The sequence below is a fragment of the Garra rufa genome, chromosome 14 (genome assembly GCF_049309525.1).
Source record: "Garra rufa chromosome 14, GarRuf1.0, whole genome shotgun sequence".
Lineage (NCBI taxonomy): Eukaryota > Metazoa > Chordata > Actinopteri > Cypriniformes > Cyprinidae > Garra > Garra rufa.
This window is the reverse complement of record NC_133374.1, coordinates 34,030,582-34,155,419: the sequence shown is the minus strand read 5'-3', so window position 1 is coordinate 34,155,419 and position 124,838 is coordinate 34,030,582. Positions and strand designations below refer to the sequence as shown.

Here is a 124,838-nt window from a genome sequence, read left to right as displayed (position 1 = left end):
GGTGATTTGCCAATGTTTATTGATATATCAAACTTTTCCAAGACAAATATATGAAAAAAATGAAAACAAAAGAGCAGTTGATTATAAAAATGTATCTGCATAGAGGCAATCAATTAAAGTGAAACAACAACTTACAACAATGACTAATTAATAAAGCAATTAATGGGTACACAGAAACAAATATTTAACTAACAAATATGCAATAGAAAAACCCTTAAAAACATTGTATAATATTCAAAAATAAAACAAAATACATTTTTACAGAAAAAGTTATAAGATGCCAAATAATATTTTACAAACTGGGAGTTTCGAGGCTCCAGTTAAACATATATTTTCTTCCCTTTAACAAACAAATAGGCAAAAATGATTAAGAACTATATTTCAATATTTTACAATTATTACCTTTGAAAATATATCTCTTGCAATCATTGTTTACTTCTATTGTGACTTAATGCGAGACCAATTAAAATGGTTAAATAGCAAAAGAGAAATGCTGAGAGTGGAAGTTGGCAGTAAAGGACTGACAGCAGATGTGCCACAGGAGAGAGAACGATGTGGAAGGGTTGTGGAGAGCTGATGGAGAAGGACTAAGTAATCTGTGTAAAATTCTGCAAGACAGGAGAAGAAAGAGAATTTATCACATGATGAACAATAAAAACATTGACAACAACAAATGGTAGACAACAACATAACTGCAGCATGTATAACAGTCAACAGAATGTTACTGTCTGTTGGTGTGAAAAATAAACAGCTAAAATAATTCTCATTACAGTTCTTTCTCTTGGTGCGAACAGCTTTAAGTGATCTGATTTGGCCAAATTAATTGCAGATCTGATTTGTCACGTGACAAGTTGAACTAGCATTTCCAGACTCTTGCTTCTTAGATGTGTTCAATAGAAAATTATCATGGAAAGAAAGCCAGACTGACATGTAGACAGATATCACATACTGGTGGAACGGGAAGATGCTGCGCCAATTTGTAAAGGTTAATAAAGAATACAATGGACTTAAATTCAACTTTATGATACAAACACTCTGACTACTTACAATGAGAGTTGAGGCAATGGCCAATATCAGCAGTAGGAGTAAAAGTCATAGAATTTTGTATGAATATGCTTGTACAATATCATATGAATTTGCTGACTTGGTAAATTGTATGAATTATTACTACTTTGACAAGAGACTTTTCTGGGGGTTCTTCCTGATAGGGCCGTGGTGTATGTAAACCAAAGTTTAAAAAAATATCACATGCTGTGCAAAATGTAAATGCAATAAAGTTTGGTCAAGGTGATTAGACCAACACAGACGTACCATTGGAAGTATTTGCCTTAGCAGCTTTTGGTCTTCTCCATAAATGCACAAGATGGTCGAATTCAAATCCCATGACAGGCTTTCCTTTGGACTTCCTTTTCAGCTGAAACAAAGATAAATATATACATGCTAAGACAGTGTGTTAAAAATGATCTGTGACAAAAATATTTGAGAGGAAGGACTCTAAGGAAAAATATTAACAACACATAAAATAAGGATGCATTCATTAAAGCAAACTGGTTATAACTAAATGTGTTCAACATTACCTGTGAAGGGTTGAACCTTTGAAGGACTTGTTCAGCCTCATTGGCAGCTTCTTCAAGATCAGCATTGGGAGCTTCAAGTTTCAAGTTCAAGTTCAGAATTGGTCAGAATTTAATTTTGAGTTTTAAAAATTTATGATGAACCACAAAGAGAGAGAGAGCAAAACTATGTGTAAATGAATCATGGGAGAGAGAGAGAGAGAGAGAGAGAAACAGGACTTTTACAAGAGATGGCTTCGTAAGAGAGCTTTTGGATTATTGTTTTGGTTGTTGTGGAGTATGTGATCTGATGTAACTGCAAGACAGAAAAAAAATGGAATTACAATCACTTCACAAAAAGGTATTAAAAGTGTAGCAAGCATTGTGGTTACTGTGCTTTACAAATAGTATACAATAAAACACAGTTACTGTGGTAAAAACATAGTAATTGTTGTTGTTAAATTGCTTTAACTACAAATACCACAGTAAAACTACGCTTACTGAGGTAAACCCATACTAAATGTTGTGGTTATGTGCTTTAACTAGAAATACGACAATAAAACTACATTTAAAATGTGAGAAGCATGGTATATATTGTGGTTACTGAGCATCCCTTACAAAAATTACTCACATAAAAAAATACTATAGTAATTTGTAGTAAATACTATAGTTTTTGAACCATGTATTATATTGTATTACAGTATTATGTTTCTTTTTACATGTGGGTAACCATGGTAATACTACAAATTAAACCAAAATAAAAAAACATGGTTACTGTAGTAAAACCATGGTAACAACAAATTAATTTTGCTACACTAACCATAGTTTAACCATGGCATTTGTAGTAAAACTGTGGTTATACAAATAGCAATCAATACTTTCTTACTACAATAAAACATGGTCATTTTCGTAATTTGTTATGTGCTGAAACGCTGTTTTCTGACATATCAGGCTCTAACTTCAAAAATCATGCAAAACACTTCTTACACCTTAAGACATGTTTCTCTGTGTTGCAAAATAGGTTTTATTCATGCACAGACTGCAATTTTAATTTTGGACCGAGTTTCAGCTTGCATTGCCAGAACCAAGTTTGTTCTGCGCTGAAACGCTGTTTTTTGACATTTCAGGCTCTAACTTCAAAAATCATGCAAAACACTTCTAACACCTTCAGATATGTTTCTCTGTGTTGCAAAATAGGTTTTATTCATGCACAGACTGCAATTTTAAAGTGGGACCGAGATTCAGCTTGCATTACTTGAACCAAGTTTGTACTGCACTGAAACGCTGTTTTCTGACATTTCAGGCTCTAACTTCAAAAATCATGCAAAACACTTCTAACACCTTCAGATATGTTTCTCTGTGTTGCAAAATAGGTTTTATTCATGCACAGACTGCAATTTTAATTTGGGACCGAGTTTCAGCTTGCATTGCTTGAAACAAGTTTGTTCTGCACTGAAACGCTGTTTTCTGACATTTCAGGCTCTAACTTCAAAAATCATGCAAAACACTTCTAACACCTTCAGATATGTTTCTCTGTGTTGCAAAATAGGTTTTATTCATGCACAGACTGCAATTTTAAAGTGGGACCGAGATTCAGCTTGCATTACTTGAACCAAGTTTGTACTGCACTGAAACGCTGTTTTCTGACATTTCAGGCTCTAACTTCAAAAATCATGCAAAACACTTCTAACACCTTCAGATATGTTTCTCTGTGTTGCAAAATAGGTTTTATTCATGCACAGAATGCAATTTTAAAGTGGGACCGAGATTCAGCTTGCATTGCTTGAAACAAGTTTGTTCTGCACTGAAACGCTGTTTTCAGACATTTCAGGCTCTAACTTCAAAAATCATGCAAAACACTTCTAACACCTTCAGATATGTTTCTCTGTGTTGCAAAATAGGTTTTATTCATGCACAGACTGCAATTTTAAAGTGGGACCAAGATTCAGCTTGCATTGCTTGAACCAAGTTTGATCTGCACTGAAACGCCAACCTGTTAGTTTTGTTGGGAAACGCAAAGACCATTTCAGCCCGGTCTCTCGTAGAACTTTCGTGACTGAGCTGAAGGCACGTTGCCGTGCGGCTACCTCCGGAATATAGTCAGGGAAGATGTAAATCCGGTTTCCTTTATAATCCAGAGGAAACTTTTCCCGGCTCAGACAAAGGATTAAATCCTTGTCCCGATCATTGTAGATCCGTGCTATAATGGTGCGAGGTCTCTGGCCTTCAGATGGCTTGGGTAACAGTGTCCGGTGGGCACGATCAATTTTCACCGGTTTAGGGAAATTGTCTCGGCCGAAAAGCTTTGTAATCAGGCATGTTCTGAGTGCAGGTTAACCAGCATGGCGTCTAACGCATCCAAGCGGCCACTTAGAGCTGTCATCTTGTCCTCAATTAACTTCTTTAACTCATCTCCTTGGAAAGTGATTGCAGCAAGTATCGCATTCACATTACCCTGTGAAACAGAGTCACTTAAATGGGCGTCCTCCTTCATAGCTGCAACGGCTTTTGAAGATTTCTTCGATGCCATTTTCAGACACAGAATGAGTTAACGATACGACGAAAAAAGGTCCTCGAGGACCTTGTTTACCACAACGTATTCAAAACAACTAAAACAATGTAGCGTTCAGAGAGTCATTGGACATTAGAATGAGCTGATGGTACTTTAGTTGTGAAAAAATCCGAATTAAAGCGCCAACGGAGAGGAGCTCAAAAAAGACGACTACTCCATGATCTGCTCACGTGCGTCCCACAAATATCATTGTTTTAACATAATTTGCGTAGTATGTGTGTAAATGTGACTTTTAACCTGTCCGTGTTACAGTGTAGTTATACATTTAAGTAATTTTTATTAACTACATGTAAAATGTGTAACAAGGACACCTTAAAATAAAGTGCAACCAAAACATTTAGTAGTTGTCAGTATACTATTTTTGTAAGTCCATCTAAAATGAGGACTATTTATGCCTTGTAAAGCTTTTAGAAAGGAGATTTTAAGGCTCAATTAGCTTCTAAACAGAAAATGTTGATGGCGTGCAGCTAACATGAGAACCCGGCTGGGTCTTTGGCTATGTAGGCTCATATAAAGAAGGCTGCGATGAACTGTTTGCTGTAACACATTGCCCTGGTAACCACTGGTATAGCTGCTGTTGATTTGTTGCACTATGGCCCTACAGTCACTGTGAACAATGCATGACAGGCTCAGCTCCCACCTGGCATCAGTGAGCTGAGGACGACACATGGCTGCCTGACGATTTGTCCTTTGGCCATCCATGTATGATACATTTGATACATACTCAAGGAATGCAGTTTCTGAGATCAAAGTTCCAAGGCACTGTGACATCACAAAATCTCCTTTACCCTTTGTCAGACTCTGACATAACTTTTTCAAATTACAGATTTTGAAACTTTATTTTATAACAAAAGGTACTCCCTTTGGATCTGGGCCTGAAATATATACTAAAAATAATATATGAACTAATAATGTTATTTAATTATATTATAGACTTTTGCGCCTCATTTTGTTTTTCACCACTAGATGGCAGTATATAACATGTAAACACAGATCTCTTTTCACATGCATAGTAGTGTCTTCTTCAATTGACTTAAGTTGGGGAAAAGGATCTGCAGTTTCTATAAGCTGAAAAAATTCTAACAAAGTCTGGGAGGTCAGTGGGGCATAATAGATAATTCAAACTGTGTTAACTGTACCCACATTGGAATCCTTTAGAGCAATCCTTTAGATCTCTAAACACAGATCTCTTTTCACATACATAGTAGTGTCTTTTTCAATTGGGGGAAGTTGGGGAAAAGTACATGTAGTTTCTATAATGCAAAGATTCTAACAAAGTCTTTGGTGTTATCATGCAACTTAGAAAAATGTGCTGGGAGGTAAGTGGGGCATAATAGATAATACAAACTGTGTCAACTGTACCCGCAATGGAATCCTTTAGAGCATTGAAAATGAAGGTTTCAACTGTACTTGACATTACTACAACTGGCCCAAAGGTCTTGTCTTTATGAACTGTGAGAAAAACACCTTTAAGCTGTTTTGTACCTTTTTTCTACCACATCTTTTCCTTCCCTTCGCCTCTCTGTTAATGTGCTTGGACACAGAGCTCTGTGAACAGCCAGCCTCTTTTGCAATGACCTTTTGTGTCTTGCCCTCCTTGTGCAAGGTGTCAATGGTCGTCTTTTGGACAACTGTCAAATGAGCAGTCTTCCCCATGATTGTGTAGCCTACAGAACTAGACTGAGAGACCATTTAAAGGCCTTTGCAGGTGTTTTGAGTTAATTCTCGAATTATTAAAAAATACACATTATTTGAAATAATATATAAAAATATACATAAAACACAACAAAACCTTCATAATTGAAACAAAATGAAATAATCTAAATATTTAAAATAATAAAAACTGTAATCGTATCTCACTGATATTAAAATACTGCTTAGCACAAACAGTGTGGGGGCAAGATTTGTGCAAAGGTTTAATATTTAATTAATACTTTTTAATGTGCTTTCTTAGCAACACTATTGATTACGGTGGCCGAGAAGTGCAAAACACAACAACAAATCGCAACACAAAAAACAAATCTGAAAACCAAATAACAAATACAGAATCAAAATTAATAATTAGAAAACACAATATCAAATCTAAAAACAAAACGGCAAACCATTAAACACAATAACAACTCCGGAAACAAAATACCAAGTTGGAAATCACAACGACAAACAAAAAAAACAAAACGACAAATCAGAAAACACAACGACAAATCCGTCAAAACGGAAAAGGTACTCCTGTACTCCTGTAAATCAAGACAAAGCGCTCGATCGTCACGTGATTCACGAAGCCTCAAATAGTTCAAGGAAGTTCAGAGCGGAATACATTGAGTTAGAGAGACAGAACTGCGATTTTTTTGGTATTTAGTAACAATAAAATAATTTATTGACTTTATTTATAAAATAATGTATACACGTATACGTAATATACATATCTAGTTGTATAAGGGGCCGTTCACATGTCGCGCCTAAAAACGCGTGGAAAACGCTAGGCGCGCCGCTTTCTTCCTTGTCAACAAAGCGCTCAGGCGCTTGCGCTCCGGAAGCGTCTGCCGTTTCTAAGCAACCATCAGCTGCGCTCTAGCTCCAAGCTGCGGTGCGCTTGCGACATTCTGAAAAGTTGAGATGTTTTTATCTCGATGCGGCGCGGACGCGCCCGGAAAAAACGAGCGCGTCGCACCGCGTGCGCGTCGCGACCGCGTCGCGACCGCGTCGCTTCCAAAATGCGCGCGCAAGCCGCGCGTCTCCATTTGAAATAACGAACTTGCGCGCGCAAAAGACGCTTCATGTGAACGGCCCCTAAGTGTTGTTTTTAAAAGATAAAATCTGCTAATATTTGAGGATTAATGTGGTCAGCTATCCTCACCTGCCTTGTTAAAATATTTTAGGCTGAAGTTACCATGGTAAAAGTCCGCGTTTGCTATGTAAACGACATTGTGGTCTGTTACTATGGTAACTTTAGCCTCTCCATATAAATATAATTATATAAATATGATATAAATATATATGTGCGTGTGCGCGTGGGTGTTCTTACAACTTTTATGTTAGTCAAGTGCAATCACATCTTAATGTTCATTGTCGTTTTACTGATCTCTTGGTAAATGTTAAAGGTCCACTGAAGTGCCTTGAAACACGCAGCGTTATTCTATGTGGTGACGTACTTTTAACTGAAACAAAAACATATAGCCAAGCCCCGCCCACTAATTTTGAATAGCCAATAGCGTTCCATTAATATCTGCTCGGGCAAGAGCCGTTGAGCGCGGTAAAGCCGCATTTGTAAGCTTATGACAGCCACAGACTAATAAATTACCCCACAGATTTAATATGAAACTTGCTAAAACTAAATAGTGATCATAATCAAGCTGAGGCTGTGTAGTTTAATACATGCCGACCGCACATATGAGCGCATATGTTCTGCTCCGGCCGGGTTAACGCGTCTCTGTGTAGGGGGTGGGACATTACGGACTCTAGAGAGCATTTGATTGGACAGAACGTTTCATGAGAAACTGAAGTGCACAGTGATATCATCCAAATCCTTGATTCATATTGGCGGAAGTGACGAGACTGTAAGTTTTGAATGCCCATATCTTGTAAACACGAATTTTGTCTTTGTTTTGCAGCACACTAGCTTATAGATAATCTTAAGGCTAATATATTCATACTAAAAGCCAAAAAACTTTAATTTTGATTTCAGGGGGACTTTAAGTTTGTTGTCTTACAAGTATAAATATTTTAAGATTGAGTGAAAATGAATCTTGTTTAATGTTTTTAATCTTGTGCACCCCTCAATTATTAATATCTTAAATATATTATTGTGGTATATTTTAATTGAAAACAACTTAAAACATTTTTATACATTTTATCATATTTTTTATGTATGTTGACTTTTGTTATGAACTCATTTACAGCAATCAATTTAGACATTTATAATAAACTATAAGGAATGTTGTCCTTAAACAGTCTCCACTACAGTTTGCTGTGCTCCAGTCCCATAAAGCAGAGTTAATTCCCTACTGATCTGGAGAGGAGAAAAGATGAAAGATGCATCAAGTTTTGTTCAATTTACATTTATTTGTATGGAACTTTTTAGTATACACATTGTTTCTAGCAGCTAGCTTTACAGAAAATGAATGTATCTACATTACAAATAAGAGTTCTGTTAACAAGTGTATCGGTTTTAAATTATGTTAGTATGGCAGAAATTTTCTGAAATTAAGCTATACAAATCATGCAGTTAATTAACGTCATGTAATCAGAAACAATTAACAAATTAAAGCATGATGTGATCATGATGATTACAATGCAAGGAAAATGTATCAGTTTTGCATGTTTATTCAGAGTCAGCTTCATCTGAAGTCCTCTCAAGGGTTGGCGTCATCTCTTCACAGGTGCTGGTCATCTGAAGTCTTCATAGAAAAACTGGACATAGTCAGCAGGAGCAATCTATAGATTACATTAACAAAATGTGATGTAATCATACTTAGGAGCTGGCACTGTTTTACTTCAGGTGGATCTTGTTCTGAAAGCAGGATAGAGAAGGAGAATAACAGGAGAAATGGTTTAGTGATGCTTCATCACAATTCAGTCCTGTGGCATCACTGATCCTTCACACAAAAGTTCTTTAGTGGCTATAAAAATATAATAAATATAGTAATAATGTGTTTATAATGATTACTGCTATAATACAATATACACAGTATACATTTTTGGAAAAATTGGCCTACCATGATTCTGAATTGAAAACTGCTCGCCTATTTTAACATTTTCATTCTCACTTAGGTCAATCAATAAATCCAGATCTATTAAATAACTTGCTACCCGCAAAAAATCCCGTTTAAAAGCCTTAATAACACAACGATGGATAAAACGGCAGGAAGAGAATGCATAACATCCCGTAAATCTACTAATTAAGTGAGAAATAATCTATTAATAATCTGTTTTAATGCACAAGTTAAATTGATTAGCTGTGCTGATAGTATACAGTTCTGTTTTATAAATGACTTACCGTTTAAAAGTTGATCGCAGCGGTCTCTTCTGCTGCATCTCTTCTAGAACTGTACTTCCTGTATGTCTTGATTGACAGGAGTTCCGTCCAATCAGCACGCCGATCACACAAAATACCTACCTTTTCCGTTTTGACGGATTTGTCGTTGTGTTTTCTGACTTGTCGTTTTTTTTTTGTTTTGTTTGTCGTTGTGATTTCCGACTTGCTATTTTGTTTCCGGAGTTGTTATTGTGTTTTATGGTTTGCCGTTTTGTTTTTAGATTTGATATTGTGTTTTGTAATTTGTAATTTTGATTCTGGATTTTTTATTTGGTTTTCAGATTTGTTTTTTGTGTTGCGATTTGTTGTTGTGTTTTGCACTTCTCGGCCACCGTATGATTCAACTCAGAATTGATTTTGTTTGGTAAGCCTAACACAATATTGAAGACTTTTGTTTAAAACCCCTATAGAGAAAATTAATGGGAAAAATAATTACATAACTACTGTCATTGTTATGCTCTATTATTTAATCAAAGACCGGATTCCCACAATATAATATTTTGCATATTGTTGTTTCAAGTTAAGTGCAATGTGTCATAGGGTGTGGTGTATAATACAAAATCCTTTGCCAAACCCTGACAGAATGTCTCTAAACAGAAGTTTTTACTGAGGAAGCTGGTTGCACTTCATCTTTCTTAAGCATATAGTTTGCCAAAGGCACAGACCTGCAGTTTCTATATTAACTATTAATGTAATAAAATCACAGTTGACAGCTTTTTAATTCTTAAATTGTTTCTCTCATATAACTTTTGCACAGGTCTCTTGCATCTCAAATGTTTTTCGTGAAGGAAAAAGGTGCCATCAAGTGCCAGTGAGATAAATGGTAATGCTAACCAATAGCTTTCTGTTAGTTAGCCCTTCAAATCATCTCAGTGGCACTTGTTCAGCTGTTGCAGGACTCAGTGCTCAGTGCTCAGGGTGGCTCATGTGCACTCAGTTCTGCTGCTGTAAATAATATGTGACTAATGATGCTAGAGCTGCAGCAAACTGACAACTAACGGCATCACAAGAACGCACACAGTAGCAAGCCCTCCAGTGAGGTCAGGTTTTCTAAATATAGTTGTATAGGGGTTACATATGGTGGTATACCACTGAATATATAAATATATGTTTTATAGCCCTAATCACACAAATGTAGTCATATAGTCAGATTGAATGAATTACTCTTCTCAATGTTTTTTGCTCCTCTACCAGCAGGGGCTAACTGGACCATGCTAAAGGCAAATGGTGAATTGTAAAAACGCACTAATGTTCTCAAATGTATCTCCTAAGAGGAAATAAGAACTCTTTGCAAAGATACCAATATCTGTACAAGTCTGAGATTTCAATATTAACTACATTTTTACCGAAATCCTTCCAAAGCTCCACTAACTGAATTTTTCTACCCACATTTTATAGCTCCAGACTCTTAATTAAAAAAAAAAAAAAAAAAAAAAGTTGATACTTACAAGAAAAACAAATAAGAACTCCAATAGGAACTCAAAGCCCCTTGTACTTTTAAAACATAACCTCTTCATATAGTTTTCTTTTGGGTAAGGTTTAATTTTAAATAATACAATAACAAGAGCTGTTGAAAGAGACGTTTATGTTAAGTTGTTTAAAGGTCAGCTCTTGCTGTCTGGTTTTTCTGTCAGAGAGGGAGGGGTCTATCCAGGAGGTAGGAGGAGCCATGGTTAGTCAAATATGCTAGTCATGGTAACACCAGGCTGTAAAGTTCTCGACAGCGCAGCTGCCTCTCTCTCGCCCCTTCAATGCTCACAGCACAGAATGCCCCTGAGGCTACTGTTGACGGAGACAACAAGACAGAGCAGCAAGGAAGGGGGTGGGTCAGGAAACAGACCCTTGGATGAAGCAAGTCTTGCTCATATAGACTGTTACACTCAGAGAGCTGCATGCAGTCTACAGGTGCTCTACAATTACTGGACAATCTGTGGGACTGAGAACAAAGAGGCCTAATTCAAAGGATATTTCAAGACGAGTTGGAGAAGGACTTGGGAATGCTTTAATTACTATTTTGGACAAAGGTGTTTCTCTCTCTCTCTCTCTCTCTCTCTCTCTCTCTCTCAGTGGGATATACTAGGAGTGGATTCTAACAGGACTACTCCCTTTGGCTGCTTGTGGATGGTATTGCTCAAATCGAACCAGAGGAAAGGACTGTGTGAACTAAAACTTTGGAGTGAGTAGCTGCTAAGCTTGGGGCAACAATCTTGTGGGGTGCCTAGGGAAAGGACAGGAGGAAGGGGGAGGGGAAGAGGTAGTCGGGGTCTGGCTCCAGTCTCTGGGGTGAAATGCTTTTAACAAGAGACTTAGTTGAAGAATGCTACAGAGAAGTGTTTGATCGATTCAGTTTGAACTGCCAACAGAAAAAAAAAAACACATTAAAGAGATCTATGTGCCCTTGAAAGCAAGACCATCTTGCATTTGGAAGCAATCTGTCTGCTGCACATGCTTTGTTTTGCCCTGTTGAATTGTGGATTGAGGAAAATCCTCTTATTGTGTAGTCTCGCCTAACTGCCACCCCATAGTGCGCCTTTGTTTCTCATTGAGATGTACAACACCACTGTTCAGATGGAGGCTTTGACCCAGATATGGACTGGCAGTGCAAGCAACAAAAATTCCTCTCTGCAGCTATACAACATCACCCACTGCCCAAAGAATGACAACTTCAAATATCCACTCTACAGCATAGTATTTAGCATTGTCTTCATGGTGGGACTCATTACTAATGTTGCAGCCATGTACATTTTTACCTGTTCACTGAAACTGCGGAATGAGACCACCACATATATGATGAATCTTGTGGTTTCTGACTTATTATTTGTGCTCACACTCCCTTTGAGGGTCTTTTATTTTATCCAGCAGAACTGGCCATTTGGCAGCCTGCTCTGCCAGCTCTCTGTCTCACTCTTTTACACCAACATGTACGGGAGCATCCTGTTTCTAACATGCATCAGCGTAGACCGCTTCCTCGCCATCGTTCACCCATTCCGTTCAAGGGGACTCCGGACCAAGCGCAATGCCAAAATTGTGTGTGCTGCTGTTTGGGTTCTGGTGCTTTCTGGAAGTCTTCCGACAGGCTTCATGCTTAACAGTACTAACAAGCAAAAAAACAACACAATAGCCTGCTTTGAGAACTTCTCATCAAATCAGTGGAAAAGCCATCTCTCAAAGGTGGTGATCTTCATAGAGACAGTGGGGTTCCTTATCCCCTTGATACTGAATGTGGTTTGCTCCGCTATGGTGCTCCAAACTTTGAGGAGGCCGCAGACTGTTAGTCGGGGAGGGAAGCTAAACAAGAAAAAGATCTTGAGGATGATCATTGTGCATCTCTCCATCTTCTGCTTTTGTTTCATCCCCTACAACGTCAACCTGGTCTTCTACTCACTGGTGCGAACAAAAACATTGGAGGGCTGTGCAGTAGAATCAGTCGTTCGAACTATCTATCCAATCGCTCTGTGTATTGCTGTGTCCAACTGCTGTTTTGACCCTATCGTCTACTATTTCACCTCAGAGACAATACAAAACTCCATTAAAAGGAAGTCTCAAATGAACCGTTCCTTTGATGTCAAGTTCTCTGAGGCCTTACAATCGGAGACAAGCTCCTCTCTTCAGTTCAGTCTAAGATCCATAAAGAACAAGATGTTCCACAATGAGTCTAACGTATAAGGACAAGTATTGGACAAATGGATGTAACGAAACTGAATGCACAAAAAAGCACTCTACAGTGGATAAAAATGTGGCATAAAACATGTGAATACGCCCTAAATTGGTTTGTTAATATCTCTCAGGGCAGTAAATAAACTACGCCCTTTTAGAGGAATTTACCTCCCTATTAAAATCATCCTTCAAGCTTAGGGGGCACACCTGTTCTCAAAGGAATTATATCCAAACATTTGGAATACTTTACTGTGGAGTAAGAATAATACAAATATACTGTAAATCAACATGGAACTTGATTAAAATAGACCAGAACCTCTAACTATATGTGAATGTACTTACATTTCCTGAATGGTAAGTGAAAGTGAAAATAACATACTAGGATATAACCATTATTTAATTAAACCCACAAACAAAATAGAATTATACAATTTTTACAATGCCACTTGTAAACTCATTGACTGCCTGAAGTGTCATAGTATTAACAAGTTGAAAACATTTGTTGGCACTTTATATAATACTGTATATATGCACTGACATTGATAATGCACATTTTTTTTCTGTTACAAACTTTTGTTGGTAATAAAGTTGTACAGTTATAGGAAGAGGTGCTTTTTTCTATTGCAATAGATTATTAGCATTCCGTTTCCCTGTGTTATGTCCATTCAAAAAGTGCGATATAGTCTGCAATATTACAGTTGCAAAGTTTAAGTATCATCTTTAAATATTCAGCAGTTACTGTTTAAACTCTATCTGTATGCCTGAAGTTTGGAGTTAATGAGGTTGAAAAATATATTTGTATCTGCGTAATTTGTAACATGACAGCACAGAGCTAGATTTGGCAGAAATTTAACACACTCAATCCTGACCAAAATCCTCCCTTCTAAACATGCCTGTTAATGTCTGCATTAAGGTGTTGCTATATCTGTAAAGGGAGAACTATTGGCACAACTGATACGAAAAATCACCCGCACACATTGTGTTGCCATGCCATCCTGTTTAGCACGTGAAAAACTAAGAAAAGAGGGAAATGAAAAAGACCATCAGGGGAAAAAAAGTCTAAAGAGAAGTACTGACTTCACTCTAACTCACTTCAAATCCAACTGCTTGCACGTAGTCTTAGTGTTTTAGGTTCAACAGCAGTGAACATCATTGGACCACATTCTTTGTATTTTACTATGTAAGGAATAATTGACGACGGGCCGTAGAATTCTTAGAAAATAATGCACACCCGAGGTGGTGATGCGGTCACGACGCGAAGCGGAGTGGCCGTTACACCTCGGGTGTGCATTATTTTTGTAGAATTCTACGGCCCGAAGTCAATTATTCCGCTTATACTACAGTTACCACACCTCAAGACATCGATCAAATTATATATTTCAAGACATTCGTCCCGTTTTTATCCTTAAAACGCTATTGTGAGTAGGATTAATTTCTTACGCAGCTCAATCAACAGCTTCGTTGCTAGTTCCAAAACGTCATTTTAGAACTACGACGCTTGGGCTGTTAATAGCAAAATAATGCCGTTAATAATGAAGTTTAGACAGACCGACAGTCAAGCAGACAGTGAGGGAGAGTCACTATGTGTATGACTTTACCTCTCTCACGTCTGTGGCTCTCAAGGGTGACTGGCAGCATCGTCTCTACTAACAGTTAAACTTTAAGTTCATTTTCTTCAAGACCACGCTGTTGTTACCTCGCGTGTGAGAGCTGTCATGTCGTTTTTACGTTGTTAATCGTCAGAGCAGCGCTAACAACATTAGCGCGAATGCTAACGCGAGTGCAAACTGTAATGTTATGTGTGTGCGTCTGTGAGGTGAGTGAGAGAGGGCGAGAGAAATAGAGTTTGTGCTTTCCGTACATAATAAAACGTAATATATTGTGGCAAAAAACATGGAAATAATCTGTCGTTTTTATCCTGATGTTTACTGTATTTATTAGTTTGGCCAGTGTCATTGTGGGTTTTAGTTATTTTACTGTTTTGGGCTGTAAGGACCTTTGAAATAACTGAAATCGTATGGCGAAGTGATATAGACATGCACTGCGGTCTAAAGCTGCCTGAAACTACGTTCGCCGTGCGTTTCCCTGAATATAATGCACACCTCTAGAACGTTCGTCAGCCAATCAGATTCAAGCATTCAACGGCCCTGTAGTATAAGCATGTGTAATCCACAAAATTCAGAGCAGTGTTGAATTACTTTGAGTTTTTCAACTATAAATTCTTCAATATTATATTTGGTTACATTAGTATTTAAACTTAATTCATCCTCACAAAAAAGGTAGATATAGTCTGGAGTCTCTGAACCTGTAGTTGATCTACCAATTGCTAATTAAAATTGCATTTTGTATTTAAGATTATATCAGACAATTGAACATTTTGGTAAGAAAGTAGCCCATGCTACACTTTTTGAATGCATTTTAAAGTAAGTCTTTAGGTGATTACAAAAGCAAAAATCTAAATATTAAAAACATCCTCAATAAGCAGTGTGTTAGTTCCCAAATATCAAACTGAAATCCTGTTTTATTTTCACTTCCTTATGCTCCTCTTCATTTGGCACGCATGTAGGTGAAAAAAGCACATAAAAAAGCACACATTTTACATATGGTCTAATTACCATAATGTAATACATCATGGAAATACAAATAATACAAATAAAGTCTTGTTTTTTACTGAAAATAGTCAAATGAAAATAATGCCACAAAACAAGCTTAATTTTAAAATATGTTCTTGACAGCTGCTCTGAGACCCACCCATATGTATATTTGCATGGATGTGTACTGGTTTTACTTGATTTTGAATCTTTTTAATCTTCTCAGCAACTTTTCATTCTGCCAATTAGGATAGAGCTGGTGTTCTTTTGATAAATACTGGAATAGATCTCTAACTTTAAACAAGCGTTACACATCAACTTTTCCTCCCCACTGCTCAGCACTGCACAAACACAGCATCCGAAACCCAGCATGCCACCTCAAGCTCCACTTCAAAGCTTCAAAAACTTCAACACAGGCTTGTTTACTTTTTCTGCACCTTTGACTGGTTCATTTCCTGATGTTTTGAGTGGGAGGGGCACATGATACAGAAAACTAAAGAGAATCTTGACTAGATTAAGACTACAGATATTATTTAGCTGTTTAGTCAGTCTGTTGTAGTGTAAATGAATATGCCTTTTGGATTTTAAGAACAAGAATTATGATGTTTTTTTTGTCCTTTTTACCATGTTGCCTTCCTAGAACACAAGACTGCAAAGAAATTATAACAAAACAGAGGCTATGTATATTTGTGACTGACAAAATTACCTTTCAACACGTGAGCATGACATTACAAGAGATGCTGTGAAGCACAGCAATTGTCTAGAAAATTACTTAGCCATTATGTTCTCAAATCCTGGTGTTTTTATTCCCCTCTGTCTTTAAATGGGAGATTAGCATGTTTATTGACATGTACTCATGCTGAAACAGAACAGCTGAACAAGCAATGCAGGAATCTGCTAAAGTTATTGATAGAATCCTCAAGGCTGCAAGATTAGGTTTCTCTGTCACCCCTGACCCCATTTCGGCAGCACATGGGACAGGAACTGCTCTCAAAACCGACTCAGATATGGTAACCCAAAATTAAGCATGACTTTAAAACTTGTTTCCTGAGTTGAAGCGTTGTTTTTTTCTTATAAGGCTATTGCTTGTGCTGCAGAATTCTTGTGTTTCTGACACAGTCACTATTGCTAGCAGTATTCGTTGTTCAAGTTCATTAAGTAAAAAAGAAAGTTCAAGTGTATTTTTTTAGTATACATTATGAAGTAAGTATACTAACATCAATGTAATAGTAGTACACTTATATGTGTATTCTTTCAACACGTCTTGGTACTAAATTGTTCCACTTTTAGTTAATAAAAGTATGCTTTAAGTGTAACAGTAGTAAACTTTAAGTACACAACATGTTTACTTCTAACAGTACATGACAGAAGAAATAGGTTAGATTAACAGTACTCAAAAGAGTAGGCAAAAAGTGCCCAGATGACCTACTACTGTATGTGATAATGCCATGCCATAAACATGGCAAAAATAGTGTTCAGATTACATTCATACTATACAGAACTATAGCGGCCATTGACTAATTACTTATTCAAAATAAGTACCTACCCAAGAGAGTATGCTATTTCAGACACAGCGATGCATTAGGATGTATTGTGCCCCATTTTGAGTATAACAATTTATTTGGGTGCTACTTGGCATCATCCATTCATCCATCACCATAATTGTTGTTGTATTAATTTTCTATGATAAGGCTTTTTTTTTCTTTACTTTTTAGCAGCATAGTGAACTTCTTTGGTGCACTTTGGTGGAGCTTAACACACTTAAACTAGTACTAGCAAAACAATTTACAAAGCATCTAAGCATATTTTTAAATGTCATGTTATTTCACTTGAGACTAAAACACATAACATGTACATGTAACTCATGTACATGTCATGTACATGACACTAAAGAGTAATATAAGTGTGTGTATGTGTAGTATTGTTGATCCTGGTCATGCTGCTCCAAAGCCTATCTAAACTGCATCAGGACCCTTGCACGTAAACCACAGTGACTGCTTGGAGTACAGTCTTATCTTATCACGCTAACAGCTCTCCCCCTGAGGCTGGAATTGAGAATAGCCAGAGCATTCACACAAACACACATGCAAACACACACTCAGTGTGTTCAATACACAAATCTCAAGCCTCTACATTTTTGCATCTTTGTTTCATCAGTGGTGTGACTGAGAAGATCCTGATGCATGTCTATGTATTTACTGAAACCAACCAACTGCTAGATTGGTGGTTGCCAGGACATTGCTATGCAGTTGCTGAGTTCTGTCCATTGCTACGAGGTTGCTAGGGAATTATCTGTTGTTGCTTTGATGTTCTGGGTTCTTAATATGACCCCCTGCATATAACCAAAGACTGTATTTATACCAAGACAGTTCACTCATATTACTGTAAATGGGAGAAAGTGCAATGTGCAACATGGCATAATAAGTCTCACCTTAAATTACAAAGTCATCAAGTCATTGCAGCTGCCGTTAGAAGCTCCAGTTGCCACAGAAACAGTCAGTGATGAAATATGTTATTTAAACGAGTCCACCAAGCAGTTTTTGGTAGAGTACTATATACATAAATCATATTCTTTAAAAGTAAGTGCGAACTGAATGTACTTTTTTCAGACTATTATGCTAACGGCATTGAATGAAATAAACTTTAAAATTAAAATTTGCATACAATGCAACTGCCTGAACTTCAGAGTGCTTCTTGACTGGCTTAAGTAGGACTTAAGGATCTTTATTCGTAATTTCTTCAAACATTATTTACTTATAATATGGTTGAAGTGTACTGACAATTATACTGATAAATATACTGTACTGATAAATTTCTATTTATCTGCATTGTTAACTAGCTATGTAAGGTGTAGTGTGCTTATCACATGCTGATCAGAAAGCCACACAAATAAAACTATGCAGTTGTGGCTTTGCCAGTACGTGTCAAATGCTTAATATAAACTCCCATGACTAAGGGCATGGTTGCAGCTAAAAGTAAAAACCTCAGCACAGTGACGTGTCTGTATCTGTGTGGCCTGGGGATCAGCATTAGTAAATTCAGTCATGCATAGGCACAGACCTGTGTGATAAGTAGTAATTTAGGGGTCAGTTCTTGTCGTTCTTACATTCTCTTCTTTGTTATATGCTTCTCTTGTGTGAATCACAGCACAGATACACAAGTTAGCATAGCTTCAGATAGCTTAAAACAACAGATATGGCCCACAGGAAGACAGTCAAGGAAAGGAAATGAACATTATCACTTTGATATGAGAAAATTACAGCTGATTAGCTTCTTTATTGGTACATCAGAAGAATAACATTGTCTTTCTCACAATGGTTAGGCCAGAAACATATGCAATATGCAAATGTGAAAGCTTAGCTAATGTACGTACATGTACGTCTTGTTGTGCATGCTAAATGTGTATATTTGTATTTTTAGTACTCAAGGGACCAATAAAGTCAGCTTTAAATGTCACTAAGTTTATTAACATTAAACTGAACGTATTATTCAGGTAGGTAGTCTTAAATTTGCCAACAATTTAACTGTAAAAAATGTCTCTTCATATCTTTTTATTTTTTATTTTGATGTATTCATTAACATAAAAAAGCACATGTAAAGTACACAATTTTGTTTTAATTCTGTTTGGCGTGACAGAAATAAAATTAACTACAGCAGGGAGCCTTTTGGTCAGCAAAATGCATTTGACCTAAAATACTAGGTATTTGAAATACCTTCTATGGTTTGTTTGTTTGTTTGTTTGTTGTTGTTTTTCCAACACATTTAATTCACTGATGTTGGTTACATGACATGCAGGTTAACAAATAAAATTTGTTTTTATTTAATATTTATTTATGACTTAAAAGCAAATTATTTAATTATTTTAAATGATTAATTTTACATTTTATGTAATTTAATTAATAGCTTTTCATTAACTTGCAAACCCCTAGACATTCACTAAGCCCATTTTGGGAAACCCAGACCTACAGTTTAAACATGTCATGTAAAAGCAATGGAACACTGTTAGTTCCAGCCTTGGCTGTGAATGCTGCTTTACAAGCCACACTGTTAAAAAATGGTACATTGTTGTCACAGAGCCACTTGTGTGGTATTTTGACCAATACCACAGTATGTGCTCATTGTGCTCAGGGCTGAAGTCATGACAATGCACAAAGAATTCCTGAAACTGGAAGAAAGCACACATATTTTGTACATTATTAACATGTTTGTGATTACTGTCAATAAAAAAAAAAATTCACAGCATTGTTAAATGCTGATACTTTTAAACATTATCTACATCTTGGATTGCCTGAGGCTGAGTAAATTAACAGAAATGTTTCTTTTTTTGGGGGGTGGGGGTGAGCTACAGATTTCAGCCCAAAATTTACATTTTCTGTTAACTTACAGTCAGGCCATCCAAGATGTAGGTGACTTACTTTCTTTAGTAGATGATTTTAGTGGAGTAGAACAGTAAAGTAGAAGTATAAAGCATTATCAGGTTTGTTAATCACCTTACAGATGCTGATGTATATTGTGTAGCATAACAGTAAAATCAGTGTAACATTATTTTGACGTAATTACCCCTGTGAAAACAAGTACACTTTAGCATAGTTTCAGTAGTACTTATAACATAATTAATAGTTGTTAAAAATAATCAAAAAGTTTTTGTAAAGTTTAATTAAATTAAAATGTACTATAGTTTGATCATGCAATAAGACCAAAAAAGCCGTGGTTTACATTTTATAGCAACATGAAGTGGAGGGCCTAAAATCCCTTTAGCTGTTATAAATTCACTATAAACCACAGCTTCACCGGGCTTGTTGCTTTTATAAAACGGCTATTCCATATATGTAGTAAGGTTACACAAAATAAAACAGCAAATAAAGTGTAAGGAAATTAATAAAAACATTATTCTTCCGCCAAACAATGTAGTTCCTCAGAAATGGTTGTGGTTGCAACAAAATTGTTGCCAAGCAACACACAGACGTATAAAAAATGGGGAATGTTTGTAGAGTAATTTACAACAGCTTAGAACACGGCTCAACCAAACAGAATCAAGGACTGGAACTATCCGTTTTATAAATCTATATTAAATGTAATTAGTTGAGTTTAATAGCGCTTTCAGTGGTGTTTTGACCCACTTAAGTAAGAATTATTTATGGCATTTCTGTTGAAACTTTTATTTCATGTATGTAAATATATTTGCAATTATTTCTTTAATCGTTCTAATGATGCTCAGTTTTTACAGATCAAGTGAGAATGTGATGTTTTAATGTGCTGTGAAAGTAAAACACAACAATAATCTGAGGCCGTCTGCGATCTTTGCGTGTTAAGAGTTTAAATATTTACACATCTGTAAAAATGTAACATCAAATAACACACTGACATTTATACTCAAGTAACTCTCATGCGCTTTAGTATATTATTCAACACTTATTTATCACATTAAATCTAGAGAACTATATAGCCTATGAATATTTTCTTAAAGTGAAATTATAGAGGCTTCCCCTAAATCTGACAACATCTAATCAGGACATTTATTCCTTAGAACTCACAACTGCTCTTGTTATTTCCGCTCTGATAAATCAGTTGAAAAATAAGTGCAAGTAGAACTTTGTGTTTTAAGGTCTTGTTCGTACACGTCTTTGAGGAGCTTAAGACAAGGTGTCACTGCGTGAACTAACGTTACTCACTCTGTAACTGAAATAATTCCCATAAACCCTCACCCTGTAGTTACATGGAAATTTCCACTTTAAAATGACATCAACTTCACCTAGTTCAGAGCTGTTCATACCTTCTTAGATTTTGCATTTACAATTAAAATTAAAATATTATCAACTATATGCAATATCACTGGGTTATAATTTACTTACACTTCTAATCATGTCGCATGGTCTGATTACCAACGTTGTGAAACATTTACAGTTTAAGGGAAATGGCATGAGCTCTAGGGTTTCCCCAGAGGGTGGATTTATGTTCTGAACATTAATGAAGGACATAAGAGCGAGTATGGGCGGGTTAGTCAAAGTGAGGCACCTGAGAGCACATGGTGCCTTTTAGGTCTTGAGCAATCAATCATGTTTGGCAGAATGGCTTTAGGGTCTGAATCATCTCTCTTTAAGATCAATGATGGTGTTGGTAGCCAGTCAAAGTTTGTTTTTATTAATGTTGACCGTCTTTGTGGGGAATTTCTACAGTGCCTCAAGAGAATTACATGATTTTTGACATACTTTATGATGTACACTTAATAATTAAAACTGAACACTGCCCAAAGCTTTTAGGCAACACTATACCAAGGTTATAATAGTTTTGGATTTTTCATTAGTTTTAGTTTTTATTTCGTTTTGACTTTTTGTTTTCAAATTCAGTTAGTTTTAGAGTCAAGTCAAGTCACCTTTATTTATATAGCGCTTGTAACAATACAGATTGTGTCAAAGCAACTGCACAGTATTTAAACAGAACAATAGTGTGTAAGTAACGCATTATTGAAGATAATACATTTTATTTAAAGGCAGTTCATCAATGAATTCAGTGATATCATCGTCAGTTCAGTTCAAATAGTATACGATATCGCTGGAAAATGTCCCCAATGTTTTATTAGTTACAGTGTTAGTTTTATTTATTTATTTTTATTTTTTTTGGAAATTAGGATATTTGTCAGGTGCATGATTCGCGGACAGATTATTGACACGTGACGTCACAGACTACGTGGTGCCGTACGGGTAAAACACCTGGCATAAAACAGGCAATGTGAAGTAGCCTAAATAGATTTTTATTTCAACCCAAAAGGCTTATGTTGTAATAGTGGCGGCCCCCAAAGGTAAATTTAATCAACTTAGGGTTGTACTTAATAGTGCTGTTCGGGCACCAGACAAGGCAAAGATTCCAAATTTTGCCAAATAAAAAAAAATAATACACAACACAAACATCAGAAGGAAAGAATGAAGTGGAAAACAATATATTTACTTTTTTTTTTCCGTTTTCACAGCATTAAAAAAAAAAAAAAACATTAATTCATTGAGAAAAAGGATTTTCACTTGCTCAATTCAAAAAGTCCAATAGAAAGTGAAACCATAAAAAAGAAATGTCCTCCTACTAAAAAAGACAAAAAGTGTCTGTTTCGTTTTTAACTCAACTGGAAACTGTCTTAAAGTTCACCGTTTTCACACATCACAAGACAAAAATCAAAAATGAGAAAATAAATTTAGGTTCAATCAGTTTGCAGTGTGTGTTGTGTGAGCATCTGCTGCGTGAAGCAGGCAGCGTCTGGTCGGCCAACCAATTTACAGGCCGGGACACAAATCTTTGGAGCTTCAGCTGAGTTTTATCAGAAGAAGAGAAACTCTAGCACCTGCGGCAGGCGAACCAGGCTGGACTTAAGTTGCAACCGGTATTAATGCACCACCAATTTTTTCCGATGTTTTGGCGTTCACACTCGGTCTGCGCAAGCAAACAATCCAACACCTTTGGTCACAGTTTCTGTCAGGTACCGTTTCCTTCACGTTTTTTTCCTTCCGCTCACTCCCAGACTTCCGTTTTAATTAGTGGGCAAGGTGCAAACGCCGGTAAAGATTTGGATCCATATCGCCACAATGTATTTACAAAGACGAAAACGAAGGACGTTTTTGCTATAATATTAGTTAGTTTAAGTTCGTTTTGTATACACACAAAACAGTTTAAGTTAGTTTTCGTTTTTATTTTTATTTCAGTTAACGAAAATGCTTTTTCAATTCTAGTTTTATTTTTTTTCGTTAGTTTTCGTTAACTATAATAACCTTGCACTATACATCAGGTCAACAAACTGTACTATAGCTAAATAGTAATGCATGTATACTGTATAAGCCAGGATATTGTAACAAAGGGGTCTACGGGGTGAGGATCCAAATGCAGCTTTATTAATCTCAATATCCAGAGTTGTACAATCCAGGTCAATCAACAACATACAAAGCAACAAAGACAAAACAGAATCGTGGTCAGAGATTTCCATTAACTTGCAAACCCCCAGACATTCACTAAGCTCATTTTGGGAAACCCTGTCCTACAGTATCCTTCCTGTCCTTCCAGTTCTGTGAACAGGAAGTGATTAGCTGTGTGATGAGTGTCAGGTGGAGAATCATGGGAAATGGAGTCCAGAAAATGATAAACAGAGACCGGACTGGAGTGCTCTCTAAAGGAGCTCATGAGCACTCCAGCTGGTAATCGAGTCGGTTCCAGACGCTCCAAAAAACAGTATCACAGTCCGGGAGAAAGATGGAGCGGACATGGAACCGAGGCAGGAATGGAAGACCCGGACCATGTGCAGGTTGGGGCGGGGCCGACGGACATAGGAGCCATGGTGGAGGAAGGGTTGGAGAGTTGAGGATCCCAGGCGACACTGAGGATCCGGAGGGCCAAGGCGGAGCCCAAGGCTCTGGTGACCGAGGTGAAGACGGAGATCCGAAGGTCCGCAGCGAAGCCGGAGTGACCAAGGACGGAAGCGAAGCTGGAGGGAGGGAGGAGTCCAATGGAGCCAGAGGAGTAGAGTCCTGAGGCGATGGCGGAACGACGACTAACCGGAACGAAGCTGGAGAGGCGAGGGAGCCCGGTGAAGCTAGTGGGCCGATGGTTGAAGGAGGAGATGAGGGAGCTGAGAGCCGACGTGGAGCTGAGGCGGAGTCCAGGACTCTGAGACTGGAGGCAGAGATGAGGGATCCCCCAGCCACGACGCCGATGGGGAATGGCAGACCCGCGGTGAGCCTTCGGCACTGATGATGGGTTGAAGGTGATTGGAGGGACTGTTAGGAGACAGTGGTGGCAGGACTGAGGCAGTAGGGAGGGTGGGTGGGTAATTCAGGCAGGTAAACAGTTCAAATTCAGCCTCCATGGTTGTTTCAGGAGTGGCCTGAACAAGGCAAACAGACAGTCCATACATGGCCTCCGTGGCCTGAGCAGGGCAAACAAACAGTCCATAAGTGGCCGGGCGCTACCACCATGAGGAGAGCTGAATCTGATGTCCCCATTACCTGAGGTTCCACGGCCTTAACCGACACCTCTGGCGACACTTTGGTGGTGGTGTACGCAGAGTCGTACAATCCAGGTCAATCAATAGCATACAGAGCAACAAAGACAAAACAGAATCGTGGTCAGAGTTCAGGCAGAAAGTTGAGGCAGGCAAAACAGAGTAAATCCAATAATACAAGCGAGGGTCAAAAGGCAGGCGGCAGACAATCAAAAGACAGATCAGCAACGGGCAATCCAACAGTAAAAAACGTTTGGTAATGTTAGCAACAGCAAAATAAGACTTCGAAAGGTGTGTGTGTGTACAGGAAGTTTATATTGTCATGATCGGGGCTGTGGGTCTTCCCTCAGCCTTTCGAGGTTGCTGTTCCCCTTGCACTGCACTCCCCTGATCGTTCACGTTTGTCTTGTCATTTGCACTGATTACACGCACACCGGTTCACAATCACTATCTGGACTATAAGAGATCCCACTAATCACTCCGCATTCATGGTTGCATTGTCTTTTGTCTCGTGTGTTATTTTGTGTTTCTGAGATTCCTGACCGTGTTCTTGATTTTGTTATTTTGTGTTTCAGTTTATGATTAGTTCTGGCCCTGTTGGCTTTTTGTTGTGTTTGTTTGTGTTTATTAAATATATTCTTTTCTTACCCTGCATTTGGACCCAGACCCTTTTACTAAACGTGACAGAATGCAACCATCGTCGATGGGTCCAGCGGGGAGTAATTTTTTTTTTCTGAGGAGGCGGCGGCAGCCGCTCGGTTCGAGGAGGTCATTTACCTCCAACTGGCCGAGATGGAGGCCTGCAGGGCCGAGTCGGCGCGACGGCGTTCCCACTTTACGGTGGGGGTGGAGTGGCTCTTCCGTGGGAAGGCGGAAGTGTCCATGGTCTCTGTACCTGGCGCTGAGGCGGCTGCGCGTCCTGTTCCTGATGCTGAGGCGGCTGCGCGTCCTGTTCCTGGCGCTGAGGCGGCTGCGCGTCCTGTTCCTGGCGCTGAGGCGGCCGCGCGTCCTGTTCCTGGCGCTGAGGCGGCCGCGCGTCCTGTTCCTGGCGCTGAGGCGGCCGCGCGTCCTGTTCCTGACGCTGAGGCGGCCGCGCGTCCTGTTCCTGGCGCTGAGGCGGCCGCGCGTCCTGTTCCTGACGCTGAGGCGGCCGCGCGTCCTGTTCCTGGCGCTGAGGCGGCCGCGCGTCCTGTTCCTGGCGCTGATTTCTGTTGCTGGCGCGGCGGGGACTGCGCTGCACGGGCCTGGCCCGCCATCCCTCCCCCTGATGCACCTTCCACCGTTCCTCCTCCCTCAAGAATTTTTGTTTTTGTTTTGGGAACGTCTGGAAGCCGTTCCCTTGAGAGGGGGTACTGTCATGATCGGGGCTGTGGGTCTTCCCTCAGCCTCTCGAGGTCGCTGTTCCCCTTGCACTGCACTCCCCTGATCATTCACGTTTGTCTTGTCATTTGCACTGATTACACGCACACCGGTTCACAATCACTATCTGGACTATAAGAGATCCCACTAATCACTCCGCATTCATGGTTGCATTGTCTTTTGTCTCGTGTGTTATTTTGTGTTTCTGAGATTCCTGACCGTGTTCTTGATTTTGTTATTTTGTGTTTCAGCTTATGATTAGTTCTGGCCCTGTTGGCTTTTTGTTGTGTTTGTTTGTGTTTATTAAATATATTCTTTTCTTACCCTGCATTTGGACCCAGACCCTTTTACTAAACGTGACATATATAGTCTGTGAAAAGTAAGTGATTAGCTGTGTGATGAGTGTCAGGTGGAGGATCATGGGAAATGGAGTCCAGAAGATGATAAACAGAGTCCGGATTAGAGGGCTCTCTAAAGGAGTTCATGAGCACTCCAGCTGGTTATCGTGACAGATATAAAGACAACTTATACATAAATAAATGTAGCTAAAATAAAGCAATAAAAGGTGTTAAAAATATTGCTGTTGGACAGAAAAATGTGTATTAGGTAAAAATAAGATGAAGAATATTAAAAGGAGCACATTTCATCTAAATATGTAAGTCAATGAAAAATACAAATAAAATATTTTTGCAATATTTTGAATTCATACAGTCGTTTTGTGTGATCACAGGCTGAAATTTAAAACAGAAAATCATGAAATACGCTTTAGCAAGGAAATGTACCTATTTTGCTTATTCAACCCTTGTGAAAAAGAAGTACCCTTAATTGTATTGAATATGTAAGGGATAATCAACGGCTTGCCTTGCATTAAATGTTTTTTAATGCACAACGTGGAGGTAAAGAACCGCTCGACATGAAGCCTTTGCTAAGCGCATTTAAAATCCTTTAATGCACGGCAAGCTGTTGATTATCCAACTAATTCCATGGTCATTTGCCAAGTTATAGACAAATTAAAACTAGTATATCTCTTTGCAGCGCAATATTTGACCGAACTCTGATTGGTGGAATTTTGCTTACAGCATTGTATTTTCTTTTTTTTTTTTACCATAAATTTGTTACATAATCATGATTCGTTTAATTACAAGTTGAAATAATGCAAAAGATTTATAGCATATAACATCAATGAATGACTTCAGATCTTACAGGTCTATCTTCAAAGGTTTATAAATTCTAGTTAAAAATCACTTTCCCTATGGACAAAATTAATGATCATTTATCCATTTACATTATGGTTATGTTACAGTACATTTATATGAATAAGTACAAACATTGTTATTACTATTGTAATGAACAATTTACATGTGACGTGTTACAAATACTCATGTACAGTTACCAAAACAATAGTTTCTAAGCACTCTTGAATCAGTTGTGAAACCGTGAGTGTGCCTCACAGATGTCCTGACTTAATGATGATTCAACTCATCCGGAGCAGAGGGGAAGTGATAAGCTACCGATTCCCTGGACACCTTACAAAACAAACACACACACACACACACACACACACACACACACACACACACACACACACACACACACACACACACACGGATAGACGAGTAGAAACAGGTTTAGTTAAGATGACTCATTGTCTTTTATCATAACCGTCCAACTCTGCTGTTCATAATGATACTCTTAAGACACGATCAGTGTGTCTTACAATAGCTGGCGCCAATTTTGTATGTATGTTTGTGTGTGTGTGGTAGACAAATGTATTTAGTGGCAAAGTTTAAAATGTACAATTCAAATGTGTGGTCAGATCTGTGTGATACTTGTGTGGTTGTGTCAATTTTAACAATGGAGACCATGAGCAAGCATAACTAAAAGTAAGATCCTCTAATTCTAGCACTCTCTATTCTAATTCTATTCTTTAAAATTATGATTCTATTCTTTAAGACTTGTACTCTATTAAATTTCTAAAAAACCCTAACACTAACTTGAATTGTATTTATTTGTTTTCTTTCTATTTATTATATACAAAAAGGCCTCTAACAGTAGCATTTTCTATTCTGTTTTCTATTTATTATATTACGAAAAAAAAAACTTGCTACATGTACTGCTTTAGGCTAACTGAGACGTGTCATAGCAATTCCATATCATTGATCTTTTGTTGATTTTGCTTCCTTTGTCCTCATTTGTAAGTCGCTTTGGATATAAGCGTCTGCTAAATGACTAAATGTAAGACTGCATGGAAGGACTGCATATGTTTTACAGGAACAATCTGTGTGTACAATTCACCTTATGTTAAAATATATATTTTATTCTGAGTTATAAAAATACACACACACACACACACACACACACACACACACACACACACACACACACACACACACACACACACACACACACACACGTGTTGGGTTTACATGTTTTATGGGGACATTCCATAGGCGTAATGGTTTTTATACTGTACAAACCGTACTTTCTATCGCCCTACACCTACCCAACACCTAAACCTAGCCCTCACAGGAGATTGTGCACACTTTTACTTCATCAAAAAAACTCATTGTGCATGATTTATAAGCCTGTTTCCTCATGGGGACCTGAGAAATGTCCCCACAAGGTCAAAATCTACTGGTATTCCTATCCTTGTGGGGACATTTGGTCCCCACAACGTGATGAATACCAGGTACACACACACACACACACACACACACACACACACACACACACACACACACACACACACACACACACACACATATATATAAGCATATGGTTTAATATATAACATTTTTTTAATCTTTCCAATCTTCAGTGAATCAAGGCCTTAATAGGCCTATATGCTCAAGAAATATATTTTTATTATTAATATTTAAAAATGGGAAATTAAAATATTATTAAAACATTGAATAATATGAATATAAATAAATAAATAAATATATAAATATAGATAGATAGATAGATAGATAGATCATCAGATAAATCATAGATAAATCAATGTGCCCTGCAAGAAAGACATGAAGATCTTTGACTGCATTTAAGAAGGTTTTTCTAAGGCTGTGCTAGGCTATTCTGGGCAGTAAAGGAAGGAAGCCTCAAGGACAGATGAAGTGTTTAATTTCTTTTCGCCACAGTGGACAGACATATCAGAGACAACGGAGCAGCATGGCTCAGCAGCATGCTCCTAAAAACACACTACCCTGCTCCTCCAAAGCATGTTTCCATTTTTACCCACACATGACCTTTGTGTAGCAAACACAGGATAAATTACCCTGGCAAGCTAACTCCAGTCCCACCACGCCATTTTCTATCCGGTCTAAAATCAGTACTCAAAGACAATAGAGTGACACAATAACAATGTCAGCGCAATATAAATAGGATCTTTGGCTTATGGTGCTACTGTGAGGTTTGTGATTATGGGAAGGTTCTTCTTAACCTGATGGACACAGACACATTATTCACAAGAATCATTAGATATATTTCCCATCTCAAAATCCTTGTTTATAGTACATTTTTAATGCAATGTAATTCAAATGTGTGTATTCAACTCTGCAGTTACATAATGTAGGGTACATTAGAACACACTATAAAGTAAGACTTTATCAGGAAACAATAAAATAAGAAGAGAAGCTACAGGATATCCTTTAGAACGTGTTGATATTAAGCAGCAGTTATAGTGAAAGAACTCTCTTATGGCTGTAAGCTGTTTCACACCTTTCAGTGTTTTTTATTAACTCTGCATGCACAATTAAACATCACACTTCAAGGTCAGATCCTGAGCTTCTGTTTTTGATGTCGTTAATGTACAGTGCAGTTTTATTATGAATAATTAACCCTTTGATTAAGACGTTTCTTTCTTTGTAAATTTTCTTTCCTTTCATGGAAATTTTTCACCTTAAACTCTCATTACTGTTCTCTTTTATCTCAATGTCAATTATTATTAATATATACTGTATTCATTTACATTATTTATTAATTGTAACTATTTTACTACAGTAAAACCCATAGTTAAAATAAAACACAGAACCTGGCATAAATTAATATAAATTAACATGTTGTAAATAGTTAGTAAAATAGTAATTTTATTAAAAACATTGAAGTACATTTTACAAGACAAAATATTATTTAAATTTTGTCCATGTTTATTTTAGATTTTTGTTGTGTTTGTTGTAAAGCTATTTTTGAGTGGGGAAAAAATAGTTTTTATTTTATTTTTCATTCATTACTTTATATATATTTTATACTATTTTAGCATTTGTAAAGGTTTAAGGATTTTCCCAGCATGAAAATCTGTCAAGACAAGTAGAGCAGTACTATCAATAGACCATATTCACAAGTGAATGCTCAGGTTCAGTTGTTTCCAAAGGAAAACCTGACCAGACAGTTTATTTTATAAATGGTTTGTGTCTGCAATTTCAGAAGTCATGACAAATAAATAGAGAGCTTAATGAAGTCTGTAGAAAGTGAAGATCAGTAGGTCACTGTCCATCTGCTGGATTCATCCTCTTCCTGTGCTGTCTCATTCAGACAGTAAACTGGAGAGTGGTGCTAACGGGTAACACTGTAAGGAAAACACACAGATAAAGAGAGAGGTGGAGGTAAAAAAATAATAAAGGCTGACTAAGGCAAATGAGAAAGAAAGAAACGAGGGGGTATAAAGGGAGATGTGTGACAACAGTTTATGCAAAATAAGCATATATACACTATCATTTAGACATTTTGGGTGAGCACAATTTTTTAAGTAATACTTTTATTCAACAAGAATGCATTCAATTTATTAAAAGTGACAGTAAAAAGTTACTTTCATTTTTACAAAAAATATTTAAAATAAATGAAGTTTTAAAACTTTCTGTTAATCAAAGAATCCTGAAAAAAAGTATTGGGATTTTCACAAAAATAATAATCGGCACAACTGTTTTAAACATTGATATCAATGAGAAGGTTTCTTAAGCACCCAATCAGCATATTAAAATGATTTCTGAAGGATAATGTGACACTAAAGACTGGAGTAACGCCTGCTGAAAATTCAGCCACGCCATTACAGAAATTACATTTTAAAATATATAAAAATAGAAAAAAAGGTTCCTATATGTTATATTTCACACTATTACTATTTTATTTTTGATCAAATAAATGCAGGTTTGGTGAGCATTAGGAACGTCTTTCAAAAAATGAAGAAAATTAAAAAAATGTATCCACCCCAAATGTCAATGGTAAATGAATGTTTATTTTTGCGGCAGCACAGCAAGGTGACAGAAAAACTGTACCTGGGAAATAATACTTAAAAATATTATATTATTTTCTCATCTTCATGTCACTAATCTGTGCCTCAATCTCATGCCACAATATCTCAAGGTGGCATAGTTGTATGCAAATAAGATTTGAGAAGAATGTGAATGTGAACAAAATATTTAAATTCAGATTTAAATTCAAAATCATTTTGGGTCATTTGAAAGGCGTGTACAAGATGACAGAATTGAACTACTGTATTGCTTTAATTAAATAAAATTAGAACAATGAGAAGCTACAGGATATCCTTTAGAATGTGTTATACTAAATCTACATGCTACATGGAGTAATTTCACACCTTTTATTTACACATTTGAAAAAAAAAAAAACGTTTACATGCATGCTTCAAGGTAACACTTCAAGGTTTAACCCTGAGCTTATTTCTATGAACTACCCAAAGTAGTGATGTTTGTACGAAATGTACCAGAAGATGAGAAAGCGAGACACCAGTCAGCACAAACATTGTTAGTTTACAATGTGTAAGCATTGTGTAGCTTAACAATTAATACAATGTGACATTTCTTTACTGATTTGTTTGTTATTCTTTAGAAAGACATGACTTCATGTCTCCTTCCTGCAAGAGGAAATGCTCCATGGCAGACTTGCTAGTCTGTTATGGTATGCAGTGTTAATTGGATAAGCGACATTCAGACAAACCAGCATGGAAATTATAATGGTACTTTTCTACCTAATAAAAACTTGCAAAGAAAGCAAAATTTAAAATTAAGGGAAATTTGAAATTGACAAATGAAAAATTTACATATGTCAGTGACTTTGACTAGAAGACTAGTCCGTCTGGTCTGATTACAGTTAAGCTACTGTAGCTCAAATTGCTGAAAAACATACAGTGCCACCCACTAATATTGGCACCCTTGGTAAATATGACAAAGGTGGCTATGAAAATAAATCTGCATCATTTATCTTTTTTATCTTTCATTAAAAAAAAAATCACTAAATTCTAAACTTTCATTGAAGTAAAACAATTGAAAGTGAGGGGAAACTCACATTATGAAGTAAATGTTTTTCTGCAATGCTTGTTGGCTACCAGTATTGGAGTAAAATTTTTCAACTTCTCAACTCTGTTACAAATCTGCCTGGAAGAAGACGCGTATCTATATCATTCTAATGCACGGCACGCTGAGGATTCTATCAAATACCGATAAAAATTCTAAACCTGACTGCCTCTGTAAGAAATCTTATAATGGACCATGTTTGGATCTTCCATCAATACGATGGATCCAAAACAAACATCAAAATCATCACAAAAATGTGTCACTGGATGAAGGAATGGTCTCTGACCTCTTGTTGGGTGTTCTCCAAACTCATCAGGCGTTATAGGAGAAAACTCATAACTGTTATCTTGGGGAAAGGACATTGCAATAATTGGGTGCCAATAACTGAGGCTATGTGAACTAGAGAAAAACATTTATTTCATAATGCGACCCCCCCCCTTCTATTGTTTTACTTTAACAAAAGGTTCAATCAAAAGGATTAACAATGCAGATTTCTTTTTTTACAGCCACCTTTGCTTATATTTACCAAGGGTGCTAATATTAGTGTATGGCACTGTAACAGTGGCCATGATAGTAAGGTGTTAGAACACACAGGGCACAAAGGCATCAGGATTAAACCATGGAGCAACGGAAGAAGATTGGCTGGACTGATGAATTACATTAGATCAGGTGGATGGCTGAGTTTGTGTACGTTGTTTACCTGGGGAAGAGTTGGCAGCAGACTGAACCATGGAAAGAAAGCAGGCCACTAAGGACAGTGTTATGATCTGGGCAATGTTGCATTCATATGGATGTTTCTTCGACATATACAGTACCACTATGGATGCATCTATGGGATGTGCTGGACTAACAAATCAAATCAATAGAGAGACCCCACCTTCCAATTTGCAGGACTTTAAACTTGACTCATCTGAGCTGTTTTGGCAGCACAAGGGGGACCTACACAATATTAGGCAGCTGTTTTTAACGTTGTGGCTGATCAGTTTATATAGTCTTGCAATGTGAAAAATGGCTTTCAGCCTGTTGCTATGTACTTGCTGGTTGATAGGTCACTGCTTACTGGTCCAAAAGATCCCCAACCCCAATTCTTGATATTTTAAGGATTAGGTTCCTCTTTTAATGTAATTCTGCTGCTTAAAAAAGTGAATTTTAGAACAGAACAATTGACAGTAAGCCTAATCAGGTTATTGGTTACCTCTACATTGTCTGCTTTACCATAACTCACTTACAATAATTTATAAATATAATTTATTCCACCCAAGGACTGTGGAGGTCATCTTGTGTCAACATAAATAAAAGGCTACTGCCAAATTCATTGAAGTAAATGAAAAGAATGACCAGTGGTATTTATTGAAAATTTGTAAAAACAACTATTACTTTTATTTAACATCTCAGGAGAAATAGAGCAGCCCCAAACCACATTATTAGATACGGGTCTTTCAAAATGATGTATGGGTTACTATCATCTTAACAGCTCTTGTGCTGCACATCCACATTTGTCTTCGTCTCTCATAAGACATCAAGCATTGACTGAGGTATATGAGGAAAATTAAAAATGGCTAGAGGGCCTAGACTTGGTCCCTGAGGCACTCCATGTGGCTTTCAGATAAGGCTTCAACACTGGCCCAGCATTTCCTCAACAACACAACTGGGGGCAATTATCTGCACACCAAGCACCTCAACAGTCAGCCAGAAACCACTCGTAAATCAAGCAGAGCTGGCAAAACAGCAAAATGACTTTGTCCTCAGTCATGGCAGGAGTGCGGCAGCATTCATTTTATTAGAATCCTTAGCTAAAATAATATAAACAGGATCTATACACAGGTTTGAACATGTTCTAGTTTTCTTCTGATTTAGACATTTCTTTTCTCATCTAATATCAACACTTTTCTGTGCACAAAGAAAACATATCTTATTATTATCAATGTGAAAACCATGATTCTTTTTTTTAGTTTTCAATTTGTTTTAAGGATTTTTTTTTTTTAGGATTCGTTGATTAATAGAGAGTACAAAAACAGCATTAATTTGAAATTAGGGCTGTCAATCGATTACATTTTTTAATCGTGATTAATCGCATGTCATGAGTTAACTCGTTATTAATCGCACATTTTTATCTGTTCTAAATGGACCTTAAATTAATACTTTTTTAAAGTTTTTAATACTCTAATCAACATGGGCATGGACAAATATGGATGCTTTAAGCCAGTGGTTCTCAATCCTGGTCCTGGGTGACCCCTGCTCTGCACATTTTGCATGTTTCCCTTATTTAACACCTGATTGAGATCATCAGCTCATGAGGAGAGAGATCCATGAACTGAACTAATCAGCTAATGATCTCAGTCAGGTGTGTTAAATAAGGGAGACATGCAAAATGTGCAGAGCAGGGGTCCCCCAGGACCAGGATTGAGAACCACTGCTTTAAGCAAATGTATGTTTACTGGAAGCAACATAATGTCTGGTTTAACTGAAAGCGTCTGCTTACTAGGTCATGAATGGCACCTTTTACTGCCAGACACAGACCTAGTATCTCCTCCTTCCTCATAACTATCAATGGTTGTGTAGCTGAGGGGTATGTGACGATCCCCACGTGGAGCGATCAGTTGCAATGAAACTGTGTCCGTGCACTGCTGCCACCTGGCAGGGTAAACCGTGTATAGTCTAACTGGCAGTGCTTCTGGAGCATGTGGGGAGGCTGCCTCTGCCCTGCACGCTATGGTATTGCTTCAGGTCCATCAGGCCAAAGAGCTCAAGGACCTGCACAGGGGTGGTCATGACCCAGCAGTTCTACAAGAACTGCGTAACGCGACTGACCTCACGCTACAAGCGACGAAGATCACTGCGCGTTCTCTGGGTTCAGTGATGTCCACACCTCTCTGGCTGTGTCTGGCCGACATTAGTGATACCGAGTTCAGGTTTTTCAAATGCCCCTGTGTCCCAGACCAGCTGGAGAGCCGGGTGGAGAATCATTTGTGTATTTTGTTTTTGTTACGCAGCTGGCCCTAGAGTGAACGGTACCCACATTTTCAAAGTAAGAGCAGTTTTCTCTATCTCTGCGTCCCAAAAGGGCAGTGGAAAAGGCAGAACCATACCACTCTCATCCTCCTCTGTCATGCTACCAGTCTTTACGCATACTAATACCACCCAAATGTGGTACCAGCTAAGTGTTGCACTGCACACCCAGACCCTACTTCGGGCCTCTGGGACTGCGCTTAAGTTATGAGATATCCACAACTCTACTTTCTACTATAGATAGTGTTATTGGTCATAACTTCTGGTGAGAAACAGCACCAAAACTGGACAAGAATTATTATTAAATTAATTTGGAGGTTCAAAGTGAAATTATGACAATATACATATATAAATTGATTAACAAACAGCACTAATGTTAACCTTTTATGGATGTTGGTGTTGGTAATATTAGTTCATTTTACTGCTGAATGTGCATTTCAATTTAATTTCTAATTTTATAGCCCGGGGCCTGCGCAAATATGCGTTCTCCCCAGTTAGTCAACTTGTACAGACATTGTACAAAGTCAGGGAGGACGAGGAGGAGCCAGATTCCTCGGAAGGATCTGCTTTTTCAGAGACGGGGCGCCCTATAGCACCCGAATTTAGACCTCTAAATTTCTACCCCTAAAGATAGCAGATACCGTCAATTTGGCACGAGCACCATCTACGAGACATGCTTACGCCTTGAAGTAGAAAATGTTCATCTAGTGGTGTTCTTCTCACTGAGAGGACCCCCGAAGGTGCTCAGTCAGAGCTGTGTTTCCCTTCCTGCAGCATGAGTTTCAGCGAAGGCTGTCTCCCTCCACTCTCAAAGCATATGCTACCACAATTTCTGTGTATCAAGACACCATAGGAAGCACAACTTGGTCGTCAGGTTCCTCAGGGGGGCAAGAAGTTTAAATCCTCCTTGCCCTCCCTCCATACCCTCTTGGGATCTGGCTCTGGTGCTTAGAGGACTTCAGAATGTCCAATTCGAGCCTTTACAGTAGAGCTAAAGATTCTATCCATGAAAACTGGTTGCTTTGGCCTCCATCATGAGGGTAGGGGACCTGGAGACATTTTCGTTCAACAAATTGTGCCTAGAGTTTGGGCCAGACGACTCCCATGTAATTCTGAGATATCCACCTGGCTACGTGCCCAAGGTTCCTACCACCCCCTTCGGAGACCAGGTGGTGAACCTGCAAGCGCTGCCCCTGGAGGAGGCAGACCCAGCCCTAGCTTTGTTCTGTCCTGTCTGCACTTTGTGACTGTACGTGGACTGAACACAAAGCTTCAGGACCTCAGAGCAGTTCTTGGTCTGTTACAAAGGACAGCAGAAGGGGAAGGCTGTCTCCAAGCAGGGGATGGCCCACTGGATAGTGGATGCCATCGCCTTGGCTTAACAAGCACAAGGCGTGCCCTGCTCGCTCAGGTTGTGAGCTCACTCTACCCGGAGTATTGCATCCTCCGGGGCGCTGGCACATGGCGCCTCACTGACAGATGTTTGTAGGGCTGCAGGATGGGTGACACCCAACATATTCACTAGATTATATTGCATTTGTGTTGAACCGGTATCCTCCTGTGTTCTCCGCCCCAGCTAAGTGTTGGCTTGCTGCGTCATAGCACATGCTTAATTTGTTCCAGAGAGTTCCCTGTTGGGCAAACCCTGTTGAGTTACTTCATCACCTTCAGCCAGATGTAGCAGAGAATCTGGCGCCAGGCCTTTATTCGCTGTTTTCTTGAAAACCGGTGGTAGGCTGCATGCCCATATGTAGTGACTCTGAGGGGATCCCATACGTGTATTCTTCCATGGTATAGCTTCTAAGCCTGTGTCTCTGCAAAGGTGTAACCGCCCTAAATGGGTCTGAGTCACACCAGAGACTTCCATATACAGTAAGGCCCTATGGGGTTAGTCCATATGTGTAAACTTCACTTACAACCTCTGGATATGGCTTCCGCAGCGTTCCTTTTCCAGTGGAAAGGGCTCACTTTCCCAAATTTCACTAAGTGGGTTGTGCAGAAACAGCAGTGATCACAGCTGCTAGAGTCTCCACCAGAAAAATATGATCATGTTACTCCAATTTTACTATCTCTACATTGGCTACCTATTAAGTTCTGTATCAGTTACAAAATATTACTACTTACTTAAAAGGCCCTAAATGGTTTAGCTCCTGTGTAGTATTTCTATCACGCTACAATCCATCACTGTCAGGGTTCAGGTAAAGATGAGAGGCGAGGACTCAATTATGCAGAAGATGGGTCTTTTATTATCAAAAAATAAACAAAACAGCAACAACAAAAACTACCCCAAGGGGGAAAAAACTAGCTGGCTGGCAACTCAGCTGACATAGGGCTGGACACGACACGACAGGGCATGAATGATGACAAACTGGCCCAGGACTGCAAACACAAGGACAATAAGTAGGGAGCAAATGAGGCAGGTAACGAGGGAAACACAGGTGGGGCAATTAACCAATAATGAGGAAACAAGATGGGTGGGGTCAAGACAATAGAAATGAGAGCACATGGCACAAGAAACCAATCAAGACAAAAACCATGTGCTCACACAAAACAAAAACACAAGCACATGGCCAGCAATACAAAAATCACAAGCCATGTGCTTGAACAAAACAAGACATGAACACACAGCTAATGAGAAAACTCATAAGCTGCGTGTTCACACAAAACATGAAAGCACGCAGCTGAAAACAAGCCGCGTGCAACACCACAAGACAAGAAAATACAAAAGACAAATCCACATGACAGGAGAGCATACGGCCCGAGAAAACTCAAGACCGCACTCTCCCACAGCAGGACGGAACATGGAGTGTGAGTGTCCGAACCCCGACACAATACCAAAACTCAACAAGACATGAGTACCGGGATCCGAACACCACACTCCAACAAGAAACAAGGCACGCAGACAACATGAAAACAAGACATGGTGAGAGTGTCAGGGCTCTGTCACAAAACCACAAGAAAACTAGACCGAAGTGACAGAACCCTGACACTACCCCCGCTCAAAAGGGACGACACCGGGCGTCCCTAACGTGGAACACAAAAACAAGACAGGAACATGGCATGACAACGCAACACAAGAACAACAGACAACACAAGACAGGGAAATCAAAACACAAAAACATAGAGGGGAGGGAGGGAGGGGAGCCAAGCCAGCCAACAGAAAAGCCCAGACAATAATAAATGGGACCAGGGAGGGGCGGGAGGGTTGAGCCAGGGAGGCTCGGGCAGTTCAGGAATCCCAGCAGAAGGCCAGGGCGGAGCTGGAGGGACAAGCCAGCGTGGCTCTGGACAAACAGGAACCCCGGTGGACGGCCAGGGCGGGACCGGAGGGACCGACCAAGCAGGCTCCAGCCAAACAGGAACCCCGGCAAGTGGCCAGGGCGGGGCTGGAGGCACAGACCAGGGAGGCTCTGGCCTAACAGGGACCTCAGCAGAAGGCCAGGGAGGGGCCAGAAGCACCAAACAGGGAGGCTCCGGCCTAACAGGAACCCCAGCGGACGGCCAGGGAGGGGCCAGAAGCACCAAACAGGGAGGCTCCGGCCTAACAGGAACCCCAGCGGACGGCCAGGGCGGGGCCAGAGGAACATGCCACTCAGGAAACTTAAGTGGAGCTGGCAGGGTAGGGGACTTGAGTGGGGCCAACAGGACAGGAAGCTTGGGCAGGACAGGCCGATCAAATTTTGCCAGGACTGGAATCAGGGTAAGGAAGGGGAACCCCACATAGATTACTGCTCCAAAAGTAGCTCGGCTGACATAATGTTCACAAGGCAGATTCTTGGTGACAGGGGCAGGCTCATGGGTGTTGTCTACGATAGAGAGAGCCAGTGGCTCTGGGGTGGCTTCCTTGACCATGGCTGACTCTGGAGACTTCATGTCAGGAGTCGAGGAAGCCAGGAGGGATGTGTGTGTGGCCCAAACACACAGGAGAGCAAAGGCATAGCAGCAGAGAGTGGCTTCAATTGTTTCTTTGGTCATATCAGGATGAGCGCACTGTTCAGTGACTGCATCCATGGCCGTATCGCAGAAAACAGGCAGCTCTGGGAAAACCTCCAGGCAGACAGCAGGGTCAGGGTGGCAGACAGGTTCAGGATCAGAAGCAGCTAGCATAGAAGAATGCATGACCTTAGCACGCAGAACGGCCATGACATAAAAGGCAAATATGGCTCTCTGGGCCATGGCAGGACTGACAGAGACAATTTCAGAGTTTGTGACAGGGAGTTCAGGGACCACTGGAGTGTTACCCATCTGAACCACTAGACTTGGGACCCCCAAAGTCAGGTCCTCCTGGACCACCAGACTTGAGAGCTCTGGGACTGCCACACTTGAAAGCTCTGGGACCGCCACACTTGAAAGCTCTGGGACCGCCACACTTGAAAGCTCTGGGACCGCCACACTTGAAAGCTCTGGGACCACCGCCACACTTGAAAGCTCTGGGACCACCGCACCAGAGAGCTCTGGGACCGCCGCACTTGGGAGCTCTGGGACTACCACACTTGAGAGAGCTGGGATTGGGTCTTTGGGAGCCACTGATATGGGGGAAGCAACAGGAGCCCTCCTTCTCCTGCGCTTGCGAGGGCAAGGTGATGTGAGTACAAGCACCTCAGGGGAAACTGCAGCACGGATATGCACCTCTGGAGTAGCTGCAGTAATTTCGGCCACCTCTGGGTAAGCTGCAGCATCTTCAACCTTCCTTGGGGATGCTGCAGAGCAGAGTGATGTGTGACCGTTCTTCCTCCTCCGTCTCCGAGAACGGGTCATCAGAGGACTGGGGTTGTGGTGGTGTACCAGAGGGAGCTCTTCCTGGTCCAGAAAATCAGGCCCACCGTGATGGTAAATCTGGTACACAAACTCCCAGAATGTCAATGACCCCAGCCTCCCCATCTCCCAGGAACTGAGGGGCTCATCAAGGCAGCTGTTGAACACATCCTTGAGATCGTTGTCGTCTTTGTAGTCTAGATCATTAATCACAGCGAGGAAATCACAGGCAAAGTCCCGGATGTCAGATCCCCTCTGACACAGGGACACATGCTGGATGGTCCAGACCATCTGATCCTTCACGGAGCCCCAGGAACTGGGAGATGGGAAGAGGAAGATGCCCATCTCTGCTGAGTCCTCTTTTGGCCAGTTTGTACTGTCAGGGTTCAGGTAAAGATGAGAGGCGAGGACTCAATTATGCAGAAGATGGGTCTTTTATTATCAAAAAATAAACAAAACAGCAACAACAAAAACTACCCCAAGGGGGAAAAAACTAGCTGGCTGGCAACTCAGCTGACATAGGGCTGGACACGACACGACAGGGCATGAATGATGACAAACTGGCCCAGGACTGCAAACACAAGGACAATAAGTAGGGAGCAAATGAGGCAGGTAACGAGGGAAACACAGGTGGGGCAATTAACCAATAATGAGGAAACAAGATGGGTGGGGTCAAGACAATAGAAATGAGAGCACATGGCACAAGAAACCAATCAAGACAAAAACCATGTGCTCACACAAAACAAAAACACAAGCACATGGCCAGCAATACAAAAATCACAAGCCATGTGCTTGAACAAAACAAGACATGAACACACAGCTAATGAGAAAACTCATAAGCTGCGTGTTCACACAAAACATGAAAGCACGCAGCTGAAAACAAGCCGCGTGCAACACCACAAGACAAGAAAATACAAAAGACAAATCCACATGACAGGAGAGCATACGGCCCGAGAAAACTCAAGACCGCACTCTCCCACAGCAGGACGGAACATGGAGTGTGAGTGTCCGAACCCCGACACAATACCAAAACTCAACAAGACATGAGTACCGGGATCCGAACACCACACTCCAACAAGAAACAAGGCACGCAGACAACATGAAAACAAGACATGGTGAGAGTGTCAGGGCTCTGTCACAAAACCACAAGAAAACTAGACCGAAGTGACAGAACCCTGACAATCACATCCATCAAATGATGCCAACTCTGAACCAACATACAAAACAACCAAACAATGCTATAAATTTGACTGCAACATATAATCATTACCGTTAATAGTGTTCACCATTTGTTTGAATACATGTCATTAACTAACTGGATGATTTTACTCTACAGATCTGCCATACTCACCACTGATAAGCTACTCCTAAATATAATGTAGAAACTTAAATTTTCTGTGAAGCTGCTTTGCAACGATTTGTATTGTGAAAAAATGCTTTACAAATAAACGTAAATTGAACTGAACTGAATTGAAATAGTGCTTGCCAATGTGCATTGGCTCATTTACTTTCTAAGTAGATTGGTCTGTCTGGCGAGATTCCCAATTTGGCGGTCACGGCGTGACGTCTCCATTCCCTCCTTCAGGGAACGAGGGTCACACAAGTAACCGAAAAGTTGTTACATAAGTACTTAATAGTGAAAACAAACATCAGAGTGAGGCTAAAAATTTTAACAACACACATTTCATACTTTAAAAAAAAACAAAACAAAAAAAGAGATATTATAATTTGCATAAACAAAATCTAGCCTTTTTAGGAGAATCATGATTGTTTTCTTTTAAGTGAAATATGACCCAGGCATGTTCCCTACAAGTGTGATTTTTATCCTTATGTTTATATTTTCTTTATGTTTTGTTTATTTAGTCACTCAGATTTTCCAGCTTAAACAATACATATTATTTACAAAAAATATATATTTTTATTATTATAAAAACATCACTCTGTGACATCACTCAATATGTCTGATCACACATAAAGGTTCTTAGTCTTCAGAATAAACTAAATCAGAACTTTTTGTTTTAAAGTAAAGTAGACATCACAGTTATGTCACTTGCAGCTGTGCACGCATTGTGGTTGCAGAAAACACTGGTAAAGTGAGGTAAACAGGTAAAATCCATGAAATAAGAGAAAAATATATATTTTTGTGCCTTTTGATTGGAATGCAAATCTTTGTTATAGAACCTCTATAGATGAAAACTGCTATGATTACTCTACTTTTAAAGTATAAATTTGAATTAAACAATAGGTCTACATAATATTCACATATGCTGTTCATAGGGGACGTATTGTATTAGTCCTACAGTTACAGCATGAAATATTATTTAAACCTATTATTATTAACAATTTTACATAACATTTTACATAACATTCGGATCTGTTAGACTATCCCATTAACATCAATTTCTTTAAATAACAGTGCATGACTACAGCAATAAGCTGGGTGACAAGCTTTTGTGATAGGCGGAAAACATTTTGAAAATGAAATATTATCAATATAATCTATAATCTTTTTAAAGTCTATTTTGTACCGTATCCATGTAATTCTTCCGGGTTTTCTGCAACCATGATGCGTGCGGATCCCCAATTTTTTACAAACCTGTAATTGTTCTATTAATATTATTAGTGATATTAGTATCACTTTACTGGTATATTTTCATAATTTATGATGAGAAATATGTAAAAAGCTACAATCAAATACAAATAAAATGGTATGTACAATACATACAATAACTTACTTTCATTTCTAGTGCTCATCCATCATTTTCTCTAGTTCATTTATCCAGTCGTATGAATACTCCTCTTCAAAATCCCTGCAGTCAGGAGAGTAATGTGAGGTTTATAGAAAATTGGGTGAGTGGAGATATAAGTACTAACAGAGGGAAAACAAAAGAAACTCACGTGTCTTCATCATCCGAGCGTGGCTCTAGTCTACTGTAGTCTGTTATCGTCTCCTCATGGCCGTCCACTTTGTCTCCATGCTCTGGGGAAAAATAACATGATATATATATATATATATATAATCAGATTATGACAAGCAACTACATGTGTTACACATTTATTTATTATTTATTTATTAAAAAAAAAAAGACCACATATGACCACATTGCATGCATGCAAATTGAATAAACTTTAGTCTTCCCTGACGTCATATTTCAACAGATAATATTTATCTACAATATCAAACCCCTTCAGAGAGTGACCAAAAAAAAAAAGTTAGTGAATTTCGAGAGCATTTCAGTTCCAACTGGTTAGGTTTATTTAGAAATTAAGGTGATTTCTCTGTTTTATCCATTCAAAAGATTACGAGAGCGATCCCAGTTCTGCACATAAGCGTATCACAATGTAGACTAGAAACGTAGCAGAATATTTGTGTCTATGGTTCGGTGCACAATAGCGTCTTTTGTGATTGGCCATAATGCCTGCAGACTGCAGGCAATAGAAATGCTTCTCTATCGGTGCGCGTCCTGCTCCTCACAGCACAGATCGTGAAAGCAGACTGCAGTTTGTCATTTATTATAACTAACAAAGTGTAGAGACGATGTAAGTAATAGATTCAGTAAGCAGTGTACAGTCGTGGCCAAAAGTTTTGAGAATGACACAAATATTAGTTTTCACAAATTTTGCTGCTAAACTGCTTTTAGATCTTTGTTTCAGTTGTTTCTGTGATGTACTGAAATATAATTACAAGCACTTCATACGTTTCAAAGGCTTTTATCGACAATTACATGACATTTATGCAAAGAGTCAGTATTTGCAGTGTTGGCCCTTCTTTTTCAGGACCTCTGCAATTCGACTGGGCATGCTCTCAATCAATTTATGGGCCAAATCCTGATTGATTGCAAACCCATTCTTTCATAATCACTTGGAGTTTGTCAGAATTAGTGGGTTTCTGTTTGTCCACCCGCCTCTTGAGGATTGACCACAAGTTCTCAATGGGATTAAGATCTGGGGAGTTTCCAGGCCATGGACCCAAAATGTCAACGTTTTGGTCCCCGAGCCACTTAGTTATCACTTTTGCCTTGTGGCACGGTGCTCCATCGTGCTGGAAAATGCACGATCACCAAACTCTTCACCAAACTGTTGTTGGATTGTTGGAAGAAGTGTTTTGGTACCATTCTTTATTCATGGCTGTGTTTTGAGGCAAAATTGTGAGTGAGCCCACTCCCTTGGATGAGAAGCAACCCCACACATGAATGGTCTCAGGATGCTTTACTTTTGGCATGACACAGGACTGATGGTAGCGTTCACCTTTTCTTCTCCGGACAAGCTTTTTCCAGATGCTCCAAACAATCGGAAAGAGGCTTCATCTGAGAATATGACTTTGCCCCAGTCCTCAGCAGTCCATTCGCCATACTTTTTGCAGAAGATCAATCTGTCCCTGATGGTTTTTTTTGGAGAGAAGTGGCTTCTTTGCTGCCCTTCTTGACACCAGGCCATCTTCCAAAAGTCTTGGCCTCACTGTGCGTGCAGATGCGCTCACACCTGCCTGCTGCCATTCCTGAGCAAGCTCTGCACTGGTGGCACTCCGATCCCGCAGCTGAATCCTCTTAAGGAGAGGATCCTGGCGCTTGCTGGACTTTCTTGGACGCCCTGAAGCCTTCTTAACAAGAATTGGACAAAGAAGGACTATGCAATTCATCTGATCACTCTTCATAACATTCTGGAGTATACGCAAATTGCTATTATAAAAACTTAAGCAGCAACTTTTCCAATTTCCAATATTTATGTAATTCTCAAAACTTTTGGCCATGACTGTAGAGATTGAGCTGGATTCATTAAAATGCAAGTTTGGGAGATTGCGATGAACTAAGACAAGTGATAGTTTTTAATGATTATAAAAGGGAGTTTGCAAAAGTGAAACTGAATTTATACAACAATTTTATAATTTTTTTATTTTATACAAACATTAATATTAAGTGACTTTTTAGGAACACTGTTGTCTGATTGTGCTCTATTTCATCAATAGTCTATAGTCATCTATAGTCTTTGACGCAGCGCTGTTTCATTTATCAATGAATCTACTTTTTTGAATCGATTGAATGAATTATTATATCTCAAAGACTTCGACTTGCTGCCACCTACTGGTAGTTCATTTTAAAAAATATAAATTGAGCCATATAAATCGTTTAATATATATTAAGTTTCTATATTAAAAACATTACTCTCATAACATTGTTATTATGAAATGCATTAATGCCTGCTCTGAATATTGTAAATCTGTAAATATTCCTTAATGCCACAATTGTGCTCTTCTGTGCCGTGCAAAGGTGAATTGTTGTTGCTGATTTCATTTGAGTGGTAACTTATTCTTCCTGACTGTATCATATTATTTAAATTTAATTTATTGTTTAATTAAAATTTTTGACAAAAAAAAAAAAAAAGTCACAAAAGATGACATACATTTAATGAAGTGTTCCTAATTTATTTATGTATTTTTTGTTTTGTTTTTCAGTAGGAGCACACAACATACAGCAAATCTTTAATTTGGCCATATTTGCAGGTGCCTGTCTTAATATCCAAGAGGGTTTAGAGAAAATATTAAATAAGTTTAATGTTATCATAGATTATAACGGGTTTTATAATTAAATACAACCGAAAGGACATCTAAAATTATCATTATTACCCCCCAACACCCCCACCCGCCTCCCCCCAGTGAATTTTGGCCACCACTGATAATAATAAAAAAAAAGTATCTTGAGTACAAATCAGCATATTAGAATGATTTCTTAAATATCATGTGGCAGTAGGCTTTATTGATGGCTGATGAGATTTAGCTTTGCCATCAAGCAATAAAATACATTTTAAAATGTACAGTATTATATAAAAACATTATTTTAAATGTCAATTTCCCAAAATAAGTGATTAATATGATAAATAATATGATTATGTGGAGCACAATCATTATAAAAATTATGTAGTTAAGTGTCTGTTTTTATGTAATTCTTATAGTAAACTGTTAAAATTACATTAATAACATTAAATTGTTATTAATGTAACAAAGTCCTGATGTATCTGATGTGTGCAGACTGACCATCTCTATGTATAGTGTATGTCTCAAAGCCATAGCAGAGCTGTGCTTTCTCCAGAACACTCAGGAGTCTCTCAGGTGGATCTTTGTCCCATTGTTTCCTCACTCGTCTTTCCTGGATTTCCACACACTTAGCCTCTATAACACAACCAGAGAATGCAACAGCTGACAATTCATGTTCAAGTGTCACCCTGAGTTACTGACAACCATTTAAAGAATAATTTGAGTTTTTGCTCACGTTTTGCTGAACACAACTCACTCTCTCTCTCTCTCTCTCTCTCTCTCTCTCTCTCTCTCTCTATATATATATATATATATATATATACCACTACCAAGGTAAATATTAAATAAACAGGATAATACCATTTTACAAATCTGTAGTACAGTACCTGAAATGAGATCAGCCTGTTCTGCATTTTCCATGCTACCCGTGGAAATGATGTCAGCATTTCCCAGGACCCCCAGCACGGTACTACACGTTCCGACTACCCACCTCTTACGAGAAGCTGGGTCATCAATGCTGTTAGTTTCCACAAGGGACTGTTCTACTTGCAAAGGTCCTGATCACAAATGAATAAATTACCTTATCAGTTAGGTTAATGCACTACAGGTTTTAACTAAAATTAGGAATTAAAGCATAACTGATCTAAACTAGTGACCTTCAGTGGTAGTTGTGGTCAGTAAACTCTTCTGTCCTAAAAACATGGCCACTTTCTCTCCTTCCTCTCTCCTCCATTGACGTGTTCGTTCTCGCACCAGTTCCTTATTCTGGACAGAAAAAAAAAAGACAGAAATAAAGAGCTGCTGTAATATAATTTCCTAAACTAATTTAAAGGTCAGTAACAAATACGATTAATATGAAAAATAATATGAAAAAAGGTCAGTAACAAATAAGAGTGTCCACAATAAAAGAAAGAAAAAGTTAAAAAATCTAGTTTCACCAACCAATATATTCTTTGTATAGTTTGTAAAGTAAATGTATTTTCCAAGTAAATACAATAGTTTACAAATATTTTAATAGAACTGAATCAGCAATTCTTAAATGTTATCAGTTTTTTAGGGAATTGCACCACATGCGATTTTACCCAAATACTGTTAATTTCGACAACGAAAACTATGACGAAAAATGTTTGATGACAAGCCTTTTTCCCCTGAGGAAGACGAGACCCCTGAGGTCAATAAACTAAAACTAAGACTATATAAACAAGCAATTTCGTTGACAAAATAAGATGAGACTAACATGTATTTAAAAAAAAAAATACAGTTTTACCAGTTTTCATAATGTAGATAGAGAGAATGCATAAGTCTTTGGTATTAATTTATATAATAAAAAACCTATAATAAATCAGTACACTAGATGAGGTAAAATAAACTGTGTATGAGTCCACATTCTATTGATTTGTGCTTACTGGTAAAAGTGCCTAAAATGCAATACCTAAAATGCAAAAGTAAATTTCTCAAATGACAACAACCATTATGATTATAATTTTGAGCAAAACAAATTTTTTTATTAGTTTAACTATTATACAGCATGACAAAAAATGTGACTAAGATTTCATTGCTAAAACCTGACTAAATGCTCATACATTTTGTTGACTTAAACTTGACTAAACAAAAACAGGACAAGGTTGACTAAATATAACTAAAATGTACATTTGAGTAAGACAAAATAAAAAATGGCTGCCAAAATTACTTAATTAATTAATGGTTAATTAAACATTGACTAAAACTATGGTAACCCAGATGTGTTAAACTATGCGACACTAGGGGTCACTCTTGGGAGCCCAAACACCTCTGATATCTTGAGAAAAAGCCAATGAAATTGGGTGTGCAGACTTTGCATAGCTGGCCACGCCCCAGATATCCGGGGCCAGCGTCTCAAGCTCACTCAGAGGCCGTCCGGTGTTGTGGCAGGAGGGCACAACTCCTCCATTCCCTCCATCAAGAAAGAAGGGTTACCATGCTTAACCAAGACGTCCACGTTCTGTCGTTCACTTCGATGATGTGCTGAATGATATGACACTAGGGGTCCCAAAGGAAGACGCCAGCAACTCACGGACTGCGTCACACGTGTACGGAAATGCACATATTAACAGGTTCATGTGTTACATAATGCATCTCACCTCCAACCTTCCATCGTCCAAAAACCTTCAGCCGGCCTTTCCTCACCATTCGGCTAGGTGACAGTGAGTGTTCCCCCCAGGGGGAAAGGCATTACAGTGGTCACACCCCACCCAACGAGGAGGTAACGTGTGAATAACATACTCATTGAGGGAGTGCTACAGAAGGAAAGGTTCTGAGGTGGGCTACACGTAAGGGGAGACTGCCAAGCTCAAAACCTAGAGAGAGAGCCTGTCTCAAGGGAAACATTGCATCTCCAGGGAATATAGGTGGGGATACACACGCGGGACCACATTAGGGGTCACTACACATGAGGCACTAATCCAGTATAAGAGTGGAGGGGGGCGCTATGGCAAACTCTACACCCTGCCAGTTTCCTGAGTCTCAGAGCTTGCGTTTAGGACTCTGGAAGATACTGGTTCCATTCAAAGACTGGTTCCAGAAAGCTAGCGCTGCCGAGACAGTGACTCCCCTGTTCGAGTGGGCTCTTACTCCCAATGGGCAGGGTAAGCCTCTGGCCTGGTAAGCTATATGGATTGCATCCACAATCTAATGGGAGATCCTTTGCTTGGAGACAGAATTACCTTCTGCTGTCCTCCGAAACAGACAAAGAGCTGGTCAGAACTGGTCAGAGTACATTCCATGTAGATGCGCAGAAAGTACCAAACTGTTTATTTGGCCACTCCTAATGTTCCTGCTATCTCTCTGATAGATTTCTTTTGTTTTTGATTGTAGATCGATAGACAGATGGCTAGATAGATAGATATAGACACACACATTAATATTTATATTTGTGTTTTATATTCTTTCTCCCTGCATATTTCTGCCTTTTGGCTGTATCACATAACTGATTCTTAAGAACAGGGACAAAATAGGGTTCAATATTGAAAAAATAAAACCTTGTACTCAGACAAACAAAACTATATTTTTGTATCCTACATGTACTAAGCTACTGAACTATGCTTTGATTCAACATCCCAACTTCTTTTTTATTAAAATATGCTTTTTACCTTGCCATCACTTATTTTGCAATCAAGATGTTTTTAACATTTCAAAACACAGTATGTCTGCTGTGCATCTAACATGGTAACAAAGTAACTTTTAAAAACAGTTAAATGAACAAATAAAACAATTACCTCTATCCATTTACATTCACCAAGTTCTTAATTTTCTCATTTAAACATCTTAACAAATGACCCAAAAGTCATAACACATATGCATACAGAACTGTATTATGTATAGATATGTTTTATCCAGTGTTTTGTGTTCCAGCAGCCTTATGTTCCCTGAATCTTATGTTCCCTTAACCCTAACTCTGCTAAAAGAGATGATCTGTAGAGGCTAAGCCTATTGCTTGAAGTCCCTGAGATGTTATTAGACAGGCACCCAGATCACGCACCTTTTCTTTGATAAGGTGACGTGTAAATGCAATGAACAGTTTAACTTGTTTTCCATTGATGTTCAAATTTATTGTAGTTGCAAACTCAAGTAGCTCACAAGTTTCACGTACCATCAAACGAATTACTGTTCGTATACATCAACACGGCCACATACTGTGACTTACACACCAACAAAACAAACCGTCACGTTAAAGCGTGAGGTCAAAACTGTATGTGCTCCCTCCGTCTAGCAACACCTGCTACCTGAATATTCATTCCCACTTATAAAACCCGTTTACAGAGCACCACCTTGTGGAATGATAAACAATTGCCAAATGGCTCCTACATCCCGGCCCCTAATTGTATACAAATGTTACAATTCCAAAATATAAGATTAATGAGCCATAAAGGAACATTAAACCATAATGGGTGCACATACACAATATATAAAGTACACGGTAACCTAGTGAGGATACTTTAATAAGGACATATGCTAAACTGATTCATGCAGTAAGCAAAGTTAAGCCAAAGGCCGTTATATGATGCTACTTTTTGTCTGAAGCCGCACTGAACGCATAATCCTTTTCTTGTCATGAAATGCTTCCAACACTCTTGCGAGAGGCCATGAGCTTCGTGGTGCTGTAGGATCCATAATGATCACAATATCCCCTGGCTTGAGATTTTGTCTCTGTTCAATCCATTTCTGCCTCTCTTGCAGTAGTGGCAGGTATTCACAAATCCACCGTTTCCAAAAAAGGTCAGATATGTACTGAACTTGCCTCCATCGCTTTCTGATGTACAAATCGTGTTCAAACAACCCTGGTGGTAGAGATGGCTTTCCTTTCATGAGCAGGTAATGATTAGGTGTTAGGGGTTCTAGATCGTTCGGATCATCTGTATTCTGTATTCAATGAATTGGCTATTTCAAGATGGACTGCTCTACTAGACAGGCAGGTGAATATCACGCAATATAGCTTGGCTGTACCTCGTCCTTTCTTCACTTCTATAGGTCCAAAATAATCAACCCCTGCATTGGTAAATGGTGGTTTGTCTGGAAGAATCCTCTCCATGGGCAAGTCTGCCATCTTCTGTATCATCATCCGACCATTTTGTCTTCTGCAAAAACAACATTCAGACATTATCTTTCTTACTGCTGAATTAGCGCCTGTGATCCAACATTTCCTTCGTAGTGTCAACAGTATGTGGTTTCAACCACTATGACAAAGCCGTTTATGAGTATCTCGCAAAAGGAGAGTAGCTATATGTTGGTCTTTAGACAAAATCAGTGGATGCTTAACTTCCTCTGGTAGTGAACCTCTGGCTAGTCGCCCACCGACTCTTAAAAGTCAGTTATCCAAGCATGGATCCAATTTGTACAGAGTGCTTTGCTTACTCACAGTTTTTTTTCCAGCTGACAAGGTAGCATGATCCTCACCAAATCTTTGCTGCTGACAAAGCGTATTATGGAAAGCTCTGCCTCACTTTTGTCTTCAATGGACAAGGTGCACCTTTCATGCACTGGAACACTCTGCATATTTACATTAGAAGTTGAAGAAGATTTTTATTAATCAGAATCAAGTATAATCAATGTGATTTTAGCCATATATGCATCAAATTATTTCACTATTATAATCATGTGTCTTTCTGGGTGTTTAAGGGTCTGCAGGAGAATGGAATGTGCAGAAATTACAAAAGTCACATATGGTGGACCACATGATGAAGCTATATGATATGTTTTGACATTAGACAAAATATATGTTGAGGCCCACTAGCTAGGCCATGTCCCACTAGAGAGGCAAGGGTAAGGAAGAATTTGTTATGTTAGGGGCCTCTAGCTAGTCCATGGTGGAGAAGAACATCTGTTTATAATAATGGTAAATCTAAGGACCCCCAAGAATTTAGTTTGACATGTGTGCGTGAGAAGGCAGGTATAAAAACCCTGCCTCGACAAAGCTAAGTTAGTTCTCTATGACCAGACTGCAGAGCCTGTTCTCTATGGATGGCTAGGGTGCTCGGCTTAATTGTTTAGGCAAAAAAGTCTATTCTTTTGGCATCAAAACCCAAGTCTCAAAAATGTTTCTTCAACTGAAGAAGAGGGAAACCACTTCAAATTGGCGACGTGGATGGGATTGGAAAGGAGCACGGGTGAAAGACCATTTTGGGCTGTCTGGACTGAGCAACATAAACAGTGGCCACTAACAAAGGTAGGCAGTTTTTGCTTGCATAATTAGTTTGTGTTGTTCAGCCAGGTCTGCCCAGGATGGTAAGAACACTCAGATATTTGCTCTTCCAAATTTAAAAAGAACAAAAAAAAACTGGGTTTTGATTCCAGAAGAACTAAATGCATGCATTGATCTGTGTTGTCTGTTGAGTTGGTTTTGAGAAGAATAGGGAATAGAGATTTTAATATTTTTACAAGTGTAAAGCTTATGTTAGATGTTTAAAGTGTTAAAAGATAAGTCCTAGGCAAAAGAGCTACAAGACCTTTAAATCCTGCAAGGGTTGCCTTCATTGTGTAGAGGAAGTGAATCAATGAGACAGAGCGCAAACTTGCCAGATTGTTCCCCTGTGTTGAGGAAGTGTATCAGGGAATACTAAGTTGTTTTAAGTGTATTTGATTTGTTTTGTGCAAGAGCTGAATGTGATCTGTGTTTATTGTTAAGTGGGCCTTGAGGATAGCAATAAACGTGAAGCAGATAAAGTAAAGTCCTATGGATACCGCTCTTTTATAGAGGTCTGCACGGATAGGCAAAGAAAGTCCTATGGATACCGCTCTGTAGAGGAGTTAGGAAGTTACAGAGGACTGCACGGGTAGGCAAAAATCCTCCAGAGTACTGCTTTTTTACTGTATGGAGGAAAAGTTTCAGTAAAAGAGCGAGTAGAACTGACAGGTCACTCAAGAAGAGTGTAGAAAAGTCTGTAAATGTATGTGTCAATGTCTGTGTCTGTGTCTGTGTGAGTGAGGAGAAAAAAAAACTCCATAAAAGGGGGGACCAGATGTGCGTGCCCCTCCCGGACAAACACTTGAGTGTGGTCAGATTGCAGAGAGAGCCTGAATAATAGGGACTAATAGATAATAATAAACAAAGAAAGTGTTGATTAAAAATTATAAAAGAAATAGACTTTGCAAAGTACTATAGTAAGAGATTCATTAAAATAAGATTTATTATTTAATGATTATCTAAATAGATGAATAAATAAGATTGCACTGCTTAAAACTTTATATTTTATATCTAATGACGTCCAAAATTTGTATCTCGTTGTCCCTGGGAGACAGTATGGAAGTTAATCCATTACAGAGTTTCAGAGATTTGGGGTTGAATTAACTAAAAGATAACTTGTGTTATGCAATGTTGAATAAGAACAAGATTGGGTGACTAAGCTAATAGAAATTATGATTTAAAGGCCATAGACATTTTACAATAGTAAGGGAACTTGGTGAATAAATATATGCTGATATGGAAAAATTCATTCACCATTCCTAGATTATTCTGAACAATCTATGTGAATTTAAAAGAAAAATTAGAATGGAAATCTTTGTTTCACAATATGCATGCCATACTGTTGTAGAAAGAAGAAGGATCATTTTGTTTATTGTAGTATACTTAGATAAAGATAGCTATTTTCTGCATTTTGCAAAGAAGAAACTGCTTGCTATTTTTGCAACGAAGAACTTGCTTTACTAAAATAGAATAAGGGAACTGCTGTTTTTAACCAAATGAAACTGACCATGGAAAGATTTGGCTGAAAAGTGAAATTTAGTTAGAGCTGAATGCTCAGACATAATTGAGATCATAGTTTACTAAGATCCAATTTGATTAATGCAGTCTTTTGAGTGTTAAATTTTCAGATGACTTCTGGAACAGTGCCTTGACAAAGGAAAGCAAAGAACTGGAGTCTGTCTAACACTGTGATGAAGAAGCAAAGACAAAGCTGTGGAGAGAAAAAAAAGGAGGGGCTGATGGACTTTCAACCCCCTCCTAAAAGAGGAACACACACTCCTGCATGGAGATAGACTGCCTTAAATCAGGAAAAGGTGAATCTTTCACTTGAGACTTTTCCTGAGGATGAAAAGAACATCTGGAAATGCAAAACTCTGGCAGGATCAAGCAAAAGCCAGACTGAGGAGAAGCAGAGAAACAACGGAGAACATACAATACAACATTTGACTGCCATCACAGACTGACGACTAGGGTTGGGCATCGAGAACCGGTTCCAACTTGGAACCGTTTAAAAAATAACGATGCCATTGGAATTGTTTATAAAATTTGTTTTCGATTCCGATCATCGGTTCCAAACACGCAAGTTTTGGTTTTCATTGTGGCCAGCGTATTTCCGGAAGTGCTTGCCGCGCGCTTGTTCAGTTGCAGCTATGGAGCACGGTAAGCGGCGCTCAAAAGTGTGGCTTTATTTCACACTAAGGGTGTACTCACACTAGGCAGTTTGAACCGTGCCCGAGTGCGTTTGACCACCAAAGCGCGGTTCGTTTGACTAGTGTGAGTGCTCCGAGCCGTGCCCGGGCGCGGCTCGTTTAGCCGGCCCTGGCCCGCTTGGAAGAGGTGGGCACGGTTCAGTTGGACTCGGGCGCGGTTAGCATGCAGTGTGAGTGCTAACCGTGCTGGAGCACGGAACAGGACGCGTGATGTCGCGTTTTTGCGAGGTGTTTTTATAGTCCATAATCAAAGCTGCAAAGTCCTTGCTGCACTTCAGCTGGTACCTTGCAAACCTCCTCATACAAGCAGCACGATTGCGCGAAAATTTTCGTGCCACAAATGCGATAGACATGTTTAACGATAGGCTGTGGACAACCGCGGAACAAACGACTCAAAATTACTATCCACAAAGTAAAAAGAGCGATGGACTAAATTGCGTTCAGCGAGAGCGCGCGCTTCCTGTTTATCCTGAAACCGTCAAACCATAATGACGTAACGAGCGAATGCTGAAACCCTATGTGAGTGCAGGCCAGAGGGGGAGTGGGGAGGGGGGACAATCGTACTCGGGCCCAGTTCACGGCAACCGTGCCTAGTGTGAGTACACCCTAAAAAAGCCTGGGTCGGCACAGTGCAACACATGTGACAAAATGATATCTTGCACGGGAGGATGCACTACGAATATAACGAAACACCTACGCCTGCATGATGTACAAATTAAGGGGTGTAGCGTGTTTGACGTGCTGCGCAGGTCCACTGTCTCGTCATGTACAGAGTCCAGACCAGGGTGCAAGTTCTGCATATATAAATCTGTTTTTGGTCTGGTGCAGAGGCATTCCTAATTTTCTCCTACATGGGCTGCAGCTCCTAAAACTAAAACTCATATTGAATCAAAATAAAATTATCCTCTGTGAAATCAAATGAGCCTGTGACAGGTTTTGACTCCAGCCCACAAAGAATCGGAATTGAGAATCGAAAAGAACCGTAATCGAAAGGAAGAATCGGAATCGGAATCGTTCAAATCAAAACGATGCCCAACCCTACTGACGACCCAGTGCAACAGCTAAAGAGCTTCAACAGACTGATGATCTACACAGAAGAACTTCCATCGCTTCCCATCGTGTGCACAGGTGCTGCATATCTAATGATCACTATAGAGACTGCTTCAAATTTGGTTAATTTTATTAACTAAATATTGATTATTCACTGGTCTCACAGCAGTTCTTTGAATTTCGGTGTTTTAACTAACATTCTTGATCTGCTTTTCATTAGGTACCAGTCCAGCCTTATGTCTTAAAGAAAAAGGAATTTTGACAGAAAAAGTGGGTTCGACTCACCAATCAGATAAAATGGAGCTGGATTTGGAATAGAGAGGGCTATTTCATTAACCAACTAAGGGAAATGTAAAACTGAATTATCAATAACAATGCTGAGTTTGTATGGAAAAAAGTGGGGCAGACAGGATGTCTGATAGGAAAAATAGGACTGATAAAATAATATGTTGGTCACTCCATTTTGTTTAAGGGACATTTTGGGGCTAGATTGGAAAAATAATAATCAAGTTCCAAAATCATGAAAAATCACAAATGCTGTCATCTCTGGGGGAAAAGAGATAGAAATGTTGATATCCATGGATCCTAGATTATGCAGAAAGCTTCTATGCTCTTCTCTAAGATGCTCATGAGCAATAACAAAAAGTATGTGATGAAAATTTAAAGTAAACAAATAAATTACATTTAAGAAATTACAGTTGGCTCTCAGTTGCACAATGCCTAGAACAATTATTCTGAACCAAATAATCTGTTAGATTTTGATGAGAAAAAAAAGAGGTTTACATAGCAGTGTTAAATAAACTTTGTGGGGACAGAAGTTACCCAGTTGCATAATATGATGTTTAGAACCTATGGGAAATACAACCAAAACTACACTTAATAGAGGCTGATAATGAAAAAAAGCTTATGTTAGTCTATTCAAAATCTGAGGCTAAAATCGTTCATTCACAATCAGCTAGGTTTGCACAAAAATAAAAATAAAAAATGAGGTTAGCCAAAAAGGGTGTGTGTGAGAAAGGGAGAGAAAAAGAATGAATGATGGTGTGCAATGGTGTGATATGGAGTGAAAGATAGTGTCTGATGAGACACTGAGGCAAATCAATTATTTTGCCAAACAGCTGTGGACAAATTTGAAATGTGGGCCCACAAGGCAAATTATGCCAGTCAAATAATGACCATGGAAAAATGTGGTTAAGTTTCCTGGTCAGCACCTAGGTCACTGTTGTGGCAGAAAGAAAAACAATGCTACACTTGTGCAGCGTATTGCATGGGAAGGCAAAGCAAGCAAGCTTGCTCTGTCCACCCCACATCTAACTTCCTTTTCAGCAAATCATGAGAGAGCTGATTGTGTGTTAAAATGAAAAATATGTTTTTCTGACTGTTAACAAGAATTAAGTGGGTTAAGTGTTTTCCAGGTTGAAAAGCTTATGCTATTGAGCAAGATATGCCTAATAAATTATCCATTGATAGTAGAACTCAGTTTATAAAACAAAGAGATAACTGAATTAGCAAACTGTCAAAAAAAAATCTAAAATAAAAGAGTTATAAGTATGGATATGACAGCCCAGGGACCAGGACAGCCCTTAACCCACATGACATTTCCACAGGTCACCCAAAGAAGGACAACTGGCAAGATGAAAAAATGAGCATGCTTGATATCACTAATAAAAAATCTTGAGATTTCAATTTAAAGGTAACAGCACTATAAAGGCCAGGAAATGGTTGGCTCCACCAATAAGAACCATTGAGGATGCAGTTATGATCTCAAGGGAGAATCTTACATCAGCGTCATGGTTGCTGAGTGACACCGAGATCTCCCACCATAAAACGCGCCAGCCAGCTTCAACAACCCTACACAGCATGAAGCAAGGGATCAATGGCGTGCTAGTAACGACCCTCTCTTGCCAACGAGGGAAAGACCATCGCAACGGCTCGTAAAGAGTCACCCTGGTGAAGATGTAGGCCAACAAATGAAAAGGAGGAAATCGAAAGAGAATTCACCTTGGAACAGACAACAAAAAAGAACGCAAAAAAAATAGACAAAGACAGAGAATGAAGCAGACATGTAAAATTGGGTCATGAAAGAACTTTTGATCTTAGGGAGGCAGGATCTTTTTACTTCTCCCCTAAAGTCAAGTGTGAATGAGTGGGGAGAAGGGTTTTTGGTCGTGCAGCTCCGCCAAAGTGATGTTCCGTAATCTGGTCACTGGTAATAAAGCAATGTGACCTACCTTAGTCACCAGATAGTGATACCGAATTATGAAGCTGTACTCTGGGTAAAGACATAATAAGGTGAGACTTAATAAGTCTCAAAGGGGGAAGGTTGAAGATTTTTATTGGTCAAACCGAAGAAAATCAGACAACATGCTTTACATGCTGAGAAGCTGCTTGAAGAGAGAGGAAGAAGACAACGAAGGCGACAAAGATCAGTAAAGTGATTGACCAGCTGCCCCATACCAAGGGGGACGTTTGGCTGACAGAGGTAAATGAACATACAGTGGTGTATGGGAGCTGAACACGCAGCAACATCACTGTGTGGGAGTAATCTGAGGTCAGTACAGGCCAAAGAATGACAGCAAGGAGAAGTTAGCAGGAGTTAGCAGGTGTCACATGGCAGTACCTGACAAGAATGGTACACATTGAATTAAACAGGAAGATGAGGAAAATGAAGGAATCCCTAGAGGCGACCCAAGTCTGCAGATAATGGCAACAAATATGATCCTTCTGATCTTACTCACTGCTACTCTGATCGAGAAGACAGAGAAGTCCGAGAAGTAAAGGCAGGAGATGAACACTGGCTGGACCACCCAGATCCTGCCCACACCTATGCCAGCTACAGATCTGGCCATTTAAAATGCGCGCGGGAAGTAAAGTGGTCTCGCGTGATGCCGGTGTATTGCGAGGGATCCTAGAAAATGCTCTGACACAGGAAAGACATGATCAGTAGGGGGCAGTCATGTAACGGAGCGGCATCAAACATCACTGCAAACTAAAAGACTCGTTTGTACGGTAACCTGGAGGGGACACCTTCAGTTCTCTTATGTTTGTCGTGGCCACCACATATGAACTCGTGGGAACGTCATATTACTTTTTGTCGTTGCCACGAGATATTAATTCTTGGGAACGTCATATTATGTCGTCGCCACAAGATCATTTTGTCAAGGTAACGACATCCTTATGTTTAATGCATAAACAAACCTGCGTGACCATCACCCAAGATTATCAGAGATAGGTTTATTAATATTTTTTATTTTGAGTTAAGAAATGATTATATTAATTGTTATAGAAATTAATGCAATATTAAGTTATTATATTAACAATAGGCAATGCTGTATATGCGAATGCTGTCTGTGCGCGATGTAGACAGCATTCAAAAGTTTATCCTGAATAAATATTACATAAAGTACTTCAAATTAAATAGCCCTGCAAGAAACATTCTATGCATCCTAAAGTTTTATCCATTAATTGATCCTCTTTTTTTCTGTAATAAATTTATTATTCGTTTATATTCATTATTTCACCCTTAATTTCGATCTCTTAACATTCTGAATCTAAATGATAAATGCTGACATGCCATTAAAGCTTTGATTATGCTAAATGGCTGGGATTTTTACTGGAATGCAGTTTATAGGTTGAATTTAACACACACACACACACACACACACACACATATATATATATATATATATATATATATATATATATACATTTTTTTCGTCTAATTATAACCTATATAGTGTTTCATTGTCGAGTGAATCTTTCACGTTCCATTTGTAAATCGTATGGTCACACACGGGCATTAATACAATCATAAAGTCAAAACTTTATTGGCATAATTGTCGTTTACAATATTTGCTAAATATATGGCAAATAGCATATACAGAAAGTTATTTAGGTTAAGCGATTCACAATAAAGAAAAAAGTAGATAGCTCTAAATCACTTATTATTTATTATTATTATTAGGTTATTATTATTTCAATAACTGGTTAGAGCTATTTATTTTTAACGCCTGACAATTATGCCAATAAAGTTTTGACTTTTTTGATTGTATTTATGCCCGTGTGTGACGATAAATGAGCATGTTTTCATTTACAAATGAGACTACGTGAATGATTCATTCCTCAGTAAAACAGTTTTGTATTTATATAGTCTAGTCTATTAATTAGACGAAACAAAATAAAATGTTCAATTCAACCTTTAAACTACATTCCAGTAAAAATCAGTCATATAGCATATGTCAAGCATTTACAGAATCATTTACATGAACGTTAAGTAAAGAGAGCCAAATTAACCCACTAAACATTAGACGTCTGACGGACGTCTAGATTACGTCAATATTCAAAAAGGACATACAAAAGACGTTGTTTGGACGTGTCTTGCGCAGTGGGAAGGGGGAGGGGGAAACGAATATAAACGAAAATAAAAATATATACAAAAATAACAGGCTAATAATAATATTAGTAATCGTACTAATAATGATAATTATAATAATATTAATACAAACACAGAAAAACGACTTTCAGTTAATAGAAGAAATGTAGGCCTATTTCATGTGAAGATTAAATTATTTCCAAATGAAACTACGTGAATAATTCACTCTTCAATGATTTGTCTATTAATTGCAATTTGCAATTGTGTTAAGTGCACTTTTGGGAAACGCACGTGAAACAATAACGAACGTTCGCAAAATGACTCGTAGAAAATGCTCTTAAGCGCTAAGATTAATCGTAATCGGGAAATGCAGCCCAGAATGTTATGTAACGAGATCAAAATGAAGGAGAAAATAACGAATATAAACGAATAATACGGAAAAAAAGAGGATAAGTTAAAGGAAAAGACTGTGTGGGATGCATGAAATGTTTCTTGTAGGGCTATTTAATTTGAAGTACATGTAATATTTATTCATGATACACTTGTGAATGCAGTCTAAATCGCGCACAGACAGCATTGGCATATACAGCATCGCCTATATAATTATTTAATATCGTATTAATTTCTATAACAATTAATATAATAATTTCTTAACTCAAAATAAAATATTAATAAACCTATGTCTGATAATCCTGGGTTACTATGGTCACGTAGGTTTGTTTATGCATTATAACTCGTGTTTATGCCACTGCTGTAAGTTCCTCAAACCAGAATTTATTTATGGCATCAATTAAGGGCCTGTCCACACGGAGACGCGTTTCGCTGTATACGTATACATTTTTTATCGTATTGGCGTTTCATCCACACGGATCCGTCGTTTTAGGAGACTGAATCCGCTATTTTTTTGAAACCGGGTCCCAAAGTGGATAAATCTGAAAACGACACCCTCGCGGTTTCGTGTGTACAGCCAATCCGTATATTTTTTGAAACGATGATGTCATCACATCACGTGTCGGCTGCGTCACACGTAACAGCAACAACAATATTGGCGGACTACATGATTGCGTTCGTGTTGCTACTAAGCCTATAGCTTTATTACAGCAAAATCTATTTGCTTCTATGCAACTGTTATGAGCAACAAGTGATAATGTTCGCATCTTCGTCTTCTTCTTCTTAGTTCATATACAGCGCGCAAGGTTATGCGCATGCTCAAAGTCTTCTTCTCCGTGTATAGCGTATCTCTATGGCAGAATTACAGCACCCCACACTGGTCTGGCATATATACTACACCGTTTTCAGTGGTTTCGTGTTTACGGAATTTTTTTTTAGAACGAGGAAAAAAAATGATCGGATAGGGAACGCACCGGCTTCGTGTGGACGGAGCCTAAGTCAGACTTTGTAGTTGGTTTTGCTACTTTTCGAAAATAATCTATCAGAGCATTTCACACCATTTCAGTGGGATTCATGTCGTGGGATTCGGCGGGAGTCTTAACCCAGTTTATACCCTGTTCAATGAGTCTGCCTGCAGCAGTGTGCTTCGGGTCATTGTCCTGGAAAAAACGGTGATGTGCTCCGATGTTTTCCCTAATGTATGGGGCAGCAGTTTCTGTTACAATAGCATTTTCAAAGAAAGACGGTCCACCCCCATTCAGCTATTCATAAACATTTCGCTCCTATACTGCCGCTGATGGCCTCATTAACTACTACTTTTAAGATAACTGAAAAAACAAACAAACAAACAAACAAAAAAACAACAACTGACTGATCTTTAAACTTTTGTGTCGAAATTGACACGGCTCAACGATTGGGTGTTTCCCAACACCAGAGTTCAAATGAACATTCGCAAACAGCGTCACAAACTTGGTTGGAACTACAGCTCTTGACCTGTGGTTAGAAGCATCGTTGCTTCTTAGTAACACATGTGGGCTAAATAAATTATGTTCTTGGTCACAGTTTGCAAGCTAACACGCAGTACAATCTATATCCTCAATTTTATCTAAAAATAATGCACAGATGCCTGAGGGAACCCCGGAGTATGACGTAAGAGAGAACGTGCAATGAATCAAACATCAAATAAAGCGAAATAAAAAGAAACAAAAATAGTAAATTAGTCATTAGGTGCCATGTTCAATATAGCTGCATTTTTGAGAGACCCTAATCAGTTAAATAGCAGAAGTTATTACTCGGTGACGTCCTAAGTTGTTGAACTAATGTGGTTCAAACGACGGAGATGCGACCGTGTTCGGGAAACACTCGTGTCTAGCTAGTTCATTTCCACAACGATGCATCGTACTATGGAGGTTAACCAGCGAGTTATGTCGTTGTACGGGAAACGCACCCCAGATTAGTGTTATATACTGTGCTGATAGTTCTGATTTTTTTTTTTATCGGACAATGCAACTTACTACCTTATTAACTCTAAATTCAAAGTAGCCTAAAATAGCTGGATCGATCCAGTCCAGTGGAGGATGCGTCTGTACCTCACTTTCAACTTTCTCAACTCCCGTTTACACCACCGGCATCTAACAGCATTTTCACACCAGTGATACTAAATATTCTTGCAAACTGTCTAAATTGTCTAATTGTCGGGAACTGCCAAAAATTGATGTGGAAGGCTTAGCACCTGACACCCCCCATGATTCATGTCACCTTGGCCTCGGTGTAGCTTTTATATGTTAATGATTACTGGAGTGGAGCTATACAAATGCAAACCAGGGGAAGGGGGTAGCTTGAGACTCTCTGATGGCTTACCTGTTTCTGTCTTACACCGTGTCTCAACACATAACACCGCGACATGCAATAAAATTATATTTTTCATGTTAAACAGTTTTTTAAACAGATATCATTTAATCCTGATATCCTAGTCCTTAGCACTTGTGATACTTTTGTATTCGTTGTCAGTCATATAATAAAAGCTTTATTGTTTTGAAAAATGAGCCTTCTGTTTATTTGTCTACATTATTTTCAATATTAGGATATAATACTAGGGTAGGCTATAGTACTTACATGGACATAAGGCCAAATCTAAATGGTTTCCTTTCCTTTATTTATTTTTTTAAGAAAAAAAAAAAAAAACTGCATGGGCAGCACGCCATCATAATGTACAGCACAAAAAAACGCAAAAAGAAATCTAAAGAAAATACTACTACTAATAATACATAAAATAAATTAACACTCCAAACTATAGTTTATATTTCTCCTCTTACACAAATCAATCAAATAAAGCGTATCTTAAATTGTATAAATGGTATGAAAAAGACGAGCTACCTCTCAAATCTTCATTTGCTGTTGGTTTAAAATGTTGAAATGTATAATGTATTTTGTAATTTTGTACTTGTTATTTTTTTCTCTTTTGTTTTGTTAATTTATTATTCATTCAGAAAAATATATTTCACATATGGGAATATTTATTTCTTTTATATACAGCTTAGGTTTTTCTCTGCGCACAAGCTCTACGCATGATGTTCTGATGTTTATGCTGCTTTTTGCTTGTGTGAAATTAATCCCCGAAAACGAATTTAGCTGTTTTTAATGTGTCACAGCCACCAATCAGTTCAAATTTAAATGTATTTAATCTTGTCGGTTAATAATAACTTAACGAGGTCGGTTGACGGTTGGGGAAAAAAAAACTAACTTAACATTTCTATTTCCAATGCAGTCTAATAAAAGTTCATCAGGAAAAAAGAAAAGAAAACAATAATGAAACTGCTCCTGCTTATGAATAACTTTTTATTTGATGTTGAAGTATCTGAATAGTCTATAGGCTGTAACAAAGTGCTTTTCTAGTCCCGCTCCCACGAGGTTTTCTTCCGCCTCCACCCGCTCCTGCTATATACTAACTAATATATATATATATATATATATATATATATATATATATATATATATATATATATATATACATACACACATACACACACCCTTAGAATATATAGCCTATATATACCCACTTAGAATAATTTTCTTCCCGACCCGACCGTTCACGCTAAATTTAATTCTCATTTCCAGGATCTCACATTTAACCATTTGGAAACAATGTCGAGTATAAAACTTTTTTCGCAGTACATCCATTATATTTCCATGTTCCACTTTTAAGACGTATTATAGGCCTGCATTTTAGTCCGTCAAAGATCAAATGCGGGCTAAAATTATATTTTAGACATTCAGTGGTGATTTAAAAAAAAAAAATGCAGCGCTGGGGAAAACACGAGACCAGGATACCATGACTTTCAAGAGTGGCTCGGACGGTCCTGTCAGCAGCATTGAGCGCACGTTCAGCACAGCTTGGAAGGGTTCCGTTTTTAAAGCTTACCACAAAACACTGGCAAAAGTAAATACCATGACTGTCTAATAGTAAGGAGATATTTTAATTATTTATATAGAAACTACTGTTTTCTGAGTAAGTGATGATGCAGTTAACAGTCCTCCTCATATCCTCGTTGGACGCGCGCCTTTAGAGAGAAATGCATCTCTACGGACTAGCTACATAATAAAACAGTTTTTGTTTTCTATTTGTTTGTTTTTTTCGTTAAGTAGTAATTTAACTCTTTCTAAATATTTTATATGTCTGACAAAAAATAACGGTTAAATATTTTCCACTGAAAAAAATGTAACTGATCGAGCTTGAGCCTTCATGTCCTAAAAATGTGTTTTGCACTCTCGCACAAACGATTGGATATGCACCTAATAGCGCATATTTATATCTATTATTATTTATATATTTTATTTTACATCTATGGATTTTCTTTTAGCCAATTCGTGATTTGAGAAGGCAAATTGAAACATAGAGTAGGTCAACTCACTGTCTGCCGCTTGGTCTTTAAGAAACAAAAAGCTTACGTTTAACGAACAAAAATGCTCCCAATTTTTTTTTCTAAATACACTTAATAAAAAGGAAATGAAATTATAAATACTTTGCCGTTACATACAGAATGAATTACCGATTATGGCGGCAGATATTGAAACAACAGACATAACAAATACGGTCCAAATAGCCCTCTTTGTGCAGGGTTTGGCCACAGAATGTTGTTCCTTGCGCCACCTGGTGGATATTATATGAAGCGCAACAACGTTTTAAAAAAATCTAAAAAAGCCCCTGCAGGCCGACGCGTGGCCACGCGTGCTGAATTGCAGGCTGCCGCGTGAAAATAGACGCATTTTTAATGGCCAGATCTGTACATGTGGTGGAGACTGATTAACCACAACAAGGCAAGAAATCATCTGACCAAGACGAAAAGAGAAATCGGCATGAAAGTAATTTCACTGCAAGATCACAGCAAATATTCAAGCTTGGGAAGAGACAACCCTGTTTCAAATGAACATCAACTATAAAATAGCCTTTAAGTCGATAAGTCGAAGTGACAAGGTATGAACTGACAAGTTTTATGAACACTACGAAGGTAATGATGGAGGGCATCAAGGAAGACCTGCAAGGAGTAAGACAGCACTGCAAAACCAACTCGTCTTGGACCAGCTCACTGCATCTAGTAGCAGTAACTGGAGAAAAAAACTGAATCATGAAACAGCACTGTGGGGAAAGTGAGACGTAAAACGTCTCAAAGGGGGAATATGAAGAAGATTTTTATTAATCAGAATCAAGTATAATCAATGTGATTATAGCCATATATGCATCAAATTATTTCACTATTATAATCATGTGTCTTTCTGGGTGTTTAAGGGTCTGCAGGAGAATGGAATGTGCAGACATTACAAAAGTCACATATGGTGGACCACATGATGAAGCTATATGATATGTTTTGACATTAGACAAAATATATGTTGAGGCCCACTAGCTAGGCCATGTCCCACTAGAGAGGCAAGGGTAAGGAAGAATTTGTTATGTTAGGGGCCTCTAGCTAGTCCATGGTGGAGAAGAACATCTGTTTATAATAATGGTAAATCTAAGGACCCCCAAGAATTTAGTTTGAATTGTGTGCGTGAGAAGGCAGGTATAAAAACCCTGCCTCGACAAAGCTAAGTTAGTTCTCTGCAGAGCCTGTTCTCTATGGATGGCTAGGGTGCTCGGCTTAATTGTTTAGGCAATAAAGTCTATTCTTTTGGCATCAAAACCTAAGTCTCAAAAATGTTTCTTCAACTGAAGAAGAGGGAAACCACTTCAAAGTCTCAGACTCTCTCCTTTTAAGAGACCGGTCCTGAAGCATTCTCTTATACTTAAGAAACCAAGCTACTGCTACCCTCAGTCTCCTCCAATCTGAGAAGTATGCAATCAAACGACTGGTGCTATCTGATGGGTGAGTTACACTAACCGCATTCACTATAGCTTCCCTTTTGATCTTCGGGTCATCGGTTTTGATCACCATATCAGCCCTATCAGCTGGCCAATCCTCTTCTGCCTTATGCAAGAAGCTAGGACCTTCTATCCATCTATTGTGATCAATGAAGTCTCCGACCCTCAGACCTCTGGATGCATCGTCTGCTGGGTTTTCCTTGGAACGGACGTACCGCCATTGTAAATTTGTTGTTGCTTCTCTTATTGTTTTGACCCTATTAGCCACAAAGGTATGAAAACGTCTGTCCTCGTTGTTTATGTACTTAAGCACCGATGTGCTATCTGTCCAAAATATTGATTCTTCCAATGGAATTTGCAGCTCTGCCTTCAGAATCAGATCCATACGAACAGCAAGAACTGCAGCTGTCAACTCTAGGCATGGAATGGTGACAGTCTTTAGAGGTGTAACTCTGGCTTTGCCCATCATAAATGCAACATGGATGGCATTTTTGCTATTTTGCATCCTGAGATAAGTAACTGCCCCATATCCTAACTCACTAGCATCTGAAAAATTATGAAGATGAGCATGTATGGCAGTTCCGAAATCTTTAGGCTTGATGCATCTATTAATTTGAAAGTTAGACAGCATTTCCAACTCTTCTATTCGTCTTGTCCAACAGTGCAGTAGCTCTTGAGGTACCGTTTCATCCCATCCATAATTTCTTCTGCACAATTCTTGCAGCATTATCTTCGCAGGTAGTAGAATTGGTGCAAGAAAACCAAGTGGATCGTACACTGAACTGGAGACAGATAACATTTCACGTCTAGTGCAAGACCTTTGGCAAACTACCATTTTGAATATAAATGTGTCCTCCTGAACACAACACTGCAATCCGAGGACTCTTTCCATGGGAAGTTCATCCCGGTCCATATCAAGTTCCTTCACACTTTTAGCTCTATGTTCCTGTGGCAGGGCTTGCAATACAGAGCAACTGTTGCTTACACATTTTGTCAAGGTAAATCCTCCTTTTTGACAAAGCGTGGTGAGATGTTTGATCATCAATACAGATTCCTTCTCAGATTCCACGCTCTTTAGGCAGTAATCTATGTAGAAGTTTTCTTTAACAATTTGTGTAATCTCTACTGGAAACTCAGCCTGGTTGTCATCAGCTGTTTTCCTCAGAGCAAAGATGGCACAGCTTGGAGATGATACGGCACCAAACATATGGACGGTCATGCGGAACTGTGGCACATCTTTCATGAGATCTCCCTCAGGCCACCACAGGATCCGCAAAAAGTTTCCTCTGGAACTTTAACTTGATAATGCATTGCTTGCACATCCCCCATGAATGTCACAAATTCTTGCCGAAACCTCAGGAGGACTCCAATCAGATGTTCCTTTAAATGACGCAGAACAATCAAACACCACTCGCAGACTTTTCTTCCTGGGATGATATATTCCGTGGTGAGGAATGTACCAAACTTTGCCGCTACTTCCACTTAGCTGCTGGGTAGGTACTTTCTCTGCAAATCCTTGAAGTAACATTTCGTTGACATTATTACTGTACTCCTTAAATAAGTATTCATTATGCAAGAACTTTCATTTCAGACTTGTTAGCCTTTGTTTTGCCACAGAAAAGTTATTGAGCAGATGTACATCTTTCTTAAAAGGTAGTTCAGTTGATAATGGTTGTCCTTGAGAGTTATAGACCTTTCCACAATATCCATGAACTTCTTATCTTCCCTTTCTCTTCCGTGACTCTTTCATTAAAGTCGTGATTATACTGATTATTCAGCATTTCCTCCAGCTTACATACTGAAATCCTGTTAACTGCAGCTGACCTACATTCAGCATTAAGACAGGAGTCCTCTCCATGCACAAGGCCATTAATGACCCATCCCAGCACTGTTCTTATAGCATATGGACCATTCCCATGGCTATTGATAACCTCCCAAGGCTCCAACAATCTTGGCGCGTTGCTTCCAATTAGAGATGCTCCGATCAGCTTTTTTGAAGCCGATCACCGATCACCAAGATCGTGGTCTGCTAAAACTAGTCAGCGCTCTGTAAACACACAATTTAGTCACATGCCCAATAACAAGACTACCCTCACAAAACCAATAAAGAATTTAGTACTCATGTTGCATGTTGCCACTGGTAAGCTCCGCTCTGCTGTTGTTTACCTGTGCGCCGTGCATGCACGTGTGAAAAAGTCCTGCGAGTAATTTACGTCAAGTGATCGGCTTTTTTGATCGGCGCTTTTGGGGTTCGCCGATCAAGCTATTTTTAGCCAATATCGGCCGATCATGATCGGTGGCCGATCAATCGGAGCATCACTACTTCCAATCAACAGGTCGACGTTAGCTTCTATCTTGGGAGATGTTAACTCTGCCAAGTATGGCCATTTTACCAGGGTTTCAGCAGTCACAATGTTATCTGTATTTACAGGCATTTTCTTTTGTGTTGAAGTTTGAGGAAGTTTTCATGGAAGACATTGCCATTAATACCAGACACTTCCAGTCCTGTGAGTGAATATGCTGGCACCACCCTTTCTTGCCCCATGGTGCATAAGAGAAACTGGGTTCGTTTCGCAGTAAGATGAACTTTTTGCATAAGCTGTTCAGAGCAAAAACTGGCAGAGCTGCCAGGATCCAAGAATGCATATGTCAGTATTACCTGGTCAGATTTGGTAGACTTAACTTGAACTGACAAGATGGATAACAGACACTGATCCTTTCCGGCCCCTGTATGTCCACAAGTCTCAGCAGATGATGCGAATGAGTTTGATTTAATGTCTTTGTCAAATTGAGTAGACGTACTTACTGTGACCTTAGCAGCATGCTCTTTGTGTGTGCTGGCTATGTCGCTCTTGTTAATATGAAGTACAGTAGGATGGCTTTGGCTGCATTTTTTTTTACAAATTAAACATTTCTCACAGTCCCGGCTTATGTGTGAAGTACTCAAACAGCCAAAGCAAAGATGTCTCTCCTTCAGAAAATTAATCTTGTCTCTATGTTTCTTGCGTTTAAACTGTTGACAATGTTATAGTGGATGACTCTGAGAACAGTATGCACAGGATGAAACAGATGCAGAGTTACGCCTAAGTGAAACAGCTCAATCCTGTGTTACATTCAACTTTCACGGATGCAATGGTAGTAGCAAAGCTTTTTCCTTTAGTTCTTTGTTCTGGAGGTAATCGTGGCCTCTTTGTCCAGATGTTCCAGATGGTGAGTCACTAATATTGCCATACAATGGATCAGACAGAATTTGAACATGTCTTTCTATAACTTTCACCAAGTCTTTGACCAGAGCTCTGTTACCTGTTGTTTCCAGTAGGTCATGTGCAGCAATCCTCCATTGTTCTCGAAGTTTAAATGGCAACTTTAAGACAATTGCTCGTATGTTACTTGGCATATCCAGCTCATGCATATATTGAAGTTCCTCCATAACGTTGCAGCAGCCTTGCAAAAAGAGAGAGTAGGTCCGTAAAGCATTAACATCTTCATTCTTTATTGGAGCCCAGGATAAAGCCTTTTCAATGTGTGCCACAGCAATCTTGTACTTACAGCCAAAGTGTTCTTGTAGCAGCTGCTTTGCTTTATCATAGCCTAACTCAGGCGTCATATATATACAGCTACGAACAAGCTCCCTTGTTTGCCCCCTAGTAAACTGTTCCAAATAGTACAGGCAATCGCTCTTGCTAGCCTTCTCTTCCACTCCTTGTTCAAAAGCCCTCATGAAGGAGACATATTGGAGAGGATCTCCATCGAACAAAGGGATACTTCTTGCAAGCAAGGATAATAGACGCTGTTGTTGAACAAGTGATGTCATGTCATTCTGCTGTTGCACCCCTGAACTAGGTCCTCCTGTACGCCTTTGATTCATATTTGGCACATTAAGGTGAGGGGATTGCTGATGTATCTGGGGCAAGTTGAGTTGTTTGCCTATTTGAACCAGACCACTCCTTTGGTCTTGTAGCGGGCTGTTGACTAACTTGATGTAGCACGCAAGCCGAGATTGGATGAGTTGTTGATGATGTCCTCTCCTGTGTTCGTTGTGGTTTACTTTGAGGTGCACAGGTAAATTCACTTGCCATTGGATCCAGTTTGTGTGGAGGTGCTGACCTTTGCATTTCTTTCTCCAAGTGCGGATTCATAACATCAAATGCATTATCGCGGCATAGATTATCAGAAGCTTTGAGCACGGACAGTCTAGCAGCGGATTCAGCTAGCATAGTATCCAACTCCTGTTGCTCTAATTTTCTCCTTATCTGCTGCTCTTGCTCTTCCAGTGCATGCTTTTCCTTTAAAGCTGCTATACGAGCAAGCAATGCAGCCCTTTCAGCTTGTGCTTTAATTCGTACGGAAGAAGTAGCGCTTTATTTACTACCCACACTTTTCCCTGAACATTTACTGGTTGCATTTGAGACACTATCCTCTGGATTAATACCATAACCAATCTGGCTACCAGCAGCACCAACCCCTTTCTGACCAGCATTTGATAACCACAACCTTAGAAATGAAGTCATTATTAACAATCATTTTGGCTTTAAACCACACATCATGCTTTTCTTGTTCAGTATCAGGTAACATACTCATCAGAGATTCATGAACACATTTTGATTCATCACATACCTTAACAAGATCATCAAATACACATTAAACTTGTACAGCACTTCCCTTTTCAATCAAGTCATTCAACACATTTCTTAGACTGGCTGCCTTATTCAGCTTAGTTTTCCTTTCTTTTGGCAAACATTCCAATTTTTCAGCGAATGCTTTAGCAGTTAATTTAACAACACATTTCTCTTTACAGGTTTGCGCATCATTATTATGTTCAATAGTGTTCGCTTTATCGAATGGCTTGGCAAGCCTGTCCATCGTTTCAATCGTCTCCATAGCCCACTTCACATGTTCACAATGAGCTCGCAAGGCAGTAAGCAGAGTTCACAGAAAAATATGACGTTAATTACCCGCCCCTTATGTCACCAATGCATTGGATTTTGCCCAGCGATTTGTGTACACACAAATTGAATGGCGCTACACATACCTTGCGTTGGGCGCCGTAAATCCAGCGAATATGTAGACCCTCAGCATAGAACTCACGTCGCGCTGTGATGATGAATGGCGTAGTAATCCGAATACGCGTTGAGTAATTTCCAAAGCGTAAAACAAATACGCCATAGCAGACTCAGTATGCCGATATCCTTGTGACTTCCATTCAGACACGACCAGCTTGAATCTTCCTCTGTTTGGCGTAGCTCCTTGCAAGTCAGCAACACGAAGCTAAAGTTTTGACTTAGATGTAGAGGCTAAGCCTATTCCCAGATGACGCACCTTTTCTTTGATAAGGTGACGTGTAAATGCAATGAAGTCTTACTTGTTTTTCATTGATGTTCAAATGTATTGTAGTTGCAAACTCCAGTAGCTCACAAGTTTCACGTACCATCAAACAAATTACTGTTCGTATACATCAACACGGCCACATATTGTGACTTACACACCAAAAAACAAACCGTCACGTTAAAGCGTGAGTAAATGCGTGTGGTCAAAACTGTATGTGCTCCCTCCGTCTAGCAACACCTGCTACCTGAATATTCGTTCCCACTTATAAAACCCATTTACAGAGCACCACCTTGTGGAACGATAAACAATTGCCAAATGGCTCCTACACTATCAATCCACAAAAGCAATATATGCTGTCAGGTCACATATTTAGCAATTATACATTATTAGAAAAATGAAACACTATTTTATATTTAATATAATTAAAAATGACTTGAAAACCATAAAAATATGACTTCACATTGAATGCCAACTCCGTCATTGGCCTGTCACCGCCATGAGACAGAAAATTTTTTGAAGGTGACATCTGACAGTGTTAACAAATTTGGAATTTCTTTCACAAAACAAATGGAGTTCATGTAGTCACCATTTTTTTCTCTGCTGAAGCTAGATGCCAATAGAACCTGCTTCAGGGGAATAAAATGATCTAAGCATTTTTAAAAATTTTCTCAGAAACTGGAAACTGGTGTTGATATATCATGGTTGTGACATAGGAAATATTAACATTAGGATTTCAAATATTATAAAACTATAAAACTTACTAGAGCCTGTCTGACATTGCACTCTGCAGAGGTATAATGTGGCAAGGGGGTCCGTTAAGAGTGACAGTTGCCCCTGATATATTAATTTTATATAGATTTGATAAAATTAAATTGAATGGGAAAATTGTGTTAAATAAATTATATTATTAATCCCTCATAACATTTACAATTGAAAATATTTTCATCATAACATTTACAGTTTAATTATTTTAATTTAATTAAATCTAATAGCAGTTACAGTTGCTGGTCATGTGTTGTCCCATGTCTCAAGAATCAATGACATGACTTTGATTTTTTTTATTAAACATTACTTAGCAGTGTAGTATTGTTTTTTCTTAATAATTATAAAAGTAATAAAAAAAAATTTTTTTTAATAATAAATACTATGTGCCAAAATAATAATGTTTTATTTTCAAGAATTGTATTCTTTTAATAAAGTTTTATTTTATTGATTTTATTATATACAGTAGTGGCCAAAATTATTAGAACTGTAGCAACATCTCCAAGATGCTTCAAGAGACCTGCAAAGCTACCTGAAAAACTATGCGAAGTGCACCTAGGACAAAAGCTGCTTTAAACACAAAGGATGGTCACACCAAATGTTGATTTAATTTAGTTAATAGAAGTTAATTGATAAAGAAAATGTATTAATGCCATTATTTTTGACTGCATTCTCATTTTACAGCATTTTTACACAAGTGCCTAAAACTTTTAACAGTACTGTAGCTTTGCAGGTAAGTTTCTTAAGGCATTTCAAAAATTAGTTGAAGAGTTTTAGTAAAATGATGATTTAATGTAAAAAAAAAAAAAAATAGATACATCAAAACAATTCTGATTTCATGATCGATTTCCTTCTGCATTCCTGACGCAAATACTGATGTGCTTGGTCAAGTTTTAAAAATAATTTCAATGAAGAATGAGCTAATGTACCTCTGGCATCTGGTGTTTATGCAGCAGTCGAGACACATGGTGAGAGCTGAGAATTGTGTGTACTGAGGGTCTGTCTTTAGGGTTAGTCTTGAACATGTGCTTGATGAGGTAGTGCAGCTCATATGAGAAGTGACTGGGTATAGGTGCATACGCCCCACGACACACCTTTAAGATCAGATTTTTCCAGCTACGAGTCTGAAACTAATGAAGGAAAGGATGACAGTAAAAGAAGACAGGAAAATTTTAGGACAGGTGTCCTTAACATCCAAAACACACAGTAACAGCAGTTACAGTTACTATAACATTTTATAGTATTTGATGTAAAAGCCATTGTTACTTTACAATTTGAGGATGTTAAAAGAAAAATACCGGATGTTGGAGTGTGCAAAGTTCATACAAGACACAGCCAAGAGACCAGATGTCACTGTAATATACATGTATATTAGTACACATGTAATCTGAAATGTAAAGCAGGTATCAAACTGAGGAAATTACTGTAATATCAGAAAAATTGTACCTTTTATTATTGTAAGGTTTGTTGTCCCATATTTCTGGAGACACGTAATATGGTGTACCAACATAGGTCTGAGCGTATGCTTTTGCACTTGTAGAAAAACATAAAAAATTCTCAAATGTAAACATCAAAAAGTCCCACTTCATATTAAGTGGTCTTAACTACTATGTACTAACATCAGACAAAGCATTGCAAAACACTTTTGCTGCTATTGAGGTGGAATACCGGTAAGGTTAGGGACAGGTTTGGTGGTATGGGTAGGTTTAAGGATAGGTTAAGGTGTAAGGGATAGGACAACAGTGTAATTATATTAGAGAAATTAATTACAGATGTAATAACATGCAGGTATTTTTTTTTTAAATATAAGTACAATGTAAAAACATGTATGTACACCATAAGTGCACTGTATCAAATAATTAAGTTAAATGTAAGTACAGTTAAGGCCACCTAATATAAAGTGAGACCCATCAAAATTAAATGACAACAAATTCAAACAAAATTATTGAATACCTGTTTAAAGAACAAGCCGAACCAAAATCCCCCACCTTCACAGTTCCACCGTCTGTCAAGAAAATATTCTGCAATAAAAATGAGAAGGAAATTAGTATAGATTTTTATGCATGAAATAAAATCTTCCATTACCATTAATTTACAAGAGGTTCCAAGGTAGTGCTTTTACTTGAGTGACAACCTTCTACTTGAGTAATAACTTTGTACCATTTTCTGACAGCAAATAGTGTGTTGACCTGATAACACTAGCCTAACCAAGGCCAAACATGGTAACTATACATTTTGAGAGCAAACAGCTGTATCATGCTGAAATTTTTAACTTAAAGGGGTCATCGGATGCCCATTTTCCACAAGCTGATATGATGAGCAGACTGTAAACTTTAACAACATTTAGCCGCAAAACTTGCTAACTAGCACATTATTAGAAAAGACAATTTGCAAAGACTCTAAAAAGACTATATAAATACCCTTATACTCACTTCTTCTGTAGGTGAAGCTTATGATCATTCAAGATCATGAATGATTTGCATAAACATAGACACATTCAGGTAGATCGTCATGCGCATTTCCTTCAAAAAACTAAAGTAATGTTAATTCTCTGCGTCTTCAGCGGTTGTCGGGAGTAAATGATGACTTTGTTCATTATTACATCCAATAACAAAACACCTCAGTCGCAGACATTCTTGTCTTCCCCTGCTCTGGAGTCAACACAATGGCGTGTCAATCAGCTATCGTGGGAGCGGTCTTGGTCAGTGTGACGTCACACAGCCAAGAAGCTGAAAATGGCTTGATTTGACAAAGCAGGGCTCTATATTGTGACCATTTAACTCGCATTTGTGACTGCACTACTGCATGTGACTATGAAAAAATATTTAGGAGCACCATGTGCGACTGACCAGATCAGCATATTTGTGTTTGCGCTAAGGGGAACAAAGGTTTCTACGTGTTTTTGCAACGATGAGTACTATACCACAGACATATCTCATGAATCCTTTCATAAACAAAGTGTAGAGAGAGTGTAAATAAGAGATTCATTGTGCAGTATAGAAAGCTATGTTGATTATAAAGGAACTTTGTGAGATTGCGATGAACTAAGATGAGTGACAGCTTTTAATAATTTTTTTTTGGAGTTTGCAAATGAGATATTGATTTAATACAACTGTTAAATAAACAGGAAGTTAATATTAAGTGACTTACATTGTCTGACTAGAACACTATTGCCTGATTGTGCTCTATTTCCTCGTCAAAATTAGTCTGAAACAAGTCACACCTGAGAGGCTGCGCATTTCCATTTAAACACAGCGTTGGTTTTTAAAACGAATCTAGTGAAATGAATCAATTTCCCATTCATAAAGACAGTCACTTGCAATCAAATGAATGATATGATCTGCTGGCAGATTTTCATTTTTAAAGCATTTATTTTTATTTAAAAATATTTCTGTATTCAAAATGTTATATTTAAAACATTAATCTCAACATGAATTTATGAATTTGATTGCACTCATGCCACCTCTGAGCTTCATTAAACATAAAAATACACCTACAAGCCACTTTTGTGTTCTTCTGTGCCACCTCTGTAGTACAAATAAATTTAGTTAAAGGTCCCATATTGTCAAAATCGAAATTTCCTGGCTTTTTTCATGATAACTGAGGTCTAGGGGCTATGTAACTACCATATGAGTTTCAAAGCAGTCAATCCACAGTAAACTGCACACAGCCTGCTTAAAGTAGCTGTTCATTTTCACCAGCCGCTGTGACTTCCGTAACATTGTGACATCCGATCTACTCAGTCACCGCCTTCAGTCACCACCCCGAACACCAACCACTGTCCCACCCTCCTTTTGTCAAACCCAGACAATATTGTGTCCATAACATTGCTAAGCAACAACAACACGGAAACTAATCTAGAAAACCCTGTTCAGTCGATAGATGTCGAAACTACATCATTGCACAGGCTTCAGAACAACGTGAATATAAGAGACCACTGGCACGTCAACTTCAGCCTCTTTCACACAGCGATTCCGGTAAATACACGGATAATGTGTCCCACGATTTGTTCCGGAATTGTTTAATTTGGTTCATTCACAGTTGTTTTCCGGAATCTGTGCGTGCTTTACACACAACCCATAAAGACGTGACGTTTGGATGTGAGATGTAATGCGACGCATACTTTTCACTAAACTGAAACTAACCTGAACAAACTGTGCTTCAGTGCTGATAGTGAGGAGCTGGCTCTGCCCGATCGCCTCTTCGTTCCACTTTGCACGTATTTTTTTGTCGTGAAGAGTCGCAGGGTAACGTCCATCATCACTACAACACTGCCTTTATGGTTCTGGCTTTTGTTCACACAGCGCTCGTTCCCATAATTTTCCAGAATCAGCGCGCATTGTGAAAGGGGCTTTACTAAAGCAACAGTTATGTAGCTTACTGCATTCGGTGTTTGAAAAAGAAAAAACATTAATGATCATTCTGAAATATCCTGTTGAGTATCAGCAGGCTAGGCTCTCTCTATGGCTCTGGGTTTGGCTACAACGATACATGACCGTAGTTACCTGTGATTGGCCTGGCTGTGCGTCACTCAGAAAACAACAGGCCAATCAGAAGAGAGGCTCATGAATATTAATTACATGGGCCAAAATCGACCTGTTTTTGACAGAGCTCCTAAAAAAGGAGCTGTAAAAATATATTGAGATGGATTTTGGCACTTATACCGCAAATATATATTCTTAAGAACATCAACAACTAAAATAAACCTCCAGAAATGTGTACAATATGGGACCTTTAATACTGATTTAATTTGATTGGTAACGTTTTCTTATCCTACTTGTTCTTATTCTGTTGTTTTAATTAGAAATTTTAAAAAGCTTTAAAAATAATTTTTGAAAAAGCTGACATAAAAGATAATATACTTTTAATGAAGATAGAAAGATTTAGAATGTACTCCTGATATTTTGTCTGTACCCGTAATGTTTTTAAAGTTAGGTGCACAAGTGTGTACACACACTGCCAATATACATTTATGTTTAAAATGTTCAAAAATGTAAAAGTGAGTTTTTATATCCGATGACTCCTTTAAAAAAATTAATTAAACAATTTTTACCCTAAAAAATTAAACAATAAAAATCGGAAATTAAAAACATGCTTTTATAGAAGAGTTGTATTCAAACTATTTAATGTATTTTTAATAAGATAATAAATCTATACAATGACTGAAGAAACATCACATTATTGATTCCTTATAGTTTTTTTCTCTCATCTTTTTATCTAATAAATAAATTATCAGATAATCCAAATTTCCTACTGAAATATTACTATTGATGTGGTTGGTATAGTTACAGCTCTGCGTTTTGCCTTTGTAAAGTAGAATAGTTGTGCTGAAAAATGCACAATTCATGAACAAAAGTACATAGGCAAAAGTACAAAAAGTACATACTACCCCCCCCCCCCCAACACAAAATAAATGATAACTACATCTTTTAAAATAAGAGGAAAAAGTCAACAGACACAGTAGCAAGTACCTTTGATTTTAAATCCCTGTGAAGTACTCTCTTGTCATGAATGTGTTTGGTACCTAGACACATCTGTGCAAACCACTTCAGGATCTACAACAAAAAGATGACAATAGTGTATAAACTGCAAAACTGCATAAAAATTACCAAATGCAGTACTTTCTTATTTCTGATTAACCAAATTTACTATCAAGTTTATGTTAGTACTCGTTGCAAAAAAAAAAGGTACACTCCCCTCCAAAAGTGAGGACAATTCCTTTATTTTTGCTGTAGACTAAAAACAATATGAATATTCATGTGAGACAAGAGATCAACATTTCAGCTTTTATTTCCTGGTATTTACATCTGGATCTGATACACAACTTAGAACCCACCCATTGCTCATGTGAACAAAAGTATTGGAACAGATTGACTTAAACTAGATTAAAGTAAATAAGACTTAATATTTAGTTGCAAATCCTTTGCTTGCAATCAGTGCATCAAGCCTGTGACCCATTGACATCACCAAACTTTTGCATTCTTTAATTGTGATGCTTTTTTCAGGCTTTTAGTTGTTGGTTGTTTTGGGGAGTTACTCCCTTAAGTCTCTTCTTTAGCAGGTAAATTACATTGGCCAGTTCAAAACCTTCCACTTCTTGCCCCTGATGAACTCCTTGTTGTTTTGGCACTATGGTTTAGCTGCATGATGAAGGACCTCCCAACTCGTTCGGTTGCATCTTTCTGTAAATTGGCAGACAAAATGTTTCTGTAGACTTCATTTTGTAGAGTTTATTTTGCTGCTGCCATGATGCCATCATGTGTTACATCATGAATGAAGATTAATGAGTTTATCCCAGAGGAAGCCATGCAAGCCCAAGCCATGATATTGCGCAGATGACCTTGTATGTTTGGGATCATGAGCAGATCATTTTTTTCACCTAAGTTTAGCCTTTCCATCACTTTGGTTGAAGGTTAACCTTTGTCGCATCAGTCTCTGTACTTTCTGGCAAATTCCTGCCTGCCCTTCCTATTCTTCTTGATAATGAGTGGTTTGCATCATCTATAGTGTAGCCTATGTACTTCTGTTCATGAATTCCTCTGTGAACAGTAGATTTTGATACCTTTACTCCTGCCCTCTGGAGGTTGTTACTGATGTCACTAACAGTTGTTTTAGAGTCTTTCTTTACAGCTCTTACAATGTTTCTGTTGTCAACTGCTGATGATTTCCTTGGTCTACCCATTTGAGGTCTGTTACTTAGTACACCAGTGGTTTCTGTCTTCTTCAGGATATTCCAAATGGTTGTACTAGCTATGACCAAAGTTTGTTCAATGGCTCTGATTGATTTTTCATCTTCTCTCAGTTTAACAATCGCTTTTTTTTCACCTATAAACAGCTCTATGGTTTTCATGTTGGTAACACGTCTAAATACAAATGCAGGCAAAACCCAAATTTGAAACTGAGCGCAGACATTCAGTGCTATTTACTGTTGAAATAATCAACGTGTTAGGACACACCAGGGCTACAAAACACACCTGTCAGTCACATGTTCCAATACCTTTGGTTACATGAGCAATGGGTGGGTTTAAACAAAAGGTACTATCTTCTAAGTTGTGTATCAGATCCAGATGTAAATACCTGGAAAAAAAGCTCTTGTGTCATTCATCTTTTGATATTAAACCCAAATGTTTTCAGTCTACAGCAAACATTAAAGAAATTGGCCTCACTGTTCCAATACTTTTGGAGGGAAATGTATGTTAACAACGGTGCCATAATTACACCATATTTTTGTACTATGGTAGTACCAAGTAGTTTTTTTTCCCCATAAGTATGGCCAGGTCATGCATCAGAGAACCAAAACATTTTGATTAAATATAACCAGACACATTCTTGTGCTTTATGCTACACAACATTCAAGTATAATGGAGTATAATAATGAAAAATTAGGACAGGACCATCATCTTTGTCATACCACGTCCTCAGCGAACAAAACATTTTTTTGCTGTTGTATCCTTTGCAGAAGATCTCCACCACTGCAGAACTCCATCACAATGTACAGATGACCATCAGCTGAAAAGAGAGGGTCCAATTATTTTTTTAATGGCATTTGAGTAATTTTTACAGTATATAAAACCCTGACAAACCTTCAAATGAGTCTTTGAACGCCACAATGTTTGGATGCTTCATTCTGGAAAGAAGCACAGCTTCTCTTCTGCTGTTTCTTATCCCAAAATCAATCTATAAATCAGCACAGAAACTCTTTCATGCATTTTAACAAGTATACTCAATAATTTCTTTAATTCAGAGCTTTCATTACCTTTGGCAGTCGTATTTCCTTCACAACATAATTCTGCTCTTCGTTTATTGGTTGAACCAAAAGAGCTCGACCGAAAGATCCAATGCCAATGACTTTCACTAATGAATACTGATCCATAATAGCAACTTCAGACACAGAATAAATGCTTAAATCTGTTTTTACCCTTTTCTTTCTTAACGTACAACTACAAAACCTAACAAACATATGTTATTCACCTGTTCCAGCTTTATATGGAAACCAGACAACTGACAGGCAACATATATTTCTGTATTTTCTCAATAGTTTTAACTATTGCAAAACTAGATTAAGGATGTATTTGAGACAGGACAGTGGCCGCCCAAGTACAGTATATCACCATTAGCTTGTTTCATGCATAGATGGTTTCAGGTACAGGCGCGATGATATCACTTCCTTATTCTTCCGTATTGTGACATGACGTAGTAATGACGCCTTTGACCCGTGTACCGTGGATCGCACTCACTTCCAACTTATTTTTTAAATTTTTTTATTTAATGTGTCTTTTTTTTTTTTTTTTTTTTTTGGCGAACTGCTGACAATGTTGACGAAAATATTACTTTACAGTGGAAAGATGTTCTTTTAGGAATTATCGAAAATTTTAGAGACAGACGGACCCACGCGGTTTTTTAAAAATTAATTTCTTTATTTTAATACACATTTTACATTCATAAATGTAACTTTTCAGGTAAAAATCCATGTTTTATTGCATTTAAAAATTAAGTGAAGAATTATATTGAGTCCATATTGACCTCAAAGAAACAAACAGCTAGGCGAATTGTGCAAGCCTGTACATCCTTCCTATGATATTGTTTATCCCCCTTAGCTTTTGAAATTTCCTTTGCATTTGTTGGAATTGACTTGTATTGAATGTTTTGACATTGTTCAATAAAGAAAATAATAATAATAATAAGTTATTGATTTTGTATTAATAAAGATCACTGAGCATTGTGTAACTGGCCATTTCATTTTCAATTTTAATGACCATCAAGTTTTCAATTTCATTACAGTCACGTGATTCCGGCTTCTTTTCTCAGCGCTGGTCAGAATTTGCCAATTACAGATGTCTATGATTACTTATAAGATTACAAAAAATCTTTTTCAGAGAATTTATTTTCCAATGTTAATTAACAATACTTGTTACTGATATATTTCAACGCATACGATTTATACTGTACTGATTTTTTCTTTTGTCCTTATGTTTTATTGCGGCTCAATGGATGATTCGATTTCTGAAGCGCAAAGCGCCCTTTGAAGGTATTCAAAGGTTCTGTTATGACTGTGCCCACGTTTAGCCACTAGATGGCAGGAAAAGTATATAGTAAAGTTTAATATGAGCAGTCCGTGCTCCCCTACAGTATTTTATAGCATGCTTCCTATATCTGCATACTTCAAATCAAGTATTTGCATTTTGGCACTGAATTATCCTCCTAACCAGCGCCCCCACACACCTAAAATGACATAAAATTAAATGGCTGCAGTCCTTAAACCTGTTGGTCCAGACTCTGAAGAGGCATAATCCTGGGCTTTTTTGACAGCAGACACTGGGCAGTTTCAACAAGAATAATCAGTGTAGTAAAAGGAATTAAACGTGACTACCATTTTTGTATGACATACTTTCAAGAAACAAGAAAAAAAAGTAAGGTTTGAAAAACATTTGAATTTAAAAGAAATATTTTAAGTTTGAGGATAATTATCACAATACTGTATTTCCTGCAAGGTTTTTCCCCCAATTTAAATGTCTAAATCTTTCCAAAAAGGACACTTGGAGTTTCCAAAAGGACACCTGATTACCAAACAATATAAGACATTACACAAAAACAAAACCTTTTGTTTTGTATTTCCATTTTTATAATGCATAATAAATGTATATAACGCATCAGCAAAAACTGGGACATTTGTTGCATTTGTTAGAGCATTTTTGTAGCCCATAGGTGCATGGAAATAACTACAAATAAGACATATGTCTAATGCTGCGTTCCAGGCAGGTTTTTAGACTAGTAAATCACCACTTCAAACCATGACTCACGACTTTGTAGCGTTCCAGGCTAGTCACGCCAAACTACCTGGGCACATTTATGAATTATTATTATTTTTATTTTATTATTAATTTTATTGCAACGTTATATTGTCCTAAGCTCTATTTTTCCACCGTGTGCCACTTGTATAAACACTGCACCCATTAGGGCTGACTTTGTTGTTTGCGGGCTATGTTACGTCAGAACTCGTAACTGGGAGTACATCGATCTAGTACGAGTTCACGAGTGGGAAGTCACGGATTTGACTGCCGTTCCAGTGCAGTTTCACTGGTAGAAGGTCGGAAAAACACGGGTTACGGGTTGTCTGGAACGTGGCATTAGTCACACCGAGATGTCCCGCCCAGGGATGATCATGCGCCACAGCCAAGATAAATTTAGAAGGAACAACAATTTGATTACATTTACATTTACATTTATTCATTTAGCCGACGCTTTTATCCAAAGCGACTTACAATTGGGAATACAACAAGTGATTCATCCTAAGGAGGCAGATCAACATAGGAAGTGCTCAAAAATACCATATATCAGGCATTGTTAGAAGAGTGCAGGCTAGAAGGAGAAGATCAAGAAAGAGAGGAAAAACAGGCTAGAAGGGACGATCAAGAAGAGAGGAGAATTTTTTTTTATTGAGTCACATAGTGTCGAAAAAGATGGGTTTTCAGCAGTCGTTTGAAAGCTGTTAAGGAGTCTGCATTCCGGATAGGGGTGGGAAGATCATTCCACCAGGCAGGGACATTGAACGAGAATGTTCTGGACAGTGATTTAATACCTCTCTGTGGTGGTACAATGAGGCGTCTTTCACTAGAGGAAGGAGTGTAGATGTGTAGTAGTGAATGGAGGTAGGCAGGTGATGATCCGGTGGCTGTCCTATATGCCAGCATCAGTGTCTTGAATTTGATGCGTGCTGTAACCGGTAGCCAGTGCAGTGATATGAAGAGAGGTGTGACATGGGCCTTTTTGGGCTCATTGAAGACCAGTCGTGCTGCTGCATTCTGAATCATTTGTAGAGGCTTGATTGTACATGCTGGAAGACCAGCTAAAAGAGCATTGCAGTAGTCCAGCCTGGAAATGACCAGGGCCTGGACGAGGAGTTGTGTAGCATGCTCTGTTAGGAAGGGCCTAATTTACAGTATCCCAATCGTTATCTTCTTCAATCAACGAACGTGCATTCTATTTACGCATTATGTCATTGTCTCAATAAAACTGATGCTTACCTGAGTGTAACATCACAACACTTGCACTGGCACAACACTTCTCTAGCATGCAATCATTATTTTGAGCCTCAATGTGTTACTTACACGATACGGGCAAAAATGCAACCATTTCTGGTGCAACAAAAGTTTCAAGGTCTAAGTTAGATGCATTAATTTGTTCACTAGGAAGCTTTCCCTTTTCAACATCACTTAACACAGTATCACTCAGATCGACCTCATCCTGCTGACGGGCTGTTTACCTGTGCTCTTGTTGACACTGCAACAGAAAACACAATAGGAAATTTCTGTGCGAGTTGGTCAGGGTACATCTCCACCTGTGTTGTATCAGTAACATGTAACACTTGCATAACCTTACCACCGGCGATATAATTTCCCATAATAAACTCAATGCCTTTTATAGGAAATAAAGAACGAACTGTCACATCAAAGCATCCTGACACCAAGTCAAAGTTAAGCCAGAAAGGTAACACATCTGCTAGAACAAAGGACTTGCGATCCCCCTGTGTCACGCAATATCTTCACAATATTGATTGTTAACCTTACCCATCAGAGAAACCTCAGCATGATCAACCAGAACAGTGCAAGGTGAAGAGATGGTTTTAAAGGTGCCATAGAATGGAAAACTGTTTTTACCTTGGCATACTGTAGTTGAATAATAACAGTTCAGTACATGGACATGACATACCATGAGTCTCAAATACCATCGTTTCCTCCTCCTTATATAAATCTAGTGTTTGCAAAAGACCACCGAAAAATAAGTCAATTCCAACATAACACAGACTATTACGCAATAGTCGCGATCGTTAATAGTTACGCCCCCAATATTTGCATAGCCCTATCATCAGTAACTTCAGTACATCAGTAAAATAAGGCGAGCTACTGAAGGGACATGGTTAGCTTAATGCTAGCGCTAGCCTGTTACATTGCAGTACATAAGATTTCACTTACCACATAAACAGAGTAAGGAGAGATGACTGCACTGATGATGGTGAATGATTTGCAGATCCTGAGCATCACTAAAGCATCAAAACTTGTGTAGTTAGTCTATACTTCGCTGCAGTATAACGTTACACAGAGCACATGCGATCACAGTAGAGAGAGTAAAATGTCGGCGCATTCAAAACGGCAGATTCAACAAACTGTATATTAAAAGCGGCTAGAGTTAAATAAATAAAGCGGCTGTAATTAAATATACATTTCCTCCATGTGTTTCCTTACAGCTGTGTGAGAGCGAGCAGCTCTGTGAGACAGCCAATCAGAGCAGAGCCCCTCATTAATATTCAAGAAGCTTCCAAATAAGGCAATAACAGAGCATTTCATTCTAGGGACAATGGACCTGTAAAACCGTTTCTGGAGAATTTTTGCTCTTTTCTATGCCATATACCTTCTATGTAGATGTCAGAGTACAATTTAAAATATTGTTTCAATGCATTCTATGGCACTTTTAAGCAAAACCACTCCCAGAGACTGACTGTTGTACAGTAGTCACTTTTTGTTCCTTCAAATAGAGAGCGGTACGTTCTGAAACACAGTTTTTTTAACTTCTCAATCAGTCTGTTACAGTTTGAGGCAGAATGGAAGAGCACGAGGCGGGATTATCCAAGGACAGTCTTTTAATATAATCCACGATAACAAATACACGAAAACCAGAAGCAGGGGAAATCCAAACACAAGTAATGTAAATAATAGCAGACAAAGAAACAGGGAAGAACTCAAGACTTAAATACTAGCTGGGTAATTACAAAGACAGGTGTACCAGATTAAACTAACAAGGAGGAAAACCAAACATGGGCATAGGGAGAAAACAATAACATAAAGTCAATGGGGAAAAACAGAGGGAAACATGTAACATATTGCCCCCCTCCCGGAAAGGCGCGTCCTCGCGCCTAAAAAGAGTACAACAGAGGAGGGAGGATGGGGGTTCAAGAGGCAGGCGTGGGGCAGGCGAAGGGCAGGCAATAGAAAAGGGGTAAAGTCCATAAGGCCAGGGTGAAGTAGAAGGAGGGAGGAGCAAGGGAGGAGCTCCAGAGACCAGCCAGGACGAGGCCCCAGGGCGGAGTCGAAGGAGGGAAGAGCCATGGTGGAGGAATGGCAGACGACACCCTGGGGACGACCATGGAGATGGAGCTACTGGAAGAGACCCAGGTGGAGCAGAGCAGACGGAGAGCCAGGGTGACACAGAGGATCCAGAGGGCCAAGGCGGAGCTGACGGCTCAAGCGATCGAGGTGAAGATGGGGATCCAGAGAACCGCAGCGGAGCTGGTGCGACAGAGGACAAAGGCGGAGCCGGAGGGAAGGAGGAGCCTGACAGAGCCAGAGGGACAGAGTGACAAGGCCGGAGGGACGAGGGAGCCCGGTGGAGCTGGTGGGATGATGGACCACGGAGGAGACGAGGGAGCCAGGAGCCAAGGTGGACAAGGTGTAGCTTCGGAGACACAGGAGAGCTGGACAGAACCAGCGGAGACTCAGGAGGACTGAACGGAACCAGCAGGGACTCAGGAGGGCTGGACGGAACCAGCAGAGACTCAGGAGGGTTGGATGGAACCAGCGGAGACGAAGGAGACGGCTCGCTCGGCTGGTGTGATAGAAAACACTGAGCGAGCGATCCGGGAAGTGTGTAAGACACGCCAGATCTAAAAAGTCCCTAGTGTGGTCCTCCAGCGAACGGTCCTGTTGCTCCAGGCACAAGAGTTGAACTGCAGGCAGGTCCATTCCAGGAGAGGGGAGGGGAAAAAAAGGAAACAAAAGAAAGAAAAAACACTGCCTAGAAATACTCAATATAAGGGTCTGCTATTCTGTTACGGTTTGAGGCTGAAGGGAAGAGCACGAGGCAGGATTATCCAAGAATAGTCTATTAATATAATCCACGATAACAAATACATGAAAACCAGGAGCAGGTGAAATCCAAACACAAGTAAATAATAGCAGAAAAGAAACAGGGAAGAACTTAAGACTTAAATAGGAGGGTAATTACGAAGACAGGTGTATCAGATTAAACTAACGAGGAGGAAAACCAAACATGGGCATAGGGAGAAACCAATAACATAAAGTCCATTGGGAGAAACAGAGGGAGACATGTAACACAGTCAAGTCACCTTTATTTATATAGCACTTTTAACAACACAGGTTGTGTCAAAGCAACTTTACAATATTAAATAGGACAATAGTGTGTCAATAATGTAAAAGGACAACAGTAAATAATAGTTCAGTTCAAATATGTAACTTTATAAGATCCACCAGCTAGGCCGGGTACGGACTGGATATGGGGGACTGCAGCGACCATCTAATCTGGATACAGAATGAATCTGGTGGCTACGATGACCTTGGAATTAGAATGAAACAGACTAATATTAGCATAGATGCCATTCTTCTTATGATGCAAAAAATACATCAGGTGTTATGAGAAGTGTTCCCAGTTCCAGGTTAAAGAGATGGGTTTTTAATCTAGATTTAAACTGAACGAGTGCGTCTGCCTCCCGAACAGTGTTAGGTAGATTGTTCCAGAGTTTGGGCGCCCGCAGTTGAAGTTTTGATAATGTAACTAACATGAGGGACTATAATCTGACAAGAGCTTACTTACGTACTGAGAAGATAAACCACTTAGGGCTTTATAAGTTATTAGGAAGATTTTAAAATATACAATGTTTAATAGGGAGCCTGTGCAGTGTTGACAGAACCGGGCTAATATGGTGATACTTTCTGGTTCTTGTAAGAACAGCTGCTGCATTTTAGACCAGCTAGAGTTTGTTTATTAAGTGTGTAGAACAACCACCCAATAAAGCATTACAATAATATATCCTTAAGGTCATGAACCCATGAATTAACATTTCTGCATTTGACATTGAGAGCATAGGTCGTAATTTCGAAATATTTTTGAGATGGAAAAATGTGTTTTTGCAAATACTAGAAATGTGGCCTTCGAAGGAAAGATTGCTATCAAATAGCACACCTAGATTCCTAACTGGTGATGAAAAATTGACAGAGCAGCCATTTAGTATTAGACAGTGTTTTAGGTTTTTACATGCAGAAGTTTTAGGTCCAATAATTAACAACTCGGTTTTTTTCAGAATTTAGCAGTAAGAAATTACTCATCATCCAGTTTTTTATACCATCTACGCACTCCATTCAGTTTTTCAAATTGGTATGTCTCACCGGGCTGCGAAAGAGTTGAGTATCATCAGCATAACAGTGAAAGCTAACACCATGTTTCCTGATGATATCTCCCAAGGGTAACATGTAAAGCGTGAAAAGTAATGGCCCTAGTACTACTCCATACTGTACTTGTGATCGATATAATACCTCTTCATTCATTGCTATGAATTAATGGCGATCAGATAAGTATGATTTGAACTACGATGAACTTTGAACTACTACTTGAACTACTAATGATTTGAATTACGTCCGCTAGGGGTAAGACGCAATAAAAACAGACTCTCATCAAGCCGTCAGACCAAACACACGAAAACAACATTAATTGATTATTTGATTTATTTAAAAGATGAGAAAAAACATTTAATTTAGTGGTTCTTATGGACTTCAGAGAGACCCAAGGCCCAAAACAACAAACAAAATCAAACTAAAAATAAATCACACTAAATAACCTTCAAAAGAAGATAAGAAAAATAAATTACAAAAACCTTACCTAACTACACTTACAAAAACATAAAGAACAAATTCAAACAAAAGGGCAGGTCTCTCCTACAAAGACCACATAATTGGAACATAAGTAAAGGATGAACAATGATCTTTGGTCTGGCGGCTGACGGAGTCTGGAACAGCGCGACCGGTCCGAAGTCACACCGACTCCCCCTGGATAAGCGGAAGAGGCGTTTTAAAAGGACCGCCGATTGACGTCCAATAACCGCTGATAGGCGGTGCCACAACTGGCAAATCAGCGGCGATCTAACACAAAACAAGAATGAATAAGAAAAAACATAACAAATACAGAATACAATAACATAAAAACACATAACGTAACACATGCCAATGCACTTCCACTAATGCCAACATAATTTTTAAGTCTATTCAAAAAAAAATTCTGGTCAATAGTGTCAAACGCAGCACTAAGATCCAATAGCACTAATAGAGAGATACAACCACGATTGGATGATAAGAGCAGGTCATTTGTAACTCTAATGAGAGCAGTCTCAGTACTATGATATGGTATAAATCCTGACTGGACATCTTCACATATAATTTTTTCTATAAGAAGAAGCATAATTGTGAGGATATTAACTTTTCTAGTATCTTTGACAGAAAAGGGAGATCTGAAATCGGTCTATAATTAATTAATTTGGTCTAGTTTTGGTTTTTTAATGAGAGACTTGATAACAGCCAGTTTGAAGGTTTTGGGGACATATCCTAATGTCAATGACGAATTAATAATATTCAGAAGAGGATCTATGACTTCTGGAAGCACCTCTTTTGGTAGCTTAGATGAAATATACAAATATACAGTTCTTCCTCTCCTATAGTAGAGAATGAGTGGAATTTGATGCGATACTGTAGCTGACGGCTGCATGGTTACAATTTTATCTCTAATGGTATCTTGGAAGTAAAGTAGTTCATAAAGTCATTACTTCTGTGCTGTTAGGAAAAGTCAACGCCTGTTGGTGCTTTATTTTTAGTTTATTTAGCTACTGTATTAAATAAATACCCAGGATTATGTTTGTTTTCTTCTAAAAGAGACTAAAGGTAATCAGATCTAGCAGTTTTTAATGCTTTTCTATAGGAAAGGGTACATTAACGCCAGGCGGTACGAAAAACCTCTAGTTTTGTTTTCCTCCAGCTGCACTCTATTTTTCGGGCTGCTCTCTTTAGGGCCCGCGTGTGCTCGTTACTGTTTTCCTGACTGTTTTCCATAATCTTTCTTAAAGGTCCCATATTGTACACATATCTGGAGGTTTATTTTAGTTGTTGATGTCCTTAAGAATATATATTTGCGGTATAAGTGCCAAAATCCATCTCAATATATTTTTACAGCTCCTTTTTTAGGAGCTCTGTCAAAAACAGGTCGATTTTGGCCCATGTAATTAATATTCATGTGCCTCTCTTCTGATTGGCCTGTTGTTTTGCACAGGCGAAGTGACGCACAGCCAGGCCAATCACAGGTAACTACGGTCATGTATCGTTGTAGCCAAACCCAGAGCCATAGAGAGAGCCTAGCCTGCTGATACTCAACAGGATATTTCAGAATGATCATTAATGTTTTTTCTTTTTCAAACACCGAATGCAGTAAGCTACATAACTGTTGCTTTAGTAAAGCCCCTTTCACAATGCGCGCTGATTCTGGAAAATTATGGGAACGAGCGCTGTGTGAACAAAAGCCAGAACCATAAAGGCAGTGTTGTAGTGATGATGGACGTTACCCTGCGACTCTTCACGACAAAAAAATACGTGCAAAGTGGAACGAAGAGGCGATCGGGCAGAGCCAGCTCCTCACTATGAGCACTGAAGCACAGTTTGTTCAGGTTAGTTTCAGTTTAGTGAAAAGTATGCGTCGCATTACATCTCACATCCAAACGTCACATGTCTTTATGGGTTGTGTGTAAAGCACGCACAGATTACGGAAAACAACTGTGAATGAACCAAATTAAACAATTCCGGAACAAATCGTGGGACACATTATTTTTTGATGTATTTACCGGAATCGCTGTGTGAAAGAGGCTGAAGTTGACGTGCCAGTGGTCTCTTATATTCACGTTGTTCTGAAGCCTGTGCAATGATGTAGTTTCGACATCTATCGACTGAACAGGGTTTTCTAGATTAGTTTCCGTGTTGTTGTTGATTAGCAATGTTATGGACACGATATTGTCTGGGTTTGACAAAAGGAGGGTGGGACAGTGGTTGGTGTTCGGGGGGGTGACTGAAGACGGTGACTGAGTAGATCGGACATCACATCGTTACGGAAGTCACAGCGGCTGGTGAAAATGAACAGCTACTTTAAGCAGGCTGTGTGCAGTTTACTGTGGATTGACTGCTTTGAAACTCATATGGTAGTTACATAGCCCCTAGACCTCAGTTATCATGAAAAAAGCCAGGAAATTTCGATTTTGACAATATGGGACCTTTAAGCATAAAGGAGCACCCTTATCTAAAGTGCTAGAAAAGATTTTCTGTTACATCATTATTTTTTTTCTGAGCTACTGGATATACTGAGGAATTTAGATATAATTCAGTATAATTGTAAGTATAACACCCCTTTTTCAAAAAGACCAGCCAGCAAACAAGTTTTTACATTCTTTTTAAGTAATGTTCTAGAAACAAATATCTCAGAATGCTGAGCAATAATGAAAAATCATCCTTTTGACAGTTTTTAAAATTTTCAACACTTGGTTGCTTAATAAAGTCATTCAAATCACACTTTGCCTTTATTTACCACTTCGTTTACATATGAATCAACCAAGCACAACCTGGACCTAGAGGTGGAAACTAACTAATTAAATTTACTCGCATTACTGTAATTGAGGTAGGTTTTGATGCTGGGTGCTGGTTTTAGCTGGTTTATGCTGGTCCTTGCATGGTCATGTGTTGTTCAAGGACCAGCATAAACCAGCAAAAGACCAGCATATACCAGCTAAGGACCAGCTTCAACCAGCATCCCAGGATCCCAGCATTTTACTTTTACTTAAATATATTTTTGTTGAAGTATTGTACTTCACTACATTTTAAAACACATTAGATACTGAGTAAAAAAAAAAAGAAAAAAAATCACACCCTTAAAACTATTGCAGTAAATGATGGGCAGGAGAACCAACTGGCGCTAAAATCATAAGAAAGATAGAGACGCCTAAAAAAGCCTAAAACAGGCTTTAGTGGTGCAGACTAAGCTGAAAACAAAACCCTGCCGTATTCTGCTGAAGTTGAACTTGAAGTAAATAACTCAAATTAGACTGAAGTCATGGGCCGCTTTAATGTCCTTTGCTTGCTTTCTTTGTATAATTTATAATAATATTTGTTTAATTTTTCACGCTACTGAGTACCTCAAGGCTCAGTATTAGGGCCATTACTTTTTACACTTTATATGTTACCCTTGGGAGATATCATCAGGAAACATGGTGTTAGCTTTCATTGTTACGCTGATGATACGCAGCTCTATATTTCTTCGCGGCCCGGTGAAACATACCAATTTGGAAAACTAACAGAATGCATAGTTGAAATAAAAAATTGGATGGCGAGAAATTTCTTACTGCTAAATTCTGAAAAAACAGAGGTGTTAATTATTGGACCTAAAACCTCTACAAGTAATAACCTAAAACACAGTCTAATACTAGATGGCTGCTCTGTAAATTCGTCATCATCAGTTAGGAACCTAGGCGTCCTATTCGATAGCAATCTCTCCTTCGAAAGCCACATTTCTAGCATTTGCAAAACCGCATTTTTTCATCTAAAAAATATATCTAAATTACGACCTATGCTCTCGATGTCAAATGCAGAAACGTTAATCCATGCGTTCATGACCTCAAGATTAGATTATTGTAATGCTTTATTGGGTGGCTGTTCTGCACGCTTAATAAACAAACTCCAGCTGGTCCAAAATGCAGCAGCTAGAGTTCTTACTAGAACCAGAAAGTATGACCATATTAGCCCGGTTCTGTCAACACTGCACTGGCTCCCTATTAAACATCGTATAGACTTTAAAATCTTGCTAATTACTTATAAAGCCCTGAATGGTTTAGCTCCTAAGTACTTGAGCGAGCTCTTATCATATTATAGTCCTTCACGTCCGCTGCGTTCTCAAAACTCCGGCAATTTGATAGTACCTAGAATATCAAAATCAACTGCGGGCGGCAGGTCCTTTTCACATTTAGCGCCCAAACTCTGGAACAATTTACCTAACACTGTTCAGGAGGCAGACACAATCTGTCAGTTTAAATCTAGATTAAAGACCCATCTCTTTAACCTGGCCTACACTTAATACATTTTCCAATCCAAATCCGTTAAAGGATTGTTAGGCTGCATTATTTAGGTCAACCGGAACCAGGGACACTTCCCAAAACACCTGATGTACTCGTTGCATCAGAAGAAGAATGCCATCTACGCTAATACTAGTATCTTTCCTTCTTATTCCGAGGTCACCGTAGCCACCGATCATGTATCCAGATCAGACGTTTCACTGCAGTCCCCCGGATCCAGTCTGTACCCATCAGCACCCAGAGATATCCTTTACAGCCCTGAATGTCAGCAGAGACCACATCAACTAGATGAGCCCCAGAGACAGATCATCAGTGAAGACCCCATCACCTAGACGGCCACCGACGCAAGACTGCGAAAACCAGATGAGTCCTCTCCAATCTGATTTTGTGGCAACTTGGAACTCTTGCATCTACATTAATATTAGTCTGTTTGTTTCTTATTCCCAGGTCACCATAGCCACCAGATCCAGTCCGTACCCAGATCAGATGGTCACTGCAGTCCCCCGGATCCAGTCCGTACCAAGAGGTGGATAAACACCTACAGCCGAATGTCAGCGGATACCGTGTCAACTAGATGAGCCCCAGGGACAGATCATCAGAAAGAACTCCTACCCTAAACAGCCACCGGCACAAGGCCATGGGAACCAGATGAGTCCTCTCCAATTTGACTTTGCTGCAATATGGAACTTTTGCACTTTTATTGACATTTTATCTTATTATTTTTACTGTAAGGTTGCTTTGACACAACTTGTATTGTAAAAAGCGCTGTATAAATAAACTTGACTTGACTTGAAATATCCAGTGTGAAGTTGTGATTTTCTAATGCTTCAAAAGCTATTAAAAATATAATAAACGGTTCTTAGCTTGTTTTGTCTTGGTGGGATAGTCTGCATTTAAATCTCACATACCTCCCTAAATGTTTTAAATGTCATGTCTCGACATGTTTTTGGTTATTGCAGTTTAACTTGTAAAGGTGTTCCTTTATTTAAAAACAACTAGTTTGAGATTTATAGGCCTATATCATTTTTGCCCCCCTCCCGCTGTTAAAATGTAGCATTCCTCCTCTTCCAAACACGAGTTGATGCCAAGAAGAGCTTGATTTTGGTCTCATCTGACCACAACACTTTTACCCAGTTCTCCTCTGAATCATTCAGATGTTCATTGGCAAACTTCAGACGGGCATGTACATGTGCTTTCTTGAGCAGGGGGACCTAGTTTGTTACCAATTGTTTCCTTACAGTCCCAGCTGCTTTGAGATCATTGACAAGATCCTCCCGTGTAGTTCTGGGTTGATTCCTCACCGTTCTCATGATCATTAAAACTCCACAAAGTGAGATCTTGCATGGAGCCCTAGACCGAGGGAGACTGGCATTTATTTGTGTTTCTTTGTTTCCAAGAAATTGTCACCTTCTCATCAAGCTGCTTGGCGATGGTCTTGTAGCCTATTCCAGCCTTGTGTAGGTCTACAATCTTGTCCCTGACATCCTTGGAAAACTCTTTGCTCTTGGCCATGGTGGAGAGTTTGGAATCTGATTGATTGATTGCTTCTTTGGACAGGTGTCTTTTAGGCGATGAGTGGAAGGTGGCATTCATCACTCCATCTGGCCACTATGAATACAGGGTTATGCCGTACGACCTTGCCAACTCACCTTCCGTGAACTTAGCCGAACATTGCCAACACGAGAACTACAATTTGACTCTTCACGGTATACGTGTGAAATAAACACGTGTGAAAGCCTGTTAACTAACATCTTAAGGTCTTCCAGAGGACATTGTGTCAGACTGTGACCCGTGATTTATCTCTCACATGTGGAAGGCCATCTTCAGGCTTATGGGAGTCACTGTTAGCTTGTCCTCTGGATACCGTTCTCAGATAAATGGCCAGACTGAGTGTAAGATCCAGGAGTTTGAACGACAAAACAAAACTCTTTCTGTCAAGACACCACTAGGCTTGCGCCCTTTCAGTACATAGTCGGCTTCCAACTGCCGCTCTTCCTGTGGACAGAGGTTCCAGCTGTTTTCCATTGTTTCCAACACTAATGTAATAAGCAAAGATGAAAATCAATAAGTCCAAATCAGTGATATGCCTTCCCTTTGATAAAAAATATATGATACTAAACACAGTATGAGATTTCACTTTGGGTGAAATTTAAGCACAATTTAAAAAAGCATACCAACACTAATGTAATAACCAATGAATAATGCAAAATCAACGGCTGCCTTCTCTTAAAATGTGTACATGATGAAAATATGCATGCCACAAAAATTATTAATATTTGATAAAAAATGTTTACTCCAGTGCTTTAAAAAAATCAAAGTGGACCCCCACAGCGAACTTAAAAAATATATAAATTCACATCATTCTGAAATTAGCCGCTGCGTCCTTCAGTTAACCCCTAATTTCCTTTTCACTGAACCTCATCCACCCACACATTTATTTTATGGTTCGCAATAGTCTACTCACTGAGCTCCTGTGTAGCCATTACCACACTCCATTTATGTCATTACTAAACCATTTGTTTACTGTCTATCCTAATGAAAATGACTTCTGGATTTAAATGTAATTTTTATCTGGCTTAGAACTACATTGATTTCCCACTAATAATACATGCAGTTATTGCACATAAATTAGTCTATTCAGATTGTCTCTTTGGGTAATCCTTTAACCAGTTTGTGCTGTGACACAATCAAGTATTATTGCAGTGCTGTTCTATACATGCAGCTGTGTTTGCATTTCAGTGAACATATGACATATATCCACACATGCTAATCTCAAGGACTCAAGGCTGAGTTTGGAGAATGTACCAGCAGTTGAAGCAGGAGGTATTTACCATTTACATTATAGTCAGGATGAAGCAGTTCAGTATTTAAACACACATAAGTATAGCACATCCATACAGCAGACTGAATTTTGAAACTTGAGTGTTTTTTTTTTATGTCAATGTGTACAAAAAATATATTAACATTCATCTGCAGGTTCTGTGATTGTTAAAAACGGGGAATATGTCAGTGTAATCCCACCCGTCAATAACCTCCTACCTACTGGTGGGTACTGGCTTTTACCAGACACTGCGCAGCTCCACAATACAAGCACAGTCCCCTCTCTCAATGTCTCTGCTTCTCCTGCTGTGAAAGATGGGACCTGCCCATCTGCATGGGATCAGAATCTGCAAGAGAAAGCACAGTTTAGCCAGGGATAGATGAAAAGTGGCCCTGTGGACTGACCGTCAACCCCCGAGATGTCCGCTGGCCCCGCCTCTGCAACCTGGTATTCACCCGAATAGCCAGGTCTATGAGGTTGTTCACACCTGTGGGTAACTCCAATGATTAGATTTCATCCTTGATAGAGTCAGAAAGCCCATATAAAAAATGTCCCATTGTTCCTCAGAATTCCAACCACATTCCGCAGCCAAAGTGCGAAACTCAATAGAGTAGTCACTTACGGTGCAATCACCTTAACGCAGCTCTGCAAGAAGCACTTTTTTTAGCTCCTCTAAAAAAGGACTGGAATGATGCACAGCAAGGAAGCTTATGCTCCCAAACAGCAGTTCCCCAGCTAGCCGCCTGTCCCGAAAGCAACGTTATAACAAAAGCCACTTTAGATTCCTCAGTGGGAAACAATGAAGGTTGGAGAGAAATATACAAGGAACACTTGGCCAAGAACGAGCAACAAAATGCGCTCAATGCGCTCTCAAAGCGTTCTTAACGCGCTCAGCCAGGAATCCAACCAACAGTGGGGTAATCCAAACGTGAGTGCAGAGTAATCCAAATAGGCAGATTAAGAATTAGGAAAAACGATAAGATGAATGAGAGACAAGACCACCAGCTGCGGTTGCTAGGCAATGGACGCACACACACCAGACAGAGAAGCAAAATGAACACACAGACCCATGAACCGTGAAACTTGTCAAGTTTTAACAAGTTTTATAGAGATGGACAAAGAAATGATCAGAGATAATCCAGAAAAACGCATTTCAAAAAAGTTTGATTTGCATTTTAATGAGTAAAACATTTATTTTGGACTTGAAGCCTGACGTTTGGCATCTTGAACCTTCAGCTCCCTCCACAGATCTTCTATGGGATTAAGGTCTGGAGACTGTCTAGGCAACTCCAGGACCTTAATGTGCTTCTTCTCGAGTCATTTATGTGATTTATTATGTTATTTTGTGTTTCTTCATTTGCAAATAATTACACAAATTGTTATCACCTTCTCGATGATAACAATTTTTGGTCTTGTAGCCCATTCCAGCCTTGTGTAGGTCTACAATCTTGTCCCTGACATCCTGACATCCTTAAACAGCTCTTTGGTCTTGGCCATGGTGGAGAGTTTGGAATCTGATTAATTGATTGCTTCTTTTATAAGAGCAACAAACTGAGATTAGGAGCACTCCCTTTAAGAGAGTGATCCCAATCTCAGCTCGTTACCTGTATAAAAGACACATGTGAGCCAGAAATCTTACTGATCGATAGGAGATCAAATACTTGTTTCACTCATTAAAATGCAAATCAGTTCATAACTTTTTTTAAATGCTTTTTTATTTATTTATTTATTTTTTTGTTATTCTGTCTCTCACTGTTAAAATAAAACTACCATTAAATAATAGACGGATCATTTCTTTGTCAGTGGGAAAATGTACAAAATCAGCAGGGGATCAAATTATTTTTCCCTCACTGTTTGTGTTTGCCAGGGTGTTGCTATGGTTCCTAGGTGGTAGAAAAATGCAAAGAGTAAACGTCAAGTGATATGATTTATTGATGATGATATGATGAGATTTTGTACCTGCAGAATAATCTGCCTTGCAAAATTTCTATGAAAACTAATAACACCTCAAAAAGCTACACATTAATAAATATACAAATTATTTACATTATTTATTTAACAGTTAGTTCCAGTCTTCAAATTATTACAAAAGTGTTCTTTCTGCTCATTACATCATTATGACAGTAAGTGGTGACAGGTGACTATGGATGATTCTGTGTGAGGGCAGATGATTTGCACATGAAGATTTTGTAATGTGCTTAAATTTCTGATTGTTTTTCTGTGTGAGTTGCAGTTTATACATTGTTTCCCTACTGACAGTAGACAATGGACCTTTTTCCTGGAAAATTTCACTATTGTTAAAAGCACTTAAACTTAGTATTCTGAGAAACGGCATTCTTGTGCATAGTTGTCATTGGGCCAGCTGGGTATTTATTATACATTTATTAGCAATTTCTCATGTGATCTTAGAAGTCTCACATCTCTTTCACACATCAGGGCTAATAATAGCAATGTGTTCAGTGAAATTGTTGCATATAACGTCTGTAACAATATCAAACAGTCTATTTGCTGTATCTTCTCTCACTGCCAGTGGTGAGATGTCAAGCTGAGATAATAGAGCAGTGAAATGCTCTGTTCACTTGACCCCAATGTGTCATGCTGCACACCTCAAATTTCCAACAATCTCCAGCAATATCAATGGAAGAAAAAGATCTTACACAGAACTGAGAGACACTTAGCTCCAAAAGAACAGGATCTCTTAGAAGTAAGACACTGAGGTTTCCTCAGTGTGTGTAAGGTATTGTGGGTATTCTCATTATGGGAACAGATCACAGGAGCAGCTCAATGCACCACTAATGAGTGTGTGAGCACAGGATATGAATTATAAACACTATCTTTACCAACTGACATTCAAACTAAATTTACAAACATTGAAAAAGAATATGCTGCACATTATTCTGAAGAAAGCATAAAATAATTTACAATCTTTCATCAAATGTAACAACTTACCATCCAATGAAGTCCCGATTTCACTAATTTCATTGAATATATTGTTTCCCTTCCGGGAACTCGAGCTGCGTCCGAAAACGGCAATGGGGGAACGCCATTGGCGAACCACGCTCTGAATATTGAGTGTAACCAATCTGAAGGAGGGACGTGACGTCACGGGCGGGTGACGTAAGCGACCAGGAGGTACAAAAGCATGTGAGGCGGAGCCGGCGTCAGCTTCAGTCATTTCAGCGAAGTGCTCTGTGTGTTGTTGTCTGTTTGTCACTCCTTTTTCTGTGCCAGTTTGCACAACTTTTATTTGAGTGACAATGTTTAAGCTAGAGGCAAAAAAAAAAAAAAAAGAATATAAGCAGCAGCATCTTAGATTATGTGTTCCTCTGAGTGGGGATACACACAGTCTATTTTTTTTTGTCTGTTTGGAAGCGAGGCATCGGAGTCAGTTCTCGAAGAAAAAAAGAAAAGGGAGCTGACTGCCCGTATTGTCTTTCCCCGCGGCTCAGTCCCGCTTCTGCCGAGGCAGGGCGGCAACTGTGGTCGTGGGGATTGCACGTACATCTATGAAACAGGTTAGAGACGATTTCCATCCATCTCTGCCTTTTCCTGGATCCAGTGCACTCTCTCTCTCGGGGTTTCGAAGCCCGCGCTGCGGTCCTTCTCTCTTTGATTGAGAGCTTGTGGCGAAGAGCTTGACGGCTTGCATTCTCACTGTGTACGCTTCGCTCGCAAGCGTTTCCCGTGGCTCAAGTCCCGTTTTGCCGAGGCAGAGCGGGGGCTTTCGTTGTGGGAATCGCAGCATGGATTAAGATGAAAAAGGTCTTTTTTTCCGTGAGATTGATGCTGTTTGCATTTGAGCGGATTGCATATTAGATCGCTGGTTTCTCCCTTGCTACTAAGAAAATAAAGTAAAATGGGCTGCGCAGATCCACGCGATTTATGTGTAGTTTGCTCAGGAGCGGAGTACTCACAGTACGCTCTTGAGGGAGCGGGCTGTGTCCAATCATAAATGTGTCCATTCATAAATGTGTTCATTCATAATGTTACAAACACATGCACATGTGTGAAGTATCTTGAATGTTTAGCTCTGCTCCCATAGTTATTTAATTCTGAGGAATTAAATGCATTTTTATTAGGCTGCCGGCCACATTAGTTGGAAAGCAGTATAAGAGCTCTTGGAGGTGGTTAATTAAAAAGAGAAAACAGTATATTTACTAAATCATGAGCCGTAGAAAAGCAGGTTAGACAGCGCTTTCTACGGACTACACCACCACCTCCAAGATGGATTCTTCCCCGATCTTCACGCCGAGGTGTCGAGATCGTGGCCATCCTTGCCCTCCAAGCTGCTGTGCATAATTTCAGCGCTGGTGGGCGAGGGGTACACGGCTGCGGATCAGGCTGGAGCATGTCTGCACACCATATCGGTGTTACAGGTGTACCAGACTGACCTGCTCTAAGAGCTAGATGAAGACAATTCTTTTAAAAAAAGAATTGCATAAAAAGCGGTTCCTTCCCCGCCGTGTCATTGCCTCAGGAGATTTGTCTACTACCCCTGCCAATGTTACAGGGCGCGACAGTTTCCAGCAAGCACATTCCTCCGGTCCTTCCGCCCGGCATCGTAGCGGAGTCGGGGAGCTCGCCACCCCTACGGGGGTCTCTAGAGCAGCTAGTTCTACTAGGGAACTAGGGGTTCGATTAGTACCAGAGGTCAGTCTCGAGAGGCTGATTCCCTCAGTAGAATATTGAGCAGCGTGGAAACTACTGCCATATGTGTCTACATGGGTCCTGCGCACTGTAGAAAAAGGGTATTATATCCATTTCTGCATGCTACGGCGGCCGTTCGGTGGGGTTTTTCCCACCTTGGTGGGCCACGAGCAGGCTCCGGTCACGAAGCAAGAAGTAATGTCCCCTCTGAGGAAGGAGGTCATCGAGGTGGTCCCTCCTCAGGACTGGGAACCGGGTTCTACAGCCGGTACTTCATTGTTCCTAAGAAGGATGGGGGGCTGCGCCCCATTTTAGTTCTGCAGCGACTGAACCGCTCAGCCAAGAAGCTAAAGTTCCATGTCCCCATCCTTCCTCAACACAAGAAGTTCCTGAGGTTCGCTTTCAGGGGCAAAGCGTACCAATATCAGGTTCTTCCCTTCGCCTATCATTCTCACCCCATACGTTCATGAAGTATATGGATGCAGCTCTGGCTCCCCTGCGACTCCAGTGATGGGAGCTCCTTGTTGCCGCGTAATGCTCCTCCCAGAACTAGAGATCACCATATGTGGGTCCGCACCGACAACACAACGGTGGTCTACTACATCAACCAGCAGGGGGGTCTGCGTTCACGCTCCTGTACAAGCTGGCGTACCAGATCCTCCTGTGTTCCCAGGGAAACTCCTCTCGTCGAGAGCAGTACACATCCCTTGGCATTCGAATGTGGGAGCAGACGTCCTGCTGAGGCAGGGGCCGAGGCCCTGGAAATAGATGCTTCACCCTGAGGTGGTGGAGCAAATATGGAGAATTTTTGGCAGGCTAAGGGGACACCTTTGCGACTCAGATGATATCGCAATGTCCCCTCTGGTTCTCTCTGTTTCATCCAGCTCCCCTGGGGCTGGATGCCTTGGTGCAGACGTGGCCGAGGCTGCGTCTGTAGTTTCCCCCGATCGCTCTGCTCCCGGGAGTTCCGGATAGGTGGAAGCTGTGGGTGTGGCCCTAGGGGGCACAGCTCATACCTTCGGGTCCCTCAACTGAGGTTGTAGAGACCATCCTCCAGTCCAGAGCTCCCTCTATGAGGAAACTATATGCCCTGAGGTGGAGACTCTCCACCTCTTGGTGCAGAGACCACCAACTCGAACCTGTGAACTGCCCGTCTGGTACAGTCCTGGAGTTCCTGCTGGCTCGCTTCTCTGCAGGGTTAACCCACTCCACCCTGAAGGCTTAAAGTGGCGGCTTTTTCGGCCTACCATGCCCCCCTTGGTGACCTTTCAGTGGGCAAGGACCCCCTTGTTATAAGTTTCCTCCGCGGTGCGCTATGGCGGAGGCCTCGAGTGCGGCCTCGCGTTCCACCTGGGACCTTGCAGTGGTACCTGAAGCTCTCTGTAGACCTCCCATTCGAGCCTATAAATGGATCTCTGATCATATGCTCATGATAAAGACTATGCTTCAGATGGCGCGGTATTTAAAACACTGAGCCGTTGATCACTGAAAAGCGAAGCAATTTCGCATTCAAAATCGAATGCGATTCATCCGCGATTTTGAACGTGAAATTGCGTAGTTTTTGGATTGGTTACACTCAATATTCAGAGCGTGGTTCGCAAATGGCATTCCCCCATAGCGTTTTCGGACGCAGCTCGAGTTCCCGTAAGGGAACGTCTGGGTTACGTATGTAACCCTGGTTCCCTGAGGGAACGAGACGCTGCGTCCAGGGCCACAATTCCACACATGTGCTTTTATACCTCCTGGTCACTTACTTCACCTGCCCGTGACGTCACACCCCTCCTTCGGATTGGTTACACTCAATATTCAGAGCGTGGTTCGCCAATGGCATTCCCCCATAGCGTTTTTGGACGCAGTGTCTCGTTCCCTCAGAGAACCAGGGTTACATACGTAACCCGAGACGTTCACACTGAAATATGTCAGATACTGGATGTATATATGGCTGAAAATGCCATTTCATACAGATTTTTAATAAGCGCCATAATGCAAATAATGTGTAACAAGTTCTGTATGAAGAACTATTGTAGCAGTGCTAATGAGTAGAAACTCAAACCTTCACAACAACTAATGCAGGTACATTAATGTACTGTAGTGTGGGTAATATTTTCTTTATCTTTCCATGGTTTTCGAGGATGAGGATACTATTTCTTTTGGCATTTGATTGCACTAAATAGACATTCTCAAACTTTCTGTTAGCCAAACCCCTTTTACTTAATTACCTGCACCTGCTCACAGTCATCAGCTCACCTTAAGAACTCTATCTGCTTACCCTGCTGAAAAAAAAACAGCTAAAACCAGCCTAGGCTGGTTGGTCGGTCTTGACTGGTTTAAGCTGGAAAAAACCCCCTCTAAAACCAGCCTGCTGACCAGCTATGACCAGCTAAAACCAGGCTGGTTAACCAGCTAAAACCGGCCAACCAGTCTAGGCTGGTTTTAGCTGTTTTTTTCAGCAGGGTAAGTCCTTTCTTTTGCAGGATTGTCCACAAGATGAAGACGGGAAGAAGAATGGCTTGAAGGCAGGCGTAGATAGGCCAGGTCCAGCTAAGTGATCACCAGCCTAGGCTGGTTGGCTGGTTTTAGCTGGTTAACCAGCCTGGTTTTAGCTGGTCATATGCATTTATTTTTAGCTTACAGGATGTAGTGGGAGCCTTCAGGAGAACTAGTGAGAGGAGTTCACCTGGTCCAGACAATATCAGTGGCCGCATCTTGAGGCATTGTGCTCAGCAGTTACTTTTTCCCCAAGAAAAGTAAGATACATGAACTGAAAAATCTACGGCCTGTAGCTCTGACATCCTTAGTGATTAAATCTATGGAGAGGATCTTAAAACATCACATTATCAAAGCAACTGACTCCCTGATAGATCCACTTCAGTTCGCATACCGTGCAGGCAGAGGTGTTGATGATGCGAAAAATTTTATTATGGATGGAATTCATAAACATCTGGAGCATTCTGGCACTTCATTCAGACTTCTGTTTGCTGACTTTTCTTCAGCATTTAATACTCTGCAGCCTCACATTTTGGCCACTAAACTCTTCTCACGTTTTCATCTGGACAATCAGCTAATCATGTGGATAATGGACTTTTTGACCAATAGGTCACAGAGAGTTTTGGTTAATAATGTTTTTTCTGATTTATGTTATACCTCGACTGGCTCCCCCCAGGGTTGTGTACTTTCACCCCTGCTTTTTAATTTGTACACTGATGATTGTCGATCCACTCTGCCTAACTGCTATCTGGTCAAATATGCTGATGACACAGTTCTACCAGAAAGACTCGGGAGAATTTAGAATGTAGAAGCTCAGCAAGCAATCCGGTTCTTTGGCGTAGACCCCGTTCGTAACTCGCGTTCAGAGGGTACGGAAACAGCGAGACCCGCCTGAAGACGAAGGCGGGGGCGCCGCTCACCCCCCGCGGAGTCAGAGAGGGGCCAACTGGTGATGGTGTGGATTGAGGACGACAATCTGAGTCTTCACGAAGGAGGGGATAGCCTGATTGATAGTGATGTGGTAAATAGAGGGATGACCCAGCTTGGTGGAGTAGAGGAGTTGGAGGAAGATTCCATCTTGGTGGAGGTGGGGAGGATGGAGGTGCTGGAGCAACTGCATCTGCAAACTCAGACATGGTAAGCGCTACCCTTTAAAGCTACAGTAATTATATGATTTGGAGATGAGGAGGTAATTAGTGACGTGACCGATTGAGTCTTCCCGGCAGAACTTGCGCTAGCTTCATTTCTACCAGAAAGACTCGGGAGAATTTATACTATACCGATTACGTTTATGTAGAAGCTCAGCAAGCAATCCGGTTCTTTGGCGTAGGCCCCGTTCGTAACTCGCGTTCAGAGGGTACGGAAACAGCGAGACCCGCCTGAAGACGAAGGCGGGGGCGCCGCTCACCCCCAAAGATAGGTGGACTTAAGGATCCACCGGAACAGGGCCCACCCCCAAAGGACGGTTTTAAAATTACCTAATCGGTCGTGAATCCTGGGGTACCTGGCTTAGATGGAGAAAGAAAGAGAAACAAATTAGATTTAGATGAGTGCCATCTTAAGTGAACCACTAGCTGTTTTATTTTATTTATTTTTTATTTTTTTAAATGAACATATGCTCCTGGTATCCTTGATTGCGACGTGAAACGGGGCCGTCCTTTGATAGAACACGTGGCCCACAGGCCATCTTTGATAGAACGCATGGGCCACAGGCCATCTTTTGATAGAACGCATGGGCCACAGGCCATCTTTGATAGAACGCATGGGCCACAGGCCATCTTTTGATAGAACACATGGACCACGGGCCATCTTTTGATAGAACGCTTGGGCCACAGGCCATCTTTTGATAGAACGCTTGGGCGACAGGCCATCTTTTGATAGAACGCATGGGCCACAGGCCATCTTTTAATAGGACGCGTGGCCGCTGGCTGTCCTTTGATAGAACGCATGGGCCCCAGCCCGTCTTTTGATAGAACGCATGATTGGATACACAGGCCATCTTTGATAGCACGCATAATTGAATACACAGGCCATCTTTTGGTAGAACGCATGATTGAATACACAGGCCATCTTTTGGTAGAACGCATGATTGAATACACAGGCCATCTTTTGGTAGAATGCATGATTGAATACACGGGCCATCTTTTGATAGAACGCATGATTGAATACACAGGCCATCTTTTGATAGAACGCATGATTGAATACACAGGCCATCTTTTGATAGAACGCATGATTGAATACGCAGGCCATCTTTTGATAGAACGCGTGGGCCACGGGCGTCTTGATAGCTTTGGTATTTACCATAATTACGATAGCGCATGAAGGCAGCATAAGCTGCAACTACTTGAACCTATAGCGTGTACACTGTTTGACGGACGTATAACCTGCGGGCCATCTTGCTTTAGATAGCTAGCCATACAATTCGTGAAAGTGCCAACCGCTTTGGCAAAACACCACCACCAGTAGAAAAATAGGATTTTACCTAGATCGAGGCTGGAGAGCTTGCTGGGCTTCGAGGATGGAGGTACGGGAGCGACAGCATCGGTGAGCGCCGCGGGTTCTTGTCGATGCTCGGCCGCTCGGCTCTCTCCGGCTCGGGTTGGCGCGTGTAGCGCGAGCGCGCTGGCGATCAGAGCCTCATGACGCCGCTTGAGCAGCTCGAGCTCACAAATTTCGCCAGACTGAGCTCTAGCCGCTGCTTCTGTCTACCGCCGCCAGCGAGACGACGGTACATTGTTATGACTCCTGAGCCGCAAATGTGAAGGATGTAAAAATGTTTGTACAATTATATTAAGAAATTCATAAATACTGTAAAAACATTGAAAGAAGTTATTTTGAATCCATTTAAAAAGGTTCATCAAATACTTTATTTAAGTAGTGTTCGTTGATCTGTGATCAATTAGTTTAGTCCGATAAAATGTGCAATCGATTACTAGTGCCTTGTTCAACACTAGGGGGAGAACTCGCGTCATTTCTCCATTATGCATAAAGTTGGCAGTGGAGAAGCATCGTTGAGTGTGGATGATTCATTCTCTCCCCTTTTCCAGGTTTGCTTTATTAATTATTCGTTAAAATAGTGTGAGTTGATGTTGTGAAATGTTTAAGAGTGTGCAGATGTCAGTAATATAGGAAGTGAACGTTGATTAAAATGCCTAAAAATGTGATTGAGTCTGGACGGCGCGAGGCCACATGTTGATGTCGTGCATATTCAGATGTATGTTAATGAACATGTAATTCTGTCCGCTTAGTGTCCACGGGTTGATTTACAGATTGTTTGAGACATCTAAGCATTGCATAGTGATATTAATTATTTGAAAATAATATTTAAATGTTTAAATTGTTCTTGTTTGAGACATCTAATCATTGTATAGTGATATTAATTATTTGCAAAGGATACTTAAACGTTTAAAATGTTTGTACTAGTTAATAGATTGCTAAAAAGAATGATTAGGTTTTCAGATAATCCTGAAATGCCATGAAAATTGTGAATTAAGAAAAAAAATGCAAACAACACTGTTTTGAAAAATTGTTTATTGTTGATTGCTATCAAAAACCATTATGCATAAAGTTGGCAGTGGAGAAGCATCGTTGAGTGTGGATGATTCATTCTCTCCCCTTTTCCAGGGGTACAACATTTGGAGGCACCGCTGGGATTTACTCTTCAGAGGGTGGTCGTCACTTACCTGGCAGACGGCTTCTGATGCAGTACATTCCCCAAAATAACCCAGGTCAACAGTGAAGTGGAAAGAGTTCCTGCAGTACAGGCAAGGAAGAGACGACAGGTGAAACAGGCAAGTTCAGTCGGTCTCAAGTAAGCCACTACTCAGTGAGAAGGTCCACCTTAGTGTCAAAATGGAGACAACAGTGCTCGAGGAAATGCAAGCTGAGGTTATCGCTTTGCTAAATCCTTTATCCAGAGACAAGCTTCTAAGTGTTTGTGAGTTCCTGAATGTGGCAGATCGAGAGAAGATTCTATCTAAATCTCGTATGTCCTTGATCTCTCACATCCTCCAACATCTTGAAGACATGACAGAGCTAGAAGATGGCGGCATGTCCGAACTGTTAAGGCTGAGAGATACAATTATCGAAATTAATACAGTCACTGAAAATCTCACAACAGGCCCAAGCGAAGTTACTGAAAGAGATAAATTGCAAAGAGAGTTAGATGAGCTGAAAAGTGTAATGAAGCAAAAATTGAGTGAAATTCAAAAATTGGAAGATGTGAACGTAAAACAAACCATTGTCTCACCTCAACTACCACTTGCTGCCCAGCCCCAGCATTCAATGAGTGTCGCTCAGTCAAGTCCACTGTGGCGCAAAGATTTCAAAATTTCTGGACAAATTGGTGATCCGGGTCAAAAAGAAAAATTAACCTTTTCAAGTTTGGCACACCAGATTGAGAATGGTCTAAGCAGAGGCTATCCAGAGTGTGAGATTACTGATGCAGTAATTCGTGCCATTTCTCCAGGTTTACAGTTACGAAGTTATTTAGAAGGAAAGCCAAACCTGACCCTACCAACACTCAGACGAGTTCTGCGTTCTCACTTCCAAGAAAAAAGTGCAACTGAACTTTATAAGCAACTCACCTCTGAATGCCAAGGTAACAAAGAGACACCACAGAATTTCCTTATGCGTGCCCTGGACCTACGCCAGAAAATCTTGTTTGCGTCGCAAGAAGCTGAATCAGGCCTCAAATATGATCCAGCATTAGTCCAAAGTATGTTTTTACATACAGTACTCACCGGTCTCCAAAGTGACAGCATCAAAGTAGACATGCAGCCCTTCCTCCTCGACACGAAAACCACAGATGAGACCCTGCTGGAAAAATTAAACATTGCTTGCTCTAATGAGGCAGAAAGACAAAAGAAAAGGAAAACCAGTGTCCAGCATATGACGACTGTTGTCCATGCAGTTCAGCCATGTGGAGAAACCACCAACAAGAAACCCACTGCAGTTCAAAGTGTACCAAAATCATCTTCCAATGTGCTGACAGAGCTGAAAGAACTGAGAACTGATGTAGCTTCACTAAAAACACTCAGCGCTGAAATAGCTCACATCAGAGAATCATTGCAGCGACCAGCTTTTACCTCACCTCAATATCCTCTCCCTGCACAGGAAGTCCCTGAAAGAGAACAGTGTCAAGTGCAACCATGTTGGCCATCACCGACCACCCACCAAATGAGATTAAATACTCCGTTTCAGCCCCAGTATATACGCCAGCAATACTATGTACCCCCTATTCGTTCACAAGCAAGAAAATGCTTTAGTTGTCAGCAACAAGGAACAGAGGAACGCTGCTTGCATTGTTTTAGGTGTGGCAGCGGTGAGCACTTCCGAGCAGGATGCAGGATTCGTGGCATCAAGCCTTCAAGAGAAAGTCCTTTAAATGGAGAGAGGTTACTTCCGCGGGACAGGGAGTAACTGAATCTACTGGCCAGTCCCAAAGATGTGCAGCCTGTGCAAGAACAGAGGAGCAAATGAAACAGTGCTCAAGATGTAAAAATGTACTGTATTGTTCTAAAACATGCCAAACTCACCATTGGGCTGAACACAAGCAAACTTGTAGCAACTCACCAATATTAGTGTCAAATTCCTGCATGACCACAAGTGCCTACACTTCCTCCAGCAACCAAGTAAACCAGCATTCCCCTGTGACATCACTAGTTGGAAGGCAGTGCCTCATTGAATGTTACCTGCAGGGCCATAGAGTTCAAGCATTGTGGGACACAGGTTCTCAGGTGTGTGTCATTGATGAATTGTGGAAACAGGAATATTTATCAGAAGTCCCATTGAGGGATGTTTCCAACATACTTGAGTCTCCAAATACGTTGAACCTTGTGGCTGCCAATGGTATTGATATGCCCTACATTGGCTATGTTGAAGTGACCTTCAAATTAGCGTCACAGACATCTCACAATACAGAACTGGTCATTCCCATACTTGTAGCAAGGGGGCAAAACCTCTCTCACCCTATCATCGGGTTCAATGTAATAGAACAAATAGTGACCTCCATGGAACAAATCCAGCCAAGTACTGTGAGGGGACACATTCTTGAGAGAACTGTAAAAGCTGCATTCCCCAGCCTAAAGAAGAACAAAGTCCCGACATTCATCAAGCTTGTAAGTGCAGAGAGCTCGTGTGAATACATAGTAAAGACCATGAAAGGGCATGTTAATGTTCCCAAACATAGTATTTTGCAGGTCTCATGCCGAGCATACATGCAGCCAGTGAAAGAGGACAGCACACTCATTTTTGAACCTGATGTGAATCCCTGCTGGGCGGGTGGGCTCGAATTCACAGAAAGTTTAGTAAGGTTGAAACGAGGGGCTCCAACAAATATTACATTGGAAGTATACAATGACACTGATCATGATATCACTTTGATGGGCCAGACACCGATTGGTACAGTACAGCTTGTCAAGAGTGTCTTCCCTGCTAATGTGTTCAGGGTGCCAGCAAACCCTACCATCGTCGGGGTGCATCACACCCAGGCTGTGCATAACTGTCAGGAAAACACCAATGCTGATGAGTGGGACCCGCCAGTCGATGTCAGCCACCTGAGTAAACACCAGAGGCAGGTAGTACAACAAATGTTAAGAGAAGAGTGCCAGTCATTTTCTAAGTCAGACAACGATATTGGGTGTATCAAAAATTTGCAGTTGAGTATATCACTTAAAGATGATGAGCCAGTCAATCGCACTTACATGTCTGTGCCAAAGCCTTTGTATCGTGAGATGAAAGAATACTTGCATGACCTCATAGCACAAGGCTGGATTGAAAAGTCCAACTCATCTTACTCATCTCCAATTGTTTGCGTAAGAAAGAAAGATGGCAGCCTCCGTTTATGTATCGATTATAGAGACCTCAACAGAAAGACTCACCCAGACAGACAACCAATTCCAAGGGTGCAAGACATTATGGACAGCCTTGGTGGTAATTCCTGGTTTACTTCATTAGATCAAGGGAAGGCCTACCACCAAGGGTTCATGTCAGAGAAAAGTAAGCATCTAACGGCTTTTGTGACACCCTGGGGCCTATTTGAATGGGTGCGTATTCCTTTTGGGCTGATGAACGCTCCTGCGGCCTTTCAGCGATGTATGGAAGAGTGCCTAGAAGATTTGCGAGATGAGATTTGCATTCCATACCTCGATGACACGTTGGTGTTTAGTAAAACCTTTGAAAACCATGTCCAAGATGTAAGGAAAGTGCTGCAGCGGCTTAGGCAACATGGCATCAAACTTAAGCCGAGTAAATGTGAGTTTTTCAAACCTGAGGTCCGCTACCTGGGTAGAATCGTCTCTGCAGAGGGAAGTAAAGTGGATCCTGCAGACACCGAAGCTGTCAGATCCCTGAAAGACAAACACCCAAAGAATATTGGTGAGCTGAGGAGAATACTTGGTCTGCTTAGCTACTACAGACAATACATCAGAGATTTTTCTCGCATAGCTAGCCCTTTGTATGACCTGTTAAAAAGTACTCCAGAAGAAAATGCTCACCTGAAAAATAGCCAGAGACACTCAAAGACAAAATGCACAAAATCTGGTATTCCATCGAGTAAGCCCATTACCTGGACCGAACTCCATCAGAGTACTCTTGAACAACTAATTGACTGTTTGCTTCAGCCCCCTGTATTAGCTTTTCCTGACTTTTCACAGCCTTTTATACTGCATACAGATGCATCAGCTCAAGGATTAGGGGCAGCATTATATCAGAAGCAAAATGAGAAACTTCGTGTGATTGCTTATGGATCTCGTACGCTATCTGCTGCTGAGAAAAACTACCACCTACACTCAGGCAAGCTTGAATTTCTTGCTTTGAAGTGGTCAATCACTGAAAAATTCCGTGACTATTTGTATTATGCCCCAACTTTTACTGTATATAGTGACAACAATCCCCTTACGTATGTCCTGTCAACTGCCAAATTGAATGCTACAGGTTGCAGGTGGGTGGCCGAATTGGCAGATTTCCACTTTACAATCAGATATCGCCCGGGCCGTGAAAATATAGATGCTGATACGCTGTCCCGATTGCCCCTTGACATGGGGACAATGATGAAGGAGTGCTCTGAGGAGTTGTCGTCAGATGTAATAGGTGCAACTATTCAAGCCGTAGAAGCTCAAGAGGGACCCAGCATCCCATGGTCAGTCTCGACCAACTGTTCATCTATTGAGACATGCCCAGCAGTTTCGTCAATAACTCCCTTGTCTGTAAATGAAATCAAAGAGGCTCAAATGAATGACCATGAAATCGGTCCTGTATATGAATACAAACTGTCTGGAACAAAACCAAAAGTGAAACAGCTCAAAGCACACAGCCCAAAAACAAAATGCCTGCTTCGTGAGTGGGGAAAACTCACTATCAATCAGGATGGTCTTCTCTACCGAACCACTTCCACTCGCACCCAGTTAGTCCTGCCAACGAAATATAAGGGAACTGTCTTACAAGAACTTCACAATGAAATGGGCCATCAAGGTACAGATCGCACTCTCTCACTCATCCGTGAACGTTTCTTCTGGCCACATATGCAGGCAGACATTGAGTATTATGTCACGAAAACATGCAGATGCCTAAAGCAGAAAAAGCCTTGTTATGAGACAAGAGCCCCATTAACAAACATTATGACCACTCAGCCCTTTGAATTGATTTCAGTTGATTTTCTCCACTTAGATCGTTGCAAAGGAGGCTTTGAGTATATACTTGTAGTAGTAGATCATTTCACCCGATTCGCCCAAGCATACGCCACTACTTCCAAGTCAGGTAAAACAGCTGCAGACCGCATCTTTAATGATTTTGCCTTAAAATTTGGTTTCCCTTCTCGCATCCATCATGATCAAGGTGGAGAATTTGAGAACCAATTGTTTGAACAGCTCCAAAAATACTGCGGCATCACAGGCTCGAGAACGACCCCATATCACCCACAAGGCAATGGCCAAGCTGAGCGTTTTAACAGAACACTGTTACAAATGCTAAGAACGCTCACAGAAAGTCAAAAATCTAACTGGAAAGATTCTCTAAATAAATTGCTGTATGCTTATAATTGTACCCGCTCAGAAGTCACAGGGTTTTCTCCTTTTTACCTACTATATGGAAGGTCTCCAAGACTGCCTGTCGACATTTTGTTTGGACTGAATTCAGAAGCTCCTACCTGTAATCGGAAAGAGTATGTGGAGAAATGGAAACATGGAATGGAAGAGGCATATAAAATCGCAAGAGAGTGTGCTCAAAAATCTGCTGACCGGAGCAAAAAGAACTTTGACAAAAAGGTGAGGAGCACCACACTGCAACCAGGCGATCGTGTGCTGGTAAAGAACCTAACACCACGGGGAGGCCCTGGTAAAATTCGCAATTTCTGGGAAGACAGCATACATGTAGTTGTGCGACAGATGAGTGGTGAGCTTCCCATTTATGAAGTAAAGCCAGAGAAGGGAAAGGGACGATCCAGAGTCCTCCATCGCAACTTACTAATGCCTTGTGACCTCTTACCTTTTGAAACTGGTCCGCCTCCAACGATCAAACGAAAACAAGAGTTGAAAAAGCCTCAAATCAGCCATGTTGAATCTGATGAGGAAAGTGAAGATGAATTAGACTTTCACCATGTATCACCGCAAGTATTTAAACCAAACTATGTTATTGGATCTAAAAATCAGGGACCACTACCTACCACAGAGCCTGATGAGCATTCAAACAAGGCTGTGGAACAAGTTCCCGCTTCACTGTCATTCATGGAGAATGACCAAGAACAAGAGATCAACTTACCTGCTGATGAACACCTTCCTGATTCCATGCTATCTGCTGAAAGTGACCAAGAACAAGCGACCATTTTACCTGCAGATGAATACCTTCCTGCTGACACGCCATCTGCTGAAAGTGACGAAGGGGGTCAAAAAGAGCAAACTTACCAGCTGCCAAGGAGAGAAAGACGCCCACCAAGAGTACTCACTTATGATAAGTTGGGTTTACCTACTTATGTTGAACAGTTGAATGGAATCTTGCAGACACCACAGCAGAATTTACCATATCTGTCTGCTCATGGACTGTTGACATGGCCGCCACCAGTTCAGCAATACTGTTATCAGTTTCCCTTTGCATATGGAGTCTACTAATCAGGGGCCATGAACTGTTAAATTGGCACTGAAACCAAACTTCAAGTGAAACCAAAAGTTTCTTTGCAGTATCACAGTCTGACATCTGGAGAACTGATGGACTGTTTTGTTGTAGGAATATTGTCTTGGACACTCCTTGAACTTCTCAAATTTTGAGAATACTATGGACTGTTTTCTTTATGGACTGTGCTTTTGAGAGGCTGTTGGGTTTTTGGAAATGCAAGGAAAAGATGGACTGTTGTTTCATGCCTCTAAATTTTTTTTCACATTGAGACACTTATGGACTTATTTTCATCAACTGTTACATTGTGACAAAGTGATCAAATTTGATACAATCCATGGACTGTTAAAATGCTGAACAGTAAAAAGAGCTCATGCACTCAAACAAAAGGGACCGAAAGACTCTTGTGTAAATGAAAGATAATGTCGAGACGACATTTATTTTTGTAGGGGAGTGTGTGAAGGATGTAAAAATGTTTGTACAATTATATTAAGAAATTCATAAATACTGTAAAAACATTGAAAGAAGTTATTTTGAATCCATTTAAAAAGGTTCATCAAATACTTTATTTAAGTAGTGTTCGTTGATCTGTGATCAATTAGTTTAGTCCGATAAAATGTGCAATCGATTACTAGTGCCTTGTTCAACACTAGGGGGAGAACTCGCGTCATTTCTCCATTATGCATAAAGTTGGCAGTGGAGAAGCATCGTTGAGTGTGGATGATTCATTCTCTCCCCTTTTCCAGGTTTGCTTTATTAATTATTCGTTAAAATAGTGTGAGTTGATGTTGTGAAATGTTTAAGAGTGTGCAGATGTCAGTAATATAGGAAGTGAACGTTGATTAAAATGCCTAAAAATGTGATTGAGTCTGGACGGCGCGAGGCCACATGTTGATGTCGTGCATATTCAGATGTATGTTAATGAACATGTAATTCTGTCCGCTTAGTGTCCACGGGTTGATTTACAGATTGTTTGAGACATCTAAGCATTGCATAGTGATATTAATTATTTGAAAATAATATTTAAATGTTTAAATTGTTCTTGTTTGAGACATCTAATCATTGTATAGTGATATTAATTATTTGCAAAGGATACTTAAACGTTTAAAATGTTTGTACTAGTTAATAGATTGCTAAAAAGAATGATTAGGTTTTCAGATAATCCTGAAATGCCATGAAAATTGTGAATTAAGAAAAAAAATGCAAACAACACTGTTTTGAAAAATTGTTTATTGTTGATTGCTATCAAAAACCATTATGCATAAAGTTGGCAGTGGAGAAGCATCGTTGAGTGTGGATGATTCATTCTCTCCCCTTTTCCAGGGGTACAACACAAACACATCCGCAGAGGGGGAGAACCGCATGGTTCACGTTAAACTATGCCGACTGCCGTTTTTAATGAAGTAACCATGGTATCTGTGATAAATCCTGTCAGTTTGAGAGTTAACGGCTCCGCTCCTTGCAAACTGCGGCTGGATTCCAGTTTCACGGCTGTGTGCTGGAGTGACTGCATCTGCGAACTCAGACATGGTAAGCACTACCCTTTAAAGCTACAGTAATTATATGATTGGGAGATGAGGAGGTAATTAGTGACGCGACCGATTGAGTCTTCCCGGCAGAACTTGCGCTAGCTTCATTTCTTGTGTCTCTGTTTCTTCTCAAAACCATGGACCAGTTTTACAGGAGTTTGTAGAGTGGTGTGATATCTCACATCTTGAACTGAATGTAAGTAAAACCAAAGAGATGGTGGTGTCTTTTTCTAATAAGCAGAGGGATTTGGCTACAGCAGTTACCACCTACATACATGGGAAGCCTGTGGAGTTAGTTGAGGAATATAAATATTTGGGTACTATTTTCGACTGCCAGCTGAAATTTAACTCTAATATTGAGGAAATTCTTAGGAGGTGCCAGCAGCGGCAGTATCTCCTTAGGAAACTAAATTCCTTTGGAGTAGGTAAAGACATTCTGTTGTCCTTTTATTATTCTTTTATAGAGAGTATTGTCACATTTTCCATCTCTTGTTGGTTCCATTCTATTAGTTTACAGAACAGAAACCGGCTACAGAGTGCTGTTACTGTGTGCTCTAGGATTATTGGTTTGCCTGTTAGATCTCTTCCATGTATATATGATCAACAGACACTCAGGTTAGCAAGTAAGATAATTAAGGATCACTCACATATTCTTCATTCAGCATTTGAATGGCTCCCTTCTGGACGTCGACTTCATTGTCCTGCGTGTAGAAGAGAAGGAGAGCCACCTTTGTTCCTAAAGCTATTTTGCTTCTAAATTCCAAAATGTAACATACTTAAAATGTAACATTTTTTCATTATGCACTTTAGAGGTTTTTGAACTACATTATTTTTGCATTATTTATTGTTGTTATTGTCATTATTTTTTGTTATTTAATTATTTGTACGTTGTACATTTGTGCATTTGTTTGGTAATAAGGTTGTTTTAATGTGCTGCTCAATATGCCTTTGAATTGCCCCTCGGGGACAAATAAAGTTTTCTGAATCTGAATCTGAATTACAGTAGTTTATGTGATCTGATTTTATTGATGTTATTTTAAATTTTTTTGCTAGGAGGCAAACATAAGACAACATGGCAACATAGCCATGTTGCAGTGGAAAGAAAAAGAAGTTGGATCCGATCCATTCCAGTATTGAACTCAAAGAACTGATGAACGATGAGCACCAAGAAGGTCTTTTGGTCTGGAAGCACGCAAACAGGAGCCTTGAAGGTGAAGGTTCTAAAGTCTATACAGAAGATCCAGACTAAGAAAACGGTTACTGATGAGAAGATTCAAAATTCGTTGCAGAGACGACATAGACTCTATGTCGTAATGCTAAGCTTTGTCCCATGCATTCATATACAGTTTATACTTTAATAGGTAATGTTGCATACATTGTTTATCACACACAGCACTCATTAAGTACAGAATTGATATCAGGAAAGTTTAGTCAATCTTGTGTCCATTTTGTGTGAATGCATGTGAAGATGTGTTTTTCCTTTGTGGCTTTGACCACATGGCAAAACTGTGAGGAGGATTTACGATCATTCACACTTTGATAAAAGTAACAGAGAACCAAGCATTTCCTGAGCGTAGGTTACTACATGGGAGCGCGGGGCACAACCTAACCCTTTTTGAATTTCTCTGTTTGTGTAAATCCACTTGGGGTCCAGAGTATATTTTTTTTTATCCATATTAATTTCACACTTGTCTAGTACAAATATGTTGCTTTGTTTCATTATTACATTTTATATGTCTTCGTTATTTACCTCAAAAGAAAGGAAGTGAAATGTGACAACATGCCCCATAGGTGGGGTACATTGAGGGGCGCAATGCAACATGACCATATGACAGCTTGTTGTCACAAAATGTTATATGATCGAATGAAAAACATATCCTCGACAAACGAAAATATATTTTGTCAATAAAATAAAATTATTAACTTTAAAAAAAAAAAAATTTTTTTTAATTAAAAATAATCTAATTTTGCAGTTGAACACAATGAACACATTGCAACCATGCGTGGAATGGCACTGTTCGCAACAAAATGTAAACATTAATATTTAAATGTTAATATTTAAATCTTTAAATATTAATTTCTGAACATTAAACATTGATTGTCAATCTTTATTCACTTGTTTCTTGTTTCTCATTAAAATCCACAAAAGTAAATGGTGTAAATTACATCGCTAATGTCATAGAATAGCATAGATTAATATAACGGGGCACATTGTAACGCAGTGTTACAACCTTTCCTATGCGTGACTGAAATCTAAAACTGGTTAGTGTCTTCTGATGGTTTGCGAAGCATTAACAAACTATTTAAATGTAAAAATAACAGATTGGACATTAAAATAATAGGAGTTCTGTTACGAGAGGTCTCTCGTACTGCGTAAGTATCTTACTCTGGGGGAAAATCCTTTTCCGCGAGATCTTGAAGCCAAAAATTGTCCTTAATTTTGTAATAATGCAAAACGCGTTGCAGCAGCATACAGACATAGGCGAGACAGCTCGCGCGCCTATTGGCTGTTCTGCGGCAACTGCAGCAGCCTATCAAGCGAGGCCTAGCGTGGCGTCAGACCCAATGAGGACGCTTTGCGCCCACTGCGTCATGTCCCGCCATTATAGGCGTGGTCTAGGCCTATAAATATCGCTCGCAGGCAGCTATTATCTGATTTTTCATCCTTCAAGCGAAGCACACGCATCGCTGGAGCTGGAGAAGAAGCCGCGCCGTCGACAGAGAGCATCTCAGCGGGACGAGTCACGAAGCTGCTGGCTGCCCCGCCTTCTTTGCCTTCCTGCTGCGCTTTCCGGGGAGCCCGTATCCTTACTAAGCTCTGTGTGTGTTGCCGCTGCGACACACACACTATTTCTAAACTAAAAGAGCAAGCGTCTTTTTAAAGATGCCTTCCTGCGGCTCGTGCTAAGCCACGCTCAGCGAGGGGGATCGTCACGTCATCTGTGTTTTCTGTCTGGGAAGGGAGCACGCAGCTATCGCTCTCGCCGACGGCGGATGCCATCACTGCGAGCCTTTGCCAATGGCGACTCTGCGGACTCGTCTGGCCTTTTTTGATGAAGCTGCTCCACCGCCTGTTGAGGTGTCGCGTCGTAAAAAGCACCACTCCCAGCGGCCCCCAGAACCTTCCCCCAGCCGACTGAGCTCGCCGGTTCGCCCGCCTGCTTCACCGTCCTCCTCGGCTTCTGTCCCGGATGTGAAGCAGCCGCTGTCCGCTGCTGCTTCCGGTGACGCTGCTGGTGAGGCCATTTTGATGGAGGAAGAGGATTCATGCTCTATCCTAGCGTCAGACAGTGAGGATTGGGCGAGCTCTATGGATCTTGCCACTTCTGTCCACGCTCCTTCAGGAAAGAGAGCTTCGATTGAGTCAGAACTCATAAGAATCCTCACCCAGGCCACGGCAAGCCTGGGCCTCGAGTGGTCTTCGCCCAAGCTACCCGCTCGCAACAGGCTGGACGGCTGTTTCCTACCTAAAGGGGAGCGTGCTGCACACGCAAAACCAGCGCCTTTTCTTCCTGAGCTTCACGAAGAATTGACGAAGTCCTGGAACGCCCCCTACTCGGCGAGAGTGCGTTCATCTACTTCTCTGGCGTTCTCTACGGTGGACGACGCTGAGAGCAGAGGATATGTCTCTCTCCCGCCGATCGAGGAGGCCATTGAAACGCACTTATGTCCGCCCTCCGCTGGACGGCGCGCTAAGTCAGCTCAACCCTCTAAGGCCTGCCGCCAAACTTCAAGCCTGCTTCGCCGCTCTTTCGCCGCCGCTGGTCAAGCGGTGTCAGCGCTGCACACGATGGTGACGCTGAAAATTTACCAGGCTGAGCTCCTCAGGAAACTGGACGAGGAGGGGCCTGGCGCGATCTGTGTGCCGGATTTACGGAGCGCCACAGACCTCGCTCTCCGCGCTACTAAATCCGCGGCTTCTCTCACTGTTACTGAGAGACATCTTTGGCTCACGCTCTCCGAGATGACTGAGGCCGAGCGCAACCGCGTTCCTCAACGCTCCGCTCTTTCTGGACCGGTTTATTCGGCTCCTATGTTAAAGACTTTGTTGACAGATTCGCCGAAGTGCAGAAGGCATCCCAGGCTATGAAGCACTTCCTACCGAAGCGTTCCAGCTCTGCAGCAGGCCCTGCGAAACCGCCTACACAGAGCTCACTGCCTCAGCCTCCACCAGCTGCATCCAGCTCGCAGCGCCGCCATGACCACAGCGCAAGACATCGCTGAAACCTGACCCTCCGAAGTCGTCCTAGCACACGTAAGAAAACAACGGTGTACGAGTCCCGCCGCCGCCGGACCCCCACCGAAGTTATGTGCTCATTCAGTTCCAGTAAATGTGACTGTTCCAGTTTTTTATGCAGCCAACGAACCGGCAATGTCGCCCGTTTGCCTGCGTGCAAAATCCGTTCTCACGGCTACCCAGATAAATCACCAAAAGAGTGTATTTTCTGGTGTCCCGGCCACGGCCGATGGTGTTTCATGTGAAGTAAGCATGCCCACTACCCAGTGCCCATCTCTACACACAAGCACACAGGTCCCGCGCACATAAAATCGACTCAGATCGATTGCGCTTCACATGTGTCAAAAGTGCCCACTTCCCAGTGCTCACAAACACTCCATTTTGCACGCCCCACGGTTTCTGTAAAAACGAAACCGACGTGCGTTGTTCAAAGTGTGTTAAATGTGCCCGTTTCCCCACAGCCACATTCACACGCAAACAACACAGTCCCTGCTGTCAGTGTGCCCCATGACTTAAGTGTCACGAGTGCAGCGCTCGTCCCACAGCACACCGAAGCCCCTCCGTTGCTAAACGAACGGAGCGCGCTCCGCATTCAGCCCTTAGCTACTCATGCGGACGCATGGGAAAAGCTTCCAGGGGTTTCGAAATGGGTGCTGGACATTATAAGAGAAGGCTATTCGCTGCAGTTTCGCCGGCGCCCTCGCCGCGTATTTTCAAATACAGATAGCGTCACGCCACAGGCAGTTTTTGAGATTCGCCTTCGAGGGCCAGGCATATCAGTACACAGTCCTGCCGTTCGGTTTATCCCTAGCACCTCGTACGTTTACGAAGTGCATGGACGCGGCGCTCGCTCCCTTCAGGATGAGGGGCGTGCGAATACTGAACTATTTGGACGACTGGCTGATTCTAGCACAAACTCATAGAGCACGCGACTATCTTACTCGACCATCTCGAGATTTTGGGTCTCAAGGTCAACTTAGCGAAGAGCTCTCTGTCTCCCAGTCAGAAAATTTCTTTCCTGGGCACAGAGCTGGATTCGCTGTCTATCACCACAGCGAGCGTTAGATATTCACTGACTGGTACCAGTCAGGTGTAAGCCTGGGGATTTCCTCGAGGATGAAAGTGGTGTCCACGGACGCGTCCACCTCGGGATGGGGGGCTGCTAGACGGCAGGCCGGCCTTTGGCCAGTGGTCAGTGCGGGAAAAACTCCTGCACATCAACTGCCTCGAAATGCTGGCAGTAGAAAACGCACTGGTACGTTTCTGTCCCCAGATAGAAGGGAACCACGTCCTAGTCCGCTCGGACAACATGTCTGTGGTATTCTACATAAATCGTCAGGGCGGCCTCAGGTCCAGGAACCTGTACTGGTTAACGGAACGCCTCCTGGTGAGGGCTCAGTGCAATCTGCGCTCGCTGAGAGCAGTGCATGTGCCAGGGCTTCTGAACATAGGGCCGGACAGACTCTCCAGGAAAGATGTTCCGGCGGGTGAATGGTCCCTGCATCCGCAGACAGTACAATTACTGTGGAAAAACTTCGGCAGAGCGGAAGTAGACCTGTTTGCGTCTCAGCACAACGCTCACTGTCTGGAATTTTTCTCCAAGAGCAGGGACGCGCTGGCTCATGTGTGGCCTCGCCGCCTCCTCTATGCGTTTCCCCCCGTTTCTCTCCTGCCTCAGGTGATAGAACGGATCAGGGAAACAGGATGTCCAGTGCTGCTAGTAGCGCCGTTTTGGGAAAACCAGCCTTGGTTCCCAGCGCTGATGCAGCTGTCGAGCTCTGCTCCGTGGCCAGTACCAATGAGGAGGGACCTCCTCTCTCAGGCCCGCGGCTCGATTTGGCATCCTCATCCTGAGTTGTGGGCCCTTCATGTCTGGGCCACCAACGGATATGTGATGAACTCCCTAAAGGGGTGTTAAACAAGATTACACAGGCTAGAGCTCAGTCTACGAGACGGCTCTATTCCTCAAAGTGGTCAGTGTTTTCGGGCTGGTGCACAGCCCGTGGCCTGTCACCTGCACAATGCGGTGTGACGGAGGTGCTTTCCTTCCTGCAAGAGCTGCTGGACAAGGGCAGAGCCCCGTCCACGCTCAAAGTTTATGTGGCGGCCATAGCAGCTTTCTCTAAGACAGCGCTAGGTCAGTCAATAGGAAGGAACGACTTAGTCATCCGCTTCCTCAGAGGAGCTAAGAGACTGCACCCTCCCAGGCCCCCCTCAGTCCCCGTATGGGACCTTTCTACGGTGCTAGCAGCCATGAAAGGTAGACCATTCGAGCCTATTCAAACGATTGACATGAAATACCTGTCTTTCAAGACGGCGTTTCTGCTGGCTCTCGCTTCAGTGAAGCGCATAGGGGACTTACACGCACTCTCTGTGAGCGCGTCGTGCATGGAATTTGGGCCTAATGACTCTAAAGTTATACTCAAACCAAAGCACGGATATGTTCCTAAATCCCTCAATACTCCGTTTAGGGTGCAGGTTATTGCCCTGTCAGCCCTACCGGTTTCTAATGAGGAGTCAGATTTCGGGCATTAAGAGCTTATGTTCGAAAAACTAACAGAATGCATAGCTGATATTAAAAACTGGATGGTGAATAACTTCTTACTGTTAAATCCTGAAAAAAACAGAGGTGTTAATTATTGGACCTAAAACCTCCACAAGTAATAACCTAAAACACAGTCTAATACTAGATGGCTGCTCTGTAAATTCGTCGTCTTCAGTTAGGAACCTAGGCATCCTATTCTCCTATAGCAATCTCTCCTTTGAAAGCCACATTTCTAGCATTTGCAAAACCGCATTTTTCCATCTTAAAAATATATTGAAATTACGACCTATGCTATCAATGTCAAATGCTGAAACATTAATTCATGCGTTCATGACCTCAAGGGTAGATTATTGTAATGCTTTATTGGGTGGTTGTTCTGCACGCTTAATAAACAAACTCCAGCTGGTCCAAAATGCAGCAGCTAGAGTTCTTACTAGAACTAGAAAGTATGAGCATATTAGCCCGGTTCTGTCAGCACTGCATTGGCTCCCTATAAAATATCGTATAGATTTTAAAATCTTGCTAATTACTTATAAAGCCCTCAATGGTTTAGCTCCTCAGTACTTGAGCGAGCTCCTATCGCATTATAGTCCCTCACGTCCGCTGCATTCTCAAAATTCTGGCAATTTAATAATACCTAGAATATCAAAATCAACTGCCGGCGGCAGATCATTTTCTTATCTAGCGCCTAAACTCTGGAACAATCTACCAAACACTGTTCGGGAGGCAGACACACTCTGTCAGTTTAAATCTAGATTAAAGACACATCTATTTAACCTGGTTTACACATAAAACATTAACACATTCCTATAATTCAAATCCGTTAAAGGATTGTTAGGCTGCATTAATTAGGTCAACCGGAACCGAAAACACCTCCCATAACATCTGATGCACTCGTTGCATCATAAAAAGAATGGCATCTACACTAATATTAGTCTGTTTCATTCTTATTCCGAGGTCACCGTAGCCACCAGACCCAGCCTGTATCCAGATCAGATGGTCACTGCAGTCCCCCGGATCCAGTCCGCACCCAGTTTAGATCATGGATCACCATCTAGAGATGACTTTAATAGCCGTGGATGTCAACCAGATGAGCTCCAGAGACCGATCATCTATAAAGACCTCGCCAACCTAGATAGCCATCGGAACTACACCACAGGAACCTGATGAGTTCTCTACAATTGGACATTGGTCCAAACTGCTGGTTTCGTCTGGCCAGAGGAGAACTGGTCCCCCGACTGAGCCTGGTTTCTCCCAAGGTTTTTTTCTTCATTTCTGTCACCTGTGGAGTTTTGGTTCCTTGCCGCTGTCGCCTCTGGCTTGCTTAGTTGGGGACATTTTCCAGCAATATCGTATACTATTTGAACTGAACTGACGATTATCACTGAATATCACTGAATTCATTGATGAACTGCCTTTAACTGAAAATTGATTATCTTCAATAATGCGTTACTTACACACTATTTTTCTGTTTTTAATACTGTGCAGTTGCTTTGACACAATCTGTGTTGTTACAAGCGCTATATAAATAAAGGTGACTTGACTTGACTTGACTCGCTCGTCTGTTTTTAGACAGACGGAACAGCTCTTTGTTTCCTTCAGCGGGCGGTCCAAGGGACTAGCTGCGTCGAAACAGAGCCTTTCTAGGTGGATAGTTGATGCTATAGTACTGGCATACACCTCCAAGGGCCTGCAGTGCCCTTTGGGTGTCAGAGCACATTCCACGAGGGGCGTGGCCTCGTCGTGGGCCTGGTCGAGTGGGATTGCCTTGTACGATATTTGTATGGCGGCGGGCTGGGCCTCCCCGTCTACATTTATTAGGTTTTATAACCTAGAGGCTCCCGCCCTGCAGGCCAGGCTGCTGTCGGTCTAGTGTCAGCTCACTGAGTAAAGCCCTGTTCCCCCTAGCGGGTTGTGGGTGATTGTGCACTTTATGAACCCCGGCTTTTCGCCCTTGGGTTCTCTGGTGTCAGCTCTCAGCATGCACGGCGTTTTGCATTGGGTCCCCTAGCATAAGACACTTACGCTGTACGAGAGACCTCTCGTAAGAGAATGTACTCGGTTACTAACGTAACCTCGGTTCTCTCTAGAGAGGGAACGAGTACTGCGTATCTCGCCGTGCATGCGCACGCTCTGGTTGCTTCGATGATGAAAAACCAGATAATAGCTGCCTGCGAGCAATATTTATAGGCCTAGACCACGCCCATAATGGCGGGACATGACGCAGTGGGCGCGAAGCGACCTCATTGGGTCTGACGCCACGCTAGGCCTCGCTCGATAGGCTGCTGCAGTTGCCGCAGAACAGCCAATAGGCGCACGAGCTGTCTCGCCTATGTCTGTATGCTGCTGCAATGCGTTTTGCATTATTACAAAATTAAGGATAATTTTTGGCTTCAATATCTCGTGGAAAAGGATTTTCCCCTAGCGTAAGATACTTACGCAGTACTCGTTCCCTCTCTAGAGAGAACCGAGGTTACGTTAGTAACCGAGTACGATTTGTCCGATTTTGAAATATTTCAACCATGTGTGTTACAAATAACCCTGCATTAGTTTGTGTCCAACGCTCCGCTATGTTAATATTAAACCCCCCTCTCCACAAGGGGTAGTGTTGTTATCTTAATTGAAAAATGCATTCTTTGTTGTCCACAGAGCCTGATCACATCAAAATATAACTTCCTACCTTGGGCCGAGAATGTGCAGAACTCTCATTGCCAGTCTACCACCGGTCTCACCCTGTTTCAGTGCATGCTTGGCTACCAGTCACCCCTGTTTCCCCTGTCAGGTGAGCCCTCCGATGTCCCAGCTGGTAACCATTGGTTTGCTGAAAGTGAGAGGGTATGGAACTCAGCTCATGTCCATCTGGAGCGGGCAGTAAGGAGGCATAAGAGCTAGGCCAACCCTAGATCTTTAACCCCTTATTCCATCCAGGACAAAAGGTCTGGCTGAAAGCTGTGTCCCCGATACATTGGTCCCTTTCCAGTCTTGCGGCATCTCAACGAAGTCACATATCAGCTCCAACTTCCCTCACATTATCATATCACTCCCACCTTTCTCATCGACCTTCCAGCACAATCTAGTCACCTGCACCTGCAGTCATCAGCTCACCTTTAAGAATTCCATCTGCTCATCACTCCACATCTAGTCTCATTGATCTCACCTGAAGATCACTTACCTGGACCACCAGTCTATCTATGCCTGCCTTCAATCTAGTCTTCTTCCCGTCTTCATTTTTTGGACAATCCTGCAAAAGAAAGGACTTTTTTATTACTGCCGGTAGCTAAGTCTCAGACTTACCAGATTTCTTGCATTGCACATTATCTCAGTGTTTAATTAACCCAACTGGTGCACTTACCTGAGTCTCTCCTCATCTGTCCATGACACACAGTTCCTTGATGTCAGTTAAAAAGTCACATGACATGCAGGTAAACAAAATATTTGTTCTTTTTCAGTAAGTCAGGGCTGTACAGTGCGACATATATGTTGCACGTGATACAATAAATCAGGTCTGTGCGATGAATACATTTACCACTGTAGCACATGTGCGATACAGTTTTGCATGTTCATAACACAGCCGCTTAGTAGTGTGAAGTCATTTCATTGTGTTTGCTTGTGTGATTATACTTAGTAGTTAGGGGTGTGCGATATGACAATTTTTGATCGTAGTTCTGGCACATCCACCTCAATATACTGTACAGTGCGACATACGTTCACATCAAATATTACCTCAGCAGTAGAGTTACACTCGCGGGACACTGCACTTATTTACAATAAAAGAAAAGTGCATTATTTGCATCTGCTTTAAAGCCTTGCCGGTTAAACATTTAATTCACGTGCTGTTCTGACTTGTGCTTTTTCTAAATGCCTACCTGAAGTGCACGCACACACCTGTCAAACAGCCCCTGATTACTGGGCTAAGTTGTCTTCTGCATCTGATTGATTTCACATATAATAGGCTGTCAAAAACACATAAGGTTTACATATGAAAATGTAAAGTGAAAATGAAAGTAAAGTTGATAGAGAAGCAGATGTGTGCAGCTCTTAAAAGCTGAACATCTGTTTCTCTATTAACTGTTTACTTTCATGCTGCTTGTCATTAAAGAAATAGTTCAGCCAAAAATAAAATTTCTGTTATTATTTACTCACATGTTGTCCCAAAAATGTCTTTCTTGTGCTGAACACAAAAGGAGATATTTCGAATAATGTGGGTAACTAAACAGTAGCTGGTCCACATTTGAAGTCGACAGCAACTGTTTGGTTACCCACATTCTTCAACATAACGTTTATGTTTAACAGAAGAAAGAAACTAATTCAGGTTTAAAACAACTTAAGTAAATAATGGTGTAAAAATAAAACAGGATTGACAGACAGATGACGGAATTTTCAGTTTTGGGTGAACTATTTTTTTAATGTTAATTAAAACAACAAAACAGAAAACAATCACTCACTGCTCATGAGTGATACATTTTAATACAGTTGCTTTAAAAATATAATTGATGTATATAGTGTATTATTTTAATATTTGTTCATTCAATTTCTTGAATGTTTCGCTACTGCTAAATACTATGCCTGAAAAATAAAGCACCATTTGTTTTATTTGTATGGTATGTGTATTTGTAATGTATCTTTGTTCTTATTTTCTAATAACAAATATAAAATAATGACAAAGATTTTTATCTTCACCCACTTTGGCCTAAATGCCTGCCATTGTTTTTTATTTAATATTTTTTTTTTATCTTGAAAGGCTTTTTTTTTTTTTTACAATAGGGAAATTAGTAGTAAAGCCACCATGACAAAGAATCATGATAAAAATCATGAATCGTGATATTCCTGAAAAAATTATGATATAATCTTTTCATGAACTCGAACCCCAGTTTGGGAAACCCTGAGCTATACAAATGAATTTGTGCTAAAATTAGAATTAATATGTCCCAGTGGTGCCTTGATGGCACCCTTTTTCCAGTGGGTCTGTGAGTAATTGAAGTTCCTTTTGGGGTTATCAG

At 40.1% G+C, this 124,838-nt stretch overlaps 2 protein-coding genes and 1 long non-coding RNA gene across 4 annotated transcripts; 1 reads left to right on the top strand and 2 right to left on the bottom strand.

Annotated features, from left to right (window-relative positions):
* Nucleotides 1-82: 82 nt before the first annotated feature.
* On the bottom strand, nt 83-1,679 carry LOC141284214 (uncharacterized). The gene is made up of 3 exons (XR_012338377.1): nt 1,578-1,679; nt 1,312-1,414; nt 83-608 (listed from the first exon to the last, which is right to left on the bottom strand). It is a non-coding gene; the product is annotated as an uncharacterized lncRNA (long non-coding RNA).
* A 9,186-nt stretch (nt 1,680-10,865) lies between these two features.
* Nucleotides 10,866-13,136, top strand: lpar6a (lysophosphatidic acid receptor 6a). Its single transcript, XM_073817932.1, has one exon. The coding sequence runs from the start codon at nt 11,705-11,707 to the stop codon at nt 12,821-12,823; it is 1,119 nt and encodes a 372-aa protein (XP_073674033.1). The 5' UTR covers nt 10,866-11,704; the 3' UTR covers nt 12,824-13,136.
* Nucleotides 13,137-28,844: 15,708 nt separating this feature from the next.
* nek3 (NIMA related kinase 3) lies at nt 28,845-79,688 on the bottom strand. 2 transcript variants are annotated; one of them, XM_073817874.1, is made up of 14 exons: nt 79,286-79,688; nt 79,113-79,206; nt 78,941-79,038; nt 77,001-77,084; nt 73,483-73,550; nt 72,976-73,062; nt 72,828-72,882; nt 72,459-72,659; nt 46,498-46,606; nt 46,228-46,398; nt 45,842-45,976; nt 42,709-42,790; nt 42,546-42,620; nt 28,845-30,305 (listed from the first exon to the last, which is right to left on the bottom strand). In XM_073817874.1, exons 1-13 carry the CDS (start codon nt 79,487-79,489, stop codon nt 42,554-42,556), a joined length of 1,455 nt encoding a protein of 484 aa, XP_073673975.1. In that variant the 5' UTR covers nt 79,490-79,688; the 3' UTR covers nt 28,845-30,305; nt 42,546-42,553. The 2 variants fall into 2 exon arrangements, with proteins under 2 accessions (XP_073673975.1, XP_073673976.1); XM_073817875.1 differs by lacking the exon at nt 79,286-79,688 and having other exon boundaries at nt 79,113-79,277.
* Nucleotides 79,689-124,838: the final 45,150 nt, after the last annotated feature.

Coding starts and splice junctions, on each gene's coding strand:
- lpar6a (XM_073817932.1), top strand. CDS start 11,705: ATGTACAACACCACTGTTCAGATGGAGGCTTTGACCCAGATATGGACT.
- nek3 (XM_073817874.1), bottom strand. CDS start 79,489: ATGTTTGTTAGGTTTTGTAGTTGTACGTTAAGAAAGAAAAGGGTAAAA. Junction 73,551..77,000: donor ACAGGGATTTAAAATCAAAG/GTACTTGCTACT, acceptor TTTTTATTGCAG/AATATTTTCTTGACAGACGG. Junction 42,621..42,708: donor CGCTCGGATGATGAAGACAC/GTGAGTTTCTTT, acceptor TCCTGACTGCAG/GGATTTTGAAGAGGAGTATT.